Source organism: Pleurodeles waltl, chromosome 2_2, assembly GCF_031143425.1.
Source record: "Pleurodeles waltl isolate 20211129_DDA chromosome 2_2, aPleWal1.hap1.20221129, whole genome shotgun sequence".
Classification (NCBI taxonomy): domain Eukaryota; kingdom Metazoa; phylum Chordata; class Amphibia; order Caudata; family Salamandridae; genus Pleurodeles; species Pleurodeles waltl.
Genome location: NC_090439.1, coordinates 1,089,369,080 through 1,089,513,258, shown reverse-complemented (window position 1 = coordinate 1,089,513,258; position 144,179 = coordinate 1,089,369,080).

The following is a 144,179-nucleotide window of genomic DNA, read 5'->3' as shown; positions in this document are numbered from 1 at the left end:
TGATCGACTTCCCTCAGCAGAGAGAGAAGCCTGGACATCATGCAAACCATATTCTACTCCCCAGTGCTCATCGAAACATCTCATTCACATGCCTCTATGGTGCCTTTCTCCTTTTCATCATTCACCGTTCCATAGTTCGACTGTGTCTGAAGCCTCCTGGCCCGCACAAGGTTTCACAGGATCAGCCCCATCTTTCAAGCAAACCGACGGAGGGGGTGCTTTTTCACAGACTATCCTGCTACAAAGAATAGCTTTCGCCCACCTGCTATATCCTGGCCCACGACGGGGTAAGTAAATAGATTAGACTTTTTCATCATCGTCTCCATCTCCCTCACAGGCCCGTCCTTCTCCATGGACTAGTCAATTCGCTTTACCCTCAAACACAACACAAAACCCTGTGGAGGCTGTGTCAAAGGCACCACACTCGCCTTTAAAGTTTCTTTTGAAAGAAGGCAAGCACTATCTCTCCTTACAACAAACCACCACATTACAACTTCTAAACTCATTCTTGCAGCCTCACCAAGACCTGCACCCAAGCCCATTGTCGATAATTCTATTAGAACAATAGTACACCCAGAGACTAAGCTTCAGTAAAAGGGAAATACACATATTAGAACATGTCAGGCTTCACTGCACTGAAAGCAAAGTGGAAGCCCACAAACTCCACCTCACAAAGCAAACATCAGACTCCTGTTATGAACCATCCACATAAGCCACCAATGACAGTACAGTTCTCTGCATAGCAGTGAATATCACCCTGCCACTTTGTCTGACATGTAGTTGGCATTATTCAGATCCTCAATGACAAACTCAGAAACATAGGACACAGCATTGTATTGGTCAACAACCTTGCTTAGCAATACCACCGCCCTACCTGCAGTATTCCTTTGTGGCGCACCTTAATGAAAGCTCTCGGTCCATGCCAGCACCAATATTTTCTTTTATGGTAAGGTAAACGTCCTTTGCCATCGAGGCACTTTTGCAATATCTTGGAAAGTGGTTAAATATAAATAACCCCTCACCTCGACACTGATGAACTTGCCAATCTCCATCCAAATGCTCAGTCACCTTTCAGTGGTACAAACTATGCAACACAACAACTTCAGTTCCGCGAGCCATAAAAAAGTCATACATTCCAACCAATCTAACTTCAACCACAGACACACCATGAAAGGTGGTATTTTTCCATGCAATCGATGGGACCCTTGCATCACCAACAGATATGACCCCTGACTGAGTCTTTCTCAGGCCCATCGGCTTATCGATTTGCTTTAGTGAAATTGCACACGTCTCATTCCTTTCTGGACATCAGTGCCTTGTTCAGGTGGAGACATCCTGATTCCCTTTTCTCAGTTTCACTCTGGGATTCAACAGGTTGTCTTTCTTGATTGCATACTACTCACACTTGAAATGAGACTCTCCATGTCACTAAGGGCCACATCTACGAACATTTGGAATTGTGATTTCCTAATTGCGATTCCATGCGAATCGCAATTAGGAAATCGTAATTCCAAACGTAAGAAACTCCACTGAGTTTCTGTTGCAATTCCCAGTGGGTCGCAAATAGACCTGCCTCATTAATATTAATGAGGTAGGTCGCAATTTGCGACCCACTGGGAATCGCAAAAGTTAGAGGGATGGTGGCCTGCTGGTGCTTAAATAAAGCAATCTTTTTTTAAACAAAACAGGAAGGAAAACAGGCTGTGTTTAAAAAGAGAAGAAATGAAACGTTTCAGTTTCATTTTTTAAGAGTCGGCAGTGTTCGTGGGACCACTGCCTGCTCCTAGAAAACGTTTTTGCAAGCATTCACAAAGGGGAAAGGATCCCTTGGGAACCTCTTCCCCTTTACGAATGGGTTAGCACAATTTGAAATTGGTGCTAACTGCGATTGTTTTGTGAGCGCATTCACGGTCACAAAACAACCATTCATACCATTTAGATTCGGTATTAGGAAGGGATGCCCTAGACACTCCCCTTCCTAATACCAAATTTCAAAACCCAAATTGCAATTCGATAACAAGTTACTGAATCGCACTTTGGGCTTTGTACATCCCAAAAAGCATTTTCCTAGTCGCAAACGGGCAGATCGACTGGAAAAATGCTTTGTACATGTGGCCCTAAGCTCCAAGTAGGATATTACAATCCATGAATCCACAGACAATGGCCAATATTGAAGGCACATAATATTTGTGGTCTGAATCCACATCCACTTCTGGATGTCTGCGATCCACCTTAGGTTAAACTCATGCAAGATGCAATTTGTTTTTATACATGGACGAACTTAATACAAGGATATACATTGCACGAGCATCTATGGCTTGACTCCCTTGCCCAAGTCTTTTAGCTTACATTAACACTAATCTCTTGTTGAACAAGCGTTTAACAGGGAAAGAGCGAACAGCAATTTACTACTCAAGTTGTCCCTATAATGTGACACTCTTTCTTCCTCCCAGCAACATTCGATCCCGAGTAAGAAGTGTTTGCTATCCGTCATTTGCACACAGAAAGGAAGGCTGAGTGGTCTTACAGATTACATTCTGGCCCCAATGAATGCTGTTTCCAACACATCTTCCTAACTGAGGCCCATATTTACAATCGGCCTGCGCCGCTGGTGCATCACTTTTTGTGACCCACCAGTGCTGCAGGCTGCACACCCATATCACCATGCTGCAAGAGTGCCTGCATTGGTGCATGGCAGCAATTTGTGTGCCAGTGCAGGGGTGGAGGACAGAAATGCGCTGTATCTTGTAGATTTGGTGCATGTCTGCCCTTTCCCAGTGAGGCAGGGCAGTGCAGCAATGTACTTATCACGCCGCCCTGCACCATGGGCCTTGTAAATATGGCCGTAAGTACTGATCCTAGGACGTTTGACTACATTGCCCACCCAGATGAATGTTTGATAGGCCCCCCTCTTGCCCTGCACCAAGCACAAAACTGCATATTACAAAACCTTATATAGTAGCAAACCATACTGCCTAGGGTAATAGCCTCTGGTGATCAGAGAGCAACCTGCAACCTTGTGTTTGTCCAGCTGAAAATCTAGAGAGAAATGAAATACAAAATCTGTGTGAGCTGCCATTGTACCTAGGAATACACCTACCCCACGTCCAGCCCATAAAAGAACATAAAAAACACACCTGAGGATGCAATCTGTGCCCTACCCCTGGTCCACACATCTTCCTGCTCCTTCACTAGAACACCATCAATGCATTTTAAATACTTTCACATGCACTCTGCCTGTCCTAATATTTCTGCACCCCCACTGCGCTAGGTACAGCTTTCAAGCAAAATTGATAACCTAAATACATTATTTTCTTGGGTTTCTTTTATATGAAGAAGGTGACAATGACATTGACTAACGTGACCCTTTTGCAATTTGTTTTTTTCCCAAAAACACTCTCAGTCTGTTGCCCATCCTGTTCCTCCCCATATGACCTAAATAACTATTTGCCTAATACCTTTGTCCTAGACTTAATATAGGTGGATTTGACTACGTTTAAGACTGTTTTGAATAGCACTATGTGCAAATCCCAATACTATACAGAATCGTTCATCTGTTGATGACACTTAATAATACATTTGTAAACTACTAATGTACTATGGAGCTTCTTTTTTATTTTGGAGTATGTACAGTTTCCTAATTCGTTATAGTGTGCATACTACATTTACAAAATACATGACTGATATTAGCAGACTATTGTGTAGACAGCAGATGTGATTGATAACATTTCTGCCTGGCATGATGAATGCATACATTTCACCACGGTGATTTAATGTGCCTTACATTTCATCAACATAACAATAATATTGTAATGCGATAACAGTTGGTGGACAGACAAGTTGGCAAATTCTTGCAAGAGGCCGGATGAATAGTGATTGATCGAAGTAAACGAGGGAGCTTGTTCCAGTAGGGTGTGGTAAGCACGGAGAAATGGACCTGCACCAGACCTAAGCTCGAATCTAGGCTTCAGGAGCACGGAAAGAATCGCAGAGTTCAAGAATGTAAAAGTCTGTGGAATTGAAAGTGAGACCGAAGTTACCTCTGATCACCTTTGTGGCAGCCTTCTTACACCAAACAGGGTACCTTAAAGACAATGAGCCACATCGATCGAAAGATATTGCATTCACAAACATTGCAAATCGGTAAATTTCAGTTTGCAAATGCAAAATAGCCTTTCCAGATATTTGAAAGGCATTGCAGTCCCATTTTAGGGAATCACCATTTTTTACGATTGCCTAAAATTGCGACTCGAAATAGGGAATCACAATTTGTGATTCCCTAAGTAGAAAATCACAAATAGGGAATTCCTATTTGCGACTCCTTAAGAACACGTAACAAGCATTTCCTAAATGCGAACTGAGCATTTAGGAAATGCTATTACCATCAACTCCAAGTATGATACCCATTCATTTTTTAAAGTGCCATGTAGTACACAAATGTGCGCTTTACATGTGCCCATTTTTTTTTGGGGGGGGGGGTGCATCAAAGGGGGCCTTAGGCTCTCAGCACCCTTGTTTTTGGATTTCCTAATTTGCAAATTCCTAATAGGAAACTGCAAAATAGGAAATGCAAAAACATTCGCATCTATAGGCCTTCAGTCCTGTAGGAACGAACGGAGTCGCAATCCCTAATAGCGATTCCCTAATAGTGATTGCAATTCTGTAGGAGTCGCTACTAGGGAATCGCTTATTTGTTACATAGCATTTTGCATTCCCTAAATAGGGATTTTGTAAAATTCGCTATTCAGGGAATGCAAAAGGTGATTTTGATACATGTGGCCCCATATGCTTCTTAAGTGGAAGCCAACAGAGACTTAAGAAATACATCCTTACTGAAATACGATGAAAATCACTAGGAAGCTGGGACTCAGCAGTTTGAAGGGACTGGAGTGTATTGAGCAAATATTCCTGCAGGGCAACAAAAATGCCATTGATATAGTCCAGGCATGAAGATGCGTCGCATGTACAACCATTCTTTTGCCCTCCTGTGGCAGCAAGTGATGTATTAAGTAGATCAAGACAATTGGATGTCATTTTGATAATGTCTGGCACACAGTTCAGCAATGACTTGCACATTCTTATCCTTACCACTGGAGTCGAAGTGGGGATATATGGCGGCCACAATGCAGAGGACCAGGTGGAAGGCTGCTTGATAGTAAGATACCCTAGATTTAATCCAAGTTCAGTTTTAAAACTGAAACTAATTTTATTTTTTTTAAATTACAGATAATTTGGAAGTACTTATTTTTAGTCTGTTAAGAGGTATGTGTCATCTGTGTAGGTAGGGTATACTATGTAAACGATCTGATCAGAGCTGCAATAGTAGCAGTATGTATGTGGAATAATTTAGGGTTCTAAGATGAGTCTTTAGGGACCCCACCTCTAAGTGCACGGAGAGCTGATATTCACACGGAAAGAGAAACTGCCTGGTGACTATTTGCAAGAAGGGAATTAAACCAATCAAAGGCTAAATATCTGAAGACTTTACGGTGATGTCGTTCGAATGTTACCCTAGCGGCAGCAAGTGTCACAAGATGTAAAGAGATCTAGGATGATTAAAGCAAAAGTACTCCCTTGGTTCCAGCTTGTTTGAATGTAATCCAACACTCCCATTGATGTAGTTTTCATACAGAAAACCAGATGAAATCTGAATTGACAAAGGTAAAGACAGGTGGAAGATTACACACGTTTCGAAAATTCTGTCATAAAGGCTTTTCAAGCTCGAGATAGGTCTGTAGCAACAAATAATCAGGGGCTGTGTTTGCCTCTACAAGCAGGATGATGACAATTGCCTACCTTTTTTTTGGCGGTTTTTTGGCGGTTCGCACTTAGGCCCCCATAACTCTTTTGTCCACATAATCTATCCACGCCAAATTGTTGTCTCTTTTTCTAAAATTCTGTTGATACTAAAGGTACCCAGGGTTTGTGGATTCTGTCTGGACAGGACTGAGAAATTAGCCAAAATACAGCTGAATTTGTTTTTTGTTTTGTTTGGGGAAAAATGGTCACAAAGTGCTGCAGAAGAAAGCATCTGTTTTTAACCCTGCAGATAGCATCAATAAAGGGTTTCCAGCGCTAAAATCACCACCTTCCCAGCTTTCAGGAACAGGAAGACTAGAATAAGAAAAACACATAACCCATTTTTGCTTTTCTTTTTTGTTTCTCAACCTCCTTCCAGTTAGTGAGAGAAGTGGGTGTGAAACCAATGGTGGATCCTGGAAAGCTATACATTTCTGAAAAGTAGACACAATTCTAAATTCAGCAAGTGGTCAGTTGTATACATCATTTAAATTAACAGTTAAAATAAAAAATATGGAAATTGAGTTAAGATGAACAGCCATTTTTATATACGTTTTCATCTGTAACTTTTTCCAACTATTGCAGATTTTCTGGTTGTAGGGATATATTAAGGCTTGTAGGTTCACCAAGAACCCAAGGTACTCAGAGCCAATAAATGAGCTGCACCTTGCAATGGGTTTTCATTGTGTCCCTGGTATACAGCAATTAATTTGGTAAAATATAAAGAGTGAAAAACAGGTACAAAGGAAGCCTATGTATTTCCAAAATGGACACAAGACATGAAGCTTAGAAGCAGAAGTTATTTGCGTATCTGTGAATATGTGGGTACCCATACGTGAATTAGAGGACATTTCTCAAAATGATTTCTCTCACACATACTATTTTACATTTGGAAGGCTCCCCAAGCTCCCAAGTCTCTCGATAAAAAGTGTACCTCACTTGTGTGTGTAGGCCTAGTGCCTGTAACAAGAAGTGGCCCAAAAATGCATATGGACACATCATATTTTTCCACTGAAAACTGACCTTTTTTTTGCAATGTGCCTAGGTGTGGATTTTGGGAGCTATCTCAGCCGGCACCAAGGTAAACCTATTGAACCTGTACATTTTTGAAAACTAGACACTTAGAGAAATCCACGATGGGGTCACTTGTGTGATTCTCACCGTTTTTTTCCACTCAGAATCCCTTGCAACCCCCAAAATGTGTCTAAAAACACATTTCCCTCACATTTCTGTGATGGAAAGTTCTGTAATTTGCGGAAAGCCACAAGCTTCCTTCCACCCTGCATTTTTCCAAGTCTTTTGATAAAAATGGTATCTCACTTGTGTTGGTAGGCCTAGTGCCCCTGACAAGAAACGGCCCAAAACACAACCTTCACACATGACATTTTTGCACTGAAAACTGATCTGATAAGATGCAACTCTATTTCCGGTTGCGCTAGTTAATGCAACACTTATTCATTGCAACCATCCCCAGGTCACTGTTTATCCTGATGAGACCCTAATATCCCTTACAAGGCTCGAAAACATAATTTGCAACCAACAAGATAGATCATGTGTTTTCGTTTTCACATAGATGACCTGCTCTATGGATATATTTGGTTGTAAAAATTATATCCAGGCTGTCTTGATGTTTTAAGTATTCACCCACCAATGATTGTTCAAATAATAGTAAAGTGCTTCTATTTTTGTTTTTTGTGGTGTCTTTTCTTCACTTGGGGAGCATGTTCTGTACTAATTGTCAGTGATTTTAATCTGTAATTTGTGTGATTCACATGGTAATTTGCTATAAGTGTCTTTTACTGTATTCAGTACTGGTGGCATAATATATCATTATTATAATCTTGACAGAATCACTACTGTCCAGGTGAAAAAATTGATTGGCTGATTAACTCAGCCGCAGGAATGCCTGCCTCATTGTAAAAAATGTTCTTGAATGAGTTTTATGTGAATGTGTGAATGTGTGCTCCTTCAGTGTTTAACCCAAAATCACATGAATATTTGCGGTTGCTCTTGTAGCCATTTAATCTTTCAGTCTAGCCACATCCTCCACCACTCCAACTCTAGAAACACTTGCCTGTTCCACGACAACAAGGCTGCCTATCACTGACTCCTGAAACTAAACAAATGTCATCTTTAACTCTGGAAAACGATCCTTAAATAGAAAAAATGCACTAGAGGTTGCTATGTGGAAAAGATGGATAGCCAACTTCTTTCACCAGATGTAAACCTTACAAAAAGCAGTGTGAGGTTCCAACCTCTGATCTTCTCTATCAGCATCATCTATGCTCCTATTGCAGTCTAAAATGCACACATGTTTGCACACTTAAGCAACCTGACCCAAACAGTCACAGTTGAAGTACTTTCATAATGGAATGTAGTCAGTATGTAGACATCTCTCCTGTCTACATATTTCACAGCTAGAAGTTCATCACATTCATCACTATGCAAAGCACTGCACTGCCACCTCTAAAGTTTCTTTACAAACAAGTTATTTCGGGTAACCTTTACGGTTAGAGCAGATTGTGCCACAGGCAATATTGGCTACTTTGACCAACTCCCTGAACAATTGTATACCTGTTTAGAAGTTATCTACATGAAAATTGTGACCATTGTTAAAAAGTCCTTTACCAAGTGCCCTTTCAGTTTTCTCACTAACTCCAAAACTGGACAGACAACCGGAATCCCTACCAGTGTACACCCTGAAATTATAGACATATCCAGTCCTACTCTCAGGCCGCATCTTAATTCCATAATGTGCCCTCTTGCTAGGAATGTACTGCCTAAAAACCAAACGGCCCTTGAACAGGGCCAAAGACTCATCCACAACTGTTTCTTTCCCTGGAACCTAGATCTCTGAAAACCGATCTACAAAGTGATCAAGGATAGGCCATCTTGAAAAGATGATCACAATCAGGGTGATCTTGTGGCAATGCTAAAGCATTCTAAACTAAATGCAGCATCCGAAGCAGAAGCAAATACCGTTCTCGACTCATGGTTGCAGGAACCATAGCCATTGCCATTAAGTGACTAGTAGACCAATATGAAGACAGCTGTGGCTTCCTTTTTAAGCCCATCAAAAACATTAAACCCAAGAGCTTCTTCAACCCATCCAGATTTGTGGGAGTCCACTGTGTAGCTCTAGAATGGGTCTTAAGTCTGGCACTGCTGTCACTCAAATAATGTTCAGTATACAAATTAGTCTGCTCAACAATCTCATCCAAAAATACATCATCCATATACAACTGAGAGAAATAGGCAAAAAGCACTCTACACCCTGCTACAGCAGTAAAGGCAGGCAACGCCTGCTGCACCATGTTTGGGGCAGCCCAGAGTTCAGCTGTTCCAATAGGAAGCCTTGCAGTCCCGGGCTGCAATCCAGATGCCTCTTGCTGCACTATCGGTACATCAGTGTCCTCTGAAAAAGAGGCACTTCCTCCACACTGAAAGTGGTTTCATCATTGGATGATTACTCTAAGACAGAAAATACACTGCTGAAATCTTGCACTTCCTCCTCTGCATCAGATGCAGAGTCAGTCTCATAATCATGGTCAGAGGAAGATTTGAAAAGCATAGCAGTAAACCTGTGGCTAGCCGTTATACTTACTAATAAAAGCAACTTGAGAAATAAGTCAACAATAACCATCACAATGTGAAATAAATAAATGGCTTTATCACAAAGACATATATACTCAAAAACAATTCCAGTCACTTGTTGGAGACAGCTAGACTCATCAGCACCTACTCTGCACAGACACAGCAAAGACCAACAATATCCCATTAAAAAGGAAAAACAATGGAAAATTACACAAAGGACAACACAATACATATTGTGCACAAATCCAACGATAATTTCAAACACAATCAAATGAAAGCTAAATATGCTGCTGTTATTAGAACATTTACAAAAAACGTAGTTATACCGGGTAATGATACTCATTTGGAGTAAACAGTAAAAAAATGTTTTTCTTACCAAACACATGCAACTGCAGATGACCCAGTGACAAAACCACAAGCAGGAGTCACAGCAAAGGAAAAGAAAAGCTCTGCACTAGAAAAAAATTAGAAATAAAATATTACGATCACAAATGATGACAAGAAATAAAACCATTAACAACATAAAACACTATGAAGTCTGCCCGTAAACATTCAAATGCCAATCACACATTTGGTCAGCCACACATCAGTCCACACTCAGCACCAGGTAAGCACCTGTCCATGCACACCGTCAGCCAAGCACCAGTCCATGCACACCACCAGCCAAACGCTAGCCCACACACACAGACCAGAAACAGTCAAAATACATGCCCTAAACAAGGGGAGCAACCTTTGCCAAAGAGGGCACTCCCAGACATATAAATAAATACAATCCTTGGTGCCTATTGGCTAAAAATATGGCCAATTTGCCCCCTGGGGGCAGAAAACAGCTAAAACATTTCCTCAGTAAAGTTGAGCAACCCTTGTCCAAGGGGCCACTACCAACATATAAAAATAAAATCCCTGGTGTCTAGTGGCCTTCCACCCCCACCACCCAATGGCAGATCAGCCTAAAAATAGCGATCTGCCCTCTGGGGGACAGAATACATAAACAAAATTCCCCCCAAGGGGAGCAACCCTTGCCCATGGGGTTGCTCCCTGCAATCCTCACAAATTAAAATTGGCTTCTAGTGGATTTCAACCCCCCAGGGAGGCTGACCGGCCTACAAAACAGCAGAATCAGCCCCCAGGGGGGCCAAAACATGGATACATTAGGCACCCGGGGAGCGACCCTTGCCTAAGGGTTCACTACCCCAACACTCACCTGCAAAATCCCTGGGGGCCTAGTGGCATGGATTCCTGCTCCACAATAGCAGCTCCACCCGCCATTGTGACGCAAGAACCCACAGAGGGAAAGTCCTTCCCCTGCGCCTATAAAGACTCACCCTGGATGCAGCCTCTCCCTGGACATGCTGGAAGCAAATCACTTCCAGCACGTCCCTAGCTGCATGTGATGACTGTGCGCTGCAACCACGCCAATGTCATCAGTTCATCATCAGAGTGTTGGGGGTGGTAGCAGAAACAATTTCGCTGCCCTCCTGAGGGGAGATGAAAATGGGCCTCCCTCGGGGGAAGTGCCAGCACTTCCCCCATGGGCAGGTTCAAGGACAGAATGGTTCAGTCTTCAGCACATGCCCACCTGTGCTCATGGTGAAACTGTTCCATCATGAGCACCCAAGAGGTTAAGGACTGTGAGTATAATGAGGGAAAAATTACAGATGCCAGGGAAGAGTCCATATATTCTGAATGGCAGGAACAATCACGTCTGCTACTTTGTAAAGTGTGTCAAGGTGATGAGTTGTGAAAATGATTTATTTAACAGTCTTACATGACCTCACCCTTGATGTGACAAATGAATGCACAAATGGTATATACTATTATTATAGATAGGATTACTTTGCACATTAGAATTAACATTATTATGTTGTATTGTATTCTGATATTTATATAGCGCTCACTACACCTACTTGCCCCTCCCCATGCAATGCTTATGACCTCATATATTACATCCCTCATGATATTTTCAATGACACCATTAATGACATCACTATTGGCATCTCAAATGAAATCATTGATGACATCACTGATTACCTCATCCACTAATCTTCTGTTCAATTTACTCTACAAACCAGTACAGCCTTTGAAACATTTAAAAAATAGCAAACGGTGCAGAATCTTGTAAAGCATAAATTACATACACATATGTGCTTATATAAAATATTTACACTGTATCCCACTCCCTCTGGACACACAAGCCCTATTAGGTGGCTAAGCCCCTATTATCCACATCCTTCGCCTTGTACACAAGTTTTCAAGCAGATTCACCTTCCTCCAAAAATTCTAGCCCTATTAGCTCCTACACACACATCCTTCACCCGGTGCAGTGCTTTCAATGGAGAGCCCACTCGCTCCAGACACCGAAGGCCCATTAGGTAACTAAGGGCCAGATGTATCAAGCAATTTTTCATTTGCAAATGGTACAAATCGCAAAATTTGTCCATTTGCGAATGCAAAAATGCCTTTCAAGATGTATGAAAGGCATTCGCTATGCAATTTTAAGGGATCGCAAAAATAGCGATTCTCTAAATAGGAAATGGCAAATAGGGAATTCCTATTAGCAATTTCCAAAGCACATGTATCAAGCATTTCCTAACTGCGAATTGGGCATTTATTAAATGCAATTACCACCAAATCCAATGTGGTTGTGGCATGTGCAATTTTTAAAAATGCATTATAAATGCATTTTTAATAATGGCATGTAGCGCACACATGCCCCCAGGGCATATGTGTTCTTCACATGTCCGCAAATATTTTTTTGGGGTGCATCAGAGGGGGCCATAGGCCCCCAGCACTCTGGGGTTTGCATTACATAATTTGCGAATCCCTAACTGGAATTTGCAAATTGGGAAATGCAAAACCATTCACACCTATGGGCCTATAGGCCCACAGGGATCAATGGAGTCCCATTCCCTAATTGCGATTAGGTAATTACGATTGCAAATTTTAAGAAATCGCTATTACTGGCTCGCAAATTTCATACATCCCATTTTGCATTTGTTAAATAGCGATTTCCTAAAATTCGTTATTTAAGAAATGCAAACCGGGAGCTTGATACATCTGGCCCCAACCCCTACTATGCACGACCTTCACCCTACGAACAGATCTTTAGGGAGAGGCCACTCCCTCTAGACACGCAAGCCATATAAGTTGGCAAGCCACTACCCCACAAACATGCTACCTTGTGAACAACTTTTATGGAGAGCTCACTATTTACACTCTCAGACTCTGTTATTTAGCGATGCTCCTGCTACTCACAGCCTTTTTCGTGTGGACAACTCTTCACACAGAATCCAAACACTCCCCACACGCAAGCCCCATTAGGAGTAGGCCTGGACAAAATTCTAACCAAGCAAATCAAATCATTTCATGTTGCTATTTTGACACAGAATCACAAAAAGTTACACAATTACACCAGTTAATGTAATTATGAGTAATTTGGCATAAAATACTACTGCAGGACCCCAGGACAATAAACATAATGAACATGAGTACCTGCTGATGTTCGTGATCTTTTGCATTTAGTGTTCTTTTTTTTTATTGCAGCAAAATGCATCTAAGGGTCCATTCTGCAAGCTAGGGTTAATTTTACACTAAGAAAATAGCACTAAGGCCCTGATTTGGAGTTTGATGGGGTTACTCCCTCACAACAGTGACGGATATCCCATAGGACAAAATGTGATTCGGACTGTGGCGAATGGGATATGCGCCACTGATATGACAGAGTATCTCCTCTGCCAAACTCTAAATCAGGCCCTAAACCCTTTGTCACACTCCTCAAATAATCCTGTGTAATTGTCATGTATTACACATAATTATGTTACAGCAAATTACATAAGTTACACCCACTCCTGTCAGGAGGCAAGCATGTTAAAAATTCGTTCACTCATTAAGAGTACAGGAGTTATAGCAAAGTTGCTGTAGATATAGCTCAATAAATGCATTCAGTGCCAGAAGCATATACGAATGAGGTCATTGAACATTCATGAGAGATATCATATGTAGGGGCATAAGTGGTGCATGGCAAGTGCACAAGGTATAGTTAGCTCAGTAAACTATAATTGGCAATTTTTTTGTTTTTGTTTATAAAGGTATTTGTAACTGTCATTATCACCTAACTATAACGTCACTTTAACCTTTTGTTTTTTAGTGAATATATATGTGTGTGTGTTTGTGTGGGGGATGTTTGCCCATGCTGTGAGGACTCGTTCGGTCAGTACGTGACAAACACTATCCTTCTGAGGATCGTTGCGTTTCGAGCAAGTGCATCAAAAAATTTAAAGTGCAGTTATATTTGCCCCGATCTGTTTTATAACCTTCCCTACTATCAAAGCATGAGTGGAGTAGAATAGTAAATACACACTTCATTACGGTCAATGGCCAGTCCTTATTATTATAGGTATGTCATGTTGTGTGTGTGTGTGTGTGTGTGTGTAGGTGTGTATGTGGGTGTGTGTATACATTGGAAAGATCTTAAAAAAAAAAACAATCTTAGACACTTACTAAAAAAAATATTAAAGTAACTTTATGGTTAGGTGAATATGCCAAACGTTTTGAACTGAAAAAAACTCAACAATTATAGTTTGCAGAGCTAACTATAGCTTGCACCCCCGCCATGCACTGCCTATGACCTCACATATTACATCACTCATTACATGTTCTATGACATCACTTATGACATCACTGATGACATTTCAGATTACATTATTGATGGCATTTAGTATCTATTACAATACTTTAACTTTACTTTTTTCGAGTGAATTTCTAGGTTTTTTTTTAACGTGAAGTAATATTGTATTACAATACATAAAGCTAGCCCCCTACTGTGTGTGGCCTTCACCTTGAGGCTTCAGGGTGTTGGCTGTAGGTGGCAAACTCCACAAAGGCAGCGTTACCATACTGTGACGGCCTTTGACCATGCACAGCAGGAAAATACCAAAACGGCTTGGCCTGCGGCCAGACCCTGTGGCCAACCCATCCAGAGGCAGCAGACCCCCCCTTCAGGCAGCCAGCCTAATACTGTGCACAGTCTATCATTGCATGCAGCATGGGGGTTGGCCACAGAGCCTGGCTTGCAGCCAGGATCTGCATCCTACTCCCTGCATGCAGCCACACAGAAGCATCCAACCCCATGCAGCGCATGTCCTTTGCTTGTGCATGGCATGGGGTTAACCACATGGGCTGTGTTGCAGCTAGGCCTTGCATCCACCTCCCACAGGCAGACAATCCCACACTGATCACAGGGTTTGGCCTGCCACCAAACCCTGTGGTCAAAACCTCTAGCAGGCTGCCAACGCCATACTGCACGCAGACTTTGGTGTGTGCTTCATGAAATTGGCCTTTGGGCTTCAGGGACCCTGTCTGGGCCAAATATAATGAAAAAGAGAGGGGGGTTGCACGGCACTCCCCCGAGCCTTATTAGGCCCCGGGAATCCCATCCCCAGAGGTCATACCAATAGAAAAGGGGAGTCTATCCCTCATGGCCATATTTTTTTTTTAAAGGGGGTGGGGCTGTATTAGGCCCTGACATTGTCATCAACCAGGGCTTTAAGTATTTTTAAGGAGAAGGAGGCCAAATGACCAACCTCTCCAAGCCTTATTAGGCCATGGGGACCCCATGAACCAGGGCCTTATGTTTTTAATGGGGACGTAGGCCACATAGCCCTGCTCGCTGAGTCTTATTAGGCCCTGGGGTCCCAACTCCCAGTACCTGTTTATAAGGCAGAGGGGCACCATGTGGACCTCCTCCCAAGCCTCATTAGGCCCTAAGGACTGAATACAGGGGTATTTCCTTATAATAGGTCGACACCCTGGTGTTCTCCTAGGGCACATACGATTCACATGTTGGGGGCTGCAGGGAAGTCCTTGGGTCCATGCGTCCCCAGAGGACCCACCATCTCCTGTGGGAGCCGGCATTGCTCCCGCACATAGGGTGCACCTAATTATGCTGCTCCCTTTAGGTAGGAGCAATATCTTGATCTGTTTCCTAGCCCGCATTAGTGCATGCAGAGAAACAGCCTCCCAGCTGTAAGCTTCTACCCGCTGGGAGTAGACTTTGTGTTTGCTAACCCTTTAGGGGGAGTTTTGAAAATACTCTCCCCTGATGGGAGAAAACACAAATTTGCCCTGCTTGCATTGGTGCAGGCAGGGAAACTGCTGTGTCCTAAGGGGGAGCTCCCTGGGACACATCAAATAAGCCAGCCCTGGAGGATGGGGTCAGAGGGCCATTAATGGCTCAGGGAGAGAGGGTGCACAGTCTAGCTCCAATTTATTAAAAGTAGCGGCCCTGGGGGATGGGGTGCCCAGGGCCTTTTAAAGGCTTTAGGAGGAGAACCGCGTGTCCCCTATACTTTTATGTAAACTTCAGCTCCAAGGCCTATAGTGGCTCAAGGAGGGAGGCCCTGTAGCCCCTCCCCTTTAATTAAATACATTGGCCCTAGGTGATGGGGTCACTGGGGCCTTAGAAGGGTTGGGGGAGGACCCCACAGCCTTCCTTTATGGACATTTCGGCCTCGGGGATGGGCTCCCCAGGGCCAATAATAGTCTGCCTCCCACTGGAGCATATTGGCCCAAGGGAAATAAAGCTACCTGTGCCAGCCTGAACTCTCTGTTTTTGAACTGGTGCTCCTGCAAAAGTCTCTAGAGCCTCTCACGGACCTAAGCATCTAGATATACAAATATATTTGAATCCTAATTTCTCAAAAAACTACTGATCACCAAAACTGAAAAAAAACGCAGTCTGCAGACCAAGATTTAGCTTCCTGACAAATTTGGTGTATTTCTGTTCAGCAAGTTTTGCTGTAGCCCTGCCTAAAGAAGTGTAGGGAAAATGCATGGAGAGTTGGCATTTTGGGACCCCCTTTTTTCTTGGCCCCAACTTGACGGATCGCACCAAAACTTTAAATGTACCAACTGGGTAAATAAGCAGCACCATTTTAGAAAGTTCAGATGAGATTCATCAACGATGCATAAAAAAATGCTTTTCTTAGAAAATACCTAACTAAACTAACTATAGCTACCCAGTGGAGATCGCTACTTATACATGCATATATAAATATAAGAACAGCTGACCTAACTAAACTAACTATAGCTACCCAGTGGAGATCGCTACTTATACATGCATATATAAATATAAGAACAGCTGACCTAACTAAACTAACTATAGCTATCCAGTGGTGAATGCCATTTATACATGCATATCTATACATTTTATATCTATATGTGTGTGTGTGCATATATATATATATATATATATATGTATATGTATATATATATATATATATATATATATATATATATACAGGGAGTGCAGAATTATTAGGCAAATGAGTATTTTGACCACATCATCCTCTTTATGCATGTTGTCTTACTCCAAGCTGTAAAGGCTCGAAAGCCTACTACCAATTAAGCATATTAGGTGATGTGCATCTCTGTAATGAGAAGGGGTGTGGTCTAATGACATCAACACCCTATATCAGGTGTGCATAATTATTAGGCAACTTCCTTTCCTTTGGCAAAATGGGTCAAAAGAAGGACTTGACAGGCTCAGAAAAGTCAAAAATAGTGAGATATCTTGCAGAGGGATGCAGCACTCTTAAAATTGCAAAGCTTCTGAAGCGTGATCATCGAACAATCAAGCGTTTCATTCAAAATAGTCAACAGGGTCGCAAGAAGCGTGTGGAAAAACCAAGGCGCAAAATAACTGCCCATGAACTGAGAAAAGTCAAGCGTGTAGCTGCCACGATGCCACTTGCCACCAGTTTGGCCATATTTCAGAGCTGCAACATCACTGGAGTGCCCAAAAGCACAAGGTGTGCAATACTCAGAGACATGGCCAAGGTAAGAAAGGCTGAAAGATGACCACCACTGAACAAGACACACAAGCTGAAACGTCAAGACTGGGCCAAGAAATATCTCAAGACTGATTTTTCTAAGGTTTTATGGACTGATGAAATGAGAGTGAGTCTTGATGGGCCAGATGGATGGGCCCGTGGCTGGATTGGTAAAGGGCAGAGAGCTCCAGTCCGACTCAGACGCCAGCAAGGTGGAGGTGGAGTACTGGTTTGGGCTGGTATCATCAAAGATGAGCTTGTGGGGCCTTTTCGGGTTGAGGATGGAGTCAAGCTCAACTCCCAGTCCTACTGCCAGTTCCTGGAAGACACCTTCTTCAAGCAGTGGTACAGGAAGAAGTCTGCATCCTTCAAGAAAAACATGATTTTCATGCAGGACAATGCTCCATCACACGCGTCCAAGTACTCCACAGCGTGGCTGGCAAGAAAGGGTATAAAAGAAGGAAATCTAATGACATGGCCTCACCTGATCTGAACCCCATTGAGAACCTGTGGTCCATCATCAAATGTGAGATTTACAAGGAGGGAAAACAGTACACCTCTCTGAACAGTGTCTGGGAGGCTGTGGTTGCTGCTGCACGCAATGTTGATGGTGAACAGATCAAAACACTGACAGAATCCATGGATGGCAGGCTTTTGAGTGTCCTTGCAAAGAAAGGTGGCTATATTGGTCACTGATTTGTTTTTGTTTTGTTTTTGAATGTCAGAAATGTATATTTGTGAATGTTGAGATGTTATATTGGTTTCACTGGTAATTATAAATAATTGAAATGGGTATATATTTTTTTTTGTTAAGTTGCCTAATAATTATGCACAGTAATAGTCACCTGCACACACAGATATCCCCCTAACATAGCTAAAACTAAAAACAAACTAAAAACTACTTCCAAAAATATTCAGCTTTGATATTAATGAGTTTTTTGGGTTCATTGAGAACATGGTTGTTGTTCAATAATAAAATGAATCCTCAAAAATACAACTTGCCTAATAATTCTGCACTCCCTGTATATATATATGATCTAGTGGTGGTTGCAACTAGGTAGTTATAGTTAGGACCTAGTTTCTATAGAAAAAGTGTTTTTGTTGTTGTTTTTTCAGTTGCCTATATCTTTGGCTCCAGTTAATGAATCTTCACGAAATTTTACAAAAAAAAGTTTATGCTCACGTCAGCTGCTGTCAGGAAAGCTTTTCGGTGATCCGTTAAGCGGGGGGATGAGAAAAAGCATTCATTCATTTTATCATAGGGATTTTGAACAGGAATAGCTGCCGAACCACCAGACACAATTAGTTATAGTTACTTGAAATAACTATAACTATAACAGCTGAATTTCTTTGGTTTTGTGCGTGTAAAATCTGAGCCTAACTATAACGTAACCTTTGTTTTGTTAATGAATTTCTAAGTTTTTTTTAATCCTATTTCCTAACTATAACATCCCTGTAACCTTTGTTTTTTCGGTGAATATATATCTGTGCCTAATCTGTGGTTATCATTTTATAGTTAGGATTACCAGACACAGGAATCCCTCAAACGTTTGCTTGCTAATACCTTTGCCACCACTTAATGAATCTCTGCAAAACGTTGCAGACTGATTATTTTTTATTTATTGGCCGATGATGGAAAGTTTTGTAGTGATTAGTTAAGACGGTGCAAAAAAAAACGGGGGGGCCTCAAAACACGTTTTCCACCATTGCATTTTCCATGGACTTTCTACTCAGCTGTAGTGCTAAAATGGATTTTACTGAAATTTGGCAGGAATATTGATTATACTGGGTAAATGATCTTTTTTGGTGTTTGAAGAAAATTGATTCAGTAACTAAGAAGTTATAAGGCACTAAAATGTAGTGATGCATTTGTGCATGGCATACTGTGGTATATGGTATGTGTGGTTTACATGGGGTACATGCTAATGACAAAGCAGGATATGATTGGATAATCAAAGACTTTACAAAATTTTAAGTCAGCCATGGTGTTTAAACCACAATTAGTCTTCACCGTGGAAACATAGCCTACTCATGTGTATAGGAAAGATTGAGGCACTTTAGATAGGTATGTAAATGTAGGGAACAGTTGCTTTATTACTTTTATATATTTTGAGAAAATGTACGTGGTACTACGTAGAAAGTAAAACACAATTTGTTTTGTAAATTAACTATGTAAAAATTTTTAAAAACATTGTACTACTCCATATTCCTCTTAAAAGCCGTAATGTAGACTAAGGGCCTCATTACAAGTGGGGCTGTCTGAGGACTGCCACACTCACGTTGACGGTGAGACTACTGCACTCCAAGTGTTCCAAACGCCCAATTACAACTTTAACGGGTGGACCCACTGAAAGTTCGAGGTCCCAGCCAAGGTCATAGATCCTCACAGGGTGATTGCGGTCGGGCCTGAACTCAGCACCAAATGGCCGATTACAACCCAACTTTCCGTCAAACGTTTCATGGCAGGGACCCCGCCATGAAAAGGCTGGTGTCCATGCCACAGGGCCGCCCCGCCCATCACTGTTGGAATGCACATTGCCTGCTTTTCAGACAGTGCCCATTCCAAGGGTGCTTGTCAGTCCCCTCTGTGCTACAGTATAGGACTCGGCTCTCGTAAGGGAGCCAAGTCCTATACCGTAGCACTGTTCCCCCCGGACAGACCAGTGGGAATGCTCTATAACAATGTTTGTGCTGATCAGCCTGGTGGGAAGATTGTAATAAGCTGGGGGGATGTCACCAAAATGACGTTGGCATCTTCCTCGCGGCATTGGCGTCTGGCTCGGCCAACCGCCAATGTCATAATCAGGCCCTAAGTTGATTCTAAAAATATTTCGCACTTACAAAATAAAAGGCAACCATATTGTTTAGACCGCAATCAGGGTCTGATTTAGATCTTGGCAGAACTGGTCCTGTTGTTGATTTTTAGTTGGTTTCTCCATCTGCCTACTACGAGGTCCAACCACTTTATTTAGATGCTGGTGGGTCGATGAACAAAGGTCCGTCTGAGTACCACCATCTCTGTCAGAACTTTCCTCCCACGTTGACAGCACCATAGACAAAAGCGTCTGTGGGACAGACTGCAGACAGTTTTTCCACCGCGCCAATCATGGTGCGCCTTCCTGCCGATGTAACTGTGACAGGTAAACTTCCACATCTGAGTTGACGGATTGGAAGGGATATAAGCTTGAAACTTACCTTTTCCTCTTTCTTTCACATCCCTTTACTTCATGAACCGGACTGTCAAAGCTCTTCCTTTGCTGCTGCAGCTTGACCATGAAGCACATCAACCCCGTTGTCACTGGAATCCAAGGTAAGTGTCTTTTTCATCTGTTGCCTTTTGAATTGTCTGTTTGCATTAACTCTCGACTCATGCATTATCTTTGTGATTTATTGTCAAGGAGTTAAACATTATTGACTTGTTATCTCATGATGCATTTACAATATTTGTGATGGTAGTGTTTCATAATGTATGTTGAAAAAAGAACAAATGAAATGACGTAACACAACACCAGTCTTTGAATGCGTATTTATTTTGATTGAAAACAAACAATAGGTAATAATGAAGACAATGGGACAAAGAAACAAAGAAATCATAACATCAACTCTGGTGGATGAGATAATTATTGTAGAGCCTGAAATGCTTGAAGTCCAATGTCCAAAATATAACTTGCATCAAAAAGGCAAATGTGTCCATAAAATAGTCCACAGTGTGAATGGTAGTCCCACATTGGAAGAAATTAGGTCATGCATCTTTTGCTGGTGGTGGTGGAGGTCTTGCCTACTTCTCCTGCTGGTCCAGATGAACAACCCTTGCTGAGAGTAACTGGTGGATCCTCAGTTGCATGGACTGCAGTGGTCAAGGTGTTTGCTCTTGTGGCAGGGTCTCGCTGTCTGTGATTGAGGCAGATGTAGTTTGGCCAGATGTTAAAGAACCCCAGTTGGGAAGATGGTACTGGAAAACCCCCTGCACATATTGTTATAACAATCCTGCAGCACCCCAGTCAGGGACCTAAATTAGAGTTCAGATTTTCCATATCATAATTCTGGTCCCTCTGCAATGCTTCATCTCCCAGGGCTCAGTGAGGATCAGGCCCATTATGCCCTTGAACTGATTGATAGCTTCCAAGACTTGGTTGATGGTGGCTTGGGTGACAGTGAAGCCAGTGGCTTCACGTTGCTGGTCCACAGATTCTTTCCCTCAAACCCTACCCCCACTATCCTGTGCCCTTGATCCAGTGTGCCCCATCCCCATGTGTCCCAACTGAACTTGTGGTGGTAGTAGTGGTGTTGTCTCAAGAGCAGTCAAGACTGTGGGGCACAAGATTGTGTTGTGGTAATTCGACACAGAAAGTAGAGTTATCTAAAATTGTGATGGAACAGCTGGGAGGAGGTGTAGGTGTGGGCTGTGTGAAACTCAATGGAGCTGATGGCTTGCTTCTGTCCTGGAGTGGAGGTATCCTCTGCTATTGGCACAGATGGTGATTCACATACTCTTGGTGTTGGAGCTATTATTAATTGAACATGAGAAATATTTTAGGAGTCTGGATTGTACATCAAATGTTTTTGAATATAAGAATGAAGCACCCTACAAGGTAGGAGACAATTGATATCATTATTGCACCTTTCAGTTGTTTGATAATAAGTTGCCTAACAGTTTAACATACACACATAACCTCTTAAAAATAGCAAGTAAAATATTGTTCTGAAATATTGAAAAGCAACAATGAAATGGACATGAAATTTACCAACATTTTGCACAACACAAAGGAATGGAGAATGAGCTGAGATTTGAACATGTTTGTCTTAATAATGGCATTAGTCATCATAAAAACATTGGAAGCCTCATTTTTTTACTTTTACTTTTACTAAAGATCGTCTATTAATCCTGTTTATTGAAATACATTAAAAATTTGTAGATTACAAAATGTGGTTAGTGAGACAGAAACCATCAAATCAATTGAATATCCTGTAATTGTGAGCCTAGCAACTTGAACCACATCACATTTCACAAAATAGCTGTGAGAAAGTCACCCTTTTAGCATGTTCAGCCCAATGTTTCTGATTAATGATAAATGACTCTGTCTCTATCTCGGGCTCGGTTAAACAGGCCCAGGGCCCATGCTCTAGATAATATGTATATGGTCCAATTGGCATGACAGACCTATGTAAGTCCCTAGGAGATAATAGGGCAAAGAGGATTCAAACTACCTATAAATCCCTAGTAGATAATAGGGCAGGGAAGTTGTGAGGCCCAGTAGATTGCCTGCACTGGAGTGTGCACTGCTCTGTGGCTTGCTGTCATTTTTAAAGGCAGCCATGCTGTGCAGACTGTCTTTAAAAAGCAAAATGTATGCAAATTCGACTTTGGAATATAAGGTGCCTCCAAAGTGATAATCTACCATATTTTTATATATAAGTCTCCCCCAAGATCTCCCCTAGATGCCCCAGGGGTGCGGTGCCATGTAACTATAAGCAGAGACGTTATAAAAGATGTTTTATATGCCCTGGTGAAGGAAAACTGTGCCTTTCATTTCCCCCCATTGTAGAAAGTTAGCTCAATAGGCTAAAATGGAAATATTTTTAGAAGCCTAGGTGTGGCTAGGAAGAAGCTACAAGTGTAAATAAATGCAACAGCTTGCCATTGTTGAATTTATCATACCTGATACAAAAAAGAAGTTATGAGACTTTTTTTTCTGTTAGCCAAATTCCAGCCTGTCAGTGGTTTCTCCTTATTGGTCAGCCCTAACAGGATTAGCCAGGCTGCTTTGATAAGGTGATAAGTGGTCTGCCCTGAGCTGAGGTTATCTGATAGGGGAGGTTGGCAGATGGTGAAGCCAGGCCAGAAAGCGGGTTGGGTAAATCAAGCTGAGTCTTAAAATAGAAGCCATTTGAAAAGGAATGCAGCCAGGTCTGCCCTCTCACCCCTGTACCCCACAGGCAGATAGTGGGCTTAGGAAAGGAATTTGCATATGTCCAGAGGGGAAGGTAATGGGAAAGAGCTACACCAGTGGATTGGCTTAGCGAGGTCCTACTCCTATGGAGGAAAATCATCCATCTTGGAATGTTAAAGTGCAGTGCTTAATGGGACAAGACGATGCCACACTTTGGAGGAAGTTGTCATGCTTTTGGATGGCCCCCTAAGGCTCATTGGTCAAGGATGTCCACTGACTACCCCCCAAGACAACTGAATAAAAGTGGCTGATCTGCATTGCAACTTAGATCTGCTGCCTGAGACCAATGGAACCCTGATGCTTCCCTGCAACCCAGAGGACTGCACACTGAAGTATTGCTCCTATTGCACTTTGGAACAACAGCCCCAAGGACTTTGCTTGCTTTTAAAAGGACTCAGGATTGGGCTCCCTGAAAGTAACAGGTTAAAAGAGCTACCCTTCACCAGCTTCCACTAAAGTCCCTAGCCTCGAGTGTACCCCAGTGAACTTGCAGGGATTTAGCAAGGTGCATTGTGGAATTATAGTCCCAACGTCCCAAATAACAACTCAGAGATTCTGTAACCTTGGATTGGGGTTGTGGATTACTTTCCTGCATCAAGAAACACTTCTGGAAGTAAGCGTAAAAGTGTTACTTTGTAGTTACTGTATCCCACTACAGTGCAACCATCCCTATGAGCGCTATTTGCTTCTATTTGCTAGTTTTACTTTAAAACGTCATATCTCTGATTCCCTATATTAGATCTTTTTCATTTGGTTGTATTTTTAAAGAAAATAATATTTCCTATTTTTATAAAGTGGTGTGGGGTTTTTATTGTGTGTTGTGTCTTACTTATTTACTGTGTTGGTGTATTTAAATGCTTTACATACCTGTCTTCTAAGTCAAGCCAGCCTGCTCGTTGCCAAGCTACCAGGGGTTGAGCCAGGGGCTAATGGTTTGAGATCTTGACTGGGCACAACCCTGTGTTGGGGATGTATTGCTAGTGGTAGGTGTATACTTACCACTACCAATACCCAGTCTCTAACAATACCATACTATAATGATTGCAAAAAACACTAAACTTTAAATAATGAGAATATATGTAATATATGTGAATTTGTAATTTGTAATATAACATACCTAGTAAACAATATGCAGTAGAAGTAAACTGACTTTGCCTATATGGAACAAATATCAGTGATTTGTTCAAAGGTATAGAAACACTTACTTGCACCATGACATATTGTAAACGTTGATGGAGAATGAAACCTGCAATCATAACTTAGAGAGAATACATTCATACAAACAAACAAGGGAAAAAGAAATGTGAAACATGGAGCAAAAATCACATATTGACATAGACATTTTAGGTACTAGAAGAACAAAAAAATGCTACAACTTTGCATAGAAAGGCAAATTAATAAATTGTATTTTGAATGATATATTTGTAGAAGGTAGAAAAAAACATTAAACTAAACATAACTGTTGTTTTTTCTCACATTTTAGCTGTTGATAATGTTTTTTCCATAGCTAAATTGTAAGAAAAAACAATATTTATGTTTAGTGAGATATTCAAAAGCCTAACTTACAAGTCTCCATTCCACTAGGGATTCCTGTCAAGCCTTCAAGATGTAGGCTTTGAAAGATGTTCTTCTCCCAGGGAAAAGGTTCTAAGGTGGGGCTGGGAGAACCATCACCAATCCTCTGGCCCTCCAGGTAATGCTTGGAAGCCAGGGAACGCACTCTGCCTTCAAGGCTACAGTAAGATAGGTTGCTGGTATAACGTGGTAACGCTTTGTCTCTGGTATTCATAGAAATATATACATCCTCACATAGGGACATTTTCTCAGAGCATCAGCTGTTTTATTATAAAACACTTCTCTGTCCCATGCACGTTAAAGGGAGATTCCAGCCAGATGACCACAACTGTATGCTGTCCCGTCTTCTCTCTTCTTCTGTGTGCTTCTCTGCCTCTCCTGTCGCCTCTCTTCTTCTTCATCTTCTTCTGTGGTCTTCTGCCTGTCTTCTGCCTTCTGTTCTTCATCTTCCGTATCTTCATCTGTGATCTTCTGCTCTTCTTTGATATTCTGCTCTTCTGTGATCCTCTGGTCTCCTGTTCTTCTGTTCTTCTGTTCTTCCGGTCTTCTGTTCTTCTGTCTTCTGTCTTCTATCTTCTGTCTTCGGCTCTTCTGCCTCCTCCGTCTTCTTCTCCCCGCGCCTGCCCTCCTGCTCCTGCCTCATCCCCCTCCCTCACTCGCCTCCCCCTCTCTATCACCCCTATCTACCCCGTTCGCTATCTACCTCCCTCACTCCTCCTATCTACCTATCTCTCTATCTATCTCACTATCTAACTCCCTCACTCTCCACCTCCTCCGATCTACCTATCTCTCTATCTATTTCTCTATCTATCTATTTTCTCTATCTATCTATTTCTCTATCTCTCCCCCCTTCCCGCTACCCCCTCTATTACCTATCTTCCTATCCTCTCACTCTACCTCTCACCCTCACCCACCTCTACAACCCCCCTCCCCTATCTTCACAACCCTACTCCTATCTCTCTCCCTAATCTCCTAAACCTCCTAACACTCAACCCCCTCCACCCTTAAACCCCCCTCCCCCAGCTCTTCTCACTCTACCTGTCCCCCCTCCCTCGCGCTTTCCCGCCGCGACCTCCTGCACGCCCCCGCCCCCCAGCTCCCATGCGCCCCCAGCTGACCCCTCCCCCCCTCCTACCTCATATGGCGGCCGCTGCGCGACAGTGGTAGCGACCCTTGACCCAAGGGTAGGTCGCTCCCCCTGCAGCTCCTCCAGGTTCCTGAGACCCACCTCGCAGTAAGTACCCCCCTCCTCCCAACCCCTCGCCGTGCCCCGCGCTACTCACCCTCTCTCCTGCTCCTGCTTCTTTTCTCCTTTTCTTCTTCTCTGTTCTTCCTCCTCGCTCCTCTTCTGTAATCTTCTTCTGTACTCTTCTTTTCCCCGTCTTCTCTCTTCTTCTGTGTGCTTCTCTGCCTCTCCTGTCGCCTCTCTTCTTCTTCATCTTCTTCTGTGGTCTTCTGCCTGTCTTCTGCCTTCTGTTCTTTGTCTTCCGTATCTTCATCTGTGATCTTCTGCTCTTCTTTGATCTTCTGCTCTTCTGTGATCCTCTGGTCTCCTGTTCTTCTGTTCTTCTGTTCTTCTGTTCTTCTGTTCTTCTGTTCTTCTGTTCTTCTGTTCTTCCCGTCTTCTGTTCTTCTGTCTTCTGTCTTCTGTCTTCGGCTCTTCTGCCTCCTCCGTCTTCTTCTCCCCGCGCCTGCCCTCCTGCTCCTGCCTCATCCCCCTCACTCGCCTCCCCCTCTCTATCACCCCTATCTACCCCATTCGCTATCTACCTCCCTCACTCCTCCTATCTACCTATCTCTCTATCTATCTATCTCACTATCTAACTCCCTTACTCTCCACCTCCTCCTATCTACCTATCTCTCTATCTATCTATTTCTCTATCTATCTATTTCTCTATCTATCTATTTTCTCTATCTATCTACTTCTCTATCTATCTATTTCTCTATCTATCTATTTTCTCTATCTATCTATTTCTCTATCTCTCCCCCCCTTCCTGCCACCCCGTCTATTACCTATCTTCCTATCCTCTCACTCTACCTCTCACCCTCACCCACTTCTACAACCCCCCCTCCCCTATCTTCACAACCCTACTCCTATCTCTCTCCCTAATCTCCTAAACCTCCTAACACTCAACCCCCTCCACCCTTAAACCCCCCTCCCCCAGCTCTTCTCACTCTACCTGTCCCCCCTCCCTCGCGCTTTCCTGCCGCGACCTCCTGCACGCCCCCGCCCCCAGCTCCCATTCGCCCCCAGCTGACCCCTCCCCCCCCTCCTACCTCAAATGGCGGCCGCTGCGCGACCGCGCCGCTGGCGCGCCAGAGGCGCGCCAGAGGCAAGCCCGTCTGCGCCCGTCCGCGCCTTGCCCGCGCCTGGCCCGCGCCCAGCACCACGACCACTGGTCCCCAGCTCTCCCAAGCCCCGCTGATCCGCTACGACCCCACCACCCTCCACGCCCTCAACCCAGGGCGCACCAACACCTGCTTCCAAGCTCACCCCAAACGCACCCATGAACCCTTCGCCTGCAACTCCTGCAAACGCATCTTCCACCACGCAACTACCACGACCACAAGCCCACGCGCCATCAACCACCTCAAGTGCATCCTGGTCAACACTCGTTCCGTCCACAAGCACGCCGTTGAACTGTGGGACCTCCTGGACTCCACAGCATCGGACGTCGCCTTCATCACGGAGACCTGGATGAACGCCTCCTCTGCTCCAGACATCGCCACCGCCATCCCCGAAGGCTACAAGATTTCCAGAAAAGACCGCACCAACCAAGTAGGAGGAGGTATCGCCATCGTCTTCAAAGACTCCATCAGCGTCACCACCTCCACCGAAGACACCCCTCTCGCCGCTGAACACCTGCATTTTCAGATTCGCACCGACCCCAGGACCACCCTCAGAGGATCCCTCGTCTACCGTCCTCCCGGACCGCGCGCCCCTTTCAGCGACGCCATCGCCGACTTCATCTCCCCGCACGCCCTCGCCTCGCCGGACTACATCCTCCTAGGCGACCTCAACTTCCATCTGGAACAAAACAACGACCCCAACACCACCACCCTGCTCGCCAACCTCGCCAACCTCGGCCTCAAGCAACTGGTGAACACCGCCACCCACATCGCCGGACACACGCTTGACCCTATCTTCTCTGCCAGCAAACACGTCTTCTTCAGCCACACCTCCGCTCTACACTGGACCGACCACAGCTGTGTACATTTCACATTCTGACGCGAGACCCGCCACCTCCGCACTCAACCCATCCCTCGTCGACAGTGGAACAAAATCCCCGAAGAGCAAATCTTCTCCGCACTCGCCGCCAACCAACCCACCCTCACCACCGACCCCAACGACGCAGCCCTCAGCCTCACGAACTGGATCTCGAACTGCACAGACAACCTTGCTCCCCTCAAACGCACGCATCGACAGGCCAACACCAAAAAACCTCTCTGGTTCTCTGACACCCTCAAAGAATCGAAGAAAACTTGTCGCGCCCTCGAGAAGGGCTGGCGCAAGGACCACACCGCTGACAACATGACCGCCCTCAAGAACGCTACCCGCGAACACCACCACCTGATCCGCGCTGCCAAAAGGAACTTTTTTACCGACAGACTGGACAAAAACAACCACAACAGCAGAGAACTTTTTAGCATGGTCAAGGAGTTCTCCAACCCCAACGCCAACGCCGTCACGCCCTCACAAGATCTGTGCAACTCCCTCGCCACCTTCTTCCATCGCAAGATCAGCGACCTCCACGACAGCTTCGGACACCAGACCCAACCAAGCATCACCGAACCCACACCTCCGACCATCACCCTCAACGACTGGACCCACATCAACACCGAAGAAACCAAAACCACCATGAACTCGATCCACTCCGGCGCTCCATCGGACCCCTGCCCTCACTTCATCTTCAATAAAGCCGACGACATCATCGGCCCGCACCTCCAGGCCGTCATCAACTCCTCTTTTTCTTCTGCTACCTTCCCCGAATGCTGGAAACACGCCGAAGTCAACGCACTACTAAAGAAACCTACGGCTGACCCGAGCGACCTGAAAAACGTCCGCCCCATCTCGCTCCTCCCCTTCCCCGCCAAGGTAATAGAGAAGACCGTCAAGAAACAGATGACCACCTTCCTAGAAGACAACAACCTGCTCGACCCTTCACAAACCGGATTCCGAACCAACCACAGCACTGAAACCGCCCTCATCTCAGTCACAGACGACATCAGAACCCTGATGGACAACGGTGAAACAGTCGCCCTCATCCTCCTCGACCTCTCTGCTGCCTTCGACACCGTCTGTCACCGCACCCTAATCACCCGCCTCCGCTCCACCGGGATCCAAGGCCAGGCCCTGGACTGGATCGCCTCCTTCCTCTCAAACCGATCCCAAAGAGTCTACCTCCCTCCGTTTCGATCAGACCCCACCGAGATCATCTGCGGCGTACCTCAAGGGTCATCGCTCAGCCCGACACTCTTCAATGTATACATGAGCCCCCTCGCCGACATCGTACGCAAGCACGACATCATCATCACCTCCTACACCGACGACACCCAACTTATACTCTCCCTCACCAAGGACCCCGCCAGCGCCAAGTCCAACCTACAAGAGGGCATGAAGGACGTCGCAGATTGGATGAGGCTCAGCCGCCTAAAGCTGAACTCTGACAAAACGGAAGTCCTCATCCTCGGCAACACCCCGTCCGCTTGGGACGACTCCTGGTGGCCCACGGCCCTCGGCACCGCACCAACCCCCACAGACCACGCCCGCAACCTCGGCTTCATCTTGGACCCTCTTCTCACCATGACCAAGCAAGTCAACGCTGTGTCCTCCGCCTGCTTCCTCATCCCTCCGCATGCTCCGCAAGATCTTCTGCTGGATCCCCGCCGACACTAGAAAAACCGTGACCCACGCCCTCGTCACGAGCCGACTGGACTACGGCAACACCCTCTATGCTGGGACCACCGCCAAGCTTCAAAAACGCCTGCAACGTATTCAAAACGCCTCGGCCCGCCTCATCCTCGACGTACCCCGCAACAGCCACATCTCCGCACACCTGAGACACCTGCATTGGCTCCCAGTTAGCAAAAGGATCACCTTCCGACTTCTCACCCACGCACACAAAGCCCTCCACAACAAGGGACCGGATTACCTCAACCGTCGCCTCAGCTCCTACGCCCCCACCCGTCTCCTCCGTTCCTCGGGCCTCGCGCTCGCTGCCGTCCCTCGCATCCGCCGCTCCACTGCGGGTGGGAGGCCCTTCTCCTTCCTGGCAGCCAAGACCTGGAACTCCCTCCCCACCAGCCTCAGGACCACCCAGGACCACTCCGCATTCCGGAGACTCCTAAAAATCTGGCTTTTCGAGCAGCAGTAACCCCCCGCCCTTTTCCCCTAGCGCCTTGAGACCCGCACGGGTGAGTAGCGCGCTTTATAAATGTTAATGATTTGATTTGATTTGATTGCTGAACGCTTTGCTACAGATGCTCATGCAGACTTCAGGCCTTTGCTCAGGTATGGGGAATGATGTCTTCCCAGGGGAACCTGAAGGGCAGAACTAGAGCTTAACATGCTGTGCTCAAATATAGCCTAAGTAGGAATTAGTCTCTAGTGACAATATGGTAGCATTATTTCTATGCTTCACTCTCCTTGTCACAATATTAATTCTGTCAAGCTACAGTTGTGTCATTAAAACCTTATTGAAACAATATACTGCCTCTGCTTGTCATTGTATATGTGAGACTAATGTAACTGAGAGAAACGGATGAGATCTGAGTGACCATGATTTCCCTGAGGAGTCAATTGTGTCATGCGCTCAGCTGCCCAATCATCCCTGGTCCTGGGTAGAGATGAGGTACTGCTAGTTAGCCGGATAAAAACCTGGATTGGGGCGACTGGTGTCACCTGTAGTGGGTTAGACTCAGTTTCCCACAATGTGGGAAATTCTGCCGTTCACATCAAGCAGTCTCATTAGAATAACGAGAGCCTACGTGACAGTTCCACCTCTTCCTAGTTTCCTCCTGTGTGTGCAGGTTGTTTGCAGCTGTTTACTCTGTCAACTCTTCTGGCTCTGTGTCTGAGATATAGCTGTATTTTGAACTTGGGCTTCAAACAATTGTGGCTCTACTCTAATGATTTCATTCACCATGACTGATAATTCTCCCTCTGTGAAACAATGACTTCTCCTCCCTGCAATTATGAGTATATAAAATTAGAAGAATTAGAGGAGCCGCAAGTTAAGGGATTAAAAAAAGACGATGTAAAATAAGCAGAGGGAGAAAAAAATAAAAAAACTGTCTTATGTGTGGCCATTTCTGCAGCACAATGGTGGTGGGCAGTAAAATGGTAAAGGATCATGGTCTGAAATGGAGTGTGTTTTATTGTGTGGTATGCAGGTGTTATCAATGAGCCAAAAGATATCAGGTGCATGCTGCTAACATCCATCCAATAGCTACAGGCATAGTGTGATGCTGAACCCGTCCCGTGAAGTAATCCCGCCATTAGAGATTCTCCGCTAGAACAGTGCCAGTACAACTGCAATATCTAAATATGCTCTGTGCAATTCTGACACCAACTTAATAATGTTAGCCAGCATAGAAGTGCATTGTGTCAGCAACGGAAACGCACTTACACGAAGGAATACACTCTGTTGTTGCAGATGAAGGTTCACCTGCCAGCCAGAATTCCACCAGCTTGACGGAGTACTTGTAAACTCCTCTGCAGAGGGACAACAGGAGTCCAGCCAGGATCTAAATTAGGCCCTTAGTCTGCGGTCTGGGTTTTGGGGGAAACATAGTGTACCACTGTGTATTTTACATTTTTTAACATATAGAAGTTTTTTTTTAATTCTATAACTACCACGGTACTATGTTGGTATTAGTGCTGTACTCTGTAAACTTTTTAAAAAATATATCATGTAATTAATTACTTTTCCCTACCTTTACACACTTACCTAAACTGCTACATTCCTTCCTATGCACTTTTAATACACTAGTACACCACATTTCCACTTAAAACCCAGAACACAGACTAATTGTGGTCTAAATAATGTAGCTACAGTTTAATTTTGCAAAGGGCTGTATTATTGAATCAAATGCTACTTTGTTATAGCAATGTACAGTGGTACCCTGTGAAGTTACCAGGGCATACCGCAGAACAATATATAACTAAGTTTTGGTGCTTTATAACTTTAATACTACTAAGGCAATTTAGATCTACTGACAAAAATGACACTTTCCACCCCATCTATATCCCTGCCGAATTTCATGTACATGCTTTCAACCATTTTCCTGCTACAACACAACACACCACTCCACTGTGGCACGTCACTCCACTCTAGGACACATCACTAGAGGACTACATTATAACATGCCACTCAACTCTATGCCAGTCCACTCCACTCTATTACCATCCTTGCCATGCCACTCCACTCCACTCTATGTCATGCCACCCCACACTACAACACGCCACTCCACTCTAACACACGGCAGTCCATTCTAACACATGACACTCCTAGTTATGCTGTTCCACTTTCCACTAATTCACTCCACATCACACCATTCTGTGCCACTCCACTCTAAGCCACTCTACTGTACACCACTCCATTCTAAGATACGCCAGTCTACCCGACTCTACTATACCTCATTCTACTGTACATCACTCCATTCTATACCACTCCACACTATGCCACTTTACTGTACGCCACTCTACTCTAAGCCACACTACTGTACCTCACCACTCTACCCCATTTGAATCTACCCCACTTCACTCTATGCCATTTTACTCCACTCTATTCAACACCACTCAAAACACTATATAAAAAGAAAAACAGTGACAGATTTACTTTGTGATATGTTACAAAAACATTTACAAAAAATAAAAATATAAAAATTCAGTTAAAAATAGTTAAAAAAATGTTTTATTATTTCTATACAAACCAAACTTAGGGCCTGATTATGACCTTGGTGGATGGCATACTCCATCACCACTTTGGTGGATATCCAGCCCTCCATTTTACAAGTTCCACAGTTTATACTGGAACTTGTAATAAGATGGACAAGATATCAGTCACATTTGTGACAGAGTATCCCATCCACCAAGGTCATAATAAGGCCCCTAAATTATACAATTGTTAGAAATTGTAAAGTTTTTTTTATACCTTTATACTTTACATTTGTAAATTACGCACCACCTTACACTTACTATAACTTTATTTTTTATTTGTATACAAACCAAACTTTCTTAAACAACTCAAACATTAGAAATCACAAAGAATATCTTCATTTCACCTTATTGGATGTTTTATCCTTTTAGTGTCATTTTATTTATTCACATTATGATATATTTCGTGCTATATTTTGACTTTATTACTGTTTTGGTACTTCATAAATGCTTTACACATTTTCTTTTTGTGCCATAGCTACCATAAGGTTGAATTTTGTTTTACTTAGTGACTTTATCGATCTACTCTGACAAGGATTATGCTTATTAATTAAGAAGGGTCATCACCCCCCAAACTAATAACCCATTTTCCTATAATGAACTTTGAACTTTGTTGCTGTATTGCCTTTATTTAGAAATGCATTAGAGTTTGAATGGCATTACTTGCTGTTCTCTTCTACAAAGTTGAACACTTAGGCCCTCATTTCAAGTTTGGCGGTAACTGTACCGCCACACTAGCAGTGGCAGTGAGACCACCGCCAGGCTGTGGGGGCAGACCACCATATAATGACTACAACGGTGAACCCAACGCAACACAGCCAACTTACTGCCAGTCCCGCCACTGCGGTCGAGCTGCCACCGGCGGTAGCTATCTTCTGGCTGGCGGTAACCAAAGTACCGCCCATCATATTATGAGTCACCAGACCTCCAGGATATCCAGGGCGGGCCGACCGCGACAAAAAGTTTGGCGGAAACAGAAAGTACAAAAGAAGACACTCACCTCCAGGTACACAGATGCGTCTGCGGCAGCCATGGCAGATGAACTGCAAGTCCTCCCAGCGTTGTATCTAGCCATACACCTTCATGGCCAGCGACGAAGACGACAACCAATAAGTATGCCTTGGAGGAAAGGGCAGTGATACTCACCCACACATAACATACACTCTCAGCATGGACAGCGAAGGCCACACACATGCAAACAAATTTACCATAGCAGCACGCACATCTACACACACATGTGCACACACAAAATATGAAAAAGCCAAATACCCAATACACACACAGAGCCAAGCAGATACGTGCCAAACAATAGTTGTCTGTCCCACAGAGATGGACCTCATGAGGTCAATAGCCTCTACATTGAGGGCAGCAGGACTGACAGGGGCAGGGGCAGAGGAACCTGTGTTGAAGGAGATGCCTACCCTCCTGGGTTGGTGAGCATGGGCAACTGGGTGGGGAGCTACAGGGAAGGTGGTGCTTGTAAGGGGAGTGGTGGACAAGGATGGTGCTTGGGTGGTCCTAGATGGGTCCACCACCGCCAGGGAGCTGCCATTGGAGGAGGAATCTGAATCAGATGTCGTGGTAGCTCCAGTCTCCCCCATGGTGCTCCCCTCACCCTCCGACCCACTGGTCCCCTCGGCTCCGCTGGTGCCAGCCTCCTGGGTCCCATGGGCTGAAGCATCCCCACTTGCTGGTGCCCTTTCTCCTTCACCAGATGATCCTTATGCACACATAGACAGAAGTGGACAGAGAAGGATGGTGGGAGCGAAAGACAGGGAGGAAAGGGTAAATACCTACACATCCCCTATGCATACAAACAATACACCCATTTGCACCTGTGTTTGAAACAAGAACCCTTACTGCAGTCATGAACATAAGAGTCCTGCAAGCCATAACCAAACTAGTCACCTATTACCTCCCCCCTGCAGCCTAGACACCTGATTGAAAATCCTACATGCCTGTCAACTGTCTAACTCATTCATCTATAAATTTAATCCATGAACATACCCAACTACATGTCAGTCATTACAGGATGAAACAAATCTGACCTCAAAGGTACTGTGAACGCAAACGAAATGACAGGTATCTGTGGAATAGAATCTGTACAGATGTTCAGTGATATTGCAATGATATCATTTTGAATGTAAACTACACATACTTGTCATTACCCAAATACAGTACAAACAAGATCACTTTGGACTGCTACAGTAGATTCAGGGATGGAGTATAAAGCCAGTAAAATGCCTCAACATTGAAGTAACTCATATGTACAGTAGAATATGTGATACAGTACCACCACTTCAGTTCCTGCAAAGCTTTACATAGCTAACGTACTACACTGCAACATGATTGGGGGGACAACCAGGACTGTACACTCCCTAAATTCCATCAGACCTCGTAAATCCCAAGTCCAGTGAGGGACACAGAAGACGACCAAGCAGAACTAATGTAACAGTCTTCACTTACCCCCTTGTGGCTGCTAGCTGCCCTCAAGCGCCCATCCAACTTTGGGTAGACCACTGCCAGTATGTTGGCCATTAGGGGCTTCAGGGTCTGACGGGTACCCCTTCCACATTGGGAGGCCATCCCCAGCTGGGCCTCTGCTGTCTTCCAGACCCAGTGTCTCAGGTCCTCCCACTGCCTCCTGCAGTGGGTGCTCCGCCAGCTATGGACTCCCAGGGTCCACACTTGTTTGGCGATGGCTCTCCACAACGCTTTTTTCTTGTGGGCGCTGACCTGCATGGGAAACATTGCGAAAATGGAGGACATGATGTAGATGATACCTATAAAGCTGCAACCTTTGACGACACACAACATACATGGCCCATGCACATTGCCAATACACCAAACACCACATACATCATGTGCATGCAATACCCCAAATCAATCATCACATATAAATGTGCACACACATTTGCCGTCAAACACTACCCGAAATGGAAGACAAAGGATGTTGTACTGACCTGTCGCTCTGGAGCCCCATACAACCGCAAATACAGAGGTAGGACCCCTTCCACCATTTTATCCAGCTCCTTGGCTGTGAAGGCTGGGGCCCTATCCCCAGCAGTGCGTGCCATCCTGGCTCCAAGATAAAGGACACAGCAGCACACAAAGTGGAGGTCTTCCATGCCCGAATGCCAGGAGTCAAGTGAGCTTAGCCATACAAAATGGCAGTCACGACCGCAGTGGTCATGACCGTCAGCGCCGGCGGTGATGTTCATTGGTCCTAGTTTCCAACAGATGTCAATGTAAACCAATGAAGAGTTACACAGCAGTTCCCACACCTTCCTCCATGACAACTGCCACCGGGGAAATTAGGTCACATCCATATGTCCTCTGCAAGCAGGACAGGCGGCTGCCATTTTAGATTGTTACAGGACTGTCCTGGGTTCCCACTGCATCATTACCTGCATATCATCACAATATGCTTAATTGTAGGTTACATTTTGTCAACACACACATATTTAGTGGGTGTCAGGAGACATTACCACAGTTGTTACTACATATGTTTGTATTGACAATCCGTATAAATGGGACATATGGAAAGTCTTTGTTTGTACATTACTACAAGTCCTGTACATGTCCCTTGTCACAGGTATGGCAAGATGAAACACTGTCTGGGTAGGAATAGAGTGTGAAGTAACGTGTCTTTCTACAACATGAAAGCCAACTTACATGCCCAATATTTCCTGATTGTCATATGTCAGACATGGGTCACTACATTGTGAGATGTGTCCGGATTGTTGTTTGTCTCCCTGCCTAGATACTGCCAAAATGGAGTGATGACGAATGCACTAGTTTACTGGCCCCTAGTAGATCTTGAAACCATGGAGGAGTGCCACATCATCATGACCTGTTGACTGAACCGTGTCTTCATCAGGGGACTGGTAGCCCAGTTGGAGCCACACTCCTGCCAGCTTTGAGAAATCCCCATGCCATCCCTCCAACAGTCCAAGCGTTGGCAGTCCTGCCCTTTCTGGCCAGTGGCTCATTTCAGGGGACTGTGGGACTGGCTGCAGGGATTTCACAGCCCAAGTTCAGTATGGTGTTACAAGATGTGCTGGATGCCCTACTGAAGCATCTGAAAAGGTACCTAAGGTTACCACAACGTGCTGAATTGAACACTGTGAAGGCAGCCTTTTACAACATTTCAAATGTCCCACATGTAATAGGGGCCATTGATGTGACTCACATCAACTTGGTACCTCCGAGGGCCAATGAATAGGTCACCAGAAACCAGAAAAATACATATTCGCTCACTGTACAAGTGGTGTGTCATGCAGATGAGTACATAGCACATGTGACAGTGAAATGTCCTGGTTTGGTACATGATTCCTGCGTCCTGAGGAACAGCAGTGTCCCTATATTGATGTCACAGCTACAGGGAGAAAGGGTCTAATAGGTATGTGTACTGCTGTCCATGTCAGATGTTTGATATCCCTCCCCACATAGTCCCCACTATGCCTAGCACTGTTTCCTATAGTCATATCTCCTTTTCCACACAGTGACTCTGGATACTCAACCTGCCCTAGCTCCTGACACCTGTTCGATATCCAACTACAGGAGGGGAGAGCAGGTACAATGAGGCACATGGCCGGATGAGGCAGGTGATCAAGAGGACTTTTGGCCTCTTGTAAGCTAGATTTTGGTGCCTCCATGTGTCCGGTGGTGCCCTACAGTACCGACCATGGAAAGTCTGCAAGATCATTGTTGCATGCTGCATGCTCCATAATCTGTCCCTCAGAAAGCACATCCCATTGTTGGAGGAGGGGGACATTGATGCTCGAGCAGTGGCTGAGGCCGGTGACCCTGATACTAAAGAGGAGGCAGACGAGGAGGAGGCACATGACAACAGGACTAACCTGATTCGCCAATACTTTCGCAGATTTTCCATAAATGTGATTTGGATGTTATGTGCACTTGGACCATGTATTGGAAAAGCTAGTCTGTACTTAGATTTTGCATGCATCAAGGTGTGTGCGAAGACTACTGCCTCCCATCTTGGTTTCCAACCCTGAAAGGTTGCTGAATTACCATGAGGGGTAGTGGAAATGCATTGCTGCCAATGACTTGTGTTTAACCCCTTCGCTGCCAGGCCTTTTCCCCCTCAGGTGCCAAGCCTTTTTTGCGTATTTGGGGCAGTTTGCGCTTAGGCCCTCATAACTTTTTGTCCAACTAAGCTACGCGTTCCAAATTTGCATCCTTTTTTTTCAACATCCTAGGGATTCAAGAGGTACCCGGACTTTGTGGGTTCCCCGGAAATAGACCAAGAAATTAGCCAAAATACAGGGATTTTTTTTTTTTTTTTAAATTGGAAAAAAGGGCTGCAGAAGAAGGCTTGTGTTTTTTTCCTTGAATAAGGCATCAACAAAGGGTTTGTGGTGCTAAAATCACCATCTTCCCAGCTTTCAGGAACAGGCAGATTTGAATAAAAAAAAAAACATTTTTCAACACAATTTTGGCATTTTACTGTGACATACCCCATTTTTATTATTTTTTGTGCTTTCAGCCTCCTTCCACTTAGTGACAGAAATTGGTGTGAAACCAATGCCAGATCCCAGAAAGCTAAACATTACTGAAAAGCAGACAAAATGTTTAATTCAGCAAGGGGTAATTTGTGTAGATCCTGCAAGTGTTTTCTACAGAAAATAACAGCTGAAATAAAAAACAATTGAAATTGAGGTGAAAAAAACAGCCATTTTTCTCCACGTTTTACTCTGTAACTTTTTCCTGCGAGCTCAGATTTTTTAAAACAATATACGGTTACGTCTGCTGGACTCTTCTGGTTGCAGGGATATATAGGGCTTGTAGGTTTATCAAGAACCCTAGGTACCCAGAGCCAATAAATGAGCTGCACCTTGCAATGGGTTATCATAAAAAGTGAAAAATAGGTATCAAGAAAGCCTTTGTATTTCCAAAATGGGCACAGGATAAGGTGATGAGAAGCAGTAGTTATTTGCACATCTCTAAATTCCGGGGTGCCCATACTAGCATGTGAATTACAGGGCATTCTCAAATAGACATCTTCTTTACACACTGTCTTACATTTGGAAGGAAAAAATTTAGAGAAAGATAAGGAGCAATAACACTTGGTTTGCTATTATGTGTTCCCCCAAGTCTCCCTATAAAAATGGTACCTCACTTGCGTGGGTAGGCCCAATACTCGCGACAGGAAACGCAACATGGACACATCTCATTTTTACATTGAAATCTGACATGTTTTTTTGCAAAGTGCCTGAATGTAGATTTTGGCCTCTAGCTCAGCCAGCACCTAGGGAAACCTAGCAAACCTGTGCATTTTTGAAAAGTAAACACCTAGGGGAATCCAATATGGGGTGACTTGTGGGGCTCTGACCAGTTTCTGTTACCCAGAATCCTTTGCAAACCTCAAAATGTGGCCAAAAACACTTTTTCCCCTCATTTCAGTGACAGAAAGTTCTGGAATCTGAGAGGAGCCACAAATTTCCTTCCACCCAGTGTTCCCCCAAGTCTCCCGATAAAAATGGTACTTCACTTGTGTGGGTAGGCCCAGCGCCCGTGATAGGAAATACCCCAAAACACAACGTGGACACATCACATTTTCCCAAAGAAAACAGAGCTGTTTTTTGCAAAGTGCCTAGTTGTGGATTTTGTCCTCCAGCTCAGCCAGCACCTAGGGAAATCTAGAACAGGATGAATCTTCCAAATCAATAGCAGACGAAGTCGATCAGAGACTGGATTCAAAACATGCAAGACTCTTAACAGTCCACAGTAACGGGGTTTGAACTTATTCTGGGACAGGTAAAAGGGCAAAAACCTGGATGAAAGCCAGACCTTGTTCTCAGGCTGGTAGGATGGTGCAGGACTATGGCAAGTATCGGCAACCTTTTTCATGTAACGTTTTGAGCTAGGAGATAGGTACCTAGAAGATCCTGAACCTGACGGAGATTTCGGACAACTAAGGTAACTGCGGGAACAGAGGAATCCTTATTAGTAATGGTAGGAAAAGCAGTAAGGTGGAAACCAAAAGTACAAAAGAAAGGTGTGGATTTTGTTGCACTATGGACTGCATTATTATAGGAAAATTCAGCCAATGGTAGGTATGAAGACCAATTTCTTTGGGTTGCATTACAAAAGCAGCGTAGATACTGTTGTAATCCTTCATTTAGGCGCTCTTTGACCATTAGTCTGACGATGGAACCCCAATGTTAGAGCTACTTCAATATGCAAAAACGTACAAAATGTTCTCCAAAATGGGACACATATTGAGGGCCTCGATCGGAAATGATTACTTGAGGGAGTCCATGGAAGCAAAATATATCTCGTAGAAAGATCTGACTCATCTCCTTAGCGGTGGGTAACTTCTTTAGGGCAGAAAAATGAGCCATCTTAGTAAAAGAGTCAACCATTACCATTATGACCTGATAACCCGCAGAGGATGGCAAAGAACAAATAGTTATAGTATGCCATGGAATAGATGGCACAGGCAATGGCATCAATAAACCTGCTGGCTTAGTCCGAGGTGTCTTTGTTTGATCACATATTAGGCAAGATCTTACATATGTTTCAGTGTCAGATTTTAACGTGGGCCACCAAAAGGAGTGGAGGAGCAGTTCCTGGGTCTTCTTAATTCCACGATGTCCAGCAATAGGGGAGTCATGACACATTTGCAAAGCTTCATTTTGCACTTTCTTGGTAGGCAAAAATAAGGAGTTTTTATGATAATAATAATACTAATATTCTATATAATAATAATAATAATAATAATATTCTTGATGCTTCTGCAAGTGGGAATTTAAAGTGTTCCATTCTTCTGTGGATAAATTCTGATACTCTGTCTTCACACGGTCGAGGAAGGATTAAACGACTCACACTATTCGACATGGCTCTCTGATGTGTGGGAAAGTAGTAATTGTGCTCTCAGGATATCGCCGAGACAAAGCATCTCCTAGAACATTTTGGGATCCAGGTATGTATGTAACTACAAAATCGTACTGACTAAAAAAGAAAGCCCATCTGGCTTGCCGACTATTTCGGCATTGAAAACTGCAGAGGCATTGTAGATTGCGATGATCTGTTCTAACTGTGAAAGCTTCCTGTGAACCCATTAGAAAATGTCTCCATTCTTTGCAGGCAGTCTTTAATGCTAGTAATTCCTTTTCTAACATAGAATAGTTTCGTTCTGCATCTGACAACACATGGAAAAGATAAAAGACAGGATGTTTGAGGCCATCATCATCTTGTCTTTGTAACAACACGGCTCCAATAGCTCTGTCAGATGCATCCGTGACCACAATAAATTGCTTAGCAGTGTCAGGATGACGTGATATGGGAGCTTGTGTAAAGGCACATTTTAGACCCTGAAAGACTCTTTCTGCTTCTTCTGCTTCTTCTGTCCAAATTAAGCCTTTCTTTAAGCTTTCTTTTTTAATGGTCTGGGTTATCTGGCTTTGCTGCTGGGAAAAGTCCTTTATAAATTGTCTGTAGAAAATTGATAATCCTAGAAAGCACGGTGTCTCCTTAACTAAAGTAGGAGAAGGCCAATCTAGTATGGCTTATACTTTTTCTGGATCCATGGCGATGCCAGCTTGGTTGATACGAAACCAAGATACTGGACCTTGGACTTGTTAAATTCACACTTTTCGGGATTATAGTATAGATTAATTTGGCAGAGTCTTTCTAATACCTGAAGAACATGCTGAGTATGGTGTTCAGGACAACAAGAATAAACCAGAATGTCATCTAGATAGATTACAACACTCTGATTCAAAAGATTTGAAAAAAAGGAATCCATAAATCTTTGGAATATGGAAGGTGCATTAGTCAGACCAAAAGGCATTACGCTGTATTCAAAATGACCCAATGGAGTGCGAAAAGCAGTCTTCCATTGATCACTCTCCTTAATTCGTAAAAGATGATAGGCACCTGCAGATCCAACTTGGTGAATATAGTGGCCCCTGGGACTGCTTCCAAGATATCCTTAATAAGAGGTAGGGGATACCTATCCTTGAACGTAGTCTTGTTTAACTCTCAAAAGTCCATACAGGGGTGGAGATCTTCAGTCTTCTTTGATATAAAGACAAGAGGAGCCCCGGCAGGTGATGAAGAGGGAACAATCAATCCGCTTTGCATGTTTTCATCTATGTATTCCTTAAGTACTCTTCTTTCCTGCTCTGATAAGGAATACATTCTTCCAAATGGAACTACTTTTCCAGGTTGCAAAGTAATAGCACAGTCATAACCTCGATGAGGAGGCAAAATGGGTCTTTGAGGTTTCTGGAACTCGTCAGAGTATTCTTGATAGCCTCTGAGTACTCCTTGGACCATGTTAGTGGTACTGCTTGTTTGATTAGAGGAAAAAATTGACTCTTTCGGAGACCAATAAGAATCTGTTGAATAACATTGTAATTGACAAAAGTGGGATGAAAGTGATATAGTCCATGTCTCCAAATGTATATAAGGATTATGTTGTGTTAACCAAGGAATTCCCAGAATCATATTATGGTTGGGGGAGGATATCAATCAAAGGAGACATGTTCCTTATGTCTTCCAAATTGCAGGTAAGGGGTAGGAGTAGTATCCACCACAGGTCCGGAGGTTAAAGGAGAGCCATCTACTGTATGAACATGTTCAGGAACTTCTTTAGGAACGTGAGGTATTCCTTTTTCCTTAGCCCATCTTTCATCTAGGAACATCCCACTGGCTCCACAATCCAATAACGCCAACACTTGTTCTTCCTGATTTGGGCATTGTAGAGTTACTGTAAATGCAAAAAGAGCTGTGTTATCTTCTCTAGAGGAGCAGATAGAAGGTATCTCAATGCCTCTGGTCCCCTTACTTCTCACAGGGGACGGGAGTTGGCGTTTCCTGACAGTCTGGTGGGACGGATTGGACACATTCAAATTAGATGACCTGCACTGCCACAATAAAGACACAAGCCTTTACGTCGTCTGTTTTCTCGCTCTACCTCAGATAACGGTCCACCGGCAACATCTATTTGCATGGGTTCTTCTTCTGAGGAGGCTGGTTTCTCTGATTGGTTTTCTACAGAACGACGTGCAGAAGAGCGCATTGCTTCTGAATGGAACTGGAACCTGGACCTTAGTTTCTCGAATCTACATTCTCGTAAGTGGTATTCAATATTAAGTGCCAGGTCCATCAGTTCTTTCAAAGATACAACCGGGGTGGAGTGCACCAGTTCATCCTTTAGTTCGTCTCGTAACCCTCGATGGAAAAGTTTCACAAATGTGCGTTCAACCCATGTGGTTTCAGCTGCTAGTTGTTTAAAACGGGTGATGTAAGTCAGAACATCTTGAGTCCCTTGTTTTATCTCACATAACGCCTCTCCCGCAGCAGCTTCCAGTCCAGGTCGTTCGAAAATTTGTTTGAAGGCTTGAAGAAAATCTGAATAGCTGGACAATAAAGAGTCATTGGCAGCTACCAAGGGAGTTGCCCATGCTAAGGCCAGACCAGACAGGGAGCTAATCAAATATCCAACCTTGTCTTATCCTGGGTAAACTGAGAGAGTCGAAATGCTTGTCTTAGAGCGGTATATTCAGTACACAGTTGTAGTTCCTGTGCCTGTCGCTGTACAGTATGAAGCATAGACTGTGCTGTTTCCACTACATCTTCAGGTGGTCCTTCCATGGTTCCAGAGCAACACAGAAATGTTTGGCATTGCAATCTGTCACGACTTGAACGCTTCTTTCTGCAGTAATCCGCCAGTCTTTGCACACCACTTGGCTTCTTGCTGTTCTAGATTGACAAAGGTAGGGGTGACCCTTTCCAGTAGCCACGGCACTCCTGATAATAAAACACCAAGTAGGCCGTAACCTCCAGAAGGAGTCCTAGAGGGAAAAAAAACAGCAGGCAAAAATCTCTAATCAAGGAACTCCTGAAAATAAGAAAAGAAAAAATATTGAAGTAAAAAAAGGACTGGAACAGAAACTGAAAAAAGGTAGAATCCAAATCACGGGATACAGAGCGAGGAACACAACCAGAACTAAAGTGTTTGCAACGCAAGGAACAAAAGACAAATTGTGCTCATATACAGACAAGACAGGAAGTGACATGCAGGAAGTAATGAAGACACCATGCTGGATTGGGAAGAGCCACTTAAAGGTAAATGGAAAAATAACCATAGTATGAGATAGGAAGCGAAGCATGCAGGGAAAGAATGCAGCCTTCTGGGAAAATAAAATATGGCCAAAGAAGAAACAAAAAGAAAAAAGGGAAAAAAGAAGAGAAGAACAGCAACAAACAGGTAATAAAAATTGAGGGGGCAAAAAGTGGATGCAGCGAGAACCTGAGCCAAAAGAAAAGGTCTAAGGTCGCGCTGTAGCCCAAAAAACAGGTTGCAAATTTTAAAGCGGCCCGCAGCAGAAACGGCTGTCCAAGATGTAGACCGCCGATCTGATCACTGCCCGTGAATGGGGTGCCTCCGGTCTGCGCGGCGTCACACCGTTTGTGTCTTGGGATTGGAATGTTGACTCATGCCCCTGTACTGTGGGGCACACTGATGTTTGATCTGTTCCTGGGACACATGTTTGGGAAGGTGGGCTCTGCCGTGCAATGGATGCCACGGGGAGGGAGATTCAGTTGTGGGGGGGGGTGAGGCTGGTGGTGGTGGACTGACCACTCATGCCTGATGGGCCTGGTTCCTATACAGACATCCAGGGGATTCCTCCTCTATTGGACTTGCTTCCAGGGCTGTGCTTTCTGTCACTGGCACCCTCTGCTGTGTGGTAGTACTTGTGAGACCTCTGTAATGAGAGGTATTGTGTTACATGATGGTATTGTACTAGTGGTACACATGGTTGTATGCCATCATTGTCTTGATTAGCAGAACAGTAATGGCATTGACTGTTACTTGACTACTGCTTGTGTTTGCATCATTTGAATGTTGCTGTGGTCCTCCTTTGATCGATAGTTAGTATTGGTCTTGCTACTGTCATTGCTATATACTGATGTGCATTCAAATTTCTTGTTGGTGAAGGGGGGTGACATGGTATTATGTGCAGGTGCACAGATGTGAAGTGGATTTAGATGTCATGCAAGGGTAGAGAGTATTGCATTGTGGTAGCTATAGGTCTTGCTGTATTGTGGGGAATCCATGCACTAGGTGGGCCTTTGAGGGAATGGTGTTAGTAGGGAGTTGTGGCATGCAAGGGAGGGTATTGGGTCCAAAATGATTTTGCGCATGTGAAGGTGGTGTGACGGGGTGACAGGGCGGTGGGGGTACATGCTGGCCGGGGAGTGTAGTTGACTTACCAGTGTCCAGTCCACCTGGTATTCCCATCAGCCCCTTTGGATGGGCAAGACCTTCTCCTCCCACGATGATAATTCTGGGGGAGGAGGTGGGATCCTACCACCAGTCCTCATGACGGCGATTTGGGGTTGTCATGCCATGGCCATTACCTTCCCCCATAGGTCGTACCACCTCTTCCTAATGTCGTCCCTTGTGCGTGGATCGTTTCCTACTGCATTCACCCTGACAACGATCCTCTGCCATAAGTCTGTTTTCTGGGCTATGGATGTCTGCTGGACCTGTGCTCCAAACAGTTGCGGCTCCACTATGCCGATTTCATCTACCATGACCCTCAGATCCTCGTCTGTGATTAGCAATGTTGGTGTAGGGAATCCATGCCCTGCCACTTAAGTTGCTTACTGTTTCCCCTCATCCTATTTATGTGTATTGCAAAATTTACAGCTGAATAATTAATTTGAACCCCACCCAACAATCTCAAACAAAAGCGTCCTTGCACAACTGGGGAATATACATCTCTATTGAGCAAAGGTGGTCATCTGGTGTCCTCCACATAGATGAGGCTCTTTGAGAGTGGATGGAGGTCTGCTATACATTTCTTGGAGAACTCCCCCTGTGGTCCTCACAAATTGACCCATACCAAGATCAGAAATAAGTTATTTTTGTGTTATGTGTGGATACCTTGTCACTGACAGGCATGAAATGAAAAATCACTATTAATTTCTGGATGTTAAAGGGCAGTTCTGTTTTTATGAGTGTGTCCATACTGAACTTATCCAAATAGGCGAAGAGGACATACATTATCTTCAAATGGCCTGATAATAAATTGTTGGATGAATCCAAGTATAGATATCTCAATGTGAATACAACTACACCTCTCAGTGTAAACAATCCAATGGGAAAAATGCAGAGTAGTGGGCAAATTACATCTGCCATAATCTGTAACACAGAAAGGGTATTGTAGAAGCTTCTTTTGTCCCCACACTTGATTCCTACATAAAGGCACTAAGAATGTCCTACAAATTCATAACATTCCCTAATAAAACAATTGTTTGTCAGCCATGGATGTCAATAATTTCTATTTGATTACTGAAAACCAGGCTTAGTTTTCTTAGACAAGCTCTCAAGGCATCCCTGTTTGTAAGAAGAGCTAGTTAATTATGCATTGAAAATTGTTATTAGAGCTTACACAATTTATATTGATGAATATATAATTAGGTATAAAAATTAGTTTTCACAACATAAGTGTGGAACTGCAATGGGTTTCAGGTTTGCCCCCTCAAAAGCCAAACTAGCTAAGATGTAATATGAGAGGGACCATGCCTCGAGAGATAGATAGACCATCTTAAGGTGGTCAGCCACAGACTCAATTGAGATCATGAATTTCACATGATTGTGTGACCCGGGAGAAGATATGGGACGTGCCTAATTTGCAGGACTGTAATGAGGAATCTTTGACAGTTTAAAATGTAGTGACCTGGTTGCTATGTTCCTGTCAGAAGAACAACCCAAAAAAATGTCAGTGGACTCAGATGTAATTCCTCACCCTCCCTCCCACACAACCTTTAGTGGAAGTACAAATATCAAAACTCAATTAAAATAGGGAAATTGGGGGCAGGGAGTGAGCTATAAAACACAGCAGGCTTCCAAAACAATTATGCCTTTAAGTAATCACACATCAATGAGGATGAATGTCTCCCAGTGCAAAAAAAGATAGAATTGGTTATGTTCACGAATATAGTACATCACACAATTATATTGAGGTTAACAAATAGATTTTCTGTTTCAACTGTTTGGTGCTTGAAAGAACCTAACTAGCTCCCGGACTAGCTGCATTCATCCCAAAAACAAGGAATGCCAAACATAGAAGCCGCCAGGAAAGGGGGCTGCACAATATCTCTAAACTGGTTGCAAAGGCCCATGTAGATGGTGTGTTGGCATGTAAAGCTCTAGCTCAGCATATAGTGTGGCTAGAGAATTGACAACACTGCATGTGTTAAAGTAATTTGAAAGTGCTGCATAAATGATCAATTTAAGGTATAACTATAGTTTAAGCATATAGGGCCAGAATTACTAAAATGCAATTTTGAATTTCCCAAATAGCGACATAGAAATCGCTATTTAGGAAATGCAAAATGTTATGTACAGAGATACCGATTTCCTAAGAGTGATTCCTACAAAAGTAGGAATCGCTCTTAGGAAATCGCAAATAAGGAGTCCCATTGCATTTGCATCAATGGGCTGGTTTTGCATTTCCCAAATAGCGATTTCCTATTAGGAAATCACCAATTGGGAAATGTAAAAGCAAGGGTGGCAATGGGCAAAAGACCCCCCTTGGTGCACCCCAAAAATAGTGGTGCATATGTAGAGCACACATATGCCCAAGGGGCATGTGTGTATTCTATTGCAATTTAAAAAAAAACATTTTGGGGTGTTTTTTGTAAATTGCACCTGGTTACCATTTACTTCAAGTCAATGGTAATTGCATTTCCTAAATGTCCAAATCGCATTTAGGGAATGCTTTGTTTATCAGAATAGGAATCGCAAATAGGTAATCCCTATTTGAGATTTCCTATTCTGGGGATCACAAATTGTGATTTCGACAGTGTAGAAATCGCAATTTCCGATTTCCTAAAGGCCTTTGTACATCAGAAAAGGCCAATTTACATGTCTTAATGACCCAGAATGCCAATTCGGACTGTTAAGGAATGCAAAAGGGCTTTGTACACCTGGCACATAGACCTCCTCCTACATTTATATGTAAATCTCTACTTTGGTGCTTTTCGCCATTTTTTTTTTTTTTTAATTCTGGAAAGGTATCATACAACAAATACAAATAAGAAAATAAAGCAGATAAAACCCAGCAGGGGATAAACCTTTGGGAGACAAATGTCCATCTCTTAAATGGTGACATACCATTTTGGTTTAAACATTTAGGCCCTCATTCTGACCCTGGCGGTCGGTGATAATGCTGCGGCCAAGCCGCCAACAGGCCGGCGGTCCAAAATATGCAATTCTGACCCTGGCGGGAACCGCCAACACAGCCCGCCGCATTAACACTCCGCCCGCCACGGCGGAACAAACAAACAGCGCGGCGGTCCCCGCCAACAGCCAGGCGGCAGACAATGTACCGCCCACCCTATCACGATCCACCAATCCGCCACCTTTTCCGGGGCGGGAGCACCGCCGATAAAAACACGGCGGAAACAGACTACGAACGGGAAAACGCTCACCTCTACGCACTCCACGCGAGATTCCGGCAGTATGGAACCCGAGTTGCAGGTCATCCCCGCACTCCTATACCTGCTCCTGTACCAGGAGCACGCCCGGCGGCGCGGAAGACATCGGTGAGTACTGCACCTACGACACAGGGGAGGGAAAAGATTACCGGCACACACCCACCCACCCATACCCACTACAACACACACATCAATGCATTCCCACAGATCACTGTCACAACCCACAAACCCCCCCCTCCGAAATAATGCAAAGACCAAAAGAAGAGATCATAAACGGGCAGATATATTGAAATATGGACACCAGTAATCCCAATAAATAAATAAACTATGTACAAAATATATACAGCTACTAAATGTAGTCCAACCACTGTCCGTGGACCACAGGGGTCCTGTGCAAAGGGGCAAGGCCCAGTCCCACGACAAGAACTCCACGGAGAGAACACTGCAGGGGCATCAGAAAGAAAATAGGACAGGCACCTCAGGGGGAAGGGAAGGGGGGGCACCTCAGCCACTTGAGTACACGACGCCAGATCCACGAGGGGACTCCATGACCACTGGGCCATCCTGGGGAGAGCAAAGCCACAGTCCATACAGTCCATACAGTGGGTGGCCTGCCCACTGGGCCATCCTGGGGAGTGCAAAGCCACAGTCCATACAGTCCATACAGTGGGTGGCCTGCCCACTGGGCCATCCTGGGGAGTGCAAAGCCACAGTCCATACAGTCCATACAGTGGGTGGCCTGCCCACTGGGCCATCCTGGGGAGTGCAAAGCCACAGTCCATACAGTCCATACAGTGGGTGGCCTGCCCACTGGCCCATCCTGGGGAGTGCAAAGCCACAGTCCATACAGTCCATACAGTGGGTGGCCTGCCCACTGGGCCATCCTGGGGAGTGCAAAGCCACAGTCCATACAGTCCATACAGTGGGTGGCCTGCCCACTGGGCCATCCTGGGGAGTGCAAAGCCACAGTCCATACAGTCCATACAGTGGGTGGCCTGCCCACTGGGCCATCCTGGGGAGTGCAAAGCCACAGTCCATACAGTCCATACAGTGGGTGGCCTGCCCACTGGCCCATCCTGGGGAGTGCAAAGCCACAGTCCATACAGTCCATACAGTGGGTGGCCTGCCCACTGGCCCATCCTGGGGAGTGCAAAGCCACAGTCCATACAGTCCATACAGTGGGTGGCCTGCCCACTGGGCCATCCTGGGGAGAGCAAAGCCACAGTCCAAACAGTCCATAACAGACTCCACTGCCACTGGAGGAGGCATGTTGGCCAGAGGACATCCTGCAGCCCTGCCCGAGACAGATCCTGCCCTGCCACGTCTGCCAAAGGGCCAGCGGTTCTTGCCTGGAAGGGCCCAGTTCAGCGCTTCTTGCCTTGAAGGGCCCAGTTCAGCGCTTCTTGCCTTGAAGGGCCCAGTTCAGCGGGTCTTGCCTTGAAGGGCCCAGTTCAGCGGTGCTTGAGACGGCGGGGCCCAGTTCAGCGGTGCTTGAGACGGCGGGGCCCAGTTCAGCGGTGCTTGAGACGGCGGGGCCCAGTTCAGTGGTGCTTGAGACGGCGGGGCCCAGTTCAGCGGTGCTTGAGACGGCGGGGCCCAGTTCAGCGGTGCTTGAGACGGCGGGGCCCAGTTCAGCGGTTCTTGAGACGGCGGTCCCCAGCGGAGCGTTGCTGGAGACGGCGGGGCCCAGTTCAGCGGTGCTTGAGACGGCGGGGCCCAGTTCAGCGGTGCTTGAGACGGCGGGGCCCAGTTCAGCGGTGCTTGAGACGGCGACCGGTCTATGGCCAACTGCTCATTGCCTGGTGGTGCCCTCCTGGGAAAATTTCTCATATATGTCCGTATATTGGTTCCTTCTAGTCCTTCCGGTATACCCAGAATTCGGAGATTATTCCTTCTTTGCCTGTTTTCAAAATCTTCCAATTTCCACATTACATCTGTCAATTGTTCATCCCTCATAGTATTCTGTTCTTTAAGATTAACAACATCCTCCTCGACCGTTATGATCCTTTCTTCCATTAAGGATAGCTTAGTCCCAATTTCTGTACATGATTTGGCCACTTTACGAACTGTTCCCTGTAATCTCTTCGTGGCAACCCTTGCACGTCGACTTTCGATCCTTGTTTCTGTTTGCAACTCTTTGATTGAGTTATAAATTGACTGGAGCATTCCTGCCTCAGCCCCCAGTGCGGGTGGGCTATAAGTAGGGGGGCCAATATCTGATTCCTTATTGCCATTAGCTGAGCCCTGGTTAGTTAAAGTTATAGATGAGGAATCTGTGAGTCCAATACCTGCATAGTCCCATTTTAAATTCCTACCGCCCATGGATGACGGGTTTCCTGAGGACCCCTGAGCGCAAGGCCGTGCTTTGACCAATTTACGCTGTCGGCGCCGCTGTCGCACTGTAGGTTCGTTGCTTGAGGTTTTATCTTCCGTCTCCGATGTTTCACTGTCCTTAGACCCGCCAAGACTGTGATCGCCACTGCTGAGATCAGACTCTTCTGTCAAAGAATAAAATTTATCACTATTATCCTTTCCCCATTCCACCAATTGAGAGACTTTTCCTGCTATTTTGCCCAAGGTTTTAGTATTTGAGAAACTCTTATGCAAATTCTCTTCTTCTGTTGTAGATTTTAATATAGACGCACCTCCTTCCCCATCTCGATATTCCAATTGCTCAGACCAGTCGAATTGTTGTGCTTGAGGCTGCTTAATCTCGGTATAAGAGCCAGAATTCTTTTCTCTTACCTCCCTCTGACTGTCTTCTGACTCTGGCATGCCTTGCTTAAGATTCACAGAAGGATCGTTGTTCATAATACATCCACTTATACTACTACTACTACTGCTCGGAAGGGGTTCTGTCCCAACCACCTTACTCTCAGAGGGGAGGGTTAAATGTACCGGCCGCATATCCTGTGCCCCTCCTTCAAGAAACGTTGTGATAGTAGATTGACTTTTGCCCTTGACCTTAATTTCGGTGGGGGGAGTGGTAATACTACTCTCACTTGTCTTAACACCTCTCAACATATTTTCCACGGCCGGTTTAGCAACCGCTGTCGTCAGGCGTTTGTTTGATCCCGTTTGCTCTCCTTTGCCGCGACCAGCCCGTGTCACTTTCACCCCTTCCATCTTTTCCCCTAAATTCCGGAAGGGTTTGGGAGGCATCTTAGTCTTTAATGCGTGTGCCAACAGCCTAAATAGTCCTTTTACCCCAGACGACACTAAAGCTGTATCTGCTATTATTTGTTTTGTCAAGTTTTTCCAAAGCCATAAGGGGGTATATAAATGTCGACCGAGATCATCTTGCACACTTAATACCAGCATCAGAGTTCTCAGATATTCGCTCTCCCCCTTCTCTCTTTTTTTCCCCCCAAACCGCTCCCCTCTGTCCAATATTTTTACCTCTCCCCCTCTTACCGCAGTAGTAGAGTAGTAGAGTACACCTGGCTCTCCACCTGTTTGTTTTCTCTTGTTTATTGTTTTTTTCCCCCCAGCCGAGCTCTTGTCCTTTGTCCTTGTCCTGTCTGCTTTTCTTCTTGATCTTCTTGATCTCCTCCTAAATTCGCCCTTCTGCTCCTCCAGATAAAAGCAGAGTTTTTAATCCTGGTAGTCCTTTACTCCTAAGTCCTTTGCAGCTACAAGCATAATCTTCCAAAAAAAAAAGGAAGGGGAGCCTCTCCGCCCCATATGCCTTCTTGCAAAGGGACTGTCAAGCTTTGTCAAGCTTTGTGCAGCCTTATCCGTGCAATCTTACCCCAGACGCCAGTGGCTCAATGCAGCATTTTTAGGGGCAAGCCTGCGTCGCATGCGAGACGCTTTAGGAGTTAGAAAAGGGCTCGGAGACCCGTCCACGTCACGTCAGTGTCTTTCATTGGTTCGTGGGCTTGCCTGTTACTATCTTCTTGCTTTCATTAGTGGAAGGCACGCATATGTCATGCCTTTTCGGGTGGTTAGCCCGCCTCAAGCGCAGCGACCAAGTACTGAAAACATGCGAGGCTCGCTGGGTTTGTGGACTACTTTTTCTCTACTTTTGGAGCGCGATCTCGCTTGGCAGTCAAGCGCTTTGCATAATATCGACCCTGGTACATAGTTAATTGCACTTTTTGCGGGTTACGTAGATAACTGCACTTTTGCTGATAGGTTTCAATACGATGTTTTGTATTGCATGTCTGTTTTTAAACCCTTCCTCCAATTCTCCATAACCCGATTCATGAATAATTATTCCCCATTTTCCAACTACTCTCCATCTTACATTGTGTTCAGACATCTCCGGCACCAGGGGCAGAGATCTCCATGCAGAAAATGTAGGAAAAGTGCAGGCAGACCTTTCCGGCTGGAGGTTTATAAATGGTATTTTGAACGATGTGAAGTAGTACTACTGTATACACTCAAAAATAACTATAATGAATAAGGTTCCAACAGTTATACTATGAACACAGGCCTGGGGAACTAAACATAAAGCAGAAGTCAGGTGTGAACCAAGGAGGCAGAAAAGAACCCCTCCACCTGATGTTGCCAGGATCAATACACCGGGTGCACAGGCATGTTTTACTTCTATTCCGCCTGTGTCTCCAGATGGACCACCTCTCACTGTCTGTTCTGCTTCTCCAACTCGAAGGGGTATACTTTGTTTATCTCTGAAGCCCTGGCCCCTTTCTGCAGCCTAGATTGCATATGTAGCAATTCTCTCTGATGTACATTTCGGCATAGAAAGAGTGTTCACATCTTCTTTCTTCCAAGTATCATACCTCCATTTTTATTCTCTAAATGGCTGACACATTTCTTAGATTTTATCGCTGAAAATTAAGTCAAATTTAATGTCAAAATAATGTGAATTAATCGGATTTACTGTTGCACAGCAAAGTTGCATAGTTTGCAATACATCTGCTTAATGCACACCCAAATTCAAGTTCCACACTGCATCACAAATTCATATTTTTTCCCGTCTTGGTTTTCGTTGCCCTAATTTAGTTGCATCTCTGTATATATTTAAGTTAGACGTGTGATATGAAGAACAACTTATTAGTTTGGGGGCTTGAAATTAGGAAAATTGGGCCAGATGTAGCAAAATAACATTTTGCGACTTGCAAATAGCGAGTCATTGCGACTCGCTGTTTGCAAGTCGCAAAATGTTATGCAGAACGGTGTCTCAGACACCGTCTGCAAGTCGCTATGGGGTCGCAATGACCCACCTCATGAATATTCATGAGGTGGGTCGCAAATTGCGGCCCCATACCGACTATGGGCACTCGCAAACATGGAGGCCTGCTGTAGTCAGCAGACCTCCGTGTTCGTGACTGCTTTAAATAAAGCAGTTTTTTTTTTTTTAAGTGTAGCCCGTTTTCCTTAAAGGAAAACGAGCTGCACTTAAAAAAAAAAACGAAACCTTTAGTTTCGGTATTTTTTCAGGGCAGGGAGTGGTCCCTTGGACCACTCCCTGCCCTGAAAAAATGTTTCTGGGTCCAGTCACAAACTGGAAGGGGTCCCATGGGGACCCCTTCCAATTTGCGAGTGGGTTACCATCCACTTGAAGTGGATGGTAACTGCAACACCATTTGCGACCGCATATGCGGTCGCAAATGGTGTTGCATACCACTAGGAATCGCAAATAGGAAGGGAACACCCCTTCCTATTTGCGATTCTGAAATGCATTTTGCGAGTCGGTCCGACTCGCAGAATGCATTTCTGCATAGGAAAATGTGATTTGCAACTCGCAAACGGCAGTTTTTGCCGTTTGCGAGTTGCAATTCCTTTCCTACATCTGGCCCATAGTCATTTTTGTCTTTTCATGCTTGAGAAGGCACGATTAATAAAAATGGCTGGCGTCCCGGGAGATTGGTAGTACTTAGCAGTATTGTGTAGTGCAGATGCTTGACGTTCTAGTGACCTGTGCTTGAATTCTTGAAATTAGGATAATAGTTACTATTCTCATACTCATTAGTTCCTGACAGACCAGATGACTGAGAAGAAGATTAGGTGCTTCAGATAGTTCCCTAGTACTTATTGTTATTGTATGGGACTGAGGTGCTAGTGATGTCTGTGGAGCTTCTTTTAGATTCATTTAAAATTCTCCCCTGACTCTTTTAACTATAGAATATGAAATAAGCTTTTGTTTTTGCTTTTTGCTTGACAATGCATACTTTGAGTTATTTTTTACATTGAAATACTGGACAAATTTATAGTGAACGTATGGTTGCATTCAGTTTTACTTGGATCTCGATACTGTTTTCAAACTCCAAACATGGTGATGTCCAGTTTCGTGTCAACAGGAAATCCTCAGATGTCATTGATCACGTGAAGCTGCGTTTTTATTAATTTTATTAGTTGCAGATGATAGGTAATGAAAACCACATCAGCAGATTTGCAGAGCTGTATCCCCCTCTCTTGCAACCAGGCTCTCTATTCACTGCCTGCCACTTACATTATGCGCCTATGTCAGTGTATCTTGTACATGGTTGAAGTGTTCATTTTACTTTTAGCTATTAAAGTCTAATTGTTTCATTGTGTACTGTTCAGCAATGTTATCTTTCAACTGTTTATTGCATTTTCATTTTTGTAATGCAATTTCAACCAGACTCCCACACAAAACAAGTGTTCAGCATGCGCATAAACCAGCCGCGTTGTCTCACAGGCTGCTGGGCTGGAGAGAGCCTGCACAGGCTCCCAGTCTGCCTGGGAGCATCCACCCTGGGCGCTCCCAGCCAATCCTGATGCTGCTCTGAGCAGCGTCAGGATTGGGGCAGGGCAGGCTGGGAGCCTATGCCTGCAGTGCCAGTGAGGAATCAGCGGAGCAAGGCGCCTGAGAAGGTAGTGCTTTTTGTTTAAATTTAGTATTTATTTACTCCCGATTCCCCCCGCGCCACCCTGCCCCTTCCGAGCCCGCGAGCCGCTACTGCAAGTTACCTGATTGCTATCCTAAGACCCCCCCTCAGCTTCCTGACCTATCTCAATGGGATTGGAATCTGTATCCTGGAGGTGACGGTTTCTATGGGGTGTGCTCAACTCACCATTTACTGACAGATTTTCACAAGCTCTTTTTCACAAAACACAAAGAGACACCAATACTGTGATTGCATGCATGGTATTAACTAACAGCAGAAGAGTTGGCAGTGTGCCACGCCCTCTGTTATAGTATATTAAGAAAACCAGAATACAATCATGCCATCCTAGGCAGTTGCACTTTCTGACAGTGGTTGAGTCATACATCTCATATTTTACATTATTTTTCCACAGAGCTGCCTGATTTGTAGATAGGTTTTTGGCAGTGGTGCAGTAGCCAATGCCATGCACCTACATTTGTATCAAAGGAGTTGCCTCTGCCAACCATTGTTCGGCAAAGTCTTATTTTGCCACCACTAATTCAGTAGCATCCAAGTTCCGGGCCCAGGGAGAACGCTCCCAGTTCCAATGATTTGAATAATTGTAAGTTTGGGACGCAGTTAAGGGTTTCGCTGAAGGCTTTGTGTACCTTGAGCCAATAGTGCTAACCACAGGGTAGGCCCAGATCATGTGGAAATACTCTGCACTGTTTGTGTGGCAATGCAGGCATCTGGGCCACCAGCATATCCCCATGGTCCAAATTTTAGTTGAGTCAAAGTATGTTCAATGGAAAAATGTTGTTTGTATTTGCCTCTGTCTGGTGGAGATGGTTAGGTAGACCATCTTGGATTTGTACCATTTTTCATCATCCAGAACACCTACATGGTTTTGCCATTTGGACCTCAGTGTCCTCAGTAGATCTATTGGTTAGTAGGATTTCAAGAATGTTTTTACCTTTCCAATAGTGTGCACCTTGCCATTGACAGTTGAAAGATCCCCCAAACCAGTATCTGCCTAAGAACTGAAAGTGCCAGCTTCATCTCTTTAGTTTCTCTCATTATTTTATGTTTGGTGTTGTGGAGGCACTGCAATAAAAATGCAATATAAACACTGAAACAATATTTTTGAGAATCTATTTCACCTCCTCGATCCACAAAAAATAAAGAATAAAACCAGGAAACCCTAGTTACATTACTGTATACACCCCAGAGATAACGCAAAATGTATATCAATTACATATGCTTTATAAGGCAAGTAGTAATGTTTTAAATTTCCAGATCCCCCCCACACCCAGTGAATGGCTCCCATTTAAAGGCAAATTCCTACTCACTACACCTCATTTGCTCAGTGGATCTGCTCGTTGCCCTTGCTTCATGTGCGAATTCACAACTGCAGACAAACTAAACATCAGAGTGCTGAGATACCAAGAAATTGGTAAGCGTGCACTACACAAAAATCACATTACATCATATCATAACATTACATATAACATCAAATCTAGCCTACCATTACATCACATACAATACCACTGTTATTAGCAATTATATCATATTAAAAAATATCCACTTTGCAAGAATGACAGGCTGAGACAGTCCTGCCAAGATTAAAGGCTGGGTCATTGATTCTAAGATTTCAGGCCCATTCCCTGAAACTTACACAGCGATCTCAACAGCTTATTGATTTTACCACTGAAATGTGTGAAATGTCTCAAGCCACTTTAAAGAAAGGTATCTTTATGCATACTTCAACACGCCTGCATCTGAGATTACACATGAATCTCTGCAGCAGATTCTTTGACCCATTGAATTACGTTGCTTTTTGATAGTCTTGGTTGGTGCCCGGTGTAGAGAAGTCAAACTTTCTATTACTCAAATATTCGGTGAAGCCACCAACAGAAACAGAAGGCTTTTCAAGACACTCATGCACTGCATCAACCCCCTCCCTGACCCTCCTACCCCACACTCCACAGACAAATGCAATTTCATCAATCATTTCTTCAGTGGAAAAAATACAGTTGATCCAAAAGCACATTGGCAACACCGAGCCTGCTTCTCCTCTTACGTCCACCCCTAATTGTAGAATCTGGCTATGGTCATCCTTCACTGCCCTATTTCTAAAAGATCTTGCCAACATATTAAAATCCCCCAAAGTCACACTTTATAAAGATGATGTCTTATGCGTGTCTTTCTGAAAGTTTTCGTTCTGGACATTCTCTGACCCATACTCGACATTGTCAACACCCTCTCACTCCAAGCACCTTGCCAGAATCCCGAAAGATAGGCCAGATCCACCTTCTCTTAAAGAAACCAAAATCAGACAATCATGACCTCGCAGGCTTATATTCCATCACTGATTTACCCTTTGTGGGTAAGATCATTGAAAAGTCTATGCTGAATTTCAAAATCACATCAGTCTTAACCATCTCCTACACATCTACCAATTTCACTTTAGATCATTCGAAAGCATGGAGAACAAAAACGTACACATCATACACAGTGCCCACTTTATCACGGAAGAGGATTGTTAGACCAGGCATTCTTGGTGTGGTTCTCTCTTTAACATTTTACCCTTAGACCTCCTGTTTGCTGACTTTGTGTTTGCTGGCTTTAGAATTCTGCACACTTTACTACTGCTAACCAGTGCTAATATGCTTGTGCTCTCTCCTTAAAAGATGGCAGAATTGGATTATACCCTATGGGCATATTTAATTTTCTTGTCAATCACTAGTAACCTGGCACTAGCGGTGCCCAAGGCCTGTAAATTAAGCGCTACTACTGGGCCTGCAGCACGGATTGTGCCACCCACCTAAGTAGCACTTTTAAACATGTCTCAGGCCACCCATTGCAGCCTGTGTGTGCAGTTTTAAATTGTCATTTTGACCTGTCAAAACAATCATTTTACCAGGCCCAAAATGTTCAATTTGGTCAATGTAGGTCCTTGACAGCCCAGAGGGCTATTCAAAAGTAGGACATGTACTTTTACGCGTCCTGGTAGTGAAAAAAAACCTCTCAAATTCATTTTTCACTATTTCAAGGTCTACCTCTCCTACAGGATAACATGGGAGTTACCTTATTACATTTAGTAAGCTGTAATTTACGAATTCTAATAAAAAATCCTAATTTGTGGTGAGGTGTTTTTAAATTACAGTTTTGAAAATGCCACTTTCAGAAAGTTGGCATTTTCCTGCCACAGCCATTTGGTGCCCTCAGCCTGTCTCTGGGTCACATGACTGGGTGTAGTTGACAGTTGGGCTTTGTGCATTACTCCTAGACAGCCACACAAAATAGAGAGTTTAGATGTGCATGGATGGACCATCACTGAAGGATAGGAGGGTGGAGCTGAACCCAGCCCTCCTTCTCTTGAATAGGCTTTGTCCTGTCTCCACACAAAGGGCTGACTACCCCCTGTAGTTACTCTGGAGCCAGGCAGGGAAGGCAGAAGTCTGGTGACATGAGAGGGAACCTATATAAGCTTCTCTCCCACTTAAAAAGCACAACTGGGTATAAAACTGGGACATCAGACATCAAATCTTTGGAACCCGTTGACAAGGACTGGCAATGCAAAGTCCAACACTGAGTAAGTGCCTCACAGTCAAGGCATTGTGTCAGCTCCAAGAAGCTGCAATGCTGCAATGTGGAGTCCGGTGTGGTCTTCAAAGCTGCCGTCAACAAGGAATGTAAGGGCTTGTGCGAAGAATGCTTTGTACAGCTTCAGGTTCTGATGAGGTTGCTATGTGGCTCTTTGCGGTGGGAAAGAGCAACGCAGTGGCGGCAATGCATCAGTTCTGCTTGGGGTTACACCACACAGCAGAGAGTATGCGTTGGTGCTGCGGAATCCACAGACGCATTATGGAGCTCTCTTCAGCTACAGCTTTCAGAACCTTGCCCCACTGGAGATCTTTGATTAAATCTGAACATATAAATCTTCACTGCAACTTTGTCCAGCAGCCCCTTGGTGATGACGCCTCCTTCTTGGACACTGCCGGCTGCCTTGCCCCACTGAACTTTACCTTCACAGACATTTTTCTTGAAGCATTCTTCTAAGTCCAAAGGTAAGCGAAGAACGGACCCAATTCACTTTGTCTAGATAAACCATACTCTATTGCCGGCAGCCATAATTTTCGACTTTGCCCCTGTCTTGCGCACTAGATGCCTGTGGTTGGCACTTTGATCTTTTTAGGCACTATCTTGCACTTTAAAATGTAAAAATTCATAAATCCGATTCTAATGATTTGATGTTTGTTGTTTTGGTGTCAAATAATTTATTAAATGTACTCTATTTTTCTGAATTAGTGTGGGATTATTTCTTGTGTTCTGTTTTCACTCTATTTCTGTTTAAGAGCTGCAAAAAATACTTTACATATTGCCTCTAAGGTAAGTCTGACTGCTTTTGTACCACCCTCCAAGAGTGTTAAGCACAGGTTAATTTACTGACCTTTTGTGCTTTGCCCTGACATGGACTGTGGATGTTGCTTACCTAAGGTTTCACCCCCACCCCCTTCATCCAACCACCCAATTTATCACAGTAGATTTTAGTTTACTAAGCTTAACATCACATTTGAGGCATTAAATTGAATATTTGCCATGGACTTTTTTGTGTTGTCGTTTCTGCACAGTTTCAGGTTTTTCCCTTAGGTTTTGATTTTTCCACAAAAAATATTTTCCACAAATAGTTATATATTTTCACACGGATTACTGGCGCCTCTAATAATGAAGACTTTTTGAGCCTGCCAATTTTTTTTTGCAGCAAACCTTCAACAAAATAAAAACGCTGTTTTAGGACTATACTCACTAACGAGCACAACAGTTATTCGGAGACAATTCTTTTCTGCATCGATTGATGGAAATAAATTAGTTTGTAAGCGGCGATTTATCATTGGTAATACTTTTTTGTTTTCTAATTTCAATGGAATCACCTTTTTATTATAACAAAATGATTAATAGTTTTATTCCTTCCAGAACTGAATTTTCCGGCTATGCACTTTCTTTGAATTCATTTCTTATAATTTCGTCTACCTTATTTTTGTCATTATATTAAATTTATCTGCATTGAACTAAATTTGTCATCTGATCACCTTCATCAGCCACATTGGGCCTGACTGCCTCATTATAATCCCTTTTTGACAAGCCCTAGTCAGTCGCCGCTAGCGCTAATCCAGCACTTGACAGCGCGGACTCCCTGGTTCAAGGGGTGCTTGCTGAAGATGCTTATTTGACAGATTTGGAGTCCAAGAATGGGAAAACTATTTTGGGAGTCAATCTAGGAAGCCCTGTGATCAGTTTCTCCACAGGGCACTGTGAAATACACCTGGGTGGGATAGATGCAGAAGCCCTTAGCGTAAATGCACCCACGCGTTTAGAGTCTAGCATGGCTGAATGACAGCAGCCTCTAATTGGGAAAGTTGCATTGCCACCTCTTGGTTGTGACAAGAGAAAACCTGCTAATTGGAAAGTTAATGCCTTTACAGGGTGACAGAGGGTGGGCTTGATCAAAGGTTAGGAGGTGTGTTTATGAGCTTGGTGCATGTCATCCACTAAGAGCAAGATTGCTCTTACAGCACGGGCTTGGCATGTAGTGAGGCCTTACACTTTTTGTGTCTTTGAGGGCATAAGTACAATTCCTGTTTGTTTGTGGAACGGTTTTGTGGGCTTTGGTTTACTGGTATTAAATGGATGGTGGATTTACTTTCTTTAAGTACTCTATCCCAGTTATCACAATAATATTTGCTGTCTTACAAGGCCATCCAAGTCCACTATACTTATACAAACGACAAAGACATTAGAAAAGGGAATGTGTACGGCAGATATATTGAGGTCCAGATTTACTAAGGCGTTGTGGTGTGCATGTGTTGAGCAAGGCGACACAAGGAACTCACAAACGGTTCAGTAAAATTTACAAAGCCACACAAGGTGAGATTTGCATCCTTACCTTATCTTCTAACTTTCATCCCATGTACATAAGTTAATTGAAAAAGTGAATTTACACTCATAATTTATGCTGTTTGCACATTTAAGTTGTACTTATGCATGAAAATAGCTTTATGAACTGGCACTTCTATCTTTTTTCCAATACTTGTGCATTACTGAATGCAAAACTAGTACCCTAACCGAACTTTGAGGTCTATCCTTTTCCATTTTCTTGGGTTTGGTTGATAATACTGCTATCGATTTCCACCCATCTTGAATGCTCTACTTGCTTTTTCTCACTATCTGTTTTTAATAGCTTGAATTTTATTTTCTGTTCCCTCAGTCAATTAACTCTACCATTTAGAGACCCTCTTTAATACCGGATGAATAGAAAATACCAGTGTGAGACGATTCTCTAAAGTTGTATAACAGTATTTATCTTTGAATACTACAATCATCTTTTTCCGACTTATGCCAACTCAGTCTTTATTCACATTTTGGACTCACCACACTTTCATCAATTCCCCTAAAAAAATCTCAACAACACATTCTTCCCGCTCACATTTTCTTCTGCATCCTCACTTTGAAACATTTTAAACTCTGCTTTTCCTCTCACCACAACTTCTCTAGAAACACCTATTTGTCTTTACTATTTTATTACTTAAATTATTTATTTCCTATTCCCCTCCTTGTAAACTTCCACTGCACAACTATTTTTAATTTGTTGTCATATAGTTAACATTACTTCTCCACAGCTATTTCCCGTTCCAACATCATCAACTTTTTAAAATCCTTTGATCCCTCCCTTGACCCTTAACCTAGGAAATGAAAATGTTAACAGGCAAAGTGTTGAGGGACCAGAACAAGAAACAGGTTTTGGTGGTAAGACTATCTTCTTAGCTGGCAAAGTTGTATGCAGTATAGAGTGAAGAAAGTTTGAGCATGTCTAAGAGATGCAAGATTGTTTCAACAAATGTTTATCTTCTTGCATGGGTTCTGTAATCCCTGTATAAACGCCAGTCTCTAATTTCTTTATAATTGGGAACTATTGACACATCAGTGGCTCGTTGTGACTTTGGCTGTCTGTTGGCAAGACCGCCGTGGTGGCGGCTGCTAAAAGACCACCATGTTGGTGGTAATCCAACCCCTGTTTCAAGAATCACACTGTGAAGTCTGCCAAAAAACAGTCAAATTCCCGAAACCGCTAGGACACTGGAGAACGGAAAAGAGGTGGTTCCACCACCAGCACTGCCAGCCCAACAAAAATCCACCTATCATATTACGATCCACAGATCACAACAGTGGTACTTCCATGGCAGAAAACTGTTGGCAGTGCGAACCGCAGTGGTCTCAACTCACTTCTGTCAGAACAACACACCACACCACATTAGATAGTTTGAATACCCCACACCTGATATACATCCACATACCCGAAACACCTACCCCAATACAACCCGCAATCCATTGCTATCAAAACACCTCACAAAACCACAGACAACCAACATCCTAGAGAGTTCAAAATTGTAAGAATAGGCACCATTGATACCTCACAACAGATACATCATAAGCCTGCATAACATATCTAACACACACATCAGTACCGCACACAATCCAACACCCGATACACACTCACATCACCTACACCTCACAATTTCCAAACTCCATTCACTTAGCACACAACCACACCGTCTGCACAATCACTTCCATGTCCCCAGAAAAAACACCCATGTTTCACTGATGAGGAGTTCAGGGTCAGGGTGGATGAAATTGGAAGGGTAGAGAGTTGTGGCAGAAGATAGTCGACAGGGTCAATTCTGTAGGCAGTTATCTACGCACAAGGGGGGACATCAGGAAGAGGTGGAACAACCACAGGGCGAAGGTCCCTTCCATGACATCCAGGCACCAGCTCGCAGTACTGAAGACTGGCGGTGGGCCCCCACCTCCTTCCACATAGTTCACATCTTGGGAGGAGAAGGTCTTGAACATCCTGCATCATGAGGGCCTGACAGGAATACCTGGGGGGAGTGGAGTCTGGTAAGTACTAACAACATTTATGTCACACAATTGTCTTGCCCCTCACCACCTATGCCCACCCGAATTAACACTTCACTCACTACAACTCTCTCCTAATCACCTAATACCCCTCCCTAGCATGCCACATGCTTATTAAACACATCTAGCCCCACAGACCTTGGAAATGGCATGTGAAGCACTGACTAATGATTGCACTGCAACTCCCAGAATGCAAAATCCCAAACATATTTGATACCGGTACACTGCGCCATATATTACTTGTCATGCATGTCAAACCAATATCCAATCTAACCCATCTTGATTATGCTAGTGTGGAACAGTACATGTCAATGACATCAATGCAATGGCTCACACACACTAACATGCCAAGCAAAACACAGCTATAGCTGAGTGCCCATATGTAATGGACACAGATCAAAGATCCCAAGCTATAAATATACTCACCTGGTTTGGAAAGTCAGATGGCTGAGTGGATTCACATGCAGTACAACAAGAAACAGGTCAATGTCCATTGTAAACTCATATACTGTGTTCCTACAAGGACACCAATGTGCATTCTACAGCTCTTATTTGTGCCAGCAATCATGCCAGACAGTTCACTAGGTAACAGAGGTGAACAGCCATGTCAATTATCAGACAATATCAGATGCCATCAGCTGTACTATCACTTCCAACATAGTTTACCGGCATAAAACATGGTGTATAGAATTGAAGTTACAGAGTTTCATGTTGGTAAAGAGTTACATAATGCATCAGCTGTCAATGTCATTACTGGAGATCATGTCAAGAAACTATCTGCATCTCACACAACTGCTACAGTACCCCCACTGTAACCTGAACTCTGTGTTCCACTCCCTCCACAGATAACCTTGCCATTGTCAGCATGGAGAGGATACCAAAGACTGCCACTACCCCTCTGGATAAAGGCCCCAGTGAGGACAACTCCTCGGGATGTCTGGACAGTGATGAAGAACCTGAGCTTGGTCAGTCAGCAACTGTCAGCCTCATCCTGCACACATCAACTCCTCCCAGCCGTGTTACTTCTTCATCACAGGCAACCATTCCCCCCCAACCTGTGGCCCAAGGTCTATTTCATCCATTGTGTGCCCACAGTACAGGTACCTAATGTGAGAAAAAAGGGCTGATTGCAGAGGCCCCCTAACTTTTTGCACCCATTTTTCACTTTTTGCTGGTGTTTTCCTGACTCTGATGGTGCCCTGGGTACTGCTAACCAGTCCCAGGGCCTGTGCTCTGTGTAAAATCAATATGCAAATTAGGCTAATTATAATTGGCTAAGTTAACCTACCTATAAGTCCCTAGTATATGGTAGGGCATGTAGGTTTAGGGACCACAGCATAGGTAGTGCACCCATAGGTGCACTGCTGTGGTGCCCAGTGTCATTTTAAAGGCAGGCCTGCCTTGCTGGCTGCTTTTAAATTAAAGTTATATGCAAATTCGACTTTGGAATTAAAAGTAGTTCCAAAGTCTTAAACTACCTTATTTTTACATATATGTCACCCCTAAGGTGTGCCCTATGTGCCCCTAGGGCTGGGTGCCATGTAACTAAAAGCAGGGACCTTATAAAAATAGTTTTATAAGCCCTGGTGAGGTAAAAACAGCCAAATTCGTTTTTCCCTCATTGTAGTAAATGGCCTTCATAGGCTAGAATGGGGAGACTTTATTTTAATTTTTAAAGTCTCCTTAAATGATGGATACCAAGCGTTTGGTATCAAATTAATTGTTGTAATAAATCCCACAACTTCCAGTTGTGGGATTTAATATAACTTGTTCAGGTAAAGAGTTTTAAACTTTACCTGAAAAGTTGCCAATTTCAGCCAAGCATTGTTTTTGCTGCTGTGCTCTGATTGGCCAGCCTCTAGCAGCCTGGCCAGGCTGCCTTGATGAGGTGTGAAGTGGCCTGGCTTCACACAAAGGAATGTGCTTGTGGAGGGAATCTCCCCTCAGCAGATGGTGAGGCAGGAAGGGGGAGAGCTGCCAAACTGGTCTTCAAAGGCAGAGAAGGACATTTGGAGCAATTAGCAACACCCCGCGTCCTGCAACCCCAGACAACTAGGTGCCCCCTTGATTAGATTAGGAGAGGGCAGGAGAGGGGTGTGTTTATGATTTTTAGCCAAACCAGTGGGTGGGCTCAGCCAGATGTAACCTCCAAAAATCAGATTCAGCCATGATGGATTTTTGGAGAACGTTGTCTCCTGGGATTGATTTTTGCCACCCTTCCCAGGAAGTGGTCATCACAGGGGGAAGGACCCTGCACCTGATTGGAAAACCAGGACCCCCCTGCTTTTCACCCAGGAGGAAGGATAAAACTGGCAGACCTGCACCCACACCTCAGTTCCCTACCACATCCAACAAGGAAGAACTACAGAAGAAGAAGGACTGCCCTGCTGGACCACTGGCCTGCACCTGGAACCTGCACTCAGAAGGACTGCACCATCTGCACACCTAGGCTTCACCACAAGAAGGACTTTGCCTGGCTTCAACTGGTTTAAGGAGGGACTCCCTGTTTGCTACAGGTGGAAAATTGCTAACCAGAGTCCCCTGCACCAACTCCTGAAGAAAGCGACCAGCTGACCATTGTCCAGTGGCCAAAAAGGAATTTGCGCCAGGTGCATTCTGGGAGTTGTAGTCCGCACCCCGAAGGACCATCTCAGAACTTCTGGACCCTTGGGGTGAGCTCTGGACCTCAAAAGAACCTTAAAAGGACATCTGGGAGAAGCCCCAGAAGTTTGGAGAACTTTTGGCTCAACCGCGACCCGGCCTGATTTGCTGGTTCGTCCCGGTAAAGAAAATCTCAGAAAAAGAGACTAAGTCCGAAGGTAAAAAGTTGACTGGGACCTCCCAGCCAGCGTATCCGAGGAGGGCTCCAGGGACGTCGGATCAAGATCCAGGTTTACCCCGGTCGAAGGATTTTCAACTCGAAAAAACGACTAAGTCCGAAGGTAAAAATCTCCACAGAGGATTCCCGCATCGCGTATCCGGAGAAGGGCTCCAGGAGTTCGGATTGGACTGGCAGGTTCGTCCCGCTGAAGAAAATCTTCGAAAAAGAGACTGTGTGAAGGTAAACTTTTAACCGAGGCCTCCCGCGGCCTGTAGCCGAGCAGGGCTCCATCGTGGTCGGCCTTAAACTTTGACTTTGCCCCAGTCGAGGTGCAACCAGATGGCCCGATTGGCGCTTTTTGTTTCTAGGCGCTAAAAATACAATAATTCTTTAAAAATTCATATCTCCGCTTCCCCTTATCCAATTTTATTTGTTTTTGTGTAATTGTAAAGATAAAAATATAATCTATTTTTATTAATTGGTTTTGGATTTTTAAACTGTTTCCTGTGTTTTATTTAATTACTGTTTTGTGATATTTGAATGCTTTACACTCTGTCTCCTACGTTAAGCCTTGGCGCTCGTTGCCAAGCTACCAAGGGTTGAGCTGGGTTTAATTTACTGAGACCTAACTGGACCTAAGCAGATGTTAGTGGCCTGTTGCTAAGTGTCGGTACCTACCTGCCCTTTCCAATAACCCATTTTCCAACATTTTTTGTGAGCAGTGGTGGGATCCTGTACTTGTGTTCAGTATCACGTTACAGTTTTAAGTAGAACAAATTAAAAATCCTTTAAATTGTCCTAGTGCAAAAAAAATTGTAATTTTTAATTTGGATTAATTTCAATTATTGAATTTTTGTGATTTTTCTAAATTCTTGTTTCCAACTTTTGCAAAACGTTTTTGTTGACACAAAACTAGGAAACCATGGAGCTTGCTCTGGCTAGCCTACCCACACTGACAGTAGTCCAGCTTAGGGGGTTGTGTACTGAAAGAGGGTTGCCTGCAACCACTGACCTCAGGAAGCATGTCCTGATCAAATCCCTGACAGCGTGGGCTGAGGCCCAAGAGGTAGACCCAGAGGAAGCTCCAGAGGAGGGAGAAGAAGGGGAGGATGCTAGCTCTAACCACTCAGGGGAGGGAGGGCATCTGAGCCTAAGTGAGGATGAGGAAGACCGGTCCTCATTACATACAGTCACTAGGGGCAGACCCAAAGCTAGTTGGGGGAAGGGGGTCCCTCCAGGAGGAGAGAACCTGTCCCCAGAGAAACAGAGCTGGAGGCCCAGCTAGCATTCATAGCTTTGGAGGCAGAGAAGCTGGCCCTAGAAAAGAAAAAGTGGGCAAAGAGAAAGAAAAGAGATGGTGGCAGCGACAGAGAAGTTGAAGTGTCCATGGGTGGGGTTTCTTGCCCCAGATTACCCAAGGGGGTGGTTCCTGCTTATGTAGAGGGGGATGATATAGACAAGTGGTTGGAGGCCTTTGAGAGGGCACTCCAAATGAGAAGGGTTAGGCCTCAATACTGGGGTTCCCTTTTGTGGGAGTTGGTCCCCAACTCAGGGAGGGATAGGCTTCTGACCTTAAGGGGGGGAGGATGCAGATTCATACCCTAGTATGAAGAGGTGCTTAACCAAGAAGTTTGGTCTGACCCCAGAGCAGTATAGAATGAAGTTCAGGGACACCCAGAAGGTCAGTACCCAGTCTTGGGTTGACTTTGTAGACACCTCACTTAAGGCACTAGAGGGCTGGATTATTGGTAACAAAGTAAATGCTTATGAGGGGTTACACAATCTGACCATGAGATAGCACACCTTGACCAATTGTACCCAAGAAAGGTTATGCCAGCATCTAGTGGACTCTAAGCTGACCAACCCTAGAGAGCTAGGGGAGGCAGCTGATGAGTGGTTGAGAACCAGGGTGGTTGTCAAGTCCCAGGGGGGAGACTCCAAGAAAGGGGGGTCAGGTCCCCAAAAACCTAAGGAGGGAGGTGGTAAACCCATCACAAAGACTCCCTCTGTACCCCAGAACCCTAAGAAGTAGGAGAGTAAATCCCACTCCCACTCTGACAAGCAGAGACAGGGAGACCCAGGGTTAAAAAAGCTCTTGGACAGTAAGGCTTGCTTTGACTGTCAGCAGACAGGTCACTTCAGAGGAGATGCAGACTGTCCAAAGAAGGTGGTTAGCACTGGGCTGTCCAGTGTAGCCATGGAGGAGGACTCCTCAGATGATGAAGTCCTCCTAGCATTGAGCTGGGATACAGGACCAGATGGTAAGCTAGTGATCCCTGAGGGTGGGAGTAGGCACTTTCACCCCATTCAGGTGAATGGGATCCCTACCACTGGCCTGAGAGACACCTGTGCCAGTCACACTATAGTGAGTGACCGGTTAGTGAACCCAGACATGTATGTCCCAGGAGAGACCAGGAAAGTCAGGATAGCCACAGGGGAAGTCACCTCCAAACCTGTAGCCATAGTGCCCCTAGAGAGGGAGGGTATCCTTGACTGGTTTAGGGTGGTATTGAGTGCTGACCTCCCCCTAGATTGTATCCTGGGCAATGAGCTCCCAGAGGTGAGTCTGGTCCCAGATGGGGTGGTCGCCCAGGCGCCCCCCCCCAAACCAAAGTCCTGGGGAGTCAGTCCCCCCAGTTAGGAGACAGGGGTCCCCCAGAAAAGGAAAGAAGAAAAGGAAGGGTGGGCCACTCTTAAAGAGAGTTCCAGGGAGCCAAAGGCCTTCTGCCCCAGGAGGGGGGGAGCCCAGAGTTGGCACTGGGGAGGCCTCACCTGACCCCAAGGAAGTCCGGAGTAGTCAGGCAGCTGTCCAGATGCAAGGTGTTGCCCCTGGACTGACAGAAAGGAGAGTGGAAAGAGGGTGTCTGCCACAGGAGATGGTAGCCCCCCACTCTAGACAGCAAGGGGGGTGCCAGGACCCCACTGTTGCCCCTAAAGCAGCTCAGCCACCTGTCAGTGGAGAGCTTAGGGTGTGGTTCTGGGTACTGACTGCTGTCAGTAGCCTCTGCTGGGTGCTAGCCTTCCTGGCAGCACTGCACATGGTCTGGGAGGCAGACCCCAGGGCCAAAAGCAAAGTAGCCCCCCTGACCCTGTTGGTCATGGTGGGGTTGCTCAAGTGTTGGGTGACCTCTTTGGGTAAGCTAGGTGTTGCCCTAGCAAAGTTAGGAGTAGGGGAGGTGGGCACCTCACTACCCAAGTTGGCAGAGAGAGAGGAGGAAGACCCCCCCCTAGAGGGAAGTTTCAGTTTGAGATGGGTCCTTTCACTGTTGGGATGGCTTCACTACCCAGAGGGAGTGACCATGGCAGGAGGATGTAAGGCAGAGTAGGCCCTGCAAAGGGACAGCCAGTTTTCTTCACTGTCTTCCTCGCCTAACAAGCCAGGAAGACTATCCCAGGGTTGGGCTGAGTCTCCTGGGCATGTAGGCTGGGGGGGGGGGGCTTGTGTGAGAAAACAGGGCTGATTGCAGAGGCCCCCTAACTTTTTGCACCCATTTTTCACTTTTTGCTGGTGTTTTCCTGACTCTGATGGTGCCCTGGGTACTGCTAACCAGTCCCAGGGCCTGTGCTCTGTGTAAAATCAATATGCAAATTAGGCTAATAATAATTGGCTAAGTTAACCTACCTATAGGTCCCCAGTATATGGTAGGGCATGTAGGGTTAGGGACCACAGCATAGGTACTGCACCAATAGGTGCACTGCTGAGGTGCCCAGTGTCATTTTAAAGGCAGGCCTGCCTTGCTGGCTGCTTTTAAATTAAAGTTATATGCAAATTCGACTTTGGAATTAAAAGTAGTTCCAAAGTCTTAAACTACCTTATTTTCTACATATAAGTCGCCCCTAAGGTGTGCCCTATGTGCTCCTAGGGCTGGGTGCCATGTAACTATAAGCAGGGACCTTATAAAAATAGTTTTATAAGCCTTGGTGAGGTAAAAACAGCCAAATTCGTTTTTCCCTCATTGTAGTAAATGGCCTTCATAGGCTAGAATGGGGAGACTTTATTTTAATTTTTAAAGTCTCCTTAAATGATGGATACCAAGAGTTTGGTATCAAACTAATTGTTGTAATAAATCCCACAACTTCCAGTTGTGGGATTTAATATAACTTGTTCAGGTAAAGAGTTTTAAACTTTACCTGAAAAGTTGCCAATTTCAGCCCTGCATTGTTTTTGCTGCTGTGCTCTGATTGGCCAGCCTCTAGCAGCCTGGCCAGGCTGCCTTGATGAGGTGTGAAGTGGCCTGGTTTCACACAAAGGAATGTGCCTGTGGGAGGGAATCTCCCCTCAGCAGATGGTGAGGCAGGAAGGGGGGGGGCTGCCAGACTGGTCTTCAAAGGCAGAGAAGGACATTTGGAGCAACCAGCAACACCCCCACATCCTGCAACCCCAGACAACTAGGTGCCCCCTTGATTAGATTAGAAGACGGCAGGAGAGGGGTGTGTTTATGATTTTTAGCCACACCAGTGGGTGGGCTCAGCCAGCTGTAACCTCCAAAAATCAGATTCAGCCATGATGGATTTTTGGAGAATGTTGTCTCCTGGGATTGATTTTTGCCACCCTTCCCAGGAAGTGGTCATCACAGGGGGAAGGACCCTGCACCTGATTGGAGAACCAGGGCCCCCCTGCTTTTCACCCAGGAGCAAGGATAAAACTGGCAGACCTGCACCCACACCTCAGTTCCCTACCACATCCAACAAGGAAGAACTACAGAAGAAGAAGGACTGCCCTGCTGGACCCCTGGCCTGCACCTGGAACCTGCACTCAGAAGAACTGCACCAGCTGCACACCTGGGCTTCACCACAAGAACGAATTTGCCTGGCTTCAACTGGTTCAAGGAGGGACTCCCTGTTTGCTACAGGTGAAAAATTGCTAACCAGAGTCTCCTGCACCAACTCCTGAAGAAAGCGACCAGCTGACCACTGTCCAGTGGGCAAAAAGGAGTTCGCGCCAGGTGCATTCTGGGAGTTGTAGTCCGCACCCCCCAAGGACCATCTCAGAAATTCTGGACCCTTGGGGTGAGCTGTGGACATCAAAGGAACCTTAAAACAGGAGGAGAAGCCCCAGAAGTTTGGAGAAGTTTGGAGAACTTTTGTAAAAAAGCTCCATAGAGGGACCGACCCGCTGCGGCAACTCATCGCGGCTTGCCTCAACCGCGACCCGGCCTGATTTGCTGGTTCGTCCCGGTAAAGAAAATCTCAGAAAAAGAGACTAAGTCCGAAGGTAAAAAGTTGACCGGGACCTCCCAGCCAGCATATCCGAGGAGGGCTCTAGGGACGTCGGATCAAGATCCAGGGTTACCCTGGTCGAAGGATTTTCACCTCGAAAAAATGACTAAGTCCGAAGGTAAAAATCTCCACCGAGGATTCCCGCATCGCGTATCCGGAGAAGGGCTCCAGGAGGTCGGATTGGACTGGCAGGTTCGTCCCGCTGAAGAAAATCTTCGAAAAAGAGACTAAGGGGGTGATTCTGAGCTTGACGGGCGGCGGGAGCCGCCCGCCAAGCGGGAACCGCCAGAATACCGCTTCGCGGTCAAAGGACCGCCGCGGTAATTCTGAGTTTCCCGCTGGGCGGGCAGGCGACCGCCAGAAGGCCGCCCGCCCGCCCAGCGGGAAACCCCCTTCCACGAGGATGCCAGCTCCGAATGGAGCCGGCGGAGTGGAAAGGGTGCGACGGGTGCAGTTGCACCCTTCGCGATTTTCAGTGTCTGCTATGCAGACACTGAAAATCTTGGTGGGGCCCTGTTAGGGGGCCCCTGCAGTGCCCATGCCATTGGCATGGGCACTGCAGGGGCCCCCAGGGGCCCCACGACACCCGTTACCGCCATCCTGTTCCTGGCGGTGAAAACAGCCAGGAACAGGATGGCGGTAAGGGGGTCGGAATCCCCATAGCGGCGCTGCAAGCAGCGCCGCCGTGGAGGATTCCCTAGGGCAGCGGGAAACCGGTGGGACACCGCCGGTTTCCCGTTTCTGACCGCGGCTGTACCGCCGCGGTCAGAATGCCCATGGGAGCACCGCCAGCCTGTTGGCGGTGCTCCCGTCATTTTAGCCCTGGCGGTCGTCGACCGCCAGGGTTAGAATGACCCCCTCACTGTGAAGGTAAACTTTTAACCGAGGCCTCCCGCGGCCTGTAGCCGAGCAGGGCTCCATCGCGGTCGGCCTTTAACTTTGACTTTGCCCCGGTCGAGGTGCAACCAGATGACCCGATTGGCGCTTTTTGTTTCTAGGCGCTAAAAAAACAATAATTCTTTAAAAATTCCTATCTCCAGTTCCCCTTATCCGATTCTATTCGTTTTTGTGTAATTTTAAAGATAAAAATATAATCTATTTTTATAAATTGGTTTTGGATTTCTAAACTGTTTCCTGTGTTTTATTTAATTACTGTTTTGTGATATTTGAATGCTTTACACTCTGTCTCCTACGTTAACCTTGACGCTCGTTGCCAAGCTACCAAGGGTTGAGCTGGGTTTAATTTACTGAGACCTAACTGGACCTACGTGGAGGTTAGTGGCCTGTTGCTAAGTGTAGGTACCTACCTGCCCTTACCAATAACCCATTTTCCAACACCTAAGTATCACCTTTCCACTACTGACATTGATGGACCTACCACAACTGGGACTGGGCACACTGTGCCAAGGCACAGACACGTGGGGGCAGAGTGTGTGAGAGGGATGCTGTGGGGCAGAGGATGGGGTCTCCAACCCATCTGATCAGAAAACGATCTCCCAAGTCTTGGGAGCCTACCAAAGTTCCTGAGGCATGATGGGCCGAGTTATCACCATGCTGGAGGAAATCCAAAAGCTGCAGATGGACAACCACCAGGAAGTCATTCAGCAGTGGCAGGCACCAAATGTCCACTTGGCTTCCATTGCAGGGGTGTTGGATACTTGAATACCACACTGAGTAGGTCTTGTACCCAACATCTGACCCCTTCCACTAGCAATGATACTTCAGGCCCTCCTACATCTGCAGCTGCTAGTGGAATGGAGGCCCTGCCAGGGGAAGGACGTGCCTCAGACACCCCACACTCTGTAGCTGAAGAACCACCCCCTGCAAACATGGACGTCCACCCAGACATCCAGCAGGAGCAGATCCCAAGAACAAACCCACTGCCAGGAAGTAAACCTCTCCTGAACTGTTCCCTCTGTGTGCCACAGATACACCCTGTTAACTGTTCTGTAACCAATCTAATTTTTCCTATGGCGCAAGGACACTGGACCTGTGTTCTCAAATGGTGTAGCAGCTACCCTAATGATGTCATCCAGAATGACTAAACCTATCACCACTTTTTTGTGTGTGTTTAATGTTTACGGTCACATAGGTTTTGTATTTCCATAATAAATCACACTTTAACACAGGTCCTGTTCATGTCTCATTTATCAAACATGTACAATAGTTAGGCATGCCAACTCTAGACTGATCATCATTCTCTGTATTGTACACCCATTGTTATGGACCCCATACGTTGACTCCATCAGCAAGAGACTGATTGCAATAGAATTGTAACAGGACAGATACAAAAAAGGTTGTAAAATACAACATCACATAATCAGTTAAATATATGCTAACAGCACAAGGAACATGACTGAGAGTAGCATCAGGATATCTGCTGAGGTTGAACACAAAACTAAACTACACAATACAGTAGTTAGGATGTAGCCAATGTACCAACAAGGCAGGAGGCACACAGATTGGTTCTTTGTATCACCTGGCAAAGAGTTATCACATACCCATACCATAGTTTCTAAATATACATATCCCAGAGTCCAGACAGAGATTAGTACTGATCTACCCATACCTGAAAACTTTCACTTCCATCGGTCACAAACCTGTAGGCTTGTCACTCACCTATGTCAGTCCACAGTGACATGCACATTGGTCTGCAAAGTAGGAACACACTGACAGCTTCAAGGTAGGGTACATAAACCTGTTACCACTGTGCAGAGAGAGGCTATGTGTTAGACCTGACATGCCTTAGGGTGGTCACCCCTAACTTTTTGCCTGCCTCCCTCCACTTTTTGGACTCTGTTTGTGCTGGCTTTTAGACTCTGTGCACTTTACCACTGCTAACCAGTGCCAAAGTGCATATGCTCTCTCCCTTTAAACATGGTAACTTTGGATCATACCCAATTGGACTATTTATTATACTTAGAAGTCCCTAGTAATGTGCACTGTATATGCCTAGGGCCTGTAGATTAAATGCTACTAGTGGGCCTGCAGCACTGGTTGTGCCACCCACTCAAGTAGCCCCTTTACCTTGTCCCAGGCCTGCCATGGCAAGGCCTGTGTGTGCAGTTTCACTGCCACTTCGACTTGGCATTTAAAAGTACTTGCTAAGCCTAAAGCTCCCCTTTTTCTACACATAAGACACATCTAATGTGTGCCCTAGGTAACCCCTAGAGCAGGATGCTGTGTGGGTAAAAGGCAGGACATGTACCTGTGTAGTTTACATGTCCTAGTAGTGTAAAACTCCTACATTCGTTTTTACACTACAGTGAGGCCTGCTCCCTTCATAGGCTAACATTGGGGCTGCCCTCATACATTGTTGAAGTGGCAGCTGCTGATCTGAAGGGAGTAGGAAGGTCATATTCAGTATGGCCAGAATGGTAATACAAAATCCTGCTGACTGGTGAAGTTGGATTTAATATTACTATTTTAGAAATGCCACTTTTAGAAAGTGAGCATTTCTCTGCACTTAAATCTTTCTGTGCCTTACAATCCACGTCTGGCTAGGTTTAGTTGACAGCTCCTTGTGCATTCACTCAGACACACCCCAAACACAGGGTACTCATCCTCACTTGCATACATCTGCATTTTGAATGGGTCTTCCTGGGCTGGGAGGGTGGAGGGCCTGCTCTGACACAAAGAACTGCCACACCCCCTACTGGGACCCTGGCAGACAGGATTGAACTGAAAGGGGACCTGGTGCACTTCTAAGTCACTTTTTGAAGTCTCCCCCACTTCAAAGGCACATTTGGGTATAAAACAGGGCCTCTGTCCTCCCACCTCAGACACTTGCTGGAGAAGAAACCTGAACCAGAGCCTGCATCCTGCCAAGAAGAACTGCCTGGCTGCTCAAAGGACTCACCTGTCTGCTTTCTATAAAGGAATCCTGCCTTGCTGTTGGCCTGCTGCCTTGCTGAACTCTTGTCTAGCTGCCAAAGTGCTCTCCAAGGGCTTGGATAGAGCTTGCCTCCTGTTCCCTGAAGTCTCAGGACCAAAAAGACTTCTCTTTTTCATTTGGACTCCTCGTGCACCGAAAAATTAGACGCACAGCTTGCTCCGCGGTAAGAAAATCGCTGCACGCCGACGCTGCCCGACGCTATGCCTACGGGGCGACCGGAACATCGACGCACGGCCTCGCATGTACAATGCCGCCCAGCTTCCAGAGAGGAAATCGACGCAACGCCTGCTGTGAGAAAGAAAATTCCACGCACATCCTCCCGGAACGACGCGCAGCCGGATAACAAGCCAAGGAATCCACGCACAGACCCTGGGACATCTGGTAATCCCACGAACCATAGAAGGAGTCGGCCCGCGTGCCGGAAAACAATGCACGTCTTCCCCGAAAATAACGATGCAAGTCCGTATGTGAAGGGGCGAAACTGACGCACACACCATTTTTCTTCCAGCAGAACGACGCACGTTTCAATCTTCTGACACTGTCTGTTGTTTGACAAGGTTGATCAGCCAAACAAGATCTAGGCAAATCTGTGTTTGTATGAGAAGAGGGATGGCAGAGAGCAGAATACACTCCTCAAATCACAGAATTCATGTCCAGAAGTGTAACTTTGCATCTGCTATATCAGTGCTTGAGACTGTAGACGACTCTGTTCTGTACACAATACAATTTACAGTTAGCATGCACAACTCACTCATAGGCATTGGAGCTATCCACAACCCCACAGATGATGCCAGATAGGGGGTGACATGCTACCCATCTACTTCAGGTTGCAAATTTGAACCACAACATTACATCTACTTCACATACCTTTTAGCCAGTTGATGTATTGATTAATGAGATTTGCCCTATAGTCTCCTGCTTCATCTTCCTCTGGCTCTACATCACTTGGCAAATCTGCATTTCCACCCACAGGTTCTGCTGGCTCCCCCTCATCTAGTATAAATTGTATCTGTTGTCTCAGGGCAAGATTGTGGAGCAAGCATCAGGCTACTATTATTTGACATACCTTGTTGGGTGAGTAGAGGAGGGCTCCTCCTGATCTGTCCAAACACCTAAATCTTGCCTTCAGGAGCCCAGAAGTCCCCTCAACAACATGCCTTGTCCTCGTGTGAGCCTCATTGTAGCAGACTTCCCCTGGCGTGGTTGGGTACCTCACTGGGGTAAACAACCAGGGACAGTTTGGATAGCCAGTCACCTGTGAACAAATTAGAAGAACAACACACACATATATGTGGGACAGCAAACATTGTGATGGCAGGAGACATACATTGCAAACACACATTTTAGTTGTAACTTACCAACCAGCCAGGCCCTCTCTGTGTAGAGTCGTGCCATCAGCAGTTGGACATTGCTGTTCCACATGATGAAGGAATCATAGACTGATCCTAGATACTTGGCACTGACTTGTGAAATGTACTGGTCTGCCATACACACCACCTGAACGTTTATGGAGTGGTAGTTTTTCCTGTTCCTATATACCTGTTCATTGACACTGGGGGCAACCAAGGCTACATGGGTGCCCTCTATGGCTCCAACCACATGTGGAATGTGTCCCATGGGATAAAATTCTGCCTTCAAATAAGCCAAATCCGCATGTTGGGGAAACCTGATGTAGCTGTCCAGGTGTTTCAACAATGCACACAGTAAATCCCTCAAAACCAGACTGAGCATGGGCTGAGACATTCCTGCAGTTAGGGCCTCTGTATTCTGAAAGGACCCAGTGGCCAGGAAGCGTAGCACTGACGAGACTTGAACAATGGGAGGTGTGCTATAGGTAAGGCGAATGGCAGGCATCAGATCTGGCTCCAATTGATCCAAAGATCCATGATAGTATGACGATTCAGCAGATATGTCCGGATACAATGTCGCTCCTCCATGCTGTGTATGTCTACTAGTGGACGGTACACTGGTGGTTGTTGTCCTCTCCTCATGGCATGAAAACTATGTGAACAAATTACAAAATAGTATTCAATATGCAGCATGCAGACATCTTGTAAAGTCAGATACACAACTCACACATATCTGCTGTCGAGCTTAGTTACAAACTCAGATATCTACAGTGGAGCACATAGGTATGAACCCGAGAACAACTTCTGTGGTGCACATTCCCCCAATTATCTATTGGACTACACATAAAGATGCCTCTGCTACTGTATATGGCTGTAAGTCCAGTTGATTTGACATGTTTTACACATATTGTTGCACATTCTCAACTTTTTTAAAGCACATGGAAACATCCCAGTAGGTGTACATTGCTATCACCACATGCTCTCCAGTAAAATAGCATTTACTGCACTGATGCACAATGTACAACAAAATATGCAGGCAGTACTTAACAGTTGTACTGCATGATATGGGGTAGAGTTAATGATTGTTAGACTTAGCGTGGTCTCTCCTAACTTTTTGCCTCTGCTTCTCAGGTTGTCTCCATGTGCTGGACTCTGTTTTTGCTGTTTTGTTTGCTCTGGACACTTTACCACTGATGACCAGTACTGAATTGTAAGTGTTCCCTATATAAATTATATGTGTAACTTGGCTTATCCACGATTGGCATATTTGATTTACTAGTAAGTCCCTAGTAAAGTGCACTGGAGGTGCCCAGGGCCTGTAAATCAAATGCTACTAGTGGATCTGCAGCACTGGTTGTGCCAACCACACTAGTAGCTCTGTAAACACAGCTCAGACCTGCCACAGCAGTGTCTATGTGTGCAGTTTTAAACTGCTATCTCGACTTGGCAAGTGTACCCAAGTGCCAGGCCTAAACCTTTCCTTTTTATACATGCAAGGCTCCGCTAAGGTAGGCCCTAGGTAGCCCCATGGGCAGGGTGCAGTGTATGTTAAAGGTGGGACATGTACTTATGTGTTTTACATGTGCTAACTGTGAAATACTGCCAAATTCGTTTTTCACTGTTGCAAGGCCTATCTCCCTCATAGATTAACATGGGGGCTGCCTTTAAATATTATTAAAGTGCAGATTCCCTTTGGGAGCAGATAGAAATATAGAGCTTGGGGTCTTTGAACTCACAATTTAAAAATACATCTTTTGGTAAAGGTTGTTTTTAGATTGTGTGTTTGAAAATGCCACTTTTAGAAAGTAGGCATTTTCTTGCTCAAACCATTCTGTGACTCTGCCTGTTTGTGGACTCCCTGTCTGGGTCAGTTTGACAGTTGGGCTGTTGCATCTCTCCTCTAGACAGTGACACAAAGGGAGCTGGTGTGTAGCCTGCATATCCTGATGGGCCATCTGGGCTGTAGGGGAGGAGAGGAGTGGTCACCTACACCTGAAAGGGCTGTGCCTGCCCTCACACAATGCAGTCTCCAACCCCCTGGTGTGTGTCTGGGGCCTGGCCTGGGCAAGGCAAGATCTTTTTGAACAACAGAGACTTCCCTTTGAAATAGGCCTACTTCAAAGGCAGAAAGTGGTATAAGTAGTGGACCCACAACCCCTGAAAATCAAATTACTTCTGGAACCAAGAGGAACCTCTGCCCGGGAGAAGAGCTGGAGAAGGAGTACTGCCCCTTTGCCTGTGACTGTGCTTTGCTGGTTTGGCCTGCATTAGCTGCTTCTGCCTGAGAGAGTACAAAGACTGATATTTGTGTGACTTCCCACTGGTGAATAATCTCCAAGGGCTTGAACTGAGCTTGCCTCCTGTTGTTGAAATCTCAGGGACATCAAAGCCTTTTCTCTGTCAGCACCTGGACTCTCTGCCGAGAGTCCTGCGTTGTCAAGTGGTGCCCTAACTTGTCTCTGGGCCCTTGAGAGTTGAAGCTAGTGGAAAAGGAGGGAAATCCACGCAAAGACCGCCGTGCAGGGAAACTTTTGACGCACCATCCGCAATGTGGCTGATAAACGACACGCTGCCGGCCTCGCGCTAAAATCGATGCTCCACCTGCATCGCGGCTGGGAGATCGACGCAACATGGCTGGAGAAACTACATGAAAAATCCACAGCAGCTGCTGTTAACGACGCAAGCCCCACGCAGTGCTGTTTCCTGACACCGTGCAACCGGATTTCAACGCAACATTGTTGGGTGTGGAAAATCAGCACAAACACTGCCCGGAAGTGAGGTGCCCATCTGGGAATCAACGCATCGCTTTCTTGCGGGAAAGAAGAAATGATGCATGGCGACCCGACTGGAGAAGGAACAATGCATGGTCTCGCTTGCGAGTGAGAAATCAACGCATCGCTGGCCTTTTCCGACACACGCTTGCCCATGCAGCTTTATTTTTTATGCTACCCATGTACTTTGTGTAACAACAGTATTCTCACTGTTTTCTAAGGATTAAGACTCTTATTCTTTTTAAAATTGATATCTTGACTTGGGTATGTTGGATTTTTGTCATTCTGTTCTTGTTTGATTTAGATAAATATTAACTATTTTTCTAAACTGGTGTGGTGTCCATTTTGTAGTGTTTCACTGTATTACTGTGAGTGTTGGTACAAATACTTTACACATTGATTCTGAAGTTAAGCCTTCCATGCTTGTGCCAAGGTACCAAAGGGGTGAGCGGGGGTTAACTGAGGGTGATTTTCCTTTACCCTAACTAGTCTGAAGGTCATTGCTTGGACTGAGGGTAACCTGACTGCCAACCAAAGACCCCATTTCTAACAATGATGCAGATGATAAACCTCTTCCATTCAAGACTGCTTAAAATTACAGCCGCCTGACCTACTGTACTGGACACATGGAAGTCGTTATGGCGGTAGGCGTCACAACTGCAGTGGAAATTACCATTGGAATACATTGCTGCTTTTGACGGACTTGGGCCAATGGCGATATCCGCCGGCGGTGACGGTCATGTACATGGCGGATGTTACCTCCATCTTCTGCAGTATTGCTCACTTGAGTCCTGACACTGCTGCCAGCAAGACCTCCACTGCCTGAGCTGCTGTGTACTGCCTTTGGGAGCTATCATGCAGGTGATAAGACCCCAGCCTTCACCCTTGAGGAGCTGGAGAAGCTAGTGGAGGAGGTCCTACCCCTGTATGAACAGCTATATGGTGTACCAGAGCAGCAGGTGAATCCAATGTAATACCAATGTGTCATAGGTGTGGTGAATTATGGTGTATCTGAAATGTGAAGTAGTGAAGGTGTTGATGCATGCAGATGATAATTTGTTCTGTGCGAATTGACTGGATGGGAATGATTGCCTACTTGCTGTCACTGAAGTGTTCTGTCCACTACTATTTGTATGGTGCATGTGGACATTACTTTTTCGTTTTGTCTGCGTCATCCATGCAGGTCAACGCCTATCAGAAGAAGGAAATTTGGTGTGCCATCACCAAGCAAGTGTAGAGCCTGGGGGTCCACAGCCTGCAGAGCACCCACTGTAGAAAACAGTGGGAGGACCTGAGCCTCTGGGCCCGGAAGACCACCGAGGCCCAGCTGGGGATTTTCTCCCAAAAAGGGAGGGGTGCCCATCTGACCTTGGCCCCCCCAAATGGCCTACGTTTTGGCAGTGGCCTACCTTGAGTGAAAGGGCCTTTGAGGGCAGCACAGCAGCCACTAGGGGGTAAGTACTGACAGAACCCATGAACTTGCCACTGATGGTTTAATGTATGATGTCTAAGTATTGCAGCTGTGATGATGTGTTAAGTGCTACAGGTATAGTGACTACTAGGAAAACATGGTACTGCAGTTGCCAACATACATACACAGATGTGGCCATTGTATTTTGCATGTGAACATGCTGTTCCCCTTTGTCTACCAAACATTAGGACTGCATGTGGAGATGCACATGTGGCTGTGTCATATGTGTGACTCTACTAAGCCATACATATGTATAACCTGCTGTGTCATCCTTCCCATCTAGTGTTCCCAAGACCATGTACCCAAATACTTAGTTGTATAGCTCTTTGGTCTCTGACAACTCCTATTCCATTGGATCTGCTCTATGTGGAACATTGGGTCTGACAGATGTGTAACAGGGCCAACTAATCCTGTGTCCTTTTATAGTTGGACACTTCGTGTGAGGCTGTCATCCCAATAAGGCTTTTGGTATGGCCAAGTTACTACACTCCTTATGAGGTTCGAGAAAGTGTCCCCATTGTCATGTCAGATTCATACACTTGAAAATGTGAAGTTTGATAAGGGTGGACATCGTATAGTATGAATATCATGGTGAAAATAAGACATTGACACTTCATGGTATTTCATTGACATGTGTACTTATGCCTTTCATCCTATTTGCGGATGAGATCCTGTTATTTCTGAAGTATAAGACTTTAGACACTGGAAATGCAATTCAGGTACTGAATGTTTTTGGAACCCTAATCAGTTTGCACAATAATTGGTAAATGTCTAGTGTGTTTCCATTGTGGCTACCCCAACTGGGAGATGCCCATCTACAGGAGGTCAGCAGCCTACCATGGGAACCAACGCCTACTAAATATCTTGGGATCTGTATTTATAGATCAGAAATAGATTAAGTAAAAGGGAATATTGGCATTGCTTTGACAGTGCTGAGTTTGGGGCTGGCTTTCTGGAGAACACTCCAGATGTTGGTGGCTGGAATGGTACAGACTGTTAAAATGGTTGTGCTACCTCAAATGTTATACTGCTTTGCTACATTACTCATGGCAGTACCCAGGAAATGTTTCTGTGACATGGATATTTTGTTCACTGATCTGATTTGTGATGGAGGCAGACAAAGGGTGGCTTTGTCTAAATGAGGGGGGGGGGTGCTTGCATGCTCCCGACTTTGAGGATTGCTATTTAGCGGCACAACTGCAGTGGGTGACAAGATGGGTACAGGTGCAGATTAATGGGAACAGGGCAGTCGAACATTCTGGTCCAATGCTGCAACTAATGACACAACTCCTGTTAGGTCCCAAAAGGAAAGGGGTGGAGATGCATGGAGGTGGAGGGGGGTTTAAGCATTGTGTGAGTTAGGATCTTGCAGAAAATGCAAACCCTAGTTCCTTACGCACCATATATACCCTTGGATTGTGTGTGTACACTTCCACCGAAGGGTTGCTGGAAGAAACTGGGGGAATGGGTGAAGTGTGGGATTTAGTGGATTCAGGAAGTTGTTTAGAGGTGGAGTACTCCTAGACTGGAAGGACTTCATGACTTTGGCTTAGCTCCTGGCCGTTCCTGTTGTCAGGGGCTGTAACTGCGGTCATTAGAGACACATAGAAAACTGGTACGTGTGAACTGACAGTCCACCACGGACTCCACAACACTTACCCTACTACGGGCACTATAAGGTAGTTCTACCGGGCACTAAGAACACACGCTATTACCCCTTTAGATGCTTGCAGTAATAAAGTTGCAGAAATTATCCATAAAGCAATTGGGGAAGCATACTGGGCAAAGATGTTTGAAAATGCTCATAAAATTCCCGAAAATGTTAATTTTAAACGAATTCATTTTTACTACATATAGAGGTCCTATCCTATCTCGCCATAGGTAAGTTTAATAAATTATTTCCAAATATGCAGGATGCGTCCCCGAGATGCGATATCATGTGATTCGGTCACCCCCGGTAATGGTACAAACTGGGCTGATGTCATTACCTTTTTGAACCAGTCCTCGTGCCGACACGGAATGGCTAAACCGGGGAGATACATTTTAGGGATGCACATGCACTCCTCGACCCCTAAAGTGTAATCTGACATTGGTCTTTGCTTCAAGACAGGTAAAGATCGAATGAATTCGGCTGTAGGTACGAGTTATACAATTTGGAAAACAGATCTATCAAAATGGGCCATTATGACACCATATTGTCACTCCGTGAGGCCAAAACGGGTAGGAGTAAACTGGAATTTGCAAATCCGTAGGTGGCGCTTCTGAATCTGATAAAGGAAGGGGATTCCCCCTCCGAGGCAACTACATCTCCGATTTAGCTGAAATAGGTGGAACTAACGATAATGAGCAATCCTCGAGTAGGTCGACTGCTTTCTCCTTGAGCATCATTCCGCGCTTGGTAGCCCCCCTCACCCTGGCCCACACCAGCCCCCTTCTGCACACTTTGCAGCATGGGCTACAGAACGATACATAACTGCGGGATGGTGATAGGACTCCACAGTAAGTTGTTTGTTTTGTTACATCTTGGGAACCAATACGAACTGATAGTCAGGGGTGATGCAGTGACATAAATGTGATGACAAGGAAGGTATAATGGAGCTAACGATATTGATGGCACTTACGTAGATCTTAATAATGTGTGATAATGCTTCCCAGATATACCCTACCATAAGAACAGTGAATGAGGGTGATACTCAGTGATGTCCTGTGCAGTCAGCTGGCATTGAATCATAACAGTCCATGGTTGATTATTTAGTTGTAATTACTCTGAACTGTATGAAGGTTGAGTGAAATAATAAAAATTGTGTTTACAAAGAAAGTTATTTGCGAAAGGATAGGAAAACTCCATGAGTGGATGCTTTAAGGTATAACAGATAGTGCAGATATGTGTAGTCAGGTGGGGTATTTGCACAAGATGGAGCAGGGTTGCAATCTATGGATGAGAAATGTTGGTTGGTGCATTTGTTAAAGAAAATAAGCTGAGACTTAGTGGCACAAGCGAACGAGTGGAAGGGTGAGGAAATAGTGGAAAGAGGGAAAAAGGGGCAGTGATAACAGAGGTTATCAGTTTTTCTGTAAAGAATTACCTCAGCCATTAACCAAGAAAGGCAAGGGCAGAGATGTCCGGTGACTGCAGATTTCATAAGGGATAAAGTACTCCCTGCCATAGATTATAAGGTCACTGAAAACTTTCAACACCATATAGAGGAAAGAGGCCGATGGCTGAGTTCTGAGTATGGAACTCCGAGGTGACTTGAATTATCCTTATCATGTATTCCAGGTGGTACTTCATCCCATATAATACATGATCACACCATCACTTTCCCACAAAGCACTTAAAACCTTGGTGCGCAGCTCTTTCATAGGAAAGAAGGAGCATATTTGCAAAGATGAAGAATGGAAAAAAAACTCTAGTGCAAAATTAAACACATTAAACAGCTATTGGATATTTTCTGCAAACAGATATTGGAAACAGTTCAATACACATCAGTTTTTAAAACAAATAAAAGCTGCAGTAGCTTGGTATGTGTAGAAACATGCAGAAAGATTCTAGCTTTTCTCTGTCTAAGGAGTGCAAAAAATAATTCTATTATAAACGTTTTCTCTCTGCTGGTCATTGTAAGCTATTAAAGTAGAGCAGAAGAAAGAAAACCAATGTTCTGTTTTTGTGGCTTTAAACAGCTGCTTCAATTATGCTCTGTTGCCTGACCTGCCTTTCATCTTGGCTTCTGACAGCAAGCATTGTGACGTCAGAAACTCAATTGTAATAACTTATAATAGCAGAGTTCTGATCTCTTTTTTTTTTTTACGATAGGTGACTGGGGGCCTCATTATGACATTGGCGGTCCCAGGACCACCATGTTGGCAGTCCCACTGCCAACAAGCTGGTGGAGAAGACCGCCATATTATGATCTTGGCGGTATTGCCAAAGCACCGCCGGCACCGCCAATGCGATCTAGCTGCTACGGACGACCGTAGACACCTGCATGTTTCCGCCAGACAGTCGCACCACCACGGAAACCCAGGGTGAAACCAACTGTATAAATGGAGAGACTCACCTTCAGGAAGCCATACTCACCCGGAGCCGCCATGGAGCCATAATTACACGTCTTCCCACTGTTCCTGCTCGCCCAGAGACACCGTAATCAACGCCGAAGTCGATGACAGCAACCGTAAGTACACACACTTAACTGTCACTGTTGTAAATTGTGAAAGTACGTATGCACACATAACATACCAATCGGGAACGGGTGGAGAGGGAGACACACATACATAGCCTGACACTGACATGCACACTCACAGACAGCCACTTACACACATGCATTTACACAGTACACACACTACTGCCATCACACACACATATGTTAAAAACACACACCTACTCCCAGAAACACAGCACCAGAACAGTCACACACAACACACAACACCACAAACCGACATTTACAACACCACAACCACTACACCATCAATGCATTGTCAAACACCCACAATACACACTACCCATTAACAAATCACACATACAACACAAAGTACCATCCAACAGGAAAACAAACACACACAACCACACAACCTTACAACGCAGCATTTGACATACCCAGAAAACACACATCACAATGTATCTGACATGCCATTCACCAAACACACACACACACACACACACACACACAGTCAAAGTACACAAACCAACACAGTACTGCAACAAACACATGTCAACACAAACACCACTCAATACCATGACAACAACATGTCTCCAACATACACATGGCCATCACACAACACACACCCATCACTGGGGAACAAATGCACTGCACACAACCACACATGCTGCCCAGACAAAACAGGTAGCGCAAGCCCCACTTTAACATAAATATTCACACACAAACAATGTCAGCCATTTTCAAATATGCCCTAAGTAAAGAAACCATGGACAAATATGTAAGGTCGAAACCAACAACTGGTTGGTCCACATATATTAAAATTTGAACAAATAAAATAATGCCCAAGGCCATAGGCCAGTCCAATTTTAAATAGTGCCACATGCACTTGGTACACATTTTGGTGCCCCAAACTTGACCCCTGACTGACATGTAACCTCCACAGGTAGGGGCATCAAGGGGACAGGCAGGCACCTAAGGGATTGGTGGGGGGTATTGTGGTTAGGGTTTGGGCTTCGGCTTGGGAGGGGATCCTTTGAGATTGGGCTTGGGAGGAGGGCTTAGGTCTAGGCTCAGGGGAGGGTTGGGTTCTCTTAGGAGGGGCAGACTTCTTGGTGGGGGAGGGGCATGGGTACTTGCAGGGGGCTAGGTGAGGCCTTGGAGGTGGAAGGAGCGGGCCTGGGGAGAGAAACAGAGTATTAAGGGGTCTCATATGGGGAAGAGGAGTAGGCAAAAGGTCAAAACATGAAAGGAACACTTTTTTGACACATAGGGACGGTCATCAGAAGGCGGTTTGGGAGTGGAGGGTGAGGGAATGGTTGTCTGACGTGTCATTGTAGTTATTGTGGGTGCATTGTGTGAGAGGTATGCTTGTGGGAGGTGGCTGTCTGTTGGGTGGGTGAGTGAGGGTGTTTATGTGTACGGGACTGAGGGGGGTGGAGGTGCTGGGGGATGCCGTGGTGGGTGGGTGACTGTCTGTTGCGATGGTGACTGCAGGTATGGTCGATGTGCTGCATGTAGGAGGGTCAGTGGTTGTGTTTTCTGTGGGTGTGGTGATTGGGGTGGATGTCTGAGGGTCTGCTGTGGTGCTGTCTGTGGGTAAGATAGGTGTAGTGGTTGGATCTGTGAATGTTGGTGTGGTGTCTGCTGGTGTGTCAGGTGTTCTGTCTGTGATGCTGGGAGGTGTGCGGGTGTCAGGGCAGGTTGTGACTGTTGATGTGTGTGCGGGTGTATGTTGCTTATGTGCATGCTGGTGGTGTGTCTTGTGGTGCGTGTGTTTGTCTGAGCTATCCTTGGATGTTGAGGTAGATGCATGCTTGTCTATCTGTGTGCTTTGGCTGGGTTGTGGAAGAGTGGTTTGGGACTGAAAAGAGGAAGGTGGAGGGGGGGACAGAAGACAAAGAGTGACTGGCTAGAGTCATTGTGGAGGCCAAAGCCTGAAAGGATCTCTGTAGGCCAGCCAGTGCACCATGAGTGCTCTCCAGGAACGTATTACTCTGTTGGACTTGAGTTGCCATTCCCTGGATGGCATTCACGATGGTCGACTGACCCACAGAGATCAACCTCAGGAGGTCAATAGCTTCCTCACTGATGGCAGCAGGGCTGACAGGGGCAGGGGCAGAAGTGCCTTCAGCAAAGGAGATGCCCACCCTCTTGAGTGAGCGTGCACAACCAACTGGGTGGGGATCTACAGGGAGGGCAGAGGTAGTAAGGGGAGTGGCAGACAGAGATGGGGCTGAGGTGATCCCAGATGGGTCCACCACCACCAGGGATTGTCCACTGGAGGAGAATTCTGATAATGAAGGCATGGATTCTGTTTCCCCGTGGCACTCCCTTTGCCCTCTGGACCACTGGGTCCCTGGGTGTCAATAGTCTCAGCACTCTGGGTCCCATGGCCAGAAGCTTCCCCACTCGGCTGTGCCCCGTCTCCTTCGCCTGCTGATGCACAGAAAGGGATAGAGAGAGAGAGAGAGTGGGTCATCACATTCTTAACACACACATACATTACAACATTCACAACAGCAACAAAATATCTTTGTCAAATAAAGCCATAGATAGAAACCATTCACTGCCCAAATCATGTCACAACATGATACTTCCAACTTCCCCATATGAAAACAGTCTTACCCACAACATAAGCCAGCCATCTGACCACTACATCACCATCCCATCAATTCAGCTGTAATTCAAATGCATCATCCACAAGATGGACTGGCTACAGTTAAAATTTACCCCATACAGATCATCACTGTCCATCATCAAATCAGTCTAAGGAAATGCAGTTGACTGATAACACAATCTCATGCCTACCCCTACTCCACAACTGCCCAGTCCATTATCCAGTAGTCATGTTCCATGAAAGTAAACTCATCTCACTTCATTTACGGCACAGCATGATGATCTCCAATCACATGTCTAACTGATCATTCTGTACACAACTTATTCAATGGTAAACACCTCAGATGAAGACACTACATGTGGCATTCCCATACAGTGTGCAAAACAAAAAAACATATCATGTCATTGAAACATCTATCTAAATACTAGGAAAATATACTTTCGGAGTTTCTGCACCCACTAATCTGATATATTGTCACATAGAAAACAATTCTATGCACTGCAATAGGGGCCTACCTAGCACACAGGATACATCCACAGACAACAACAGGGAGCATAGTAACATCAACAATACAATGGACACCAAACAATGTGCATGAAGGGCTCATGGCATCCCATCATACATGCTGATGGGATATATATGGTAAGTCAGTGCTTCCACTGTATGCTGTTATATGCAGCTCCTAGTCCTGCCATGCCTGCTAGTGGTTCAACTGGTAGGGCAAATAGCAGTGGGACAATGGGCACAATTGCCTCTTTCACCCGTATATGCTTCAGAAATAACCTGCCCTTGTTTCTCTAACAGTGGCCGTGGTGAACAGTAGTGCAGTCTATTCCTCAAAACCCTGTACCCGCCATGGTGGTACAAACAAACAGCGCGGCGGTCACCCCCAACAGACAGGCGGAGGACAAAGTACCGCCCACAGTATCACAACCTACCAATCCGCCACCTTTTCCGAGGCGGATTCACCGAGGATAAAAACATGGTGGAAACAGGATTCCGAAGGGAAAACGCCCAGCTCTACACACCCCACGAGGAACTAGGACACCATGGAGCCGGAACTCCAAATTCTCCCAGCGATAGTCTTCCTGCTCCTCTACCAGGAGCACGAACGCCGGCGGCGAAGACCACGGTGAGTACTGCACCTACGACACAGGGGAGGTGGGAGGGAAAAAACAGGGACACACACACGCAACACCCCCACCCCCACCCTCACCCACTAAAACACACACACTAATACAGCATGACACATTACAGTTACACCCCAAGCCCCCCGGAAGAATGCAAAGACAAAAGGAAATGAGTGTAACCATTGTAATATATTAAAAGCAAGTATGCAAAAATATACATATATACACCATTAACAAAATATGCACTAAGCATAGTAGTCCAGGTAGTGCTCCAATTAAGTCCGTGGAACACTGGGCCCACACGGTATGGGCGAGGCCCACACAAGATCCCCGACCATGACAGAGAGAACACTTCAGGGGCATCAGAGAGCAAGAAAACAGGCACCTCAGGGGGAGGGAAAGGGGAGGCACCTCAGCCGGTTGAGTGCCCAACACCAAATCCACGAGAGGGCCACATGGCCACTGTTCAATCCTGGGGAGTGCAAAGCCACAGTCTCTCAAGTCTATACAGTGGGTGGGTTGCCCACTGTTCAATCCTGGGAGTGCAAAGCCACAGTCTCTCAAGTCTCTACAGTGGGTGGGTTGCCCACTGTTCAATCCTGGGGAGTGCAAAGCCACAGTCTCTCAAGTCTATACAGTGGGTGGATTGCCCACTGTTCCATCCTGGGGAGTGCAAAGCCACAGTCTCTCAAGTCTCTACAGTGGGTGGCTTGCCCACTGTTCCATCCTGGGGAGTGCAAAGCCACAGTCTCTCAAGTGGATAACAGTCTCCACTGGTTCTGGAGGGGGCATTGTGCCCAGAGTGCTTCATCCTGCTAAGGACTGGTTCTGGAGGGGGCATTGTGCCCAGAGTGCTTCATCCTGCTAAGGACAGAGGTAGTGGATGTATCTCTCCACTGGTTCTGGAGGGGGCATTGTGCCCAGAGTGCTTCATCCTGCTAAGGACAGAGGTAGTGGATGTATCTCTCCACTGGTTCTGGAGGGGGCATGGTGCCCAGAGTGCTTCATTCTGCCCGTGACGGACTCAGTAGCGTCAGTGCCCTTGGCGCTCATGGGCCAGCGTTGCTTGAGGCGGCGGTGCCCTGTTCAGCGGTGCTTGAGACGGCGGTGCCCTGTTCAGCGGTGCTTGAGACGGCGGTGCCCTGTTCAGCGGTGCTTGAGACGGCAGTGCCCTGTTCAGCGGTGCTTTGAGTGGCAGGCTCCTTTGCAGTGACTCAGCTGCTGGCGGTCCTTCACGGCCCAGCGGGGCTTGTGCTGGCGGTCCTCTCTACCCCAGTGGGGTTTGTGCTGGCGGTCCTCTCTGTCCCAGCGGGGCTTGTGCTGGCGGTCCTCTCTAGCCCAGCAGGGCTTGTGCTGGTGGTCCTCTCTAGCCCAGTGGGGCTTGTGCTGGCATGGCTGTGGCCTCCTGGGCAGCGGGATGATGGCTGTGGCCTCCTGGGCAGCGGGGATGACAGCTGTGGCCTCCTGAGCAGCGGGGATGATGGCGGTCTCCTCCGCCGTGCTGCTCTTCCCAGACTTTCCTGGTTTCTTGTGGCCCTTCCCCACCTTGGAAGGTGTCGCAGCTGACTCCACACTCCCACCGGGACCCCTGGGCGCGGCTTTGGTGGCTGGAGTCTTCACCCTCTCCCGCCGGGCACTGGCCAACTTCTGATGCTTCACAGGTGGGGGACTGTCTGTGCTGTCGCTCCGTGCCACACTGGCTGCCCTGGTGGCCGGTGCACTCCAGATTCCAGTGACTACAGGCACCACTGGTCCCGAAGATGTTGTGGCTGAGGTGCTAGTTCGGGACCTAGGAGACGGACGGGGTGGGGGAGGTGTGGGAAAGAGGTCAAGGTTGGACAGGAAAAGTTTTGTGGAGACACTGGGACGGGTAACTGGAGGGGGTTTGGGAGTGGAGGAAGAGGTTGTGGTTGTAGGAGGTGTTCGTCTGCTGACTTTGGGTGAAGGTGCATGCGCTGGAGGCTGTCGTGAGGTGGATGGCTGTTGGGTGGGTGTGTGCCTGCGTTTGTGTATCTTGGGAGGTGGCGTCACTGTCACACTGGGAGAGGACACAGGGGACGTGTGAATGGTAGTGGGGGTGGTGACTGCACGTGAGCGGGGTGTGGTGGTGGGTGTGCTGGTGACGGCAGTAGTGGCTGTAGAGGTAGTGCATGCAGGTGTGAGTGCAGACGAGACTGGGAGGGAGGAGGGAGACGAGGAGGAGGGGGACACAGTGGAGGCAGTGGATGTTGGTGTGTCTGTATGTGTCTGATGCTTGCGTGAGTGCCTGTGGGATGTGTGGTGCTTATGTTTGCCTGAGCTTCCCTTGTGTGTTGGCGTGTGTGCATGATGGTCTAGAGGTGTGCTTGGGATAGGCTGGGGTACAGGGGATTGGGTCTGGGTGGAGGAAGTTGGAGGGGAGAGGCTAGACACAGGGACAATGGCTGCCATCAGTGCTGAGGCCAGAGTATGAAAAGCTTGCTGAAGGGCCGCCTGACCAGAATGAATGCCCTCCAGGAATGCATTGGTTTGTTGCAACTGCCTTTTAACACCCTGGATGGCATTCAAAATGGTAGACTGCCCAACAGTGAGGGGCCTGAGGAGGTCAATGGCCTCCTCACTGAGGGCAGCAGGGGTGACTGGGGCAGGGCCTGAGGTGCCTGGGGCGAAGGTGATGCCCACCCTCCCGGGTGAGCGGGCACGAGGCAAAGGCTGAGGGGCTGCTGGGAGGGCGGTGCTGGAAGGGGGGTTGGCGGCTGGACCTGTAGATGGGGGGGCACAGATGTTGCCGCCACCACAAGGGAGCTCCCATCAGAGGACGAGTCCGTGTCGCTGGTCTCAGCTCCTGTCCCCGCCATGGAGCTCCCCTCGCCCTCCGTCCCAATGGTGAAGTCCGATTCCGTAGTGTGGCCCTCCATGGCCATGTGGGATGCAGCCCCCTCGTGCTCCGGTGCCACTGCTCCTCCGCCTGATGATGCTAATGCACACAAGAACAGGGAGACCACAAAAAGGTGGGGGACGACAGAAGAAAGACATGTTGAGTGCATGCATTACCGCTACCGTTGGAGGACACGACAGACACACAAGCCCCCTGCACTACGCCGCGCTCTTGGGCTCCACTGTTCAATTCCTGGGAAATGGCCTACTAGGCTATGGACGACATCTGCACACATGGATGACACAGGGGCATGACTAGGTATACTTGGCACTCTACAGAGGTGCGGTGGGGTGCCACATGGCCTGGCTCATGGAGGGACCTTGCCTACGGAACTCGCCCTGGCCTAGGGAAACCCACAGCCCACCTCCCCCACCCAGACCCCTCCACTGCATGTAAAATCAGCAGGATGAGAGTGTACTCACCCCCTTGTGGCTGCTGTGATGCCCTCAAGTGCCCATCCAACTCCGGGTACGCCACCGCCAGGATCCTGAACATCAGGGGGGTCATGGTGCGACGGGCACCCCTCCCACATTGGGAGGCCATCCCCAGCTGAGCCTCCGCCGTCTTCTTGCTCCAGCGGCGAATGTCCTCCCATCTTTTCCAGCAGTGGGTGCTCCGTCTGTGGTAGACCCCCAGGGTCTGGACGTCCTTTGACGATGGCACGCCAAATATATTTTTTCTGGTGGGCGCTGACCTACATGATTTGTACAGGGGGAAGAGAAACTGATTACCAACTGCACCGTCACAGTCATTGGCCCCCATCCCTACCATTGGCATGTGGCACATGCACTCACTGTCGTTTCATGCACGCCGCACTCTCCCCCTTCCTTCTTACATCCACCCCTCCCCACACAGGCATAGCCCATACAGCATGCTCCCAGTGTACTTACCTCTTTGTCTGGAGGACCGTAGAGTAGCGTGTACTGCAGAGGACCCCATCCACGAGTTTCTCTAACTCCTCCGATGTGAAGGCAGGGGCCCTTTCCCCAGACACTCGAGCCAGTGTCTCTTCCAGACCGAGGTCACAGCAGCACTTGCAGTGTAGGTCCTCTCCTGTCGAAGATCAGGTATTGAGTGATTGAAGAGATAGAAAATGTCGGTCACGTCCGCAGCGGTGCGTACCGCCACCGCCGGCGTACATCGTCATTGGCACCTGGGACCCATAGGGTTCAATGTTAACCAATGCAGCATTGCGCCGCGGTCTTCGACCGCCTACCTCGACGGTGTACAACGCCAGCTCAGTTACCTCACTTTAGAGGTCAGGCAGCCGCCATTTCAGGGGCCCACATGGCTTCATTTTTTACTGCGTCACACATACCTAGGCCTAGACTCAACACACATACAGGCCACTTTTTAGATTATGATTGGTGTTCTGTGTAAGCTGTGGGTACGTACCTCTGAGTTGTTTGACTCTGTGCTTGCTGTTGTCCTTCATAGACACCGTCCTCTGGGACATGTGAGGAGATGGCGGCATCCTCCGGTGTACCGACCGTTGGTGGACCTGTCGACAATGGAGGAAAGACATGTGATCATCACATACAGGCTTGACCGTGCCACAATCCAGGAACTATGTGCCCAGTTGGAGACAGACCTGATGTCAGCTATCCGCCATCCCACAGGAATCCCCCCTCAAGTGCAGGTGCTGTCAGTGCTCCATTTCCTTGCAAGTGGGTCATTTCAAACAACAGTGGCCATAGCATCAGGGATGTCACAGCCTATGTGTTCCAACGTGTTGTCCAGAGTGTTGTCTGCCCTGCTGAAACACATGCAGAGCTACATTGTTTTCCCTCAGGTGGAGGATTTGCCTACAGTGAAAGGTGATTTCTATGCCCTGGGACATATCCCGAACATCATAGGTGCCATTGATGGGACACATGTGGCTTTGGTCCCCCCCAACAGGAGTGAACAGGTGTACAGAAACCAGAAGAGTTATAATTCGATGAATGTACAGATGGTATGTTTGGCAGACCAGTATATCTCCCATGTGAATGCCAAGTTCCCTGGCTCAGTGCATGACGCCTACATCCTGCGGAATAGCAGCATCCCTTATGTGATGGGTCAACTCCAGAGGCACCGGGTGTGGCTATTAGGTGAGCACCTGGAAGCAAGACAGTGGGAATGGTTGTCTAGGTCTGGGGATATCCCTACAGGTTAGTGTGTGTCTAACAGTTGTCCCTCGCCATTTGCAGGTGACTCTGGTTACCCCAACCTGTCATGGCTACTGACCCCAGTGAGGAATCCCAGGACAAGGTCAGAGGAACGCTACAATGAGGCCCATGGGCGAACTAGGAGGGTGATTGAGCGGACCTTCGGCCTCCTGAGGGCCAGGTTAAGGTGCCTCCATATGACAGGTGGATCCCTATTCTACTCACCAAACAAGGTGTGCCAGATCATCGTGGCCTGCTGTATGCTTCACAACTTGGCTTTGCGACTACAGGTGCCTTTTCTGCAGGAGGATGGTCCAGATTGCGGTGTTGTTGCAGCTGTGGAGACTGTGGACAGTGAAGACGAGGAAGCAGAAGAAGAAGACATGGACAACAGGGACTCAGTGATCCAGCAATATTTCCAGTGAAACACAGGTAAGAATACAAACCTGCCTACTACATGTACTTAAACACTACTACCTCTCTACTGTCTGTCGTTTTCACCCAGTGTATGGTCACTGAGTTGTCACTTTCCCTTACGATTTCACAGATGTGGGTCCCAATCTGTGAGATCTGCTTTGATTCCTCATGGACTACAGCTGTGTGACATAGGTATGTTGACATTACAAATGAAAGAGCTTTTTGCCACAGTAATTGCTAATACACTATTCTGAAATCACAGACTGACTCCAGATTGTTTTGTGTTTTAAGGGTGTTTATTTAAGTGCTCAATATTGGAGGGGGTAGCAAAATGGTGAGGGGTGATGGCGGAGGAATGTCCATGGCAGAGTCCAGTCTATTAGTCTCACAGGTGCATTGCCCTAATGGGCATAGGAAGTGGAGCTGAGGCAGTTTAAGGATGGATATGGTGACAAAGTGGAACAGTAGGATGACATTCAGGGTGGTCTCATTTCTTGGCGGGGGTCTTGGCATCATTCTCTGTCTTTGTCCTGGATCTCAGGGACCGTTTGCAAGGTGGTTCTCCCTCTGCAGGGGGTGGGGTGCTGGTGTGGTGGTCCCGTGGCGTTGCCTCATGTCCACTAGCGCCGGCGGAGGTGGTGGCCAGTTCATCGTTCATGCTAGTGTCAGGGGCCCCTTGTAGTGCCACAGTGTCCCTCCTGGTGTTGAGTACTTCCTTCAGCACCCCTACGATGGTGCCCAGGGTGGAATTGATGGCTCTGAGTTCCTCCCTGAAGCCCGAATACTGTTCCTCCTGCAGGCACTGGGTCTCCTGAAACTTGGCCAGTACCGTTGCCATCGTCTCCTGGGAGTGGTGGTAGGCTCCCATGATGTTGGAGAGGGCCTCGTGGAGAATGGGTTCCCTCGGCCTGTCCACCCCCTGTCGCACAGCAGCCCTCCCATTTCCCCTGTGTTCCTGGGCCTCCGTCCCCTTGACCGTGTGCCCACTACCACTGCCCCCAGGTCCCTGTTGTTGTTGGGATGGTGGGTTAGCCTGGGTTCCCTGTAGTGGTGAACACACTGCTGATTGACGTGTCCTGGGGACGGAGGTATGGGCCCGCTGGGTGGGGGCTGTGCTGGTGTTTCCACAGGGGGAAAAGGTCTGTGGTGGCCTTTGACTGGGTGAGGGGAACCAACTGTCCAGAGGTCCCCGATGGGCCGGGCTGGTCATCTAGATCCAGTTGGACAGACGTGTTGTCATCACTGTGGGCCTCTTCTGTTGGTGGTGTGGACATGTGTGGACCCTCCTGTCCGGTGACGTTGGTTAGGGGTCCTACATGGGTATAAAAGGATGTTTATTACATCTGTGTGTGCCATGGTGTGCAATAGGTGGGTGACCGTGTACCCCAGTGCTTGCATTCCTGTGTGGGACCTTGTGTGATGATGGTTTAGGGGGGTGTATGGGTATGTGCAGTGGGCATGCTTTAGTGATGTGTGTCCATGCTTTGTTGTTGCATGCAGGGCTTGGTGGTAGGATGTGTGGTTTGTGATGTTGGGACATTTGTGAGGAGTTAGAGTGATGGGGGTGAGGGTGAGGGTGGGGGTATGTGCTGGCATGCAGGTAGGGTGGGGGATGTAATAGTTAAGATTTGACTTACCAGAGTCCATTCCTCCACCTACTCCTGTGAGGCCCTAAGGATGCAGAATCGCCAAGACCTGCTCCTCCCATGTTGTTAGTTGTGGGGGAGGAGGTAGGGGTCCGCCGCCAGTCCGCTGAACCGCAAGGTGGTGTCTTGAGACCACGGAACGCACCTTCCCCCGTAGGTCGTTCCACCTCTTCCTGATGTCCTCCCGATTTCTTGGGTGCTGTCCCACTGCGTTGACCCTGTCCACTATTCTTCGCCATAGCTCCATCTTCCTAGCTATGGAGGTGTGCTGCACCTGTGCTCCGTATAGCTGTGGCTCTACCTGGACGATTTCCTCCACCATGACCCTGAGCTCCTCCTCTGAGAACCTGGGGTGTCTTTGTCGTGCCATGGGGTGGTGTAGGTTATGTGTGGGGTGGTGTGTGGGGTGATAAGGGTGCTGATATGTAGTGGGGTGTAGTGTGAGGTGCGTAGAAGTTATGTGGGTGATGGTGTTGTGTGCCTGTGGATGCTAGTATTGTTGATGGTGGTGTCTCTCTCTGGCCTTCTCTCAGTAATTGTGGACGTAGGGGTTTGTGGGTGATGTGGGTGTGTGTTTTATATTGTATTGGGTGTGTGGGAGTGGTGTGTGTATGTGTATCAGGTGTGTGTATTTTGAATTGTCCAATGTGGTTTTGTTTTGTAAATGTGCATGTATTTTGAGCGCTGCAGTGTGTACCGCCAATGGAATACCGCGGTTGAAAGACCGCCGCGTGGATTCGTGGGTCGTGATAGTGTGGGCGTATTTCTGTTGGCGTGACGGTGGAGGATTTGTTTTCGCCAGTTTATCACTGACCTTTGTTGTGGCGGACTTGTGTGGGTGTCTGAATTTTGGCGGATTACGTGCTGTGGGTCATAATAGCTGTGGCGGATTTCCACTGCCGCGGCGGTGTGTTGGCGGTCTTCTGCACGTCAGTAAGCGGCTTTTACCGCCAATGTTGTAATGACCGCCATAGTCTTCTGCTGCTCCACGCACCCAGTGCCTAGTTCAAACTGAGCTCCTTGTGTAAAATCAACTACAATAAAAGGAAAAAAGTGCACCAAGTGCAGTCGAGCATCTATGACATATACTGATTAGGGTCTCCCCCCGACAATTTGGACAGATAGAATGTATACTCCCTGTGACACCCTCATGGAGAACCTGTTTATGGGGAAGGCTGGTCAACATCTGGTCATCATCTGACACGTGGGAGTCCTATTGATCTAAAGCAGACAATAGTGTCTCCTAGGCCGTGGGCCCATCTAGGGCACCCTGCCCCTACCTGGCTTCCTGTAGCCTAATCACACTCTCATAACCCGTCCATTTCAGCAACTCCTGTCTCCACCTTATGAGTCCCGGGCCTCTGTTTTTCTTTCACTCGCTGGAGATGGTGGGATCCCTCTCTAGAGTATTATGGTTCAGAAATGAGTTCACTATATAATAAACCTCTTTAGAGGAGTTGGCAGATTGCTTAATCTTGTCAACAAGGTCTTTCGTGTGTGCTTTCTGAATTGCATGATGACATTTTCTCAATGCTGCTTTGTATATCTTTTTAGCTCTTCACCTCCTTTCCTGTTTTTTACATTCTGTTTTTAATTGTTTTAACTCCTCTGAAAACCATGAATTTGTGTTTCATACTGGCTGTTTTTTAATCTCCTTCATTGGGATTAGGTCATTTTACTTCTTTGTGACTCAATTTCCATAGACAGTGTCTACCTCAACATCGTTAGCTATTATCAGAGCTGATTTATCTAATGCTTGTTCCCATCTGGCAGTATTTAATTTGGATCAATGCCAATACTTTTTAGAATGAATAGTTCTGCTTATATCTATACCTATTCTAGGAATGGAGAACAGGATACTATAATGGTCTGTCCAGATCATTGGCTGCAATGCTTCTGCTATCAAGTTGGCTACATTTGAAACAAATTCTTCAAGCGTATGGCCCTGCTCTTGTGTTGGTACATACACCAGTTGCTGCAGATGGATTACAGCCAGGTCATTCAGAAAATCCAGCCCATTTTCTTCACTGAGCCAAGTTTCTGTCAGGAAGAGAACTGTTGGTTTTGTATCTTCTAATAAAGTAAACACTTTTTGGCTGTGTTTGGGGAGGGACCTGCAGTTACCCAAGAGCATACTTCACCTAGGTGTCAGCTGGTGCACTGCTGTGCTTGACCCCATACCAAGCTCTCTTCTCCCTTCTAATTCAAACATGTTTATGAGAAGTTACATGCATGGCACTTGGCCGGTACTAAATCCGGATCCAAAAGATGCTGGCAGGTGTCGTCCAACCATCTGTTCAAACTTTTCAATCAATCAATCAATCAATCAATCATTTGTAGAGCGCGCTACTCACCCGCTAGGGTCTCAATGCGCTGAAAGGAGGTGGGGGGGAGTGCTACTGCTCGAACAGCCAGGTCTTGGTGTGTTTCCTGAAGGTCAGCAGGTCCTGGGTCTGTCGTAGGTAGACGGGGAGGGAGTTCCAGGTTTTGGTGGCGAGGTAGGTGAAATATCTGCCGCCGGCTGTAGTTCGGTGGATGCGAGGGACGGTGGCGAGAGCGAGGTTGGCGGAGCGGAGTTGACGGTTGGGAGTGTGGAAGGTGAGTTGCTCGTTGAGGTAGGCAGGGCCAGCATTGTGGAGTGCTTTGTGAGCGTGGATGAAGAGTTTAAAGGTGATCCTCTTGTTGACGGGGAGCTTTTCAGCTCTATTGCTGAATAACTTATACATTTCGAATCTGCTGCACCCAAATGTGCAGGGTCTCTGGCCCTTGGCCCTGGTCAGCCACAGAAGAGGCGCAGATGAGCTTGCCTTGTGCACACCAGCAGTGTGCCCTCCGTGCACATCTGCTATGTGTTCTATCACCTGCTGACATTTTATCTACTGGCCTCTCAAGCCCTACAGTGCCAACCACACTGAGGTGGCTCAAAAAACTAAAGAAAGCCTATAGGCACTGCACGACCAAATAGTCAATTCCCTCTCTACAAACGTGCAAAAGCAATAGCACCAAATAAAAGCCCCACTCACCCCAATTCAGAACACTGTAATATCATTTTACATAAAAAGTAAAAAACAGCTCTTAAAACGTTTCTTTTGTAATTACCACTCACCCCTTTTACCAATGCTGCGACCATAATGGAGAAACTTTTGGAGGTATTCCTGGAGGCAGAGAGGGCCAGGACCTTAACTCCCACTCTGTGTGAAGGCACTATGGGGGTCATTATGACCCTGGCGGTCACTAGAGCTGCTACGGTCCAACCGGCAACACCGCCAATCTGCTGCCAGCCTGCATCCTGGCGGTCCCGGCGGTGCCAGAGGTCCTGGCGGTCCCGGCGGGTGTAATCCACCAGGGCAGGGCAGCAAGCAGCGCTGCCCTCGGGATTATGAGTCGCCATCTGCCAGCCTGTCCATGGAGGTTTACACTGCCATGGAGAGGCTTGCATAATGGGGGTTTCGGGGAGGCCCTGGGGGCCCCAGCACTGCCCATGCGCTTGGCATGGGCAGTGCAGGGGCTCCATGCACAGCCCCATCAGGCATTCCACTGTCCGAATTACGGGCAGTGGAATGCGCAACAGGTGCCGCTGCACCCACTGCACCAGCACATTGCCACCAGCTCCATTAGGAGCCGGCTGCAATGTGAAGGCCCAGCGAGGAAGCCATGATAGGGCCGGCGAGGTTCAGGCCGCACAGGTGGCCTGTTGGCGGTATGTCATTGCTAATGTCATAATGAGGGCCTATATGCCTAATGCTAAAACCAGAAGGAGATACAGAGGACCCCAACTCATACAGACCATTCACAGTGATCATCTCAGATGTCTCTGTAAATTACTGGCACAATGTTTACAGCGAGTGGTGCGTGGACTGGCACATGAGGACCAGTGTGGATTCATGCCGATGCTCAGCATAGTGTAGGGTTGACTCTTATCCTGCATGAGATCATGGGAATGGGTTGGGATGTAGCACTTGTATCGATTGACCTGGAGAAGGCCTTTGATACAGTCAAGTGGAGTTATCTCATGGCGGTGTTGCAAGGAATGGGCTTCGACCCGGCCTTTCGAAATTGGGTGCGACTACTCTATACAGATCCCAAGGCCAGAGTAAGAGTGGGTGAGTAAATTTCAGGGACCTTGCCTGTGGAGAGGGGAACCCATCAAGGATATCCCATTTCAACAGTCCTGTTTGCCCTGATGGTAGAGCCTATTGCGATTCTTCTGCATAGGGAATTGTAGCCCTGGGTAATAGGAGTGGGTGAACAGGTGCACATTGTCTTGTTGTATGCAGACAACACAATGATTTACATCTGGTCACCTGCAGAGGCAGTGCCTTCTGATGCAGGTTATGGAGGTCCTTGGTTGGATTTCCGGCTTACATGCCAATTTTAGGAAGACTTTGCTATTTCCATTGGGGAGATTGGCATTGGTACCACAGGAACTGCTGCCCGAGCTTGGGATATGATGGGAGGGTGAGAGTTTCCGGTATCATGAACTGATGGTCATGCACACAATAGATGCACATCAGCATCTCAACTTGGACAGAGTTCTGAACGGCCTGACAGGGTCGATTGAGTTCTGGAGCATGTTGACCCTATCAATTATAGGAAGGGCGGCAATCGCCAAGATGGTCTTCCTCCCCAGATGTCTATATCTAGTCCAGAACTCGTTGCTCCCTCTTGTAGAAAACTGTTTTTACAAAATCAATAGTTTGATGATTTCCCTGATGTGGGCAGGAAACAGCAGCAGGGTGGCCCTGTCGATCCTGAAGTGTGATATGGAAGGAGGGCTGGCTCTCCTGGATATGCAATTATACTATTTTGCAGTGCACCTGCAGCATGCGGCCCGATGGTTGATGGACACTGATAACTGGGAAAAGTGGCTTCTTCGGGTGCACTAGGAGACGACACCCTGGCATGCCTATTGATGAGTGGGGGCTGTTCAGGGATTCCAATTCCATATCTCGCACAAATACAGAGAACAGTGGTAAAGAAGGTACTGTGGAAGGCCCCATTTGACAGGAAACTGTGGTTGTGGGACCTTTATCCATAGAGCAGGATATATCAATGAACAGAGGAGGGGGTGCCGTTTGGTGGTTGACATATACCCGAGGGAAGTCTTTATCACCTTTCAAGAGGCACAGGACATGTTCAATATGGGGCAGGGATATTTCCTACACTATGCAAAGCTAGAAAATATAGCAAAAGAGATTTGGTGTACTCACCTGGTGTCTCTTTCTTCCTCTCAAACATTAGGGGGAATGATTAGATGTGGAGAAGGAAGACATCTCATTACGCTCTTCAACAAGGCCATCAGGGGGATATGACACACCGCCCATATTGGGCGAGAGTCGCCTGGGAAACGGATTTAAGGGCTCCTCTTGAGGATTCTGAATGGGACCATGCTTGTGTCATGGTAAGGACTTTCCTGTAATAATAGGTTTAAGCTCTTACATTTCAATTATCTACACCAAACCTATATGACCCCTCCCAGAATAATACAATAGACCCCAGCAGGATGGCAAAATGTTTGTGGTTTGTGGGGAGGAGAATGCCTCCTTTCTGCACATTTGTAAGCATGGATTTTGGACCATGGTGGTGCCTAGGATTGAGGGGGCTATGGGCAATAATATCACTGGTGCGCCTGGGGCGTGCCTGTTAGGCATAGGAAGAGGCCCAAGGACCGCAAAATATCATATAAATTCCTTCAGCTGGCACTGATTTTGGCGAAACACACAGTAGCCATTAGATGGATGGGGTCCAGGGCACCCAGTGTTGACATGTGGATTAGAGATGAATTGGAATGAGGGAGTTGCAGAAAAGCAGCATATACGTCTCTCTCACACAGATGACAAAACCATCAAGGTTGTGGAGGCATGGAGGCTACTACTGGATGATTTAAATGTCCCTGGTAGCTCGGCCATGATTCAGACCAGGAAGAACGAGAAACATGAGAGTGTATTAGGTACTGTTTCCACATGTCAAAGGTTTGTCTACCCAGTGTGAACCTGATAATTGTATAGTTAATATAGCTCATAGACATGGTGCATGTACTGATACCTACTCTATATATTATTTCTGTCCTTTTTTTTATTTGCAAAACACAGAATGACATCTGCACTTGTGGATATGTTCTGTTTATTTGTTATCATAAATGCAAAAATAAAGACTTTGAAAACAAATTATCTGCACCTTGTTCCCTAATTCTGTAAGGCTGTCATGCATCCCTGACATGTCCAAGTGGACATCTTCCACTAGCCTCTCTATCGTTGTGACCCTTTCTGCAAGGCATCAATGGTCACTCCTCAGTATGCTCAGGTCATTCCCCGAAGTGTCTATTTTAGTTTTCAAGACCTCACAGGTTGCTGTAGTGGCCTGCAAGATGTCCTGTTGTGTGGGGCCCATCTGGGGTATGAGTGGAGGATCCTGTCCCACCCCCTCCAAACCCTCTGAAGGCAGTACTTCGTCATCCAGGGGCCCACTTTTCTTGGTGGCTTTTACCATGGCTGTTGATCTACACTTGAGAAAAGGTCACAGTGAAAGAGCTCGGGCAGTGAGGGCTGCACTGGCATGGGAGATGCGAGCTCCATGCCCACAAATAGCCCTCAAGGGTGCCCTGCAGACAGTCTAAATGTGCAGCGTACAGCTCAACATGACACTCAAGGAGATGGCAGTGCAGTAATTCATCTGGGCGCAGAGGATGGTCCCGGTCCTCCACCAGCAAGTAACTTAGGGTCATCCAGAGGGAGCAGAGCGCAACTCCTAGTCACTCCTAGCCAAATGCTTGAGTCTTCAGGGGCCAACATATGCTATGGTCAGTATCCCCCTCAGAGTGGGCAGTAGAATGTGTTTCTCATTGCCTCGCGGGCCGACCACGGGGGCCCACCAATTCCAAAGAAGTCAACAGTACCCTCACAGGCCGTTAAAATCCAGGGGGGGCTTATACTTATTGTGATGTGTACTCAAGTGTTTCAGGTACCCTTGCATCCCCTCCCCTCTCAAGAGGCCCCTTCAGTCAGCTCCCCCTCCGTACCTCGATATCAGTGTGTGAGTCCAAGGGCCCTTCTATGACCACAGCCTCTGCTCTGGAGGGGTCGCCTTACGTCTGTCCGTCATGGTGGCCTGCTCTAGATCGCAGCTGTGTGCAGTCGTCAGGAGTCAATAATTGGAGGTCCGTGCCCAGCCCACACAACCCAGTATGATTCAGCGCCCACCTTTAATTATGATAAAGAAGTTTCCTCGTTCCGCCAGCCTGCTTGGGTGGCCCAGTATGCTGATTTGTGGGATTAATGCCATCAGGCTCCCGGCTCTCTTCTGAGAAGAGCCACTCGCAGGCCCACCCTGCAGCGCTCACCTCCGGGTGAAGGTAGTTGACGTGTTGCATCCAGGCCATCCCCGACCACCCAGGTCAACCTAAGCAGCACAAGTGTCCTCTTTGGGGTCTCCCCGCTCCATTTCAGCTCTGAGGGAGTGGCCGCTCAGCAAGGGCCCACGGTTGTCTGCCATATTCCTGCCTTTCCAGAAGGTGCTGGACAGTTCGAAACAGTGGCTGACAAGTCAAGGTTTCTCAGGGCCTCGGCTCCTATCGTGGCTGGTGTCGCCCAGCACGTCCCTCCCTCGCAGCTCCATCCAGGCTCAGGTCAGTGGGAGCGCGAGTCTTGAGCCATGCTCGCTGCCCCAGGGTAGCACAAGCGGCTCTGGCAGCTCTCTGTCGGTTTTTTCTGCCCATCCAAGCTTGGGGACAGCAGCCCCAGCGCAAGGCAATAGCAGATACTAGGTTGCTTCCAGGTGCGGCCCATGATGGGTCCCTGGCCGGACCACCAGCAGTTCTCCAACTTACTTCAGCCGTGCTTGACTGCCATTTTAGTAACCGTGATATCTGCAGCTCATCACGCTTGTATTGCGTTTTGACCCAGGCTGGCAACATGGGGGCTCAAGCAGCCAGTTGCACCCCTTAGGCATGGGGGGGGCTGAAAGGGGGTAACATTTGGGGCCCCTAGAGCCAATGGAAAGAACAGGATGGTGGGGATGGGGATTTGCTGGGCAGGAGGTCAAGGATCCACGACCTGTCGCTACGGCATCTGGCCATGCCCCCCACACATTAGAACTTGATGCCCTTCTTATATTTTTGTAATTGTAGGAGATTACTTTTTCTCTCCAGATTAACTGAAGACACTGTTCTGCACCTCTGACTCAGTACAATAAGGATAGTGTTTTATTATTTAAACAGTGTTCATGCTGAACACGGAGAGAGACACTTCACTTTGATGGGACTGGTGTGACTGAGATGCATCCCTGCTGGCCTCAACCGTCATCCCGAGAAGGAAGATAGCCATGTTCAAGAAATGTGCGGGCTGCACATTTAGACAGGTGCATTCGTTAATGCACTAAGAAGGCCTCCTGACACCTAACGGCAAGGTATGGGGTTAGATCATTGCAACATGCCTGACAGAAAGGGAACACTAGCTATTCTCTCTCGAGTGTATAGATATTAGTGACAGATAGGAGTTACATTAGGAACAATTAACATGGTTCAATTGTTTGTGTTTTTCACCATTCTAACAATGCTTACTACAATTATGTGTCTCATATGCCTAATAATGGCAGCCCATGTTTTATGTACAAGGATGAGATTTTTTCAATAAATATTAGAAACTTTATTTCGTATCTTTCCTTTGTGACACCTTGTGCATGCAAAAATGGCAAACTGAAGAGTTAGATCAGTTTCAACTAGTTCCGGAGTGGTCATGTTTGAGGTTACCGACAACATGCAAAAGTGGCATAAGGCAGGCTTGACACATGTAAGGCAACGCAAACCACCTTAGTGTCACTTTTCAGTGAGTGATGTGTCAAAAAACAAAACAAATGATGCCTCTGGAAAAAAGACACACTTCACAGAAGGCAGCTATGGATCAGGGAGCAGAGAGCACAAGCTAGGACAACAACCCCAACAACCCCATTGTTAGAAATGTTGTCTTTGGTTGGTAGTCAGGTTACCCCCTGTCCAAGCAAGGACCCTCACTCTAGTCAGGGTAAGTCACACACAATCCCAATTATCCTGTGCCCACCTTCTGGTAGCTTGGCACTGAGCAGTCAGGCTTAACTTAGAAGGCAATGTGTAAAGTATGTGTGCACTAAATCATACAATAACACCATATAGCACCACAAAAATACATCACACAGTGTTTAGAAAAATATATAATATAGAATATTTATCTGGATAAATGCAGGTCAAAACGATTAAAATGCAATAAGTAAATGTTGAGATATCACTGTAAAAGTGATATAAAGTGTCTTAAGTCTGAAAAACAAATGAATGTCTCCTGAAAGCAATAAAGGTCTCTTGCAAGCATAAAGTACCTGGTTTGCGTTCAAAATGTTCGCAAGGGACCACAGAGGAAGCGATGTGTGGAAAACGGGGAGGTGTGCGTCGGTTACGCCCCTTTGCACACCGACTTGCATGTTATTTTCCACACAGGGGAAGGCTTTGCGTCGATTTCCGGCGCAGACTTGGTTCCTCTTTGGGTTGCGGGGTTTTCTTGCACCCCGGGGACAGTGCGTGGAATCCTGGGCTTGCGGAGCGAAGTCACAAGCGCTGCATCGATCCAGTGGGCGTTGTGTGGAAATTTCTCCTGCCCGGCAGGTGCTGCGTCGATTCCTCTCTGGAAGTCAGGCTGCGTCATCCCGGGTCAGCTGTACATTGATCCGGTAGACTGTGCGTCGAAGTTCTGGTCACAACACAGGCTCTTCGTTGATCTTCTCCTTGCGAAGTCAGGCTGCATCGTTCCGGTTTGGCATGCAGTGAATTTCTCACCGCGGGGCAGGCTGTGCGTCGTTTCTAGCAGGCTGTGCGTCGCATTTTCACCGCACAAAGAGTCCAGTTGCAGGAGTGAAGTCTTTTTGGTCCTGAGACTTCAGGGAACAGGAGGCAAGCTGTATCCAAGCCCTTGGAGAGCACGTCTCAGCACAGCCAGAGAGCAGCAAGGCAGCAGTCCTTCTCAGAAAAGCAGTCCCAGTGAGTCCTTTGGGCAGCCAGGAAGTTCCTCTTGGCAAGTCTGGTTCAGGGATTCTTCACCAGCAGGTTTCTTGTCCAGAAGTGTTTGTGAGGTAGAGTGTCTACCCCAAGAAGTGTCTGAGTTGGTAGGGGCAGAGGCCCTGTTTAAATATCCAAATGTGCCTATGAAGTGGAGGAGACTTCAAAGAGTGGCTTAGATGTGCACAAGGTCCCCTTTCAGTTCAATCCTGCCTGCCAGGTTCCCAGTAGGGGGTGTGGCAATCCTTTGTGTGAATGCAGGCTACTATCCGTTGACATGCAAGTGTCAGGCCCTCCACCCTCCCAGCCCAGAAAGACCCATTCAAAATGCAGATGTATGCAAGTGAGGCTGAGTATCCTGTGTTTGGGGTGTGTCGGAGTGAATGCACAAGGGAGCTGTCACTGAGCCTAGCCAGACGTGGATTGTAAGGCACTGAAGGATTTGAGTGCAGAGAAATGCCCACTTTCTAAAAGTGCCATTTAAAAAATAGTAAAATCAAATCCAACTTCACCAGTCAGCAGGACTTTGTATTACCATTCTGGCCATACTAAATATGACCTTCTTACTCCTTTTAGATCAGGAGTTACCACTCAAACAATATATAAGGGTATCCCTAATGTTAGCCTATGAAGGAGCAGCCCTCACAGCAGTGTAAAAACAATTTAGGAGTTTTACACTACCAGGATAAGTAAACTACACAGGTACATGTCCTGCCTTTTGTCTACACAGCATCTTGCCCTACGGGTTACCTAGGGCATACCTTAGGGGTGAGTTATATGTAAAAAAGGGGAGTTTAAGGTTTGGCAAGTACTTTTAAATGCCAAGTCGAAGTGGCAGTGCAACTGCACACACAGGCCTTGCAATGTCAGGCCTGAAGCATGGTTAAGGGACTACTTATGTGGGTGGCACAATCAGTGCTGCAGGCCCACTAGTAGCATTTAATCTACAGGCCCTGGCACATGTAATGCACTTTACTGGGGACATATAAGTAGATTAAATAAGCCAATTGGGTGTGAATCAATGTTACCATGTTTGAAGGGAGAGAGCATATGCACTTTAGCACTGGGTAGCAGTGGTAAAGTGCGCAGAGTCCTAAAACCAGCAAAAAACAGTGTCTAAGAAGTGGAGGGAGGCAGGCAAAAATGTAGGGGTGACCACCCTAAGGCTGTCAGGTCTAATACCCATCACCAGCCAGGATGTATAGACCGACTCCCAGGGGAAGTGGAAGTGCAATTTCAGTGACGAGGAGAATGGCATCTTGATCACTGAGGTGACTGAGGTGACAGAGCACCAACCTTAGCTCTTTATCACCTCTAAATTGCCATTCAGGAAGGAAGAGGTCATTTGGCAGTCCATAGTGGACAAGATCAATAGCATGGGACAAGGTAAGAGGACAGTCACTGACTGTAAAAAAAAGCTGGCATGACTATAAGCACTGGATGAAGGAGAAACTGGCCAACAACCTGAAGGCAGCCATGCAGATCGGAGAAGGACGCCCGGCTCCCCAGGAGGATGTTGGTGCCTTGGTGGAGCGGGTGGCATCTGTCATCCCACAGAAGTTGGTGGCACGGGTTCCAGGAGAGGACAGTGCTCACCACGAGGAACAACCAGACCTACAGGATAATTATCAACGAGGGGCAATGTGGGTAAGAAGGTCATGTTGTGCAGTGCATCTAGCTATGGCCCAGTGTTCCAGTGTGTTGTGTGCAGGGCAAAGGACAGGAATCTGGCTCATGTCCTATTAAAGATCACATAAATGTAAGTCACACTGCCCAGTTACAAGCTGCACATTTCAGTCCAGCTCGGTTGCCTTTCTCCCTTCCATGTGTGAAGTGCAGTACCAGTCCAGGTCCACCTTTGTATACTGGCATGTGTAGTGGAATGTACAACATGAGTCACCAGAACTACAGTCCCACAATACAAAGTAAAAACCATGGACTGGAACAGCACATCATGCATGGACACCTGAACCCTGCCCAACCTGTTGGTGACAATGAAGGCCAGCGTGTACCATGAGACCACTGTGCACACAAATCTGGACAGTAAGATAATGGAATGGAATGGGCTTGTCAGAGAAGAAGCAGCTCACTTGAGAGGGGGGCCAGGTGTGGGGCATGTGAATTATCAACACATAGGAACATGCCAAGAGTCATGTGTATATTACCTGGCATGCAACTACATAGCATGCAGCTGTCCAGACACGTGGGGTGAGAGCACACAGGTGTCAGCTGCCATGGTAGGGACAACTTCAACTCCTCCCATGTACTAAATCAGACTGGGTGTGGGGGTGAATGCAAATGATGCACACCAGAGGACCCTGCATGTTGGAATCAAAGATGGTGTGTGGCCCTGGTGGGCCCCTGGTAGTGCAGTTCATTGTATGTTCTGGCTGAGTGCGTTTAACTGCCACTGTGTCTGAATGGGGCATAAGAAGGAGGTCAGAAAGGATATGTGCCCTGCAAGGTAGCCTGACCAATACACATGCTCTGCTGTGTCTGACAGTGTCACACTTGTGTTACAACTGGGAAGGGATGACAGAGAAGTGCCCATTGGGGTACAACATCCTACATGTGATGTGGACCTGGCAGGAGGGAGTCTGTAGGAAAATTGTCTCATCATGCCACATATGTCTAAGTTTGAGGAGGTGAAACAGGGATCTGTCAAGGTTCAGGATGAACTAGTTTATCACCACAAAGGGTAGGAGTCAGGGATGGTTGGAGGCTGAGGTGGCTGGGGCAAGTTATGTGGCAAACCTGAGTAGGTACATGTCACCAATTCCAGCACTACTACCATGTGGGTTACAGCTTGACTCATAGCCTTCAAGAACAGCCAGCCATGTCAGTCCATTGGATACGGACACACATATTGTTGGTGTTGTAGGCATATGAGATTCAATGTTTGATCTGCGTTACATCACTGTGTGGCAGTAAGTTGAGTCACTGTCTCAAAATGAGGAGTGGCAGTGGAGGCATGTACATATGAGTGAGCGGGCCTGCAAATCACAAACTCTGGCAATTATCAAATGGGTTGAGTGTTAGTGCTAGCAACCTAGTTTGACTGGGCTGACCCGCTCAGAGTTGGGACACAGTGCCCACTGCCTACAAAGAGGGAGTCAACAGTGTGTGCGATGAAATCACATGAGTATACACAAATAGGAAAAACATGGTAAGTGCATGCCCTCACATATTCCTGCAGTGTAGCAAGGTTGGTAGATGCGTTGAGGTGTGCAGGATATGTATAAAATACTCAACCCTAGGACACATGTATGCACCATGTACACGCAAGGCAGAGTGCCATGGTATACTGTGAGAAAGGCAGACTGCAGGATCATAACTAAATCATGGCCAAACCCACATCACCTGCACAGGAGGTGTGGGATTAATAATGATCACGGGGAATGCAGGGACCCTGGGGCCTAGAGACAGTGTGCACAGAAGTGGTGTAAATATGTCAAAACACAATCATATAGGCATCATGAAAAAGAATGCAAATCACCAAGGAAGATATGGGCATTACTTCTCATCATACATGCAGGAATGGTAGACCCAGCAAGCTGTTTAACCATGTTGCAATATGTGTCATGACACGAAAAGTCAGCCTTGTCACACAGTAGGTATGTGAACAATGTAAACAATGGAGATACTGTCATCTGAAAGGCAGATACAGTGCAACTTGTACTCAATATATATGAGTAACAGATGTCCTATGCATCAATGTTGAACTGAAAGTTAAATAGTAGCAAGTCTGATTGTCATTGTCAACCAGATTACTCATATCAACATATAAAATAGATCACTGTTAACATATCTCTGTCTCATTGTAGAGGATGTACCTACACCTCCTGACCAGCTGCCTGACCTGGATGAGGATCTTGCTGAGAATGACAGCCTGCCAATTCTTGACCAAGAGACCCTCCAGCAAATCCTTGATACACTGTCTCCGGTGGTGGGAAGGGCCAACAGCGTTGTGTGGTCTCCAGAGGATTCACCTATCACCCAACGAACACCACCTGCCAGCCCACCCCCATCCCTGTACTGTGAGGACCCCCAAGTTGAATTCCAGCTACATGCCGTAGGAGTCCAGCAGGAGATGGTAAAAGAGGTGCAGTCGGGGATGCAGACCATGGCTTATACCATTGAGGGAGTCCGTAGGTGCCTCAGTCCCAAAAAGGACACCTTGGAGGCTAAAAGAAGCAACTACCACTGCTCCGTGGCCAGTCATGAGGCAGAGGCATGACCAACTGTCCTGTAAAAGTGTTACCAGCAAGGTTGCAAACCAGCTGTGAGCGATCCACAACATTCTGGAGTCCCTGGACTAGAAGCAGGAGACCTACATAGCAAAAATGGGTTCCTACCACCACCACGTTGGTGCTGTGCTGGCAAACCAGCAGGCCCTTTTTAGTGCAGTGCTGTCTTACTTGTTGGCACAGATAAATGCTGCTGCGGACAGGGGATCCACATCTTCAGCCCCTGATGTGTGTGTGCCTGTGTTGCCTCTGACACCAACAACACCACCCCCCCTTGAGGGATGCACCACACACATCAAAGGAGGAAGATGTGGGCTGCACCTCTTTCCACTGAAAAACTGCCTGGTAGCATTTCTCTGTGCCAAATGTCAGGTTTCTTTTTTGATCTGTGCTGATGGCCAGGCTAATGTACTTCTTAAATGGTACTGTCCTCTGTTAACTGTCCCACTTGTTGATCTGGTCCTCCTCCTCACTGAAACACTCCTCTCCTTCACATGCCCCATGCAGCGCATCCCCCAAGGACTCTGTTTGGACATCCTATGGCTACAAACAATGCTGGGGTTGTTGCCGCAAGGACTGTCACTTGCGCCATGCTCCTTGGTTCACGTGTCAATAAAATCACTTACTGGAACCAGCACGTTGTATGTCTGTTCATGATTGGACTAAGTGGACCGTGGTGGATGTGCTGCCCCTAAAGACACAATCTACTATTGAAACGCAATTGTGTTTAATAGACCCATGGGAAATTCTGCAAAGGCCAAGGGAAATATGTCTGAACCCTATGTGAATCTAAACTAGCAAGTAGTTACCCAAGGTCATATGCATGAAGTGCTACAATTAGCAATCAGTCAATGGTAGGACTGAATGAAATTTCTGCCCAGGTGGGGACACTTCCATAGAAACTAGCAAGCAAACACACTGATGTGACTATAAATTGGTGCAAGGGGAAGTGTATAAGTGGCAGGCATCAGTGTGTGACTCAACCGTCCCTGATTAGTCACAATTGGTTAACCTATTCATCCATACAAAACATGTAGCATCACTTACACACACACAGTGCAACAGTAGGTGAATAACTGTTTGGGGCTGTGTGTCTATTCACAGCAAGATTGCCACAGTGCACAATTAAGTTGGAAGATTCCTTAAGTGACTCCATTGCAAACTTTACAATATCTACTCCTTAGGTGCTTCACCTTGTTACAAATATATACAAGCACTGCCAGGAAAACCTACAGCATGTGCTTAACTAATCAAAACATGTATGCCAACTGGCACCCAGTTAATAAGTAAGCAGTTGTGAAAGTGCAGACGTGTTTTTATTAAGAACACCATAAAATACTTAAAATTTAAACTTAACTAACCTACACTAAGTAATCCTATGTAATATGTGCCTAAACTAACCTATGCAAAATTATCTACACTACCTTAACTTACAACGAACCTAACATACCTAACCTTAACTTATCCTACTCTACACATATACTGCAACAGACATCAATCCAACACCCCCATTAATACACATTTGCACACAAGATAAACATAAACTGCACCTATAATCAAACTATCTAAATATTAAAACCTTCACAAATGTAATTTGTTTGTATTTTATCAATTTTGTTTGTACATATACTAAACATTGATCCCCCACCCACTTAATAATCTACCTACCCATATCCCCACTGCACAACTATTAAATATGAAAATCTATAAAATCACTAAAACTAACCTAACCAAAATCCCTAATGAAAAACCTATCATAAACTATGCTAAAATGATAATCACTAATAAAACAAATTTGAACTGGGGATTGACAGCAAGTCAGAGGGAACCCTGCATTTGCTCTCTCATACAGTCCACAGACTGCTACAATATCCGGACCATTCTGATTAGTGCGTCCACCTGCTGTTCTAGGCTAGCCAGCCTCAACTTCAGTTCTGCATTGTCCTTCAGGGCCTGCTTTATGAATTGTTGCCCTGGTGTAGTGGTGATAGCCAGAAGTGCCACTGCCAGCTGTGCTTTAGAGGGCCATGGGTTTTCCCCCAGAATGCCAGCATGGGACATATTTAAATCTGGCCTGGTGCTTGCTCTATCCAGCACTTTCTGTCCCCAAGGTGATCACTTCTAGGTTCCTGCTGCCTTAGATTCCTTGTGCTTCCTCCCCATGCACCTGAAGCCCTTGCCAACGTGCCTGATTTGGCAGTATCTTTCTAAGCGGGTCCTGTAGGCCTTTGTTTGTTCTGGGGTCATGTTGTCTATTGGAGAAAAAAGGACATATGTATCACACCAAGCTGAAGTTGTCCAAGTTGTTATCAATTACATGTGTGAATTAGCATTAGCAGCACAAGTGGCATGTCCATCCAAAAATAGACATCTATGGAACCAATCATGAGCATTTACTTCTCCAAGAGGCGCAGTACAAAAGTGCTCATGTATTTGCCTTGTAGGTAAATGAAATGGCTGTGTCTAGCCTAATAAACATATACGCATGTGAATATTAAGACAGATTGGGAACAATGATGTTGTGTACACATGGAATGGTACACATGGTCCATCTAGGTACTCCCTGGGGATTGTCATGCAGCATGCAAGAGGGTATAATTGTGGCCAAACCTATATGAAATGAGTAATGTGCAGCAAGTACATGTATTGTGCCTCAGCAGTGCTTTACTGTTATGGCAAATACACAAACCCACACACATTGCAGCATAGAATGATGCCCTGACAGGTAGTTGTAACAAAGACGTAGTGTAGCTAGCTATCTCCAAATCAACAGACCTGTTGGAAACTTCTCCAGTATTCATTCCTGGACATACCTGGAACACTTTCACATAGATCACGCAATGAAATTCAAGCACTAGCATGTGGTCCTTTACATGTCCAAGTGTCTGTCTTTACATTTCTGTGGTGATTGTTATCTAGATGCACTTCTATGTATACTTAATCCATGTGATGAGTCTGTGCATGCATGCTCTAGATTTCATATGTATGAGTATATTGCACAGTACCTTGCAGGTAATTGCTGGAAAAGCTTAAATGGGAACCGTTCCTGGGGAAGACAGCATGGGTAACAACAGCAGTAGGTGGAATGTGAAATGGTCTGTATGCTAACAACATAGTGCATACTTGCCTGTGGTACTTAACACATTGGCCTTCTGCCTTACAAAACGCTACAAAGGTATGAACATGTGATTGTTAAAGTGCATTTGGTATATGAGGGCATGAGTCAGGCATGTAACTACATTGGCATCTTTGAACTGGTGACATGTCCCACATCGACTCATACCTATTCTGTCTGCAGTGATGGGTTAAAGAAATTCGAACTAATGACCATCTGTTGGTTTTGGGGTAGGTGTTGGTACATGTGCCATAAGCATCCACACCATAACTGGCACAACATTAGCACAGCAAAGTCAGTTCCATCCATGATGTGGGCATACATACATTGGACATGAATTAACATAACATTGCAATTTGGCCCTATTAATTACACATGCAGATTTGTGCTACTTCGGCCGTGCATCTACATGTCAAGTAAAGCTTGTTTCCACTGACTGATGATACCCCTTACACATCTCACCGCAACCAATATAGGAGAACAAACACAATCTTTACAGAGCACAGAAACAATCAGGTAACACTCACTGGTAGCATTTGGATCTTTGAAGCTGTCCACCTCATCATAGGTATATGGGTCCGGTCCACCTCCAAGACAAAATCATGATACATTTTTCTGTGAATGCTGAACATGTACACTGTGTACATATGAAGCACAGCACATTGACTTCACAAATGCCTGGTATTGTCTGTACTTTGGACACGTAGCATAAGGCTAGTTTTTTATTATGCTTGCCTTGGTGTAGCTATCTGTGTAATACGCATTTTTGTTAACAGTTGTTGCACTCCTATGCAAATGATATCCACATTGTCATACATGATTGCGGCCATGCTTGAAGATTGCGCTATCTGTCTGCATTACTGACAAAGGATGTGTTACAGGTGCAAAACACACTCAGGAAATGATGTACACTGGCTACTTCAGCCTGTCTACAGTGTATGCGGCATCCAGCTCCCAGATTGACTGTCTAGATGTGTGCAATATTTTGTTATGCAAATAGGACACCTGCTAATATGTGCATGAAATCATATAGCAGACTATAATGGCCAACAACCACCAGATGATGAACTGGTGCACACACATCTGTTGTCTGGGCTTGGTGTCTGCCACTATATATATATATATATATATATATATATATATATATAAACACATATATATATATTTATATATATATATATATATATATATACATATATATATATAACAAATCGATGATGCTCATTCCGGGCTCGAACAACCCACGAGGGGTGGCGCGAAAAAAACAGCAAGAGCAGACCGGTAAAATCATGAATCACAGCAAAAACAGAAATAGAGTTGTGTGCTCAGGAATTAAGAAAGTGAAGCAAAAGGCTTTTAATCACTACGAGTTTCGGCTGTGAACACAGCCTTGATCACGTGAGTTAAACCACTAATTGAACAAAAGTTAATATATAGAATTCAACTGCATAAAAACAGGACTAAACAGAGGAAACTAGGAAACAGGGCACATGAATGATTAGTCAAACTAAAATACCATTCATATTGGACACAAATAAACTTTTTTTCACAATATAGAAAATTCCAATAATATCATCAACCATGAAAATCAGTAAATTACCATATCCAAGAGTATATAAAATTCATTTGATTTAAGATGTTACATCATACAATGCCCACACATCTAAGGGAAAAACATATATAAAATTACAAATCACTCAGTATATACGGCTTTTAAATAAATAAATATCCATATATTATCAATATCAAAAAGGCCTATAAATACCAAATACAGTAATTATGATCTCCCAATTCCAGATTTCATCAATTATTTGTACCAAAAGTGTTAATTATTCCTATTCAGCCTCCTCACAGAAAATAAATATAGACCTATAACACAACTGCAATATAATCTGATTGTTCAAATGAATCTAAACAAAACAAAGAAAAATGTGCTCAAATAAATATTCTTCTCTGCGTATCCATCACCAAAGAAACACCACGTGAAGATCTAAATTGGTGAAAATGAAGATAAAATAACTGGGATCCAATTATCAGCCATCCGACCCCCAATTGCCTGTCTGCTACTTTTGCTACTTTTGACAGTGCCATAATGGGACAAACACATTTGGGCTCTAGATTAGTGTGATAGGTGTTTTGTATGTTCATTGTAGGTCCATTGCCACTGTAAATAATAGTATGTTGATCACTAATTGGGGTTTGTTGTGATCCATAGGTAGTCTGTATCAGTATGAACTTGTTTCACATGCACACATACATGTCGCTGTGGAACCACTAATGTTGTAGCTGCACTACCTACCAATGGCAGAGCCTTCAATTTGTTTACTTCCTTTAGGAAGTGTAATCAGGTGAGTACATGTGGTGCATTCTACATAGGTTCCGTAGTGTGCAATACATGGCACGCCTCACTTACCATGGTTGTTACATTTGGACATACAGGCAACAGCAATTGCAGCTCTTCTTTGCCCAAAGTGTTGCACCTTGACATCTATTTGTCCAAATTCGAAGAACTGCATTGCTTTGGCTCTTCCCACTATTTATAGGCAGATACAGTGGCTTAGCATGTCTCAACACTTGTGACTTGCAGGTTTGCATTGCAGATATGCCCAGATAAATTGTGCAAGTATGAGGTACACCCCTCCTGCATATACACTGTCTCAGGTAGTACACACATATATGTCCATTCTATCATTAATCATTTGCTGTTATCAGGTCTGTCTTGTACTTCTGATGTACTTAGCAACCAGTAGGTCATTTCTATTTTGGCTGTTCTGGAAGTGCTCATTGACAATGGAGTGCAGGAATATGTATGCATCATACACACTCCCAGGGCACTTGACCAGCAGGATGGCGAACATGCCCCAATTGTCCACAATGTCTTTGATAGAGTGTTTGTGCTTCCGGGTCCTGTATAGGATGGGATGTAGCTTCAGGGAGAACCAGTTGCACATGTGTGCATTCCATGACACCCAGCACATGTGTAAAAGTGGCAATAGCATAGAAGCCTTTCTTGATCTACAGCTGCAGTAGTTGTGTGTTGGGGAAGAGAAGATACTGCGCAGTTAGGTGGATGTTGGCATTGACAACAGAGGGTAGGAAAGCCAAGGAAGATGGCTGGGAAATACTTGCTACGCTAGCTGTTGTAATATGGAATGAGCCAGATGCTCTAGCTGTTGTAATCTGGAATGAGCCAGATGCCAACATGTGGAGGACAGCCATGAGCTTGAGCTGCATAGTTATTTTGGTGGACCTCCCAGTTGTTAGCTGGAGCCTTGGCGCTATCTGGTGTACCAGCTGGCCAATAGATTCCCTCCTGAGCCAGTAGTAGGTAATGACCTCATCCTCCATGAGATCTCTGAGGTAAGCCCACTGCCTATAAACATGCTCCCTTCTCCTGAGTTGTCTTTGTGGTGGTGGTGGGGGTGTGTGAGTGGTTGCACAATCAGGAGATCCATGGTGTAGTTGAGGTTGTCAGACTGTTCTGTCTAGCTTCTCTTTGAATACCAAAGCCAATGCGTCATTTTCTATATGTGGGTTACCAAGGCGCAGGAGCTTTGACACATTTGGGCCTCAGCGCAACACTTGCCAGCATGAGGCCCATGCATCGTCACTTTTCCCAAAACTTGTAAATATCTACATGTCGGTTTTACAGTAGAAATTACACTGGAACGCCTTCCTTGAATATATTAATGCTTACGTGACGCAGCTAGTTCAGACATAGGCATATTGTGATGCAGGACTAGTAAAAGTGATGCAGAGTAGTGACTGTGCTTCCAATGCATGAAACGTTTTGATGCATTGGCGGCCTAGTTACTTGTAAACAAGCCCCTAAGTCTCTCTATTATGAAGTTTTGTTGACTCAATATACAGCCCTCCTAAATTTGTAGTAGCCGTATAACACCCACAGCTGTCAACAGTTGGCTGGTCTTTACTTGGCCTATCATACCCTATACAAATTCATGATAATGGTCTTCTGATCCACCAATGACCTCCTGCCTCTGCACTTGGCTAATGAAGCCGCACTTCACAACTCTGATCCTTATTCCTCACAGAATACTTGTCTAAAAATCATCATGCACATACTTAAATGTAAGGACACTTGCATCCCTGCCCTCTACCACTTGAGAATTCTGTCCATCACCCTCATAAATCAGTCAACATTTCAAGTTCCCTACAAGGCACACATTCCTAATGGAAGGAAAGCTCAATAGCCCCTTTATTCACTGATGTTGCACCAAGTCCCTTCTTCTCGTCTAGGACCCACTGACAAATACCGACTGATGTCTGAGAACCATAAATATTGCTATCATCCATGTCCCATTTACCACCCTCAATAGTCATAAATTTGAAGCCATTCATAGCTGTATTCCACCATACCGACAGCTGTTTCTCATGCACAGAGATGCCCTATGCAGCATTTATGATAAGATTCTATAAATATATAGATATGAATCCACGAGAGGCAAATACTTCTCGAGCATCATTTTAGTCCATTCTGACAAGTTTATCAGAATGGCATGTCTCCACTGTGACATGTTGTTAAACACTGTCTTAATGACGTATGGATCCCACCACTAGATATCACAAATATTGACAAGATATTTGTTAACCATTGTCTGAATAGCTTGCTAAAAGGGATAGGCCACTTTCTTTCCCAAAGATCTGAAGATGTTAATGCTGTCTCCTCCACAAATTTACTGATGGGAATGTTGAACAGCATGTCCAACACTTGATAGTCATAATCTTTCAATATTTCACTGAAGCAATGTGTGATTTACCCCCAGAACAAGAGAAAAATGTAGCCAGGGATTCCAAGCAATTTACCATATTTTAGGCAAATTAAATTGATTTCCAGTGAAACCCAAGATCAGTTTTATTACTTCCATATACCTACTTGAAGCTCTGTTGAGCATTTTGCAATTTAGAATCACATGTATTCAGGAAGAAATTCTATTTTCTTCAGGAGGCACACATGTAAGTGTGACTCATACCCCATACAGAGTCTAAGCACTGGAACAAATTTGCCACCTACACAAGCCATGCCACTTCATAAAGCGGCCCAGCTGCTAGAAGTGCATTTTCCATCCTTCAATCATTATGTGAAAGCACCAATTTATTAAAATTCACTTTAAGATGTACTACATTTACTTTCATTATTTTATTAGAATTTTGGATTTATTTTTCATTTGCTACGTTTAAGGAACACAATCAGGAAGACAGTAGGGATACTGCCAATGTTCCAATATTTGTCTCAGTTCTGCCAAGTGCTAACTTGGGTGGCATGGGATAATGACGCCCTGTTTAACAAGACTCAAGGTTTCTTGAGCAGTAGATTTACTTATTGTGATTTCTTCTTAAGACAATAAAGAGTTTTAGCATGTAGGTATAGGTGCCACAATGTTTTCTACAAAAGTTAAGAAAAAAAGCCCAGTTTGGGAGTTACTGGAGGCGAAGCATTAAGGGCCAGATGTATCAAAAAAACAATTTGCATTTCTTAAATAGCGAATTTTAAGAAATCGCTATTTAAGAAATGCAAAATGGTATGTATGATTTTTGCGATTCGGTAATAGCAATTTCTTAAAATTCGCAAATGCTATTACCGAATCGCAAATAGAGACTCCAACTCCATTTGCACCTATGGGCCTGCTGCGAATGGTTTTGCATTTCCTAAATTGCGAATTCCAGTTCGGAATTCGCAATTTAGGAAATGCAAATCCCAGGGTGCTGGGGGCCTAAGGCCCCCTCTGCTGCACCCCAAAAATATTTTTACGGACATGTGATGCACACACATGCCTTGTGCGCTACATGTCAATTAAAAAAATTGCACATGGTTACCACCAAACTTTTGTTGGTGGTAATTGCATTTCCTAAATGTCCAATTCGCATTTAGGAAATGCTTGATACATGTGCTTAAGAAATCGCAAATAAGGATTCCTTATTTGCGATTTCCTATTTAGAGAATCGCAATTTGCGATTCTCTAAATGTGGTCGCAATTTTAAGGAATCGCTATTTTAGCGATTCCTTAAAATTGCACTGCGAATGCCTTTCATACATTCTGAAAGGCATTTTTGCATTTGCAAACGGACGAATTTTGCGATTCGCACCGTTTGCGAATGCAAAATCGCTTGATACATCTGGCCCTAAAGTCCTTATTTAGAGTTTAGCAGATGGGATACTCAGTCACAAACATGGAGATGTCGCGTTCTTCCTAATGTAAATGTATTATAGACTTTGGCACTTGTATTACAGTGGACGGCAAATCTATCACTTCTTTTAATGGATTATCCCATCCACGAAACACTAAATAAAACCCTATATCTTAAGCTCTACAAGTAGTAGCATTTCTGGGCAAATGTCAGTAGTCCGAATGACTAATTTCATTACTTTCTTTTTGTACAATGTGTGAGACTTTTTTGAGGCACAACTAATAATAACAAAGATGAGACTGCTGGTGTTTCCAAGTAGCTAGGACGCTGATTGTTCGGTCTGCAATGTAACAATGGCCTTCCAAGCCAGCCATATGGCCTGGGTAACTTATTTGCAGTCATGGCTGCACTCACATAAAGTGGTTAAAGCACAAAGTTATTATTACAGATTTGTTAACTTAGCAATAATGAACATCACATCAATACTAATGTGATTCTACTACTGAATGTCAACATGAAAAACATCAACATACAAGAATATTGAGGACTGAATATCAAGGGAGAAAATATTGAAAGCTAATTGCACATAGGGAAGTATAGATTTACTTTTCCTAACTCCACTTCTACGTACGTTGAACATATGTACATAAATACAGAGTTTTGTGTAAGCAAATCTGGGCTTACTTACCTGTTGATATTTTTTTCAATATTCTGTCTTTTTGGATTTTCAGGGGCATATTTTTACTCTGTGCTGAATTAGCATAATTTTTTTAATGCTAATTCAGCACAAACTTAACTCCATATCTATATTTTGGCGCTAGACATGTCTAGCAACAAAATAATAGAGTTAAAGACATTTTTTGCCTGCGGAAAAGTACCTTGTGTTAATGAGATGCAAGGTAGGCGTTCCTGGGCAAAAAATGACAATGTGGCCTTAGCGCAATATTTATCCCCCGCTAAAATCAAGCACAAGGGTGTGGGGGCCTTAAATAATTAAGCTAATCTTGCTTAACGCCATTGTTTAACGCCTGGGTCAGGGCAGGTGTTAGGGGACCTGTGGGCCTTTTTCCATGGTCAGAGACCATGGAAAGAGCCCACAGGTGCCCTTCCCTAGCCCCAGGGACACCCCCACCCGCATCAGAGGGTCAGCAGAGGAAGGGGGAACCCCATCCCAGATGAGTATAGGTAAGTAGAGGCAAGTATTATTTTTTATTTTCTGTAGTGCCATGGGGGGGCTAACTTAGGCCCCCCTACATGGCACTGGACCCAATTGCTGTCAAAACTACACCTCTAACATAGAAAGTTAAAAGTCACATGTACCTGGTTGAAGACCCCTAACTAGGGTGAAACTGGTCCTAGAATGCATGTGTTCCAGTTAAGGGACTACCTGGCCTGGCAGTTCAAGCTGGACTGTTCCCATGAGGAGCAGGTCAAGACTGATTTGCATATGGCTGGGTCCAAACCGATGGTGCAGGATGTGCGAAAAATGATGGATTGGGGTGCGGCCTGAGTGATTGCCAGTGACTGAGATAGATTCAAACATTCCATCCATCACCTTGTTTTTACATGTGGACTGCAACGCTTATTATACCATTTACTAGTGTGACAAGCAAAACGCAGCTTCAGGCCTGCCATTGTAGGATGATTGCTGGAGTTTAAACCTGTATACTGACCTCTCAAAATGGCCATTTGACAAGGGAAAATCCTTCAATTTAAATATTAATAAATTACCCCTGTGCAAGTCTTGTGGCCGACAAGGTAGGGTGTATAGTATTTACAAATGAACATGTAGAAATTTACTGTCAACATGGTGAACTGGGTTGTTGTTTGAGGGAGGTGAAACCCTACTTCAGCAACAGCCACAATCCTTATCAGGGTGAACCACAAACAGTCACTAAATTAACCTGGGCTTACTCCTCTGGTAGCTTGGCACAGAAGCAGTCAGGTGTGACTTAGAGGCAATGTGCAAAGTATTAATTGAGCAGACACAAACAGTAATAAATTGAAAACACAACCCAAGGAAAATCCCACACCAGTTAGGTAAAATAGAGTAACATTTAATAAATTGGCAGCAAAACAACAAAATTACAGTCACAAAGAGCCTAAACTTCAAGTTTCCTACTTTTCTTCTAGGAGCAGTTCCACTGATGTCACACTAAGGGTCCAGGACCTCAGATGCACCTTTTAGGGATGAAGAACTCATTTCAGTAGAGACCAGTAGTGCCCCGGCAGGTTCCGTACAGCAGGTCGGCTGGAAAGTTGCAGGGAGGTCTCAGGAGCTTGTTGTGTCCCTGTAGCTCAGAACAGGAGGTCAGTCAACTGACCTTTGGATTCACTTCAGCCTAGAATGAATGGTGCTGCTCCAGTCTTTCTTCTCAGACAGCAGGGCACGCCTCAAGCAACAGGATAGTCCTCTGGAAGCAGGGCAGTCCTTCTTGAGTCAAATTCACATGTCCAGGAGCATACTGAAGAATGAGTCTAAGGGTCCTCTTTTTATTCCTGATGCCCACTTTAACGTGGAAGAAACTGAGAGGAAGCACATTAGGGCCTTCGCAAGGTTTCCATTTTAGATTGCACCTTTTAGCTTGGCATCTTTTTCGGATGGTGACTTTTTACATGGCTTTACACGTATGCGATAATGTACTGAGAAGACACTGTACATGCAGCCTATTCCTTGTAACCGTTGCTGCTGTGCTGTCTGTACACTCCTTCCAAAGCTAGACACACAGAACGGTATGCCCTTGTATCATGATTGTCCACTGGAGACAGCTCTGAAGCTAAAGAAAAAATATTACATAAGCTCTGTACGTCTGACATAGTCTGATATGAACAGTGCTTTTATTACATAAACTGCATAAACTGCCTCTGTGCTACATTGGGCAGAGGAGCTATTCTGCTTGAATTATCCTGGAATGTGGTGCGCTGTGAAGAGGGTGTAGCCCTGCTGACTCTGACCTCCGTCCTGCAAAGGGTGATAGTCTGCACTACATCAGACCGGCTTCCTGGCTTCCTCATACATCTTACCCAGGTAGTTAAGCAATACCAATTGATCTGGGAGAAGTATTCCCAATGTGCTTTTGATAGTGTAGGTAGTAAAGGATAGGAGCATAACAAAGAAGTAACATTATCATGGTTGAATTGTTTATCTTTTTTTACCATTCTTATAATGCTGGTTACCGTTCTTACCGTGCTTTGTTTCATCTGTCTAATAATCTCAGCTCATGGGTTCTATACAAGAATACAATTTTTTCAATAAACATTTGAAAGACATTTTCATAGTTTTCTTGGGCATGCAAAGTAACAATGCAAGAGTAGATCTGTTTCCACAATTTCCTTGGGGTCCGAGCACTCTTGTTTGAGGTTGCGTAAACCAGCTGGTTCTCTCGTACGTTTAGAGGCTCAAATGGGGCACTGTGACCTAGCTAAGAATTGAATCAACTGTGGACCTGTTGAGGCGACAGACTTTGCACCCTGTGGCTGGGTGTTAAAACCGCTTGGGCACTCGTCTTCAGAATTTAATTGAGACTTGATGGACTAATATTTTGGAAATAACCTTCAGCTTACATCTGGGAAGTGCGCACCACTCTTACACAGCCACAATTTGTTGTTTCTCTAGCTAAGAATTGTATCAACATTTCCTGATGACATAGATGGACCAAGTCCCCATATCCTGAAGTTTATGTTGACTTGATATACAGTTCTACTCAATTCATAGGAACTGTATAACAAAACTTCTGGAAACTTCCCTCCTCAGATGTGTCTGGAATTTTCTGCCTCCCTATCCTGGTTCCAGTCTGTCGACGGGCACCATAGGCTAGTGTGAAATCCTTTGTGTGTAAGCTGAGGCAGTGTCTGGCAGGTGACAGTTTCACCCCTGCTAATAAAGTCAGGATGACCCAGATCCTCTATTGTGTGGCAGCATGGGAGAAATACACAAATACTAACTGCTAACTACATCTTGTCATGTGATCCAGGAACACACTGCAGGCACCAAATGGTTAAGGCAAGAACACTACAACTTTCTAAAAGCAGCATTTTCAGAATGGTGACTTAAAATCAGCCTTTGCCATTAAAAGTTTTTTAATTTACAATTCCTCAGACAGCAAACATGACATTCCTACCTGTTCTCAAACTAAAATTACCACTTATTAAATATAATAAGGAAGCCCAATGTTATCCCATAGGAGTGTTGTGCCTTGCAATAGTAAAAAATACATTTGAGAGCTTTTCACTACGAGTAAATGCAAAACTTATAAAGTGTAGTCCAGATTTCTAAATATAAGAGTACCCTGCTCTATGGGCTGTTTAAGACCTACCCTATTAGTGACATGTGCTTTGAAAAGGAAGGTTTAGTCCTAGCAAAAGGGTCATTTTGCCAGGACAAAACAGCAGTTTAAAACTGCATACACAGGTTGCAATGATGCTTGAGACATGCTTAAAAAGGCTACTTAATTGGTGGCACAATCAGTGCTGTGGGCCCACCTGTAGCATTCAATTTACAGGCCCTGGGTACATGTAGTACCACTTTAATCGGGGCGTACAAGTAAATTGATTGTGTCGATTGGGTATAAGCCAATTTGACCATATTTACAGAGGTGAGTGCAAACACTTTAGCACGTGTTAGCAATGGTAAAGTACATAGAGGCCTTAAAGCCAACAAAAGAAGTTCAGCAAATCAGGAGCAATGAAGGTAAAATGTTTGGGGGTGACCATGCAGAGAGCGCTAGTTCCACCACCATAGTGCCTCTTAATACAAATCAATAATTGCCATGTTCTCATCCCTCCACTCTGCAGTCACTGCTTTTTTAGTTTGGAAATTTGAGATTCACACTTCTCCAATTTCACCAACTAAGCTGTGCCCCTGGATAGCACACTTTTCTCCTCTGGACCTGCTCATTTGTTGGTAGGTCAAATCATTTTTGAATTTAGGCATGCCACTTTATTTATAATTTCATAGTTTTTCTCTGAGTTTTGTGGTAGAACATCTAAACCTGAAAAAAGCTTCTCATTCAGTCGATGTGAAGGAGAAGGACTCAAAAACATGTTTTTTGGTGAACAACAGAAGAAATGCATATGTTAATTCTATCTTGATCTTTGTCCAGAACAGTATATGATTAGAATACATTGTATTGATCCAAATTAGTGGCATAAAATCAACCAGTAGCTTTCTAGTTTTCAATGTATAGCTATCACACTGCTACCAATATCCAATATCATAGGCATTGAATACATATTTTAAACCCACAAATAAAAAGGTGGGTAAGAATTCTGGGCTATATTTATCATAGAACTGCGTTGCCCTTGCATCACGCAAGGTGACGCAAGGGCAACACAATCCTTAAGAGAGATTTAAAAGGCCTCACTTGCTGGAATAGCGTCAGTTTTTTTGGGACTCATTTACAAGAAACGTATGCATCGGCCCTGATGAGTCAGATTTCTTGTGCTGCTATATAAGCCCCTAATGATGCCATGGGTGTGCTGCATTTACAATACAGAGCTCCATGGTGCATGTTTTTACAGATGTGTCAGAAATTCTCACGCATTGCTGGACTACCATCAAAAAAATTACGCTACTCTAGCAATGCGAGGAGACCCCCATAGAAAAAAGCCCTGTGTCAATTTTATGCCTGCTCTGAGCATGCAGTAAAATTCTGATGCAGTGAAGTCGCAAAATGATGCAGTGAAATGTAAAAATTTCACTGACTCAGTCCTGCGTGGCTCTTCCTGTGGGAACACCTACCCTGCATACATTATACCTGGCGCAGGTATAATGTGGCGCAAGGGTTTACAACGTGACGTATTGGGCCCAATGCATCAGTTTGTAAATCTGGTGCAGTGTAGAGCACTGCTAGCGCCACCACTGCATAAAAAAAAATGGCGCAACAGTGGTGCAAAGGCCTTGTAAATGAGGCCCCTAGGCACCGCTGTGCCTCCCTGCACCACAGGGAATGGGTAAAAATGCACTGTATCGCCAAGATGCAGCACATTTCTGTCCTCTCCCCCTGCACTGGCACACAAATTGCTGCCATGCACCAAGGCAGGCACCCTAAGGGTGCTAGCGTTATGAGGATGGTTGTTTTTGTGCAGGAAGGGGTATCTTCCTGCACAAAAATAATCACAAGAGGTGTTTTCCTCTTTTTATGCATGTTGCAGAATGCACCACACATAGAAAGAGGAAAAAACAGGGAGAAACAAAGATGTTTATCCCCATTGCATCACTCTGACACCATCCCTGAGGTGGAATAGGGGTCTGACTCATTCCCAGATTTGTAAATCTTGGAATGCGTCAGATTCCATCAGGTTCCATGGGTATTGCGTGGGAACACACAAAGCAAAACCCATGGAATTCCCCTTTCACGGCAATGTTATGCTTGAAAGGTGTCCGTATTTAGAAGACCATGAAAAGCCCTGCAAGGTCGCTCTGAGTGGCCTTGTAAATATGGGCTGGCGCACTGCACCACCGGAGCGTAAAAACAAAATGACTCTCCATGGCACAGTAAGCCGCTAGGGCCTCGTAAATGAGGCCCTTGGCCTTTTATATATCCACTACAAAAATGATTATTCTTGAGTGCACAAAATTATTTGCTTTCCTTGAATGAAATTAAATGAATTGGCTAGACTATTTCGTTTATAGGTTCACAAAAAAAGAATAACCCCAATGCATTTGGGCATTCATTCTTAAGGTGGCATTTTTTCACATGTGTACCCATGTCAGGAAGCGGTAAACTAAATCGCTCTGAGGAAAGCAATAGCCCAAGTTGGGGTCCCGGGATCCTTATCTTGATATCGGACATGCAAATGCAGACACTGAGGATACATTATTTCTTCGCATTGGGGCTACTCACTCAATGTGAATATATGATTTAAATAGTCAGGGCTATTTATCCTTCTGACTCATGGTCTGATAAAATCCTAGGACCAGCAAGTTGCAATGCAGAGCCCTTAAGTGGAAATGGACACTTTGCTATGATCAAGCTCCCAAACTCATCTATAAGTCTGCAGTCTCAAATTACCAGTGGTATTAGCGCTATGTTTACTTCTTTTTATGGCAAAACAATTAATGCGTCAAGAAATTGCCCCTGGGAAATTTCTTTTACAAAGAGGTATTTTATATATTGCTCTGCCACCAGCCAAACTATATATGGCTCTTCTCAGCTGTGCTCTTGTCTCGCTAGGCATTTACACAATAAAACTGCCTCTGTCTATGCGAGCTCCCCATCTCAAATTTAGGTGGACGCTTTACACAAATTTGACTCCATATCCTATTCCACAAAATGCAAAAGGTGATGGGAGGAATGCTTGCAATTTTTCTTCCTACTGGCAAATCGCTCGGAGTAGACAACCAACCCATCAATATTTTGATCACCATGCCACCTCAGTTTGCACCAACCATATGTAAATCAGCCCTGACCCTGCTCTACATGGGAACAGTCCATCCCGACCTGCCAGGTCCTCACTGAAGCATAACACAAGCCCCTAGAACTGGTTATTTGTTGTTGAGGGCTCATCAGCTAGGTATAGCTTGGTTCTAGTGGCACATATCCGATTCCTCCTACGGCACATCTCTGTGTGAATTCTCCTCATCCAGTCAGTCGTGGCCTTTGATGTAGGAGAACCTTTTAATCTAAATGGTTTATTGCTGATTTTGTGGTCTTACTGCTTGTACATCAGTAGATCAGGATTGATAATATCAACCTATGATAATATCTCGTAAACTACAATGTCACTGTAAGTGTATAATTACTAGAGGTGGGCGTAGAATTTTGCTGGCAGAGTTTACAGAGTTTCCTAAACTCCGCGAAATGACGCAGAGCAGCGTCTTTTCTCTCACTCGCGCTCGTCAACATTAAGTTGGGGAGCACGAGCAAGAGAAATCACTATGTTGGTGAGCGCGAGCATGATTTCTGAATGTGAGTGGTCGCAGTAGACCGCAATCACTCGCAATGAGAAAGATGCCGCTCGTGTTAAGGAAGCTGCTGCTCGAGTAGAAAATCTACTCAAGCAGCAGAAAGAAGCAGAGCCCTTTGGTGCTCCGCGTGATGCAGTTTGTGCTGATTTTACAGCGCCGGAGAAACTCCCTGTGCTGAAAATCAGCACAAACAGCACAACTTACCCAAACTGCCGCTCGCGGAACTCCACATCACATGCGGGGTTTTTTCATCACTTTGCGGAGTTCCACGTGGAAGAACTCCTCAAACTCTGCCCATGCCTAATTATTATTATTATTACCTCCACATCTACTTCCCTGTGCTTATGATGTAATGTAGTGATTAGCTCGATGTAGTTGATGCAATATTATTGTCTTGTGAAATAAGGCACGCTCTGTCATGCGAGTACGCCTTGTTAGCCTGATCCTATTTTGCATGTCTTGCATGGCTGCCTGAAGACCATTGCTTGGCAGGTGTAAGGCCATTTTGACCCTCCAGTTATCATTGCAGGTGGAAATCCCAACTGGAATTGCGGGAGTTTGGGTCAAACTTTCGCCTAGAACAGAGGTGAGTAATATCGATTGACAGTGATGTTGCAAAGGTCGTATGAAATGTTAGCGATTTAATATCTTCAATGTTTGCAGCTCAAAGCATGAAAAAAGTCAAAGCTATGTTTGAGGTGCCGTCAACGGCCCCAACTTTCTGTCATTCAAGTAGAAGGTTTTTTTTTTTTTACCTAGGTGCGCGCCTTCGAAATGTCAAGAAGATCCCAATATTGAGATGCCTTCATAATACCTTCCTGTGAGGTTGCGCCGCATTGCTGGTCGCTAAATCCAATATCTAAGCTGACAGTATGGGTGACGTCTAATGATGTTTGGGATGTGGAGCACGTGAATGGCAAAGTGATTACCATAGCATTATTATTACTGAGTGTTTTTGTGGAGCTGCAGCTGTTGCGCGCCCAGTTGACAACGACACGATGCGGTAAAACCAATATAGAGTTGCTATTGGTCAAAGGTCATTGGGATTTACATAGATATTTCTGAAGGCGGTTGTGTGAGTAATGGAAATGTCTAGAATGATTTCTCCTTCTCTTCTTCACATTTCATTTTTATTTATGGATTCACCAGTGGATGTTGTGTTTGTGAAAGGTGTCAGATTAGCAGGATCGGAAATTGGAAATCCTTCAAGTATATCTTCTGCAGTTTTAATATAATATCATCGGTTTTACCCCCGCAAAATGGCTCAGACCTGCACTGCAGTGATTTCCTCTATGTTGTTATCTCCACACACAGGAGGGGTGTTTTCTAGTTTTCAAAAACAGCATTAAATTTATGATTTATGTTCTTTTCGGTTTTCGTGCAGTGTGAGCCAAAATGATATTCCGCCACAACAAAATTAACAAACTTTACCGAGGGAGCTCTAGCGCTTAAAACTAATGAACTGCTTATGAGTCAGCAAATGTAATGTTCATAATCTTCTGAAGAACCTAAGAAAAGGTGAATCATACATGTGAGAAATGCAGTGATAAAAGGCATTGGCAAAGCCAGAGTGAATGTTTTTAACAGGAACTGGTCCTTGTGGGTTTCAGTCATACACTTGTGATCCATCACAGAAACAATTGCAAATCGAATAGTGCAAAATCAAGTAAAGCAGCTTGGGAAAAGACATTTTACAAACTAATAACTAGGTTACAAACACCCACAGTACAAGCACTTGTAATCCAACACAGGGGCAACATACAAGCCCCTGCACCCCCTGCGGCACAGCCAGGCCTGCCCTTCGGGGGCCTCAAAATCCTTTAAAGGGGTCCCATACCCCCAAAGCCAATGAATATCTGTGAGAAATGGGATGCTCAGGGGCCTCTCTTCCCATTCTGCAGTGGGGCGCCATCATTTTCAGTTATGCCACTGATCCTACAACACGTCCACCTCACACTGCGCGGTGTGTGAATAATGGTGCAGATCAAGGAAGGGCCAGCCCAGGACAGGACAGACAGCAGCATGGACCACTACTACTCTAGGGGCCAGATGTAGGTAACGTTTTGCATGCAAAACGCACATTGCGATGCACATTCCCATTTTGCGAGTCGGTACCGACTCGCAAAATGGGAATGCGACTCGCAAATAGGAAGGGGTGTTACCCTTCCTATTTGCGAGTTGCACTGCGATGCAGAATTGCTTTGTGGCCGCGAACGCGTGTGAAGTGGGTGCTAACTCATTCGCAAAAGGGAAGGGTTCCCCATGGGACCCCTTCCCCTTTGTGAATGGCTCAAAAAATATTTTTTCAGAGCAGGCAGTGGTCCTATGGACCACTGCCTACTCTGAAAAAATGAAACCAAATAGTTTCATTTTCCCAAGTGCATTGCAACTCGTTTTCCTTTAAGGAAAACGGGCTGCAATACCAAAAAAAAAAAACTGCTTTATTAAAAAAGCAGTCAAAGACATGGTGGTCTGCTGTCTTCAGCAGGCCACCATCCCTGTGAGTGCAGGGAATCGCAAGGGGGCCTCAAATTGCGACCCTCCTCATTAATTTTAATGAGGTGGGTCTTTGCGACCCCCTTGCGATTTGCAGATGGTGTCAGGGACACCATCCTGCATATGGGATTGCGACTCGCAAATTGCAAGTCGCTCCGACTCGCAATTTGCGAGTCGCAATACCGTACTTACCTACATCTGGCCCTAGGTGAAGAAGTGGCCCGTAGGCAACTGCTCAGGGGTCAGAGTGTAACAAACAGGTTCCAGGTTGCAATGCTAGTTAGATAGGTCAATATGTTAACGCAACAGCTGCAGGGTCCTTTGTATAACCTGCATGACTAAGGTTCCGGCGTCTTTAAAAGAAGGCCAGACAGATAGTTATGGTGTATGTTGCAGATATATATATGTATCCTGTAGGTTACAGATGGATTCATGCGCTTTCATTACACGTGTTCACTGAGCTCCAGTGAGATAGCTCAGTGGTTTAATGCACATGCTGTGGTACCTGTGTGTGCTACCTTTGCAGACTCGAGCCAAAGTAAAACTCAGTTTCTATGTTACTTCCTTCCAAAGGCAATACAGTGAAGTTCTTTGAAAGAAAACAGACATTCAGTAAAGCCTAACAGTCCAAGATTTTTAATGCAAAAATATAACAAACAGCAAAAATGTACACAGACCCTTCTTAGGAGTTTATTTGTTATTTATTGCACATGATAAATAACAATACTACAGGGTATATTTTTTTGGGTGCAATAAAACCTATTACGAGTTGGTGGGGAATAACATGCTGATTTTGCTGTTTTGAACACACCAAAATCCACATGATACCGTACGCTCCCGCCCGTTAATTTTCAGCAGATTTGACCTGCTAAAATGTATTAAATATTCAGGTATTTAACGCATCTGATATGTTTGAATGTGTTAAATACCTAACAACTGGTAATTCTGACCCATGCCGAAACAGATTTGTTGGCACTGATCGGAATACATCGACCAACTCCTAATCAGGGCCTAAGTGTGATTTGCAGTGTTAACCGTCTAGACCTGCTAAATTCTATATCTGTTTCCACTGTTTTCATATATTTTCTTCAATGCAGGAAGTGAAGGTAAGAACAGGTGATCAAAATGAAACTATAGAGATATACATTAAGGAGCAGGTGCCTCGCTTGTCTCTTGGGACGATATGAGAAGGGTTTCAGGAGTAGATACAGCGGGTAGAGGCGGAAAGCTGTCCATTAAGGCCCAAATTTAAGAAGTGCCTAGCACCAATTATCACCACATTAGCGTAATTTTTTTACGGTTGTGTGGTGATAGTTTGGCAAAAATGCTGCTCCGTATGTACAGAGTGGTGCAATGCACGCATCGTGCCACTTTGTAAACCCTTGCGCCACATTATTTCTGCGCCAGGCATAATGCATGCAAGGGTGGCGTTCCCCCATTAGGGAGCCCTCAGAAATGGCACAGTGGAATCTCTGTGATTCCACTGTGCAATTTTTAGCGCCAGCACAGAGCAGGTGTTAAAAGGAGACACATCATTATTTTTAATGAGGTTCCATGTACTTTGAAGGATTAGTGCCAACAGTTTTGCCGCTAATCTTGCAAAATATAATAGCATAAAAAATTATGACGCTATGGTGCCTAACCTTCACCATGGTGCACCCTTTGTTAAATATGGGGCACAGACGGTGGCGTTAGGGGCCACTATGGGCCACCAAAAATAAGTGGAGCTTCATGACATGAAGCACCACTTTTCCTATATCTGGGCATAAATCTTCAGTTCTTGCTTGTCTATGCCAACTTCGAAATGAGGCTATGATCACTTGATCAGTCAGGCTAAATGTGCAGTGAGCAACAGTGAACTACAAAATGGATGCACTTTTAAACTGTGTGTCAACGAGCAATAATGCCAAGGTTCAGTCGTGCTCTAAGCAGGTATAAAAGTGAATTCATATGTGTTACTACAAGCAGCTGCATATATTTAAAAATTGCGTCCTCAAGTTGAATTCGTATTGCCAACATGTTATTATTGTGATAGGGAATGGCACTGGGCAACCTGTGCACGGCCAAATGCACAATGATGTGAAATTTAAGCAAAGATTGCAAAGCACAGGCACCAACATGGGCAGTCACCTTCACCTGGCTGTGATATGAATGAGCTATTAGTATAAAGTGTAGACGAGTTTTCTACAGTAAGATGCCCTACATTTGCTCTCAAAATTACATGGTGCAGTGGAAACAGTTTCTAGTAGGAGTAAGTCAGCTATATGTTGGTGTAAAACTGCAAACTTGTTGCATGGCATGACCAGCAGATGGTCAGTAATCATGGATTTGTACTGTTAAATGTCTGTAAGCGTGACACACATACAAGAAATATTTGAATTATGGGTGTTTCCCGTGGTGGTGGGAAACATTATCTACAGATGGATTGTTCTGTATAGGACGTTTTATTACTTCATTGCATTTTGTGAGTCCTTCCACGTTCTGTGGACAACAGAACTAAGGCGCTGATGGAAAATGTGACTTGCCCAGGGTCACACAATTTTATCACATAGTGATGCAGAAGGGAATGCACTCAGTCCTGCATTTCTAGAAGATAACCTTATTTACTGTTGGTCAATGGCCTTTATTGCGTACAGCGTGCTATGTGGAAAAAACAAAAACAAAACAGAAATCAATTATGTGTCACTTAGATCCTTCAAAATTCAGGAAGTAAACAAAGTAGCCCTAGTTGTCGCCATACACAGGTTTTAATACGAGGCAAAAATGGCACAAAGGGATGTGCACTATAGTGTATTTGTAGTTCAGGCTAAACTTTGAGCAAACCTATTTTGAAACATTTCCATTTGAGCAACAGCATGCATCGTGCAAACTGATTGATTTTAGGTTTTGCTAAACTCAATATGTATTATAACACAAAACGCATAACTGTGCAGGGTGCATGGCTTAAGCAAACTTTACATAACATGGCCCCTTCACACATGCACTTCTCTGGAGAGAATCTTCAATCTGACTGGGGATTCGGATTTATGCACTGAAATGTTATCGGTTTTGCCACTTTGAACGTTTACAACCAAAGTCATGACACTAGCTATCTTTTTACCTCCTTGAATGACAACATTCTCACAGTGAACACCGGTGATGTCGAGCGTAAACACTTTAGAGTGAGTGAGTGTTAAAGATTTAATGATTTCTTTAAAAAAAGAAAGCGTGGGTAATGTGCAGTCTGTAGGCGGTACCGATGCTGGCCCAGTATCTGCCTTACAAACGCGGTCTGGGAAGAGAGCCCACTTTCCATCTGGCTCAATTTGAGTGCCATCCTTACCTCGTGTTCCCTATACAAGATGTCGGCAGCACTAACCTCTAAGAGCGTCTCACACTGACCCCAAGCCCTACGGAGTACTATAATTGCCCACAGTTCAATGCCTCGCGTGCACTACCATGGCTATGTCTGCTCATTCTGTGTACAGAATCCGCACATCCCAGCCCCACAGTGGGGAAGCCCACTCAAGGCTTGCATTAGAACCAACAAGCTGCAAGTCCTCTTCTTTTACAGAGCACCACTACAGCAAGTCTCCTAATGGCATTGTCGCGTAGGCTCTAATTATTCTAATGAGACTACTGGACTTTGAGTGGCAGAATCGCCCGTGGTGTGGGGGACTAAGTCTGATCCACTGCGGGTGACACCTGTCGCTCCAATCCGGGTTTTGCTCCGGCTAACTAGCAGTGCCTCATCTCTACCCGAGGATAGGGATGACTGGGCAGCCGAGTGCATGACATACTTGGTTTCTCAGGGAAGCCGTGGTCACTCAGGTCTCATCCGTTTCTCTCAGTTACATTTAGTCTCATATATGAATGGCAAACAGAGGCAGTATATGTTTCAATAATGATTTTAATAAAACTACTGCATCTTAAATAGCAAAGGGTGAGCTGCAATAACCAGGACTACACAGCATGACAGTATTAAAATTGTGACGAGGAGAGTAAAGCATAAAACAACGCTATCATATTGTCACTATTTTCGATAGGCTAATCCCTACCTAGGCTAGGATAGAGCACAGCATGTTAAGCTCTAATTTTGCCCTTCAGGTTCCCCTGGGAAGACATCATCCCCCATACCTGAGCAAAGGCCTGAGGTCTGTGTTAGCATCTGTAACGAAGCATTCGGCAATCAGCATACAGTCGTGGTTCTCTGCCTGGAATATCCCTCTAACGTGTAAGGGACAAGGAAGTGTTTTTATAACAACACAGATGCTGTCCTGGAAAAATGTCCCTACGTAAGGATGTGTGTTTTCTATGAATGTTGGAGACTAAACTTCTACCACGTTCACTGACAATGTACCGTGCTGTAGCCTTGGAAGAAGCACAGAGTGATCAAGAATGTCTTGTTTGAGAACAGAGTGCTAGGCTAGGCAAAAACAGTTAGATAAACAGAAAATAAAACAAGACCGTAAAAAGGCTATTGTAACAAAAATAAAATGAAGCAGAATAAAAAATGTCTAACTTAAGGTGCACAGCGGCTTGACCTAGTGTGTTAAAATAACGTGCATGTAACTATAGCTAAAATGGCTACACAGCTCCCTCCCCTTGTCGGTTGAAGGTGGTTCAAAGCCTAAAGACGTATAAAATTGCTACTAAAAGCTCAATCTAAGATATATATATAAAATTAATGTCAATTATGACAAGTCGAAGGGACATGTGAGCATGTAGGAAGACAATTTAAAACATGAACATGTGGCATAAAACCGAATTTCAGAAGGCAAAGTTATTTTTGAAAAGTTCCAATCAATTCCGGGACCATAGAGGACAGGAAATCTTCCACTTTGGCCGATGTTAAAGTTAGAAAGTCATTGCCAAGAAGGATCAAGAAGCAGTCGTGTTCCATAGCCTCAGCGGCATTCTGTGGTGTGTCCCATGATGAGTCACAAGCCACATCCTCCAGGAAGGGCAACTCATAAGTAGCTTCCCGTAGCAAACGCAACCTCAAAGCGCATGTCTTTTAATGAACCCTCAGCGAGAACATCAACATATCAGTGTCCAATGAAAGCAAGCGCTGCATAGAAAGACAGACTTCCAGTGCTTGTTCGAAAGAGCACCAGAGGCACCGAAACACGGGCTGCACACAATGTAAAACCGGTCTGAATGACAGAGACCAGCCACACTCCAATTGCCACAGGAGTGTTGCTCCAAAATACTGCATCATGCGTTCATGACACAGCTGCGCTGATGGGAGCGCTTTCATTCCTCCTTGTTGCAGTGGGACAGCCATTGCGCATAAAAAATAGCAACTGCAGAGTTCCTGCTAATAAAGCCAAAGTTATTGGAAATCCCTCAAAAATTCTAGGTGTGAATGAAACCAGAACCAACAGCTTTAAAGAAATGTGCGATTCCAGTTGTACTGGACACATTAAATATCCATCCCACGAGTTCACCAAAGTGTCTCGGAAAGTTTGTACTTAACAGGGACTATATTTCCGCTGATGACCTTGCCACCTGAAAGTGCATAGGTCTTGCGTGCAGGTGTAAGGGCCACATGCTTTTGAAAGCCTTGAGTCTGCTCAACTTGTCAAAATTCACATTTGAAGTAGTAATGTGAGGGCAAATGTCAGCTACTTCTTTTATCATAGTGTGGGGAAAAAGTACGCTCCCGCTTAGAGACCGAAACGACATAAACTATTCAGGCTCGCATCCCACAACAATCCTCACCATTGAGGAGGACATAGCTGCTGTTTGAAAGCACCTGGAACCTAGGTCTAATCAAGGACTGGAACTCCCTTCAGATAACAAGCCAAGTTTGCTGTAGACGCGTTACACGCCCCATACAAGGACAGTTGTTTACAAACCATCGAATGGCTGACTGAAGACTCACATTCACTACCGCTAAGAAAGACTTCTTTCATGCCACTGAAACATTTGTGTGAGAAGGGAAGCTTCCACACCTCATGAATGTAACTATCTCCCAGCCTTTCATATCTGCCCACCGGAATGTGTTTTAAACAGGAGGTGAATGAAGTGTAGAAATAGGCAGATTGATGACCCCGTGTATTAGCCACTCAGCAGATGGTAATTTCAGCCACAGTAAAATGCACCTTTTCTAATTTCTCGATATTTAGCATGACAAAAGTTGCTTCTTTCTTAGCCATTAGTTGTTGTTGTAGCACTAAATTAAAGGAAGAAAATATTTCCCTTGCGCTGACATGCTGACAGGGAACGCAACCTGCCTTCAATGTTTGAAGTGCCCAACCCAACTGCATAATGGACTTTAGCTGACTCTCTCCATGGTGTAAAGAAGACATATCTGTTTGTATGATGTCTATAGCAGAAGAGACAATGCTATTTAAGGTGTATATTCGGTCGGATAGGGTATTAATCCCATTATCTACTACAGCCAATGCCTTTTTTAGATTTTCCTGGTCTATTTGCCTTAACCGGGCAGCTGCTTCTTGTTGGGAAAGCTTCCAAATGTTATTATATACTTCATAAAAGAAACGCTTTCTGCAGTGTTTTCTGGGGCCTAACAGGAAGTCCTGTAAGTCAGTATTATTAGACAGGAGACTGAGGTGTTCTCTAACCACATCTAGTGAGGAAGTTCTTAACCATTGCTGGCATAATTTCCCTACATTATATGTTGTAAATATACCAGCATGTTTGTAAAATAATAAGTGCCAGGGCCCGCGTCAGGAGGCCACGTCTGCTTGCAATGCACAATGCTGCTTCCAGCGCTGCCAATTACCATAACAACACAACTACTAAACATCACATTCCAACAAGTGTCACAATTCCGACTACTCTAGTCCCCTAAAACTACAAGAATGGCTTTGGCAGCCTGTATTAGTCATTTTAATGTATATTGAATGAATTAATACCTGCTGGTTGTCTCCAAATGAGACAAACAGTGCAGTGGCACCATGTGACAGACAGTCATAAGTGCTGGTGTTGACAATTCAGTACTGGTGCCGAGCACCGGAAACCACCATCTCAAATTAGGCACTGGTTAGATCAGCCAATGTTGAGCGGCTTCAACACTTGCCCAGATAATGAGAATAACAATGACCTGAAAGGAGTGGGATTGTGCTGAACCCGAAGGTTCATGAGTCATGGTCACATCTGTGCCACCTCTATTACTATCTGACAGATTTATACGACTTTACCAGTGCATACAAATTCCAAGTACAAGCACCATAATCCCACAGATCCTACGACAGAATTTAGAATCCCAATTTACCCATACCAACATTCTTAATAGAAGAAGAACTGCAACATAATCTTACATGGAACTCATAAAACACAATTCTTTTACTGGTTACGTGGCTCCGCTGCACAGAGGAATCTGATTGGCTGACTGCAACATGAAGAAAAATACATACACTTAGGCGGTCATTCTGACTTTGGCTGGCGGCGGTTGCCACCACCCAAACGGGAACCGCCACTTGGCCGCTCCGCGGTCAAAAGACCCCAGAGGCCATTCTGGCTTTCCCGCTGGGCCGGCGGGCGCCCGCCAAAGGAGCGCCCGCTGGCCCAGCGGGAAAGGCCCTGCAACATTGAAGCCGGCTCCGAATGGAGCCGGTGGTGTTGCAGGGGTGCGACGGGTTGAGTTGCACCCGTTGCGATTTTCACTGTCTGCTAAGCAGACAGTGAAAATCTTTCTGGGGCCCTGTTAGGGGGGCCCTGCACTGCCCATGCCAGTGGCATGGGCAGTGCAGGGGCCCCCAGGGGCCCCACGACACCCGTTCCCGCCATCCTGTTCCTGGCGGTAAAAACCGCCAGAAACAGGATGGCGGGAAGGGGGTCGGAATCTCCATGGCGGTGCTGCTGAGATTCAGCCCAGCCAGGGGTAATCCGGCGGGAAACCGCCGGATCCCCTTTTCTGGGCACTGAAGCACCGCCAGCCTGTTGGCAGTGCTTCCGCGTCCCTCCACCCTGGCGGTCATAGACCGCCAGGGTTGGAATGAGGGCCTTAGTCTTCATGGACCAAAAAAAAAGTTACAAATAGTAGAATAGGACAGGGTTGGGGTACCCTGACTCTCCGGTCTTTGTGGGAGGAGGATTCCCAAAATAAAAGAAAAAAAAAAATTTGCCCAGCAAGACCAGATCGTGTTGCCTGTGATGACTTCCCGCTATGTGTGGCATTTAGCAAACCCAAAGTGCACTATTCGGCTCAGTCTGAACCGTTCCTCGGATATCTGAACTCTTCTCTTCTTTCTTTTTTCTGAGCATCCCCACACCCAGAGTGGAAAGCTGGAGGATGACTTCCCAGTCTATTACACTCATTTGCCATTGACAATGTGTAGTAAAATAACAGGCTATTCCTTTTTATGCTGTAATGAAAAATAAACTTAAAAATAGTAGAAGAGGGAAGGGTCGGGGTACCCTGACCCTGTGGTCTTTGTAGAAGGAGGATTTCCAAAATAAAATAAAAAGAAAGATTTGCCCAGCAGGACCAGATTGTGTTGTCCTGTGGGTCTCATGTGGGAGACACCGTTGACCAGAGTGCTCCTACAGGAGTCGTGCTGGACCAAAAGAAACACAAAAAAAGAAAAAAAAAGAAAATGTGGGGTGTTATCTCTGTGGATGGATTGGCCTCTCAGGAGGGGGCACTCCCAGAAGATTTGTCTCCCGCAGAGGTTGGATGCTCGCAGGGCCGTCTTTAGCACTGGTGGTGCCCTGTGCGACAGTCTTTTTTGGTGTGTCCCCCATGACCACCTCCTCGGACTCCCTCACTACTACCCGGCAAATGTGCCCCTCATCTCTCTATAGCCCCCCTTTCCTATACATTCATTTGTTTTAAAGCGCTTACAAAGGCTGGTTCTACTAATCCACTCAGCTATCCACATAATATCCAGATCTGTTCTCTGCAGCAAGCATACTTACCCTCTGCGCTACTTTATGGCAATTCAAAACTGCCACTGGACAAAACACTGATCTCTCTATCTAGCAAGAACGTTAAACACAGGAGTTATCCTGACATTTTAATTGCTTCCTGAAGGCTGGATGCACAAGGAACTTTTCTGCAGGTACTTTTAAATCGCAATTTCATAAGTTATTGCTAAACACTGCACCCGCTTGAGGTCAGCACCCCCAATCCAGGTCAGCAGTCGGTGTGGCTTCACCACTTGCCACGCCCTAAATCTGCCCCTGGTCCCTCACATTGCGGATGGGCCTAGGTCCAGGCAGCCTGCCAGGCTCTGCGTCCAACCCTCTACCGCGCATGGTTAAGAGGTATGCTCAGATGGGAAGTTGGGTTAATATCGTCAAAAACTAAAGGCTCCACTGATGTTATAGTTTGGTATGGGCAGATCTTAATTTATGTTAAAAACAACCTTAGAAATTTACTGAAAAAAGAGAGCTTAAAATGACGTTATAATTTGCCATGTTAATAATATGTTAAAAAAAATCCAAGAAATTTACTGGAAAATCCAAAGGTTAAAGTGACTTTATAAGTAGGTGAAAATGTCAGTCAAAATGTCACATTTTAAACCCAGAAAACCACTGAAACTCACCAGCGATTGTTTAGTGAACTAACTATAACATGCACACCTCCATAGGAGCTTATGACCTCAGTTATTATATCACTCATGACATGCTAGGTGGCATCATTGATTACATCACTGATGACATATAAAAATATATCATTGATCACATCACTGGTGATGTCACTGATGGCATTGTCAAAATACTGCTATTGAAACAACTCTATAAAGTAGTACATTTTTTCAGATATGAAAGTAAATACTAAATGGTGCAAAATTATGTAAACCATAATTCACCCTTCACACACACATGCACACTTAGATGAACTACGGCCCTTCTACGCAGACCTATTACCCTGTATAGCACACGTTGTAGATTGCCCACCTTGTGGGTGATCAATCCAACATGCCTGCACAAGCCCCTGCTGCACAGGGTCTTCACCCCTGTGAACAATTCTTCATGGAGAACCCACCCCATCCAAACACCCAAGCTCCATCAAGTGGCCAAGCCTTTACTACGTATAGTCATTGCCTTGTATTAAACCTTTCACAGAAAGCCAATCTCTTGTGGGCAAGCAACCAGACATGGGTGTTGAAGTACCTACTGAGAACATCTTCAACCTGTGCAGAACCGCTTTATTAGGAGCTCACTCCCTCTACACACCAAAGGCCCTTTAGCTGGTGAGGGACCTACCATGTACAACCTTTACCCTGTACTTTGCAGATAACTGACCTGTTGTGGGCAATCAAGCATACATGGGTAGGCAACTACTTGGTGACTATAGTCTTTAGTCCTATCCACAACTTCTCATGCAGACCCTCTATCTCCAGACACTCAAGGCTCTGTAAGAGAGTAAGCACCTACTATGTACATCCTTCATCCTGTGGCAAAGCTTTTGCAGATAGCCAATCTTTTGTGACTAATCAAAGAGACACAATTCAACAAGTCTCTGCTATGCCCAATGTTCACCCCGTGGCCACTTTTCACAGTTGGCTCACTTCTTTCACATACCTGGCACCCATTATGAGGTCAAACATGTTGGAAAAGCTCACACCTGTTTGCAGTGAAGAGGCCATAGAACATCATGTCTAGCTGTACCTTGCTAAATATCTTCCAGTATGATAACCATAAACCAAACTGTCACATTCATTGTATGATGTTATGATTGATATCATGAGTGATGTGACCAGTGATATCATTTGAGATGTCATAAGTGATGCTATCAATGGCAATTACAGCCTTCGACAGGTCGAGGTTTAAAACTGCCACAGCCAGAAAACAATGTCAGACCTGCTGTTATGTTTGAACTGTCACCGTAATGGGTGGCACAATGGGTGCACTAGTGACATTTAACTTACAGGCTGCAAGGAAACGCCTCTTTTTGCATGTTCACCCGCACAATTTTGGACTGCTGCTGCTGTTTGTTTCACTCTGAGAGTTCACTGAGGCCTGTTAACCAGACCTCAGTGGCAGTGTTCTAGACCATTACAAAGTCTATATCGAACTGGCTATCCCAAATTGGCAGAGAGTGGCTTACCTATAGGTCTCTATTATATGGTAACCAGGGCTTGAAAAGTCAGAGTGTCCACCCTGGGTTGCCGGCCTGATTGCGCCGCCCTGTGTGGCAAGGTACAAAATGGCTCCCAGTCTGCCACTGCAGACTGGATGAGCAGCTTCAAAATTGCTAATTTGATGTTGCCATTTAAACAAATGGCACCCCCCCCAATTCCCTACACAATATATATATACTACTCTCCCCTAGGAAAGGCCTACAGAGCCCTAAGGCAGGGAGCCATATATTATTAAGTGAGGTGTGTTTTTTTAAATATGGCCTAACAGCAAAGCTTCCAATTTGTCATTTTTGCTGTGGAAGAGTTAGTAACCCCATTGGCTAACGCAGAGTTACCAGCTTAGTACTCGGCTACCATCTGAATGGATCTACTGAAATGGGTGCTTCAACGCATCAAACTAATCATGACATTAAACCTGACGATGCGTAATTTGAATTTAATGTCACTTTTATGGAAAAACAACTTTTGGAAAGTTTGCACACTGTGACTCAGTTTGCCCAGTGGCCTTACCTGGTCACTGGTGACCAGACAGCTCTCTGCCCTCCTGGGGAGTAGTGTGAACAACTCCCAGGCTCATGACCAGTAGCAGCCTGCTACATGAAGAGGTGTTACCTCCCCCTTGCAGAACGCCACTCAGAGTGTTGGCCCAAAAGGCAAAGCTGCCTTTAGTGGGCAAATGGCAATAACACTCCTGACGGACTGCCCCTTTGTTTAGGTAGACAGGCTGGCAGCAGAAACAGAGAGGGGAGACCAAAGCCCAAACCAGTTTTCCCGTGGGCGAGTAGCCAACAGGGAGCCATGCCTCTAGACAGGGCTACCTTGCTCCTAACCTCAGAGGAAGGGTTCAGCATCAAACAGAGCTGAATAGTGCACTCTGGGTTTGCTAAATTCCACACATAGCAGGAATAAATCACAGGGGTGGGAGGGATCCTGGCAGTCCATTGGTTAGTGACTACGTCATCCCCCCAGGCCACTTTCTGGGCATTAATATAGCACGCCTGGCACCATGAACCTCCGGTTACAGTGAAACCTGCTGATCTCTGGCTGCACTCTCTGCTGGACTACCCCACCCCTTGAGCTAGCAAAGAGAGGATTGTGCCTGTGGCTCCTAGGTTGAGGAAATATGGCCCCCAATCCCCAGTCCAAAGAAGTGATGCCAAGGGTCAGTCAGCTGACTCCATGGAAACAACACCAGGGCCATCAAAGCTGAAGCAACCCAACCCGGCCAGTCAGTAACTACTTAAGGAGAATCGCCACTGACCGTGGCTGAGTGCCCTAGGAAACTGATCCTCGATGGCCAAAGGTTGCACTCATGTCTGCTGGACCTGGGAACATAATTTGGGTCCAGTTGGTCGCCCAAGAGGAACACAAGCCTCCACCAAATATTACCGCTGGGACCGCTATGGACGGGGGCAGGTCACCCAGCAGCAGCTGACCTTCTATTGGCTCAAGGAAGACTTTCAAGGGACCCTGACCTCTGTGGCCAAAGTTGCCCCACCTGAACCATGGACCAAGGAGTACCTGCAAGGACATCCCTGTCAACCACACAGCACCCACAGCATCCTTGAGGATCCTCCATCCCCCACACCTGTAGCATCAGGACCACTCCGTTTGAACTCTATGGCGGTCGTGCTGTAAACTTCCCAATTGGACTGGAGGACACTTTGATGGCCAGGTAACTGTTCAAAAGCTCCTTGGTGCCCCCACCGACCTTTTACCTTTTGGATTTAGTTCCCCCATTTGGGCCAGAGTAGCCAAACAAACTCTTAGCAACTTTTCGAAATTTTACACACTTTACAGGTATCAATGCATGTTTGCAGTTTAACTGAGATTTATGTTTTCTTTAAAAATCTATATCTCTGGAACCCTCCTGTGGAATTTGTTCACCTTGAGCTCTAAAAAAACTAAAACAAAATAATCTATTTTTATAAATTGATTTTGGATTTCTTTGGTGTTCTGTGGCTTTCTTATGTCGTTGTTTGGTGTGGTTAAATGCTTTACACTAGTTCCTTGGTTTAAGCCTTGCTGCTCGAAGTCACAGCTACCCAGGGTTGAGCAACAGGTTTTACAAATGAGCCTGACTGAACACAAGACAGTTTTTGTCAGTGTATTTACACAGTAAATTGACACAGCCATACCATAAAATACACCCTAATCCTCAAACAGTCCCTTGGTACACTTTGCAGTACATACTAGGGGCCTATTGGTAAGTTAGCTAGGCCAATTAGGAGTTTACCAATTGTGCATGTTTTTAGGGGTCAGAGCACATGCACTGGGGCCTGGTTAGCAGAGTCAAAAAAACAGCAATTAAATCTGTCATTAAGTGGGGATGACCTTGCAAAAAGGGGCATTTTCTGACATATACCATTTGGAAATCCAAGCTCTACGATAATTATCACACCACTTATTTTTTCCTCCGTGAATTATGGAAGGTTAAACCCAAAGTATTTGAACCATGTTCCTGGTGTGTAATACGCAATGGAGGAATGTGGATTTTCTTCAATGTAAACTTTTTACAAGTGCAATACCTTGAGCAAATAAACCCATTTATAAACCCAAGATTAAAAATTGGGCAACACAAGCAGGATTTTTCGAGGATTTACTGACCGAATGCACTCAGATTGCACATTAATTAATTATACAACAGAGAGGTAAGGGTAGAGGGGTTTATTTGCAAGATTAATCGGTAGACTCAGATTTCGTAAATAAACCAATTGGAAAAAACAATACATCCGTGTTATTAGTGAACAGCTTGATTATGAATAGGCTACTTAGTGTGTTTTTATGTGAGGTTGTATGTATGTGTGAGTCAGTGAATGTAGTTGTTGAGTGAATAGGTGGATAACAGCGAGTTCTTGATTGAATCTGAATTAGTTTGTGAATGAAGGGGCAGCAAAGGTAAAAGCAAATATGACAACTGAATCAACAGAAAAAAGAGAAGCTATCACAACAGAAAGGAGACACTCAGGCAACAAAGAAGGTGGAAGCTCAGACAACAGAGAGGGATTCAGGTCTGACCATGCTGAGGAGGCAACAGAGTAGGATCTGCTTAGATACTTCAGGGGCTGCACAGGCAACAGAGAGATGCCAACTGAGACAAAAGAGTGTGCCAGTTCAGGCAACAGAATAACCGCTCAATACATGCTGCTTAGTTAAAGGCAGAAAGAGTGCAATGAGAGGGGGGGGACCACCGACAACAGAAAGAAGAGGAGAGTTCAGGCAGCAGGGAGTTCAGGCTACCTCCGTGAGCAACATCAGCAAATCACACAGCAGAGAGGGTTACATTAGAGAACTGTGAGAGCAGCACATCAGGCCGCAGAGGCAGAAGTCCATCAGGTCACAGCACGAGTGGCACATCATGTCACCGCAGTTCAAATGAGAAAAAGAGGATCACTTTCAGACAACATGGTGCAGGATAATGCAGAGATAATGTGATATCACTGATAACATGGCAGGAGCTGCCTAGCCACCAGAAAGGGTGGACGCTCAATCAACAAAGGGTACAACAGAGGGTGCAGCCTTTCCCAGGAATCCAGCTACTTTACTGAAACTCTACTGGTACTGAAACATCTTCTTCAGTAGGCCTCTCAGGGCAACAGGTGTAGGTGTACATGGGAATGGTACAGGGACTATGTGATGTCTCCTTAATGCTCCTGAGGACTTGCTAAGGCCCATAACACACAGTACTCCAATTAACGTATTGAAA